Source organism: Sceloporus occidentalis, unplaced genomic scaffold (genome assembly GCF_023333645.1).
Source record: "Sceloporus occidentalis isolate IW3139 unplaced genomic scaffold, rSceOcc1.0.p SCAF_249, whole genome shotgun sequence".
In the NCBI taxonomy this organism is placed as follows: domain Eukaryota; kingdom Metazoa; phylum Chordata; class Lepidosauria; order Squamata; family Phrynosomatidae; genus Sceloporus; species Sceloporus occidentalis.
In genome coordinates, this window is record NW_028317229.1 from 289905 (window position 1) to 434083 (window position 144179).

Consider the following 144179-nt stretch of genomic DNA (forward strand, 5'->3'; position numbering starts at 1 on the left):
CATACATTTATTCATACATACTTCATCGGCTAACAGCTGGCTGAGTATGATGGGAATGGCACTCCAGCTAATGGCTGCCAGACCCTATAGTCGGTAATGTCTATAATGGAACTGCTGCATGAAAATGTAATTTACATTTAAAATCCCCGTTAACAGGAAATATGCAACAAAGATAATCTCATTTTCACCAATAATATTATTAGTAAACGAAAATGACTTCCTTCATACGTGTTTAGGTCACGAGTCCCACATACACACGGCTCCGGCACGATGTTCACTACATGTAAAGAATTTTTGTAAATAATAGAATTTCTAATGATTCTTTAATTAACATTTTTACAATAATCTTTTCCTGACGATATACATCATTTTTTGCTTTTTGTTTATAAAATAATATTTCTTAAAACTTGATTAATTTCAAACTCATTATGCCATAAAATGTAATTAGAATCAGCCAGATAATAATAATTTTTCATGATTAGTGAGATTAATTACACAACAGATTTCTATTCCAATAAGACCTGGAGCCGCCGGTGCTGTCAGTCATGTGATATTTTGGGTGACTCAAACCCCACACTGAGCTGATGCTTTATGGCGATGCTAATGAAGTCCGTTCCTCCATAGACTTTCATTAGTCAGAGAGTCCAACCGGGTAATTAAGACTGAGCCATTCTATTGTTCCCCTCAGGCAGTATGATAAGGAGTCGGGGTGTTTAGTAGATCGGGGCTCAGATAACAGAGCGAGAATCATACAAATGGCTGATATACAGCTGCCTGACACACCAGACACCCCTGACCACCTAACAGAATCAGAACTTGGGGTCATGATTTAAAGTTAGATGGTGGAAGACTGAGCAGTAACGTGAGAAAACTTCACTTTACAGAATGGGTAGTAGATACCCGGAAAATACTTCCAGTGGAAGCGGTAACGCAAACATACTTCATGCGCCATGCTGCTGGGGAGGCAGAGGGGCAAATGCTATATAAAACAATAATAATAATAGAACCAATAATAATAATAAAACCAATAATAATAATAAAACCAATAATAATAAAACTAATAATAATAATAAAACCAATAATAATAATAAAAATAATAATAAAACCAATAATAATAATAATATAAATAAATGCTTATGTGGGGATTCCATAGATCATGAAAATTTAAAGGGACCACGCAGCTATCAAATGCATTGCGGAGCATTTACTGTCTGGAGCGTCCTTTTAAAGAATTAAGGTGGAAAAAGTTATTAAATGCTATAAAAAACGGTCATCTGGGTAGAATTTCCTTCACTTTTAATGTTTTTAGTCTCTGGTTAAGGTTTGGGAACGAGGACCGCAGACTCCCGGATAATCGGCTGTTTTTATAAATTGGGACGATCTGGATGATTAAACTAAAATCTATAAAACTGTAAAGAAAAATCAGAAACACAACAAAAAAAAAAAAGTACTAAACTGCTTGTACCTCGTCCCCGGGTGATTGTAACGTAACCCAGCGTGACTCAATAATCGGCTTAAACGCTTGCTGTAAGGGTGACATCACCCGTCCGGCATTTAAAGGGTTAAAAAACAAGGACAAGATCAACTCAAAAGCTTTTTTTTTATCTAATATGTTTATAATGTAGACTTATTTTTTAGACATTTCAGCAATTTTTTAAATGTAATTTCCCATGTTGTAGGTACCCTAAAACCACAATTTTTAAACATAGGATATCACACTAGTAACTGCTCCAAAAAGCAAATAACATGGATCGTGGTTTTCTTTACTGAGAGGGTGGTAGATAAGTGGAAGAGCATCCCAGCAGAAGTGGTAGAGGGTAATACAGCGAGGGGATTAAACATGCATGGGGTAGACATACGGCTCCTGAATCTAAGACGAGACCAACGACATCTAAACGTATCTGTAACAAAAAACTCACAAAAAGCCTTAAAAAGCAGAGATGACATCATACAAAACCACTTTCATTAAGTCGCTGACCCTGACTCAACGCGATGGAATAAACAGGCGGCCATCAGATATTTCCAGGGCAGAGCACAGCCTTTCAGCTCTTCAAACACACGGGAAGTTTTAATACATTACTGATTATCGAAATCAGTCGTTGGTCTCGTCTTAGATTCAGGAGCCGTGTGTCTATCCCATGCATGTTTAATCCCCTCACTGTATTACCCTCTACCACTTCTGCTGGGAGGCTGTCCCACTTATCTACCACCCTCTCAGTAAAGTAAAACTTCCTTCCATTCCATCTCAGTCTCTGATCCTCTAGTTTTAGATTCTTGTTCTGAGTAGTTTCAATGTGTAATACGTTTGAGAAAATCATCCGGCTTCTCTGTGAGATTTAAATGAATCGAGCAAAAGTAATTTAGTCTCCAAGAGCTTCTTAACTTCACAGCGTAGAGGATTCTGAGAAAAGACCCCATTTTTTCTTAAAGGGGAAATCCTTGAGCATAACCCCCCCATAACCCTGTATACAGTAATATAACCCCCCATAACCCTGTGTACAGTAATATAACCCCCAGCACTGTATACAGTAATATAACCCCAGCGCTGTATACAGTAATATAATCCCCCCAGCGCTGTATACAGTAATATAACCCCCAGTGCTGTATACAGTAATATAACCCCCAGCGCTGTATACAGTAATATAACCCCCCAGCGCTGTATACAGTAATATAACCCCAGCGCTGTATACAGTAATATAATCCCCCCAGCGCTGTATACAGTAATATAATCCCCCCAGCACTGTATACAGTAATAACCCCCAGCGCTGTATACAGTAATATAACCCCCAGCGCTGTATACAGTAATAACCCCCAGCGCTGTATACAGTAATATAACCCCCAGCGCTGTATACAGTAATATAACCCCCAGTGCTGTATACAGTAATATAACCCCCAGCGCTGTATACAGTAATATAACCCCCAGCGCTGTATACAGTAATATAACCCCCAGTGCTGTATACAGTAATATAACCCCCAGCGCTGTATACAGTAATATAACCCCCAGCGCTGTATACAGTAATATAATCCCCCCAGCGCTGTATACAGTAATAACCCCCCCAGCACTGTATACAGTAATATAACCCCCCCAGCACTGTATACAGTAATATAACCCCCCCAGCGCTGTATACAGTAATATAACCCCCAGCGCTGTATACAGTAATATAACCCCCAGCGCTGTATACAGTAATATAACCCCCAGTGCTGTATACAGTAACGTCTGGTTGTATCTCATTTTGTTCCAATAAACTCCCTTTATCTGCAGACCTGGAGCCGCCGGTGCTGTCAGTCATGTGATATTTTGGGTGATTTTCCCGGCTCAGACACCACACTGAGCTGATGCTTTATGGCGATGCTAATGAGGTCCATTCCTCCATAGACTTTCATTAGTCAGAGGGTCTGGCTGGGTGATTTAGACTGAGTCATTCTATTGCTCCCCACAGGCAGTATGATAAGGAGTCGGGGGGTTTAGTAGATCGAGGATCAGATAACAGAGCGAGAATCATACAAACGGCTGATATGCAGCTGCCTGAAAAGATTATATTATGGGGGCAAAAATTACAACCTGGTTTAAAAAAGAAAAAACAGAATATTTTTAATCTAAAAGTAGTAATAAAAATCTTCTTTAGAGACGGGGAGGGATAGAGAGACAGAGATAAAAAGAGACAGAAAAACATAATTAGAGATTCAGATGGAGAGATTACATTAGGCCCCCATTTGCAGCCATATGGCCCATAAACTGTAAGAAAAAGCAATAATGAGAAAAATGAAGATTCTAAAAATAAGATTTGTGAAAAGATGTAAATATGTTTATATCCGGGGAGGGGGTAATAAGGGGAGGGGGGGTTAATAACGGGAGGGGAGTAATAAGGGGAGGGAGGTTAATAAGGGGAGGGGGGGTAATAAGGGGGGGGGGTTATTGTCTTCTGGTGATCGTCCGACACAAAGGAACCTGCTTCCCAGTCACGGAGGGGGGGCGGAGTCTCAGGGCCGGGGGTGTGGCGGGGGCGGCCCCGGGAGCGGTGACAGGGAGGGCAGGCAGCAGCAGCATCCAGGGCCGCCGCCAGATGCCCCATGAGCCTGCTCGGGAGCTACCGGAGAAAGCCCAGTAATGATGGTTATGAATCTTTGCAGCTGGTGGAGTCCAACGGGGAGCCGAGTAACCGGGCGGAGCGGCCGGGAGGCGGGCAGGCAGTGAGCGGGCCGGCGGCAGGAGCAGCTCTCCCGGCATCACCAGCAGCGAGGAGCCCGGCCAGGCCGCCGGAGAGCAGCACCATGGACAGCTCAGGTACCGAACGCGCCGCATGCCGGGGGACTGGTACCTGATACTGGGGGGGACTGGTATCTGATACTGGGGGGACTGGTACCTGATACTGGGGGGACTGGTTCCTAATACTGGGGGGGACTGGTATCTGATACTGGGGGGGACTGGTACCTGATACTGGGGGGGTACTGGTACCTGATACTGGGGGGGGACTGGTTCCTAATACTGGGGGGTACTGGTACATTATACTGGGGGGTACTGGTACATTATACTGGGGGGGACTGGTATCTGATACTGGGGGGGGACTGGTATCTGATACTGGGGGGGACTGGTACCTGATACTGGGGGGGACTGGTATCTGATACTGGGGGGGACTGGTACCTGATACTGGGGGGTACTAGTACATTATACTGGGGGGTACTGGTACCTGATACTGGGGGGGACTGGTACCTGATACTGGGGGGGACTGGTATCTGATACTGGGGGGACTGGTACCTGATACTGGGGGGACTGGTTTCTAATACTGGGGGGGACTGGTATCTGATACTGGGGGGGACTGGTACCTGATACTGGGGGGGTACTGGTACCTGATACTGGGGGGGACTGGTTCCTAATACTGGGGGGTACTGGTACATTATACTGGGGGGGTACTGGTACATTATACTGGGGGGGACTGGTATCTGATACTGGGGGGACTGGTATCTGATACTGGGGGGGGACTGATACCTGATACTGGGGGGGACTGGTATCTGATACTGGGGGGGACTGGTACCTGATACTGGGGGGTACTAGTACATTATACTGGGGGGTACTGGTACATTATACTGGGGGGGACTGGTATCTGATACTGGGGGGGACAGGTATCTGATACTCGGGGGGGACTGGTACCTGATACTGGGGGGTACTGGTACCTGATACTGGGGGGGACTGGTTCCTAATACTGGGGGGTACTTGTACATTATACTGGGGGGTACTGGTACATTATACTGGGGGGGACTGGTATCTGATACTGGGGGGGACTGGTATCTGATACTGGGGGGGACTGGTATCTGATACTGGGGGGGACTGGTACCTGATACTGGGGGGGACTGGTATCTGATACTGGGGGGGACTGGTACCTGATACTGGGGGGTACTAGTACATTATACTGGGGGGTACTGGTACATTATACTGGGGGGGACAGGTATCTGATACTCGGGGGGACTGGTACCTGATACTGGGGGGGTACTGGTACCTGATACTGGGGGGGACTGGTTCCTAATACTGGGGGGTACTGGTACATTATACTGGGGGGTACTGGTACATTATACTGGGGGGTACTGGTACATTAATATATCGAACAAGGGGCGCATGAACATGTGGAGAAAAATAACAACACAATAGTGTAGCAAATTCAAACAGAATATCTGTGTAGTGAATATATATCGCACTCACAAGAGTAACTGGTAATAGAGGCTCATCAGATAACGACAGATCTTGATAAATCCTGAAATGCAGATAAAAGAACCGCCAATGGTGCAGTATAATAGAAAATATATTTAATAAGAAAAAACTGGGTAAACTCACAAGTCAGTTGGCACAACAAAATTGTTATGCTTATAAGCGCAGTGTGGAAACAAGAATCCAGCAAAGTAAGAAATATCCGTATGGAAAAGTCTTTCAAAGTCTCTCAACGCGTTTCACCAAACTCGTTGGCTTCTTCAGGAGCAGAATACAGATATTACAAATAAAATGAAGTAAAAAACTGCAGTACTGGTACATTATACTGGGGGGGACTGGTATCTGATACTGGGGGGACTGGTATCTGATACTGGGGGGGACTGGTACCTGATACTGGGGGGTACTGGTACATTATACTGGGGGGACTGGTACATTATACTGGGGGGGACTGGTATCTGATACTGGGGGGGACTGGTACCTGATACTGGGGGGGACTGGTTCCTAATACTGGGGGTACTGGTACATTTTACTGGGGGGGACTGGTTCCTGATACTGGGGGTACTGGTACTGCACTGATTGGGGGAGGGGCCAGCATGTTACCCTCTCATGCACCCTGCAGCATATTTTTACACCCTTTACACGCCGTGTAGGAGCGAGTGAGGCCTGCAGGGAGGGCTGTGCTGGCGGGGATATCACTCTCATGGCACTCAGCCAGCCACTTGGGTCCTTTAACTGCTGAAAGACAATGGTCATTCGTCACTGGCATCAAATCAATAAATGATCATTAACAATATAGTAGATTCTACGTTGCTTAATGGTTAGTCGTGGACTGCAGAGCTTACAATCTAAATGAGTCATAATACACCTGGGCGATCTGGGCGACCGTTCATGCAGATTGTAAACTCACTGGGCACAGTCTATGTATGGAGAGCTAAACGAGGCCGGGACTGCTGAGCTCTGAGCTGCAAGGCTACTAATTCCACGTTATGCTCAGATACGCTCTTACACTGGTGACGGCTTTCAAATGAGACATTGGAACAAATTAAAAATATCATTCTATCTGCCCATTCTTGCCTAAAAAAACGCAAATCGTATTTGCTTTTGAGATTCTAAACATTGTTGATTTTGTTGGCGCTACCACTTCTGCTGGGCGGCAGCTCTTGGTATCTACTGTTCTTGCTACAAATCTTTTTTTTTTCTGTTAAAAATAAGCAAAAATGTTTACATTTTAAATGCTTAATCTATATATGAGGCCTTCGCGTAGCTTTTCTTGCGTTCCTCGTCCATAATGCGATTCTCATCCAAATTCCGTATGGGGGGCCGCGGGGGGGGATGTCTCCTGAATCCTTGCATCTCCTACACGACCTTGGGAAAAAAAATCACTTCTTTGTGCTGATGAACATTTGCATTTTCAGACAAGAAAAGCAGTTTTGTCCTCGTCGGTCTCCTCCTCGCTTAGTCTTAAGATCCTGGCTGATAACTCATGTCGAGAAGGGACTGTTTTATGATGATTGGGGGGGTGAGGGGGGGGTTATAGTTTTCTTTGCACATAATGGAGTTTTTAGTTGAAATCAGTACCCTTATCGGGCCACATAAAAAAAAGATCTAATGTTACACAAGCTTTTGAGACCTCAGAGGTCTCTTCTTCAACTGAAGATGTGAAGGTCCCAAAAAAAACCATACGTAACGAGGTAGTTTTTCTATGTTGGCACAATTAGTTTCTACAGAAGATTACATTTTCTCTTGGACACCATTTTTCTTTAATCATAAAAAAAAAAAAAAGATCGGCCCCATTCGGCCCCCGTCTAGTCGCCCGTTTCTCCTGCTGTAAAGACTCAAACCTTAATCAGTCGTTGGTCTCGTCTTAGATTCAGGAGCCGTATGTCTATCCCATGCATGTATAATACATCCACTGTATTACCCTCTACCACTTCTGCTGGGAGGCTGCTCCACTTATCTACCACCCTCTCAGTGAAGTAAAATAAAATAAAGTGATAATATAAGTGGTTAACTAAAGCACATACAGACCGCCGTCTTCTCCTGGCGTTAAGCTTTTCCCGGTGATGTGCTGCGGGCTTTGCGGCGGGGGGGGGGGGGGGTGGATGCTCTGCAGAGCCGGCTGGCACTTAGCAAATCAACGCAAATGAATTATAATTTCCGGTTTCTGGTTTAGGAAGCGAAGAGCTGCTGCCATTGGATGAAAACCATCAAGACTCCGCCCCCTCTTCATTCTATATATTCCCTAAGTGCAGCATTAATAGAGAGTTAATGACTTCATACAGCAGGAATTCTCAGTCATTTGGTTGATAGAATTTTTAATATACTTAGAATTCTGATGACTTAAAGGCACAGTCCGGAATTTTTATATTTTAGAGAAATGTGGAATTTTCCGGCCGATCGGCCCCCATTCGGCCCCCGTCTAGTCGCCCGTCTCTCCTGCTGTAAAGACTCAAACCTTAATCAGTCGTTGGTCTCGTCTTAGATTCAGGAGCCGTATGTCTATCCTGCGCATGTTTAAATCCCCTCGCTGTCAGTGGCGGGCTTGGCGGGGGGTCTCCTGGAAGTTCCCTCTCTCTCGCGCTCTCAGTGTTGACCCCGTCTCTTTTCCCGCAGCTCCGTTTTTGTTTCCTCTTCTTTCTCCGCCGGCTTCTCTCCGGTATAGACATTTTTTTCATGATTAAAGAGTAAAATCCGGGAAATCGTACCGGAAATGAAGTTATTCTAAAGCCGTTAAATTCGGCACATTTAACCGTTTCCTCGCTGGGTCACTCGCCTCTTCGGCCGGATAGAGAGACGATTAATAAAAACGCCGGCGCTTTGTAAACTGGGCTTTTATGAAAGTGAATTTATTCTGGGAATTCTCCCAGCTTTACGGGGAATCGGATCGCTTCTGCAGCGGACGCGTTCATTTCAAGGCATCCGTTAGCCCCGCGCGGGGTAGAACTCGCCCGCTTGTGCCCCTCCGCTGTTCTTAGAGGTGGCTTCAGAGGGATGGACCGCTTCCAAGAACATGACGGCTATTTATATAACCGGGTAAACAGAGTCCTGTCCTATGGGGGCAAAGAGAAATCTAAAGTCACCGGCAGGATCCCTGCGCGCGAGGAATGCGTGAGACTCCCGAGCTGGAATAAGGCAAAATATTTTATATTTTTAGTTAAAAAAATGTGTATTTTTGGTGCACATTCCCTGCAGTCTCCATGCACATTACACCGCCGTGCAGCACCGTGACCCGCACCGCACACGATCACCACCTACTTTAATTAACACGTGGTGTGTTTCATGCCGAGCTGCGCTGTGACCCGCAGGGGACGCCGGGGGTTGGTAAATGGCATTAATTACCTGGGGAGATCCATAATGCTCCAGATACTGACTGCGGGGGTCCGACAGCGCGCATGGAGCCACTTGCCACAAAATCAAGGCAGATTCTAGGACTGGGTGGCAAATGGGTTTCTTTTACACTTTCTATTAAAGGGACAGTTTATCATCCGGGACATCTCTACTAAACGAGTTCTGTGTGAGTACGAGACAGCGCTAGACGTGCCTGGAGGTGAGTATCAGCTGAACTCCTCTCATGCGCAGAATAGTTGATGTCTTCTTGTTTCATTACTTTGATTCTGATGACATCATCATCGCTCTAGAAGGTTTATTTTACTGCCTAAAAAATATGATGTCATCAATTTGTGGCAGAATTCTTTCAGAATGCTATATATATATATTAGTATATATTATATATATATATATTAGAATATAAATTATATATATATTAGTATATATATTATATATAGATATTATATATTTATATATGGATCTTCAGCCGATCAGCCCACTTCACAATCTGATTAATCGCACTCATTGTGTGGCGACGGGGGACCTCACCATGAATATTTAATAATTTGATATTCATTACACAGCGCAGCGAGAGAATATCTATCGACCTCCTTTCTTTTAATATCAACAACATTGACGAAGCCGCCGGTTACACAAACAGATACATTGTATCAGCTGGAAGGAAAATACTTCTAAGTATCCCTAATATTTAAAGATGATATGATGATGTCATCAGACCCTGCAAAAAATAAATGAATTTAATGAAAGTAATTGGCAAACTTTTCTGGTGAACTTTTTAGGGGGTGTATACAGTAATAACCCCCCAGCACTGTATACAGTAATAACCCCCCCAGCGCTGTATACAGTAATAACCCCCCCAGCGCTGTATACAGTAATAACCCCCCCAGCGCTGTATACAGTAATATAACCCCCAGCGCTGTATAAAGCAATATAGAATATATATAATATAGCAAAAAAAAAAAAAAAATCTCATTTTTTCCCAATAAACTCCCTTTATCTGCAGACCTGGAGCCGCCGGTGCTGTCAGTCATGTGATATTTTGGGTGACTTTCCCTGCTCAAACACCGCAGTGAGCTGACGCTTTATGGCGATGCTAATAAAGTCCGTTCCTCCATAGACTCCCGTTCTCCTGTTCTCGCAGACAGTGTGTTAAGGGGTCACGGTTTTTGTCTATAGTTTCTGAAAAAAATTTCAGAAAGTTTCCATTATTTGGAAAATGCACAGATTACGTTATATATATATATATTCTGAAATGGCCCGAATCCCCCTCTTTTCCAGAGGCCTCATCTCCGGACATGGAGTCCAATTATGGTGGGGGTCTCCTGGACATTGTGAAAGGAGGAGCAGGACGTCTCTTCAGCAACTTGAAGGACAACCTTAAGGACACCTTAAAAGACACCTCTACTAAAGTAATGCAGTCCGTGGCCAGGTAAATGCACCAATTGTTACAAAATATTGGACCCTTTCATTGATTTCGTTGTAGACGACGGTAGAAACAAGAACGGCTGTGATATTATTATTTTTATTAATTTTCTGGTTTTAAATCATTAAGATTCATATTTTTCGGCTCCGACATTCACCAGATCCATAGCTGGGGCAATTCATGCAAATTCTCCTCCGTCTCCCATGATCCTTCAGTGCAGCCTGCAGTGGAAACCCATTGGTCGGCTCAAGCAGAAAGTTGTATTTTTATGGTTTTTTTAATTAAAATATTCAGTTGAAAGTACTCATTTTAAATAATCAAATTTTAAATGCGAAATTTTAAAGCAACAGTAGACTTTGAGATATTCATCCTCATAAAAGGTTTTCTTACATTTTTTGTAGTTTTTTGTTTTAAAGGAACAGCCCCACAGAATAAGAATGCATATTAAAGAACTTTATGAGTACTTTAATATGGATCCTTTAGGAGTAGAAGCTGCAGCTCCCCTTCTCCTCTGTGGTTTGACAATTCTTGCCCCTGATTGGCTGCTTTACGGCTATGAATGTTTTTCATCATTTCCAGTTATTATGCGTTCCGATCACCAAATGAAACGTGTGTTTGGATGGATACGTTGTAAAAATTCACCTGCATTAAAATAACAATAGGTTTTGTTGAAACTGTTACATTTTATGAGATTTTGATGATTTTCCATGATTTCTTCCCCTTAGTTATACAAAAGGAGAGCTGGATATTTCATATATTACCTCGCGGATTATCGGTAAGCGGTTTTACACTTTAATTCCTTCTCCGCTGCTTCCGATATGAAACAGTTATATACGGTTACACAAAATGCACGAGGTGTGATGTACGTGGAGCTATGAGGTCATAGGGAAGTTAATGGTCCTTGATTAGACTCGTCAATAAAAGACAGCTGAGAAACCCGGTGGGGTTTCTCTGTGAGGACCTGCATAGAGAGAGGGCCGGACTGGGACTGAAAAGCAGCCCTGGAAAAATTTGGAGAGCAGCCCCATATAGTTTATCTCGCGGTCGCGCTCTTATACCCACACGCACCCCTTATACACACCCGCGTCACACTATTCGCCATTCTTTTTATCTCATTATTTGTATTAAAATGCCAGAAAGCAAAAGTGTTAAAAGGCCCTAATAAATTAAATACATTACACATAATAGGATCAAAACATTTGCTACTGCGAACATTGTTAGATGAAAGAGTTCCATTTTATTCAGTGGAACAAAACACTGATCACATTATTCTTCACGATATTCTGGTAAGAAACTTTTATTTCTTTATTAATTCATGTAGACTATTTTTTTCCATATTTAATAAAAGCTATGATTGAGACATGTTTGGTTTTTATTTCCTTTCATTTGACAACCTACCCCCGAGTTATGCACCTCTGCCCCCCTGATATGCCTTCTAACCCCCTATATGCCACTCTGCCTCCAGAAATGCCTTATACCCCCTATATGCCACTCTGCCATATAGGGGGTTAAAAGGCATATCATGGGACAGAGTGGCATATAGGGGGGGTATAAGGCATTTCTGGAGGCAGAGTGGCATGAAGGGGGTTAAAAGGCATATCATGGGGCACTCTGCCTCCAGAGAAGCCTTATGCCCCCCTATATGCCACTCTGCCTCCCCGATATGCTTTATACCCTCCTATATGCTCCTCTGCCCCATGATATGCCTTTTAACCCCCTTTATGCCACTCTGCCTCCAGATATGCCTTTTGACCCCCTATATGTCACTCTGCATCCAGAAATGCCTGGCATATAGGGGGTTAAAAGGCATATCATGGGACAGAGTGGCATATAGGGGGTATAAGGCATTTCTGGAGGCAGAGTGGCATATAGGGGGACACACTTACATACACACACATGCCGATTTTTTTTTTTTTTAACAAATACAAAAAAATATTATACAGTACAAAAAATACATTATTTTACTCACCTTCTACTTCTCTTGACTTCCTGGTAGCTGCACACTGTTCTCCTCTATGCTGACAGGAAGTCACTGACCTGACATCCGGTGCTGCAGCAGTCTGAGTGCGAGGGGGCGGAGCTTCCACCTCACGCTGCTCCCATCACTATGCAGCCATCAGACTGCTGGGAATGTAATCTGAACGGCCCGTGCGTGCTGATGCCGCCGGCCGGAGCTACTTTAACACTTTTTTTTAATTTATATGGTAAGCTGGATCGGCTTGCCATATAAAGTAAAAAAAAAAGTATTAAAGCAGAGCCGGCCGGCGGCATCAGCACGCACCGGCCGTTCAGATTACATTCCCAGCAATCTGATGGCCGCATAGTGATGGGAGCAGCGTGAGGGGTGAAAGGTCAGTGCGAGGGGGCGGAGCTTTCACCCCTCACGTTGCTCCCATCACTAGACGGCCATCGCACACGGCTGCTGGGTGCTGATGCCGGCCGGCCGCATCAGCACCCAGCGGCCGCTTTGATTAGATTTCGGGCAGCCTGGGGGGCAATTGCCCCCCTGCCCAGCCCGCCCCTGGCGCCGAGGGAGGCCTTCAATGCTATTTGCAGCCGCTCAGCGGCTGTCTTCAGGGTTAGTCTGCTGGCCGCCCAGCCCACGGACCTGCTGGCCCACCGGGAAATTTCCCGGTATCCTGGTGGGCCAGTCCGGCCCTGCATAGAGATCTCAGTGTGATCGGTGCAGGGGGATCGCGGGGAGGGGAGTGAGAAACCATGTCTCTCACTCCCCCTCTCGTCCTGAAACAAAGAAGGAGAAAAAAAAACCAAAACGGTTATTCATTTAAAAAATAATAATAAAAAAATCATTAAAATAATAATATAAATAATACTAAAAAAAATATAATAAAGTAATCATTGTGACATCACTGGCATTAATAACATGTTTAGGAGGTCCCTAAGAGGACCTCTTACATTTATAAAAAAAACAAACCAATATATAAAAAATAAAAAAAATAAAAAAAAAATGTAATTAAAAAATTAAGAAATATATAGAAAAAAGATGATAATAATAAAAAAAAAACCTTACATCCCATTGCCCTAGCATAACATCTACCCAGTATAACCCTCCTGCCCCCGTTTACAACCCCCAAACCCGTTAAGCCATAAGCATAAAACTTCCACAAAAAATGTGCACCTTATAGTATGCTCCCTGGTGCTGGGAAAGTCTGGAAAATCTATATAAATCAGGTATTTCTGAAATCAGGACACCTGAATTGATAAACTTGGAGGAGATTTTCCATCACTTCACCTAATTTTGTGAGGATTCAGAGGGAAAATGTAAAAAAAAAATTTCAGCTAATCATCCAACTATGATATCAAAAGAAAGCTCTATCTCCCCTTGAAAAAAACAATATATAGTTTCCATGGAAACACTATTCACAGGAAAAAAGAGTTTGATCATTTTATTTTTGTTAAAAATAATTATATTTTTAAAATTCATTTGTTTCCATCCACTTTTTATAACCCTCTCTCCCCAGTGATGTCGTTCCCGGCAGAAGGGGTTGAGTTGGGATTCCGTAACCATATAGAAGACGTGCGCTCCTTCCTAGATTCTCGCCATCTGGATCATTACACGGTGTTCAACTTGTCTCCGAAGTCCTACCGCAGCGCCAAGTTCCACAACAGGGTATGGGCTTTATTTTAGTCTTTTCAGCAAAAAAAAAACACATCTAAAAAACCTGATTTATTCCAAACGTCATTGAACTGGGATACCTGCTCATTAGATGACACGCAGAACCTGCCGGCAGATCGGCCCCATCCGGCCCCCGTCTAGTCGCCCGTTTCTCCTGCTGTAAAGCCTCAAACCTTAATCAGTCGTTGGTCTCGTCTTAGATTCAGGAGCCGTATGTCTATCCCATGCATGTTTAATCCCCTCACTGTATTAGCCTCTACCGCTTCTGCTGGGAGGCTGTTCCACTTACCAACCACCATCTTAATAAAGTAAAGCACAGAGAGATGTGTTCATAGACGATTATTAAATGCTCCTGCACTGAAAGAATTTTAACTAGGGCCGACAGATGAGGATCTTAAGCCGATTTGCTGAGAAGCTGACTCGATCAGCAACGCTCTCAGCTGATTGGCTGAGACATGCGCCGACAGCATCAGCCAAGGTTGGACATCTACAGGAAAAGCGTATCAGAAGTTATCCTTGTCTAGCTTGCCATCCTAGCAGGGGTTAATTCTGAATATAGACTGCACCCCCCCATAACTGTCCGAGCACGCACATGCGCACAATGTTTGCTGTAGACTTATTACCCGTATGTACCCTTTTTTTTAACCCTTCAGGTCTCAGAGTGCAGTTGGCCGGTCAGACAAGCTCCCAGCCTGCATAATCTATTTGCCGTTTGCAAGAACATGCACAACTGGCTGCAGCAGAACCCCAAAAATGTCTGCGTCATCCACTGCATGGTGAGGCAACGATGACATCATAACGCAAACGCTAAGCGGGAAAATATAACGGGATTGAATACAGGATACAAAGCTTTATACTTAGGATTTATTTTATATAGCGCCATCATATTCCGCAGCGCCCTACAACGGGTGACTTTTCTAGTTATCTGGTTTCTGTATTTAACCCAGCGAGTGTGAAATGCGTTGCCAGGGGTAACATTGTAACAAGAATTAAAGTGCGGTTGTGCCGATTGTGTTTTGTGCTCTCTAGATATTGCGAGAAGTGAAATGTTTCAGGTGAAGAGGTCCTGCGATGATCTGTTTTCTTTTTTATCTCACAGGATGGCCGTGCGGCGTCCGCGGTCCTCGTCAGCTCCATGTTCTGTTTCTGTCATCTCTTTTCCAATCCCTTTCCTGCAATCCAGCTGCTGAACTCCAAGCGTCCCGGAATCGGGCTCTGGCCGTCACACCGGAGGTGCGAAACCCACAACATCTGCCGGACCCCGGCAGCCACATAATTACTGTATAATATAAAGATAGACCCTGCCGGCAGATCGGCCCCATTCGGCCCCCGTCTGGTCGCCCGTTTCTCCTGCTGTAAAGACTCAAACCTTAATCAGTCGTTGGTCTCGTCTTAGATTCAGGAGCCGTATGTCTATCCCATGCATGTTTAATACCCTCGCTGTATTACCCTCTACCACTTCTGCTGGGAGGCCGTTCCGCTCATCTACCACCCTCTCAGTAAAGTAAAGCTGCCTTACGATACAAATGTGGGGGGGATAATTTGGGTCAAGTCATATGTTATTGAGTTATATCTGTGCTTTTCATTCCATTGGATAATGTGTTTTTTTTGCAGGTACATAGGATATATCTGTGACCTGGTATCAGACAAACCCACTCATCCTCACTGCAAACCGATTCTTATCAAATCCGTCACGCTGAGTCCTGTCCCGTGTTTCAACAAGCAAAGGAACGGATGCCGCCCCTTCTGTGACGTCCTCATCGGAGAGACGCGGATCTTCAGCACAATGCAGGATTACGAAAGGATGAAGTGAGACAGATTTCATATATACTGGGGAAATATTTCAATCTTTGGGGAAAAAATATCATCAATATCAATCTTATCATCCGATTAGAAATGAGATGTCAAAAATATTGTTTTATTTTTAACCCAATTGCAGTTTTTGCCCCCATAACATGATGTTTTTAGGCAGCTGCATATCAGCCGTTTGTATGATTCTCGCTCTGTTATCTGATCCCCGATCTACTAAACACCGCAACTCCTTATCATACTGCCTGTGGGGAACAATAGAATGGCTCAGTCTTAATCACCCAGACAGACCCTCTGACTAATGAAAGTGCTGAGGGTTATATTACTGTATACAGCGCTGGGGGTTATATTACTGTATACAGCACTGGGGGTTATATTACTGTATACAGCGCTGGGGGTTATTACTGTATACAGCACTGGGGGTTATATTACTGTATACAGCGCTGGGGGTTATATTACTGTATACAGCACTGGGGGTTATATTACTGTATACAGCGCTGGGGGTTATATTACTGTATACAGCGCTGGGGGTTATATTACTGTATACAGCGCCGGGGGGTATATTACTGTATACAGCACTGGGGGTTATATTACTGTATACAGCGCTGGGGGTATTACTGTTGATGAAATGGGTTAATATTGTGTAATATTTTGAAGGGAGTATCGTGTTCAGGACGGGAAGGTGGTCATTCCGCTGGGGGTCACAGTTCACGGGGATGTGGTGGTCTCCGTCTCCCATATGAGGTCCACCATTGGAGGAAGACTTCAAGCTAAGGTGAGAACTTCAGGAAAGGATATTTTTGTAGTTATTGCTAGTTTTGCCACCCGCAGACCTCAGCTTTTGGTGAACAGTCTCTTTTTAGTAATTATCCTCAAAATAACACAAAATAAAGTCTCACCGCCCGATATAATTCTCGCCCCGTTTTCTTACCGTCCAAATATTCTGTTACTTTATGATGTCATCCGCTGTCTTTTTGTTTGCGACTTCAGATGACAAATACTCAGATATTCCAGATTCAGTTCCATACGGGATTCATAGCGCTGGATACCACTACGCTCAAGTTTACAAAGTGAGTATTTTCAGTATAAAAAAAAACAAAAAACAATAAAAAAAATATATTTTTATTTTTGAATTTTATATAAACGTTTTTTTTTTACCGTCCGGTAAATAAAAAATGGGTATTTTTCAATTTCTTTAGTCCTGAGAAAGATAACCAACTGTGCGGCCAATCAGGGAGCGGAGCGGAGTGCGTAATTTGAGGGGTATTGGGAAAAATCTGTCTGTTACTATGGAAACAACACTTTTTCCCCTTCTTTTATGGTAAATAATATGGACATTGAAACAAAAATCTGTTGCAATGTCTGCCTCTCGTCTGCCTCTTCCGACCGCACTCTAAACAAGCGAGTGGGGCTCGCTGTCTAAGGGGGAAGGCCGCTACGGAGTAATCGCGCATGCGCGTAAATATTTTTCCACCCGTGCTTTTCTTTAAAGTCCCGCTTTGTGACTCCCAGGCCGGAGCTGGATGCGTGCGACTCTCCCGAGAAATACCCGCAGCTGTTCCACGCCACTCTGGAGCTGGAGATCGAAGCCACGGACAGACAGACGGACCTGACGCCCCCGTGGGAACACTTTCCGTCCAAAGACATTAACCCCGCCATACTTTTTTCCTCCCATCAGGAACTCCAGGACGCTCAGGCAGCTGGCGGTAAGGACTGTGAGTCTCTGTATATGATCCTCAGGATCTCAGAGCGTATGTTCCCTCACTGATACGTGTTACACGCGTGTTTCACAGGTAAAGCTCCTACCGAACAGCATCAAGACAACATAAAGACCCCAGGACAGAGCACATTCTTCTCCTCTTTGAGTTGGCAAGGTATAGATCTGAATTATACACACTGTGACAAACCCTATAGCATGAGGGCCATACATGTCACTTTTAGGGGTCCTAAGCACAGTCCTCTAGGGCAATCAGAGTCAGGAACAGCAGCTTTAACCCCTTCGCGACCTTTGCCGGTTCAGGACCGTCATGACATGAAGGTCACTAAATGACCTTTGACGGTCCTGAACCGTCAAAAAGTAAAATAAGCTTAGAAAGTGATCAACGATCACTTTCTTCGCTTAAACGGCGTTACTGTAATGCCTCGATGTCGAGGCATTCAGCAAGGCCGAGATCGGCATCGGGGGCCATGTCTGGCCCCTCCCGGAGGCGTCAACAGCCGCCATACATTGTATGGCGGCGGACGCCCGTTTTAAAAGCGTTTAGGAGGCGATCAACGATCGCCTCCTAAACTTAAATGGTGTCGCTGGAATGCCTCGATCAGGAGGCATCCAGCGACACCAAACACTTACCTCTGGGTGGGCTGTGACCGCTCCGGAGAGCGGTCACAGCCGCCGCTGCCGGTGATCTTCGCCATCAAGCAAGATGGCGGCGGCCCGGGAAATAAAACAATAAAGACGAAAAAGTTCGCTAGAGGGTCTCCAGACCCTCTAGAGAACTGGCTCCACTTGCTGGTTGAATACAGGTACTGCATTCAACCATGCAAGTCAATGGAGCCCAGCTTTCTAATCACTATGTGATTAGTAAAATATTCAAAAAAAATAAATAAAAAATGGAAAAAAAAAATAAAAAAAAATGTGCTAACATTTAAAAATTATTATGCAGTGATGTCACTAGATGAACCATCCAGTACCAGAAAAATGTGTAAAAAAAAATATAAAAAAAGTATTAAAAAAATAAAATAAAATTAAAAAATAAAGTTTATTATTTTGAGCAAGTGCTAAAATTTCTCAAAAATCTCAACAAAGAGTTAAAAAAAGCACTTCAAATACCCAAGGGGTGTCTAATATATAAAAAAAATGGCTGATGGGGTAAATTGGAGTGGCCTAGCTCAAAGACAGGGCATAGGTACAGACTGACCAAAATGGAGAAAAAAAGCGCACTTCCCAAATGTGGCATTTTAAATCTGAAACAACCCGACAAACCCATGCATGTCGGGTATCACTGCAGTCAGGAGATGTTCCTGAACACACATTGGGGTGTTGTTTGACAGTGGCATATACCAGGACCTGTATATCTATAACTAAAGTACAATTTGTGTGAAAAAAAAATAAAAATTACTATTACAAAGTTTGACAAAGTGTAGTTCTATAATTGGTGCATGGAAAGGGTTAAAATAACAGCATTTGGAATACCCTGGGGTGTCTAGTTTTCAAAAATATATGGTTTGAATGGGTTAAATTGAGTTAACCGGCTTCAAAGATATTCCAAAGAGGAGAGGGAGGCACAATGACCAAATGACCACCTGAATTACGCATGCCCCAAAAGTAGCCTTTTACCAGCCAAACAATCTGACAAACCCATGCATGTGGGGTATCGCTGTACTCAGGAGATGTTGCTGAACACACATTGGGGTGTTGTTTGACAGTGACATATACCAGCACCTGTATATCTATAACTAAAGTACAATTTGTGTGGGAAAAAAAAATAAAAAAAATTACTATTACAAAGTTTGACAAAGTGTAGTTGTATAATTGGTGCATGGAAAGGGTTAAAATAACAGCATTTGGAATACCCTGGGGTGTCTAGTTTTCAAAAATATATGGTTTGAATGGGTTAAATTGAGTTAACCGGCTTCAAAGATGTTCCAAAGAGGAGATGGAGGCAGACTGACCAGATTTGTTAAAAAAGATTTGGAAATCATAAAACGCTGCTTGTACTTATTGCCCTATAACTTACAAAAAACAGCAAAAAAACATAAAAACATTGGGTATTTCTAAACTCAGGACAAGTAGTAGAATCTATTTAGCTAGTTTTTTTACTTGCTTTTTTAGGTGAGTAAAAGATTTTTCAAATAAAAGTCATAAAATGTGGTTTTTTTTCAATTTTTCACCATGTTTTTTTAATTTTTTTATAGTAAATAAGATGATACGATCAAAATAATGGTATCTGAAGAAAGCCCATCTTGTCCTGAAAAAAACAATATATAACTTATGTGGGTACACTAAATGGGTGAGGAGAAAATTACAGCTGAACACAAGCACCACAAAAGTGTCAAAACAGCCTCGGTCCCACAGGGTACAAAACGAAAAATGAGCCCGGTCCTTAAGGGGTTAAACAAAACAGCGCTTTATTTTAACCACTTAAACCCCAAAAACCAAATCATAAAAAGAAAACCTAGCTCCCAATTGGAGCCCTCTCTAACTTAACTATGCTGGTCTAAACTGACCGGCCTAATCACCCACTACCTCAACCTCCCAGCCAGACCCAGCTACGCCAGGCTCTGGAAAACCTCCCCCAGACAGCACACAAAATGTCCAGGCAGGTATTGCCTCACTTGGCTCAGGGATTGTCTTGTTCAGGGCCTCTCCTTGCCCTGGGAGCACAGGGAGCTTCCTCTCCCCCCAACAGTCTCGCTGAGTATCAGGCTCCAGGGGTTTTTAATGCCCAGCACCTGTGCCTGACGCCGGCCTCATAGAAATCCCGGACCGGATCCTGCAGATTTCTTGCCTCCTGGAAAACCCGGCATGGAGTTTCCACAGAATGGGGGAATGGAGCATTGGCCCACCCTGCTCTCCAATTGCTCCACCCCAGGGACCCATATGTATAATCTGCATAGCAGCTGTACTCAGATGCCATGCTAATCATCTCCCTGGGGTTCACACGGTCACAACACGTATGAACACATAGAATATCCCAATGCTGTATTAGCCGCTACCACTTCTGCTGGCAGGCTGTTCCACTTATCTACTACCATCTCAGTAAAGTAAAGACATTCTAAGCCTCTGACCCTCTAGTTTTAAAGCAGCTGCTTTAAAATCTTGGTCCCATTCTCACCAGTCCGTCCGCGTCTGTTGTTGAGCAGATTAGTTTTGTTATTTGACAGAGTTTTCTCGCGTCGGAGGATCCTTTTTATATCTCGTCACATAATCTTTTACGCGTATAAAGAAAGTTATATTAGAAATAATTTCCATTAAAACAATTATTTACTCCTCCACCCCCTGGACAGAAAGGCTGGTTTTATGGGAAATAAATGCTACCCTTCAAAAGTTTGGGGTCACGTAGAAAAATTCCTTGTTTTTGAAAGAAGAGCAGGTTTTGCCCATTAAAATAACTTGAAATGGATCAGAAATCTGGCACAGACGGGGTTAATGCTGTAAATCACTATTGTAGCTGGAAACAGCTGATTTTTAATGGAATCTCTTCATAGGCGTACAGAGGCCCTTTATCACTCCCATCACTCCTGTGTTCCAATGGCCGTTTATCACTCCCATCACTCCTGGGTTCCAATGGCCCTTTATCACTCCCATCACTCCTGTGTTCCAATGGCCCTTTATCACTCCCATCACTCCTGTGTTCCAATGGCCCTTTATCACTCCCATCACTCCTGTGTTCCAATGGCTCTTTATCACTCCCATCACTCCTGTGTTCCAATGGCCCTTTATCACTCCCATCACTCCTGTGTTCCAATGGCATGTTGTGTTCGCTGATCCAAGTTTAAGTTTAAAAGGATAATTGATGGTTAGAAATCCTTTTTGTAATGATGTTACAGCCAGAAATGTCCTCGTTTTCCATGAAAACAACTCAAGTGACCCCAAACTTTTGAACGGTGTGTGCACTGAGCAGAATTTTTCTGGGAAAATACTCTTATAAATGTCTTTCTTTTTGGTTTTTATCTCCTCTGAAGTCAATTCATCTAAATTTTTGTTTTCTAAGAACAAAGGTCAGAGAAGTCCGGCTCGCACCCCGTGGCGGAGGATCGCGCGGCGTTAGTCCACGAGGAGAGCGAGCAGTCAGACGACGAACTCCTGTCCCTCTCCAGCCAGCACAGTAACACGAGCGGCGAGAGGCTACACGGGACCCCAAAGCACAAAAAAGCCCACCCGCCGGCTCCTTCCGCACCCACTGAGGATGTAGACCTGCTGTGTCTGGATGGGAGTGCTGTGAGCCGCACTCCTCCTTCCCAGCCAAAACCTCCCCCCTCAAACTCAGACTTACTGAATGATATTTTCGGGGGCGCGCCTCAGGGAACCGGGGAGACCCTCTTCCAAACCGAAGGGATGGGTTCTGCTCAGTCCACCCCGAGACGATCAGCGGCCTCACCGTCTCCATCCCAGTCTCCCAGGATCGGAGAAGGTAATTTCTTGATTATCTCATTCCTCACTGTATTAGCCCTCTACCATTTCTGCTGGGAGGCTGTTCCACATATCTACCACTCTCTTTTAGTAAAGTAAGATATCACAAAGTAACGTCATTTATTTTCTGTTTAATAAAACTCCAGCTGCTACTTTCGATCCGTTTGGCTGCAGTCCTCAGCCGCCGGCCAAGGACCTACTGGGGTCGTTCCTCAGCACTTCAAATACCGGCAGCAGAGACGCTTTCATACATACGACCCGAAGTCCGTCCCCGACAGTCCACATCGACCCGTTCAATATGGGTGAGGAAAAAGTACTATCCGAAAACCAGAAAACAGAATGGCCGCCCAGCGGCGGAAACCCCAGGGAAAGAAACATTTTTCTGTGGCCAAGTTTCTGTGGCTGCCTGATTTTACTCATAATAATAATCATAATAACAATAATAAAAAAAATAATATAAAAGTATAAGAAATAATAATAATAAATGTGTTAATAATAAAGGTTTTAATAATAATAATAATAATATTAACATCACTAATATAATATTATAAGTGTTAATAATAATAATAATAATCAGAATAACAAAAATAAAAATAATAATATAACAGTATAAGAAATAATAATAATAAATGTGTTAATAATAATCATAAAAAGTGTTAATAATAAAGGTTTTAATAATAATAATAATATTAACATCACTAATATAATAGTATAAGTGTTAATAATAATAATAATAAATGTGTTAATAGAAGTGTTAATAATAGTAATCATATTCACAACAACAATAATAATATCACTAATATAATAGTATAAGAAATAATAAATGTGTTAATAATAATAAAAATAACAATAATAATAAGTGTTAATAATAATAATAATAAAGGTGTTAATAACAATAATAATATTAATATCACTAATATAATAGTATGTGTTAATAAAATAAGTGCTATTATTATTATTATTATTATTATAACAATATACGTGTTAATAATAATAATTATATGTGTTAATAATTATTGTTATTATTATGAACACATTTATTATTAATATTAACACTTATATTGGTATTATTATTATAATACTAATTAATAAACACTAATATAATAGTATAAGTGTTAATAAAATAAGTTTTAATAATGATAACAATATACAGGTTAATAATAATAATAACAACAATATAAGTGTTAATAATTATAATTAATTAATTTATAAGTAATATTATTATTAGTGATAGTAGTAATAAAGGTCTTTCCTCCTGGTGCCATTACTAGATTCTTGCAGTTAAATTCCTTATAAAGTAAAACCCTCCAAAATAATACACTAATTACTCCTTATTTTAGAAACAGAGAAACAATCCCCGTTCGGCTCACCTCGTTTGCCAGTTATTCCTGCTGTAAAGACTCAGGAGCCATAGGCCTGCACCCTGCATGTTTACATTTCCTCACTGTATTAGCCTCTACCACTTCTGCTGGGAGGCTGTCCCGCTTATCTACCACCTCTTCAGTCAAGTAAAATGTTTTACTCACAGTTATTAATTGCCTAGCTGATCTTTTGCATCATGAGTTTTATTCTACCAGGAATAATCCGTTTTATCCATTTATAAAGCATAGAATTATGTATTTAATTATTATTTTATCGCTCATCTATATACGTTTATATTTCTTTTTTTTTTGTTAGCACCTCCTTCCGTTTCAATTCAGCCCGACGTTTCAGGTACGTGGAATTGGAGCGGCACCACGCCAGGTAAGCTCAGTAAAGGTCTTTATACGGACCGTTTATTAAACAGCCTCTAGATCGTAAGCCTGCGAGCCGAGCCCTCTATCCCTAATGTATCGAGTCGTCTCTTCTAGCTGTGTCTGACCCTTTGAATGTAGGGTCTGTAACTCCTGACTTAGTGAGTGGGGATATGCATCGCTCTGGTACTGAAAGAGTCAAACTATATTTTATAGTGAGATAAATTATATATAGTCTTATAGTCTATTTTTAAAATTTTTTCCATCCCCCCAAAAATGCATTTTTTTTTTATATTTAAAAATTTTTTTTTACATTTTTTTGTGGTTTATAAAAAGAAACAGGGAAAAAAACTAAATTCTGACTGCTTGAATTTTCAGACAAAACTGACACCAAAAAGCAACAGAAAAGGGACATAATATCACCATAAAAAACCCCACATAAATACCTATTGTACAGCGCTGTGGAATATGATGGCGCTATACAAACAATAAATAATAATAATAATATTTAATATTTATAGAAAGAATACAAAGTGAAATATATCGCGTTAGCGTCGATATAAATGCCGATAATTCCTTTGTTTTAATATTCCGTGTTTCCGAACTCCCAGGCGGTTTAGGCGTGGGAAGCAGATCGGCCGCTACCAGCCCCACCGGGTCACCGCACGGCACTCCTATCCATCACCCCAAGCCGCAGAACCTCGACCCCTTTGCTGACCTCGGGACGTTGGGCGCCAATTTATCCGGTAAATTGAATTAATTAATTTATTTCATCATTTATTGATGTTGTCATTTGAACCTAAAAATGTTATGTTTGCAAAGTAACCCTTTTCTAGGGTTTTTAGCTCATTTTGGTTTATTCTCGGGATATCTCTAGGTTCTGCGTTTGCCAGTAAGCCGACAACGCCAACGGGATGCGGAGGGGGGTTTCCACCGGCTAGCTCGCCGCAGCACGTCGGAGGGTCCGGCCGGCAGCAGAACGCGGGGTATAACTGGCAACAGACTCAGACCAAACCCCCAGCTAACATCTCGCACTCCTCCCCGCAGAACAGACCCAATTACAATATCAGCTTCTCTGCCCCCGGCGGCGGGGGGCACAGCGAGAAAGGCAAGGCGGCCGCCGGAACCGGTGAGTTTTGACAGGTACCTGTTTTGCTGAGGGTTTGATGGGTTGAGCCGCCTGAGGATGATGGGAGTAGTCAGCTGGAGCAATGAGCCGATGAGAAGGGGCAGTATGTCCCGGTCACTTTGTCGTGGCAGGTACCAAGCGAGTATTACCCCCCCTCCCCCGTCCATCGAGGTGAGAAGATACATTAAGCCGCCCCGGATTTATAGGATGAATTTCTTTTTGGTTTAAGATAAACAGAAGTTTTCCGGTGACAATTTCGAGGATTTGCTCTCCGGCCAAGGATTCAACGCACACAAAGAAAGGAAAGGACCCAGGACCATCGCCGAGATGAGGAAAGAGGAGATGTCCAAGGACATGGACCCCGAGAAGTTAAAGGTGAGGCTGAGAGAACCAGCGGAGAGGCGTCGGCAAACCGGGGAACTCTCAGGGCTTGCCCCCGCGTCTCAGGGGTTTTGCCCCAATCTCAGGGTCTTGGGGCAGATTCTCCGGCCTGGAGCTCATTCCTTCCTGTTGTACATCGATCTGATCATAGCGAAGAGTCCTACTGTGTGCTGTTGCTCCCAGTATGCTATGGTTGATATCCCTGCTTGAATGCAGGTGACTCCATAAAATTATGACAAGTCAGGGTTGCCATGACGACCGGTATTAGAGCCGTTGGAGAAACACATTTAGGAGCTCGCTACATAGACTCTTCACAGTGGGCTATTAAGGGGTTAATATTTAAAGAGTGTCAGCTGATTTAGAACATCAGCACAAAGCAAGATTCTGAACGGAACGTTTTTAAAAACATATTTTTTTATTTGATTTTAGAATTAGAAAATATGGCCGGAGATCCGCTTTAAGGATCTTAGTGTCAATCAGTGAAAGATATAACACACCTTTAGTAAACTGCCCCCCCCCCCCCGTATGTTACCTCCGGCCACTGCTAAACAAACCAGAAAAGTGAATTTTCTTACAGAGAAAACGTTATTTTCAGATATTAGACTGGATTGAGGGTAAGGAGCGGAACATCCGGGCTCTTCTCTCCACCATGCATACGGTGCTGTGGTCAGGAGAGACTAAATGGAAAGCGGTCAGCATGGCGGACCTGGTGACCCCGGAACAAGTGAAGAAAGTTTATCGAAAAGCCGTCCTCGTAGTACATCCAGACAAAGTAAGTAAAAAAAACCAAAACACCTGAGATTACGGCTGATCGAGTTTATTGCCATAGCTGCAGAAAAAACTGTTGGTTTCCCGTTGCTAGGGCACCCGCTGTTTATTTGGCGTAAGTGTTCTGCCCGGTAAAATAATAGGTGGGAAATAAGCATTAAACGGCCATTCCGTTCTTTACTAAATATAAAAGCAAAAACCAACACTGAAATCGCAATAAAAGAAATAAATACAAAATTCTGCTGCTATGGCAACAAATCCTTTACATGATGTCAAATGGATCTCGATAAAACTATACTAGCCTCTCATTAATATTATTTAGTAATTTATATAGGGCCATCAATCATATCCTGCAGCGCTGTATATATATATATATATCTCTCTCTCTAGATTGTAAGCTCTTTGAGCAGGGCCCTCCTCACCTGTTGTTTCAGTAAGTCTAATTGTTATGTTATATACTACTTGGCATGTCCTATTTACCCCTTTGTACAGCGCTGTGGACTATGATGGTGCTATATAAAAACGATAAATAAATAAAAAATAAATTATATATATATATATATATATATATACAGCTGGGACTATAAACACAACAGCCACTAGAGGGCGAACTAAACCAATACAGGGACATTGTTTCACTGTATGGGCAAATGTGACCTATACATTCTGCTAGGCATGGGGCAAATATAGCAGAGAATTTAAATGTCATATTACGGGTCTATATAATTAATGTATAATATATATGTAATATATATATATATATATCATACGTATATTTTATTTTGCAGGCCACCGGGCAGCCGTACGAACAATATGCAAAGATGATTTTTATGGAGCTGAACGACGCATGGTCAGAATTTGAGAACCAAGGACAGAAGCCGTTATATTAACCCCGTAGTATCCAGATTCCCCCCCAAACACAGCATTCGTCCCACAAACATTACAACAAAAAAAAAACATAAAAAAAATCAGTCTCCCAATTCCATGATTTTACACCAAAATTCAGTTTGATTTCTGGCAATTAATAGTTACAGATACAAGATCCCATAATAATGATGATTATTTTTTTCCAGTTGTATGGTCATAGTGTTAAATCTCTGCCCACCCCGACCCCGGTATCTGTATATCTATTTATTTATGTATTTATTTCACTTTTTTCAGTTGGATTCATTTTTTTTTTTTTTTTTGTTAAATTTATATTTATTTCTTTTGTAAAAGATGAAAAAAAAAATAGAAGATTACATGTACCGTACAAACAAATACAGACTATACATGAAACAAAAACAAAAACATAACGGAATAAAGTAAAGTAGCTTTTGGGAATGGAGCTGAAGAGAGAGCTGATTCAACAAATGAGTATTATTATAATCAGAATTCATGTTGTTGTTTTTTTTTTATTATTATTTCGTGGAGACTTGATTCCCACACTTCAATTCGTTTGAAGGAGGGGTATAGTATCCGAGAAACCTCCTTTTCCATAGTAATTTGGAATTTTAATTGGGACTCAAACTGCAACAGAGTAGAACAACAGTTTTGTTTCCATTGCTTAGCTGCTAGACAAATATGGATAGTAAATGCAGTAAAAGAGAGGCTGGAGATTCTGGGATAACAATGTTATCTATATTTTTCAAAAAATGCAAAATCTCTTTCCAGAATCTACTAACTATGGGGCATGACCGCCATATAGGTAGATATGTTCCTGTTGATTGATTACATCGCCAACTAAGCGGAGACATATGTGCTACACGGGCTGGTACAAGATACCACTTGTACGTAACTTTCATTTGGGTCTCAAGAAGAGAAAGATCATGTATCCTAGAAGGTAACCTCCTAATAGCGGTTAGCCCAGGGGTTCTCAAACTGCGGCCCTCCAGCTGCTGCAGGACTACATCTCCCATAATGCTCCTTCAGCTAAGGGGCTGGCTGAGGAGTATGGGAGATGTAGTCCTGCAGCAGCTGGAGGGCCGCAGTTTGAGAACCCCTGGGTTAGCCAATCGGTTATTGGAATTTTAATATTTAATTCTTTTTCCCATCGTGCTATTGTAGAAATAATTATTTCATTTCCTTCTATTGTCCTCCCTAGTTCTAAACATTTGGAGAACAGTTTTTCTTGGTGATTAGGGCTGAAAAGTTGGGCTAACTTCTGAAATATAATATTGGGAGTGCCCACAACCCGTTTATTTACGCAGTTCTTTATCCGCAAATAATTAGAGATGGTTAAATTAAGAGACTTAAATTTGCTTAGTAACATTTCAAAAGAGATCATCTTTCCCTTTGACACAATGTCAGCCAGTGAATGAACTCCAACCTGGGTCCAAGATCCAAGGGAAATATCAGCAATAATTTCTTCTATTATAGTAAAATTTAGGGAGTCTATTAATTTGTCCTTAATGCCTAGTCTTTTTTTTTTTTTAAATGAAACCATTCAGATAATAGATTTTCTAATACTTTATTTTTCCCCTTAATATGTATTATTACGTCTCTATCTTTTAGGGGCCGAATGAGTTTATTTAAACCGCTAGCTTCGCGTGGATTTTGTTCTATCGTATACCAGGCCTCTCGTTTAGATACGTCCTGACAGCTTTTGGCAATATGATATATAATACTAGCCTCGTATGATTGTTTTATTTGAGGGAAGCCCGTTCCTCCATCTCTAAATCGAGTTCCCGTCAGCTTGCTGTGAATTCTGGGTTTCTTCCCTTTCCAAACAAAATTAGTAAAGCTGGAGTTTATGATCTCAAGCCGACTCTAAACAGATAATTCCATTTTGGCATCAAATAGGACTTAAGGGCATTTATTCGGCCCCACGACGATAGTTCTGCTCTACGCCATTCTCTGATGGATTCATTTGTTGATCAGTTGGATTCATTTTAATGATAAAATGTTTAACTTCAGAGCCCGGGGCGTACCGATATTAGATGATTTTGTGGCCTGACTGTGAGGTTCGATGCAGAGAAGCGATGCCAGATTTCATTGGTTTTGTCTGCTCTGGGGATTCAGATGTCCCAAGGGGCCCCAGGCTACCGAATGCCCTTTGCCTTCACCCCCCCCCCCCTTGATCCTGCGCGGGGAGGCGGAGGCACCTCTGTATACGGGTGACCACATCAGCCTTTTGCTTTTATACATGTTACCGGGGTCCCTAATAGAAAACTGAAATGCCATTGGTTACATTCTTTTATTGGGCAATCGCCATACCCAGGGACTTCCCAGCACAGGCCACGTGGAGCTCTCCCGGAGGAGCTGCTTTGCATAAAGGAGGGACTAGCTCCATGTGTGTGTGTTTCTGGGCGGGGCTTTTAGTGGGAATGAACTGAGCGGAAAGTAGGCGGGAATTGGGTGTGGCCATTGTGTTCCCCTGCCAGGAGAAAGAAGAATCGGAGACCCTGGGTGAGCAGGGCTTCACCCGGAGACTCCAGGCCATCTATGGAGAGGTTTCCGTGCCCAATAAGTGATGTCCCCGTTTCTATTTGGTTTGCTTGTCCGGACGTTTACTAAACCAGTCCATTAACCCCGTAAGGACAATGGGTTGTCCTTAAACCCATTAAAAACAATGTATTGTGAGCCCGTACATGTACGGGCTTTGTCATGAAGGGGTTAAAGGTCCAAAACTTGGTTTAACCCTTCCAGGGCCTGGAATGGCCCTCCAACGTACAATTACCCTGCTCTTCTCTGGGTTTGAAGCTTTATAATACCAAACCTACAGGACCCTCGGCTTCAGGCTACGTTTCCGGCGATGCTTGGTGGGAAATAATTCCCCAGCCCATTAACTCCTTGTTGTTCTGCGTTTCTTAGAACACAACCCCGGAATCTGTTTTTTTTATTTTTTTTTTCCAGACAATCTATTTATATTAACCATGTTATCATTTGATTTCTTCATTGTTTTTTTAAAATATTATTATTATTTTTTATGCATCAGGTTTAACCCTTCTAGGGCCAGAGTGGGAAAGCAATAAGGTGATCACCCACTCTTATTCTTGAAGAGTTATTAATTTTTTTTGCGTTTTTCCTCCCTTTCACGCACTTTTTGTTAATTTATGCAAACGCGGTTACCTACAGAGAGACGTTACGATCTCTTGTTTTTTTTATGCAGTACTTTAAAAAAAAAAATAAGCAAAAACAGGTGAGATCACGCAAGAGGTGAAACTGCATCATTGATAAAAAAGAGCTTTTTGAACAAAAAAAAAAGTGTCATGTTTACCTGGAATGTAAAACGCGTTCTTGTGATCGGTTAATTGTAATTCTTTTGCATTTCTAGGTATTATTGTGTATGTGATACATATTATCACCGAATCTATGGGTGTAACATACGCTTTCTACCCCCCCATAAACTATTAGCTCCATACCCCCATTCTAGCAATGCGTAAAGCCTTTTATTTCCCAATCCTAAGAAAAAAATAACTTTACCCTTGGCATACCGGAGGCATGTTCTGTGGAGTGATGCATTGCTCCCCCTCTAGCACCAAACGGGTTAATGACAAAAAAAAATGTGCATCGGTTTTATGTTTTTATTTCCATGCTTGTTTGTGGTTTAAAACAATTAAACATGCATTCGTTTTCTATTAAAAACAAGAAAAAAAAGACCCAATATTGACTTTTCTTTCTTTACAATGGGGATAGACTGAAGAGGGTGGTGGGTAATTGGAACAGACTCCCAGTAGAAGTGGTAGAGGGTAATACAGTGAGGGGATTAAACATGCGCGGGATAGACATACGGCTCCTGAATCTAAGACGAGACCAACGACCGATTAAGGTTTGAGTCTTTACAGCAGGAGAAACGGGCGACTAGACGGGGGCCGGATGGGGCCGATCTGCCTCAGTTCTTCAGCTGTCTTGTTAGGGTCATTATTTTTATCTACCGGAAAACATCATATCGAGTTCCTACCAAGTCCCGCCAGACCTGCGGAACCTTAGGTTTATTGATTGCTATATCGCCATCATATTCTGCAGCGCTGTACAATGACACAAGTAATATCTCTGGATACAGTTGCAGAATTACGGAGTCCGGCACCTGGGTTTTCGGAATGGAGCAGTACGGCACCCTTTGGGGTTCTCCAAATACCGGCAGGGATCTCTCCCGCGGGGCGAGGTGTGAAGAAAAGAAACATGGGGGGGGGGGGGGGTTCCTTCCGAGCCGGGATTAAGATTTAGGATTTCTCCAATTTCTGATAATAGCAGAAATACGTTCAGGGAAAGAACGTGGCGTCTTGTGCTGCGAGCCTTGGAAAGATGCAGGATGTTGGGTTACGTAGCTAGAAAATTATCGTTATTATATATATATATATATATATATATATATATATATATAGAGCGCCATCATATGCCGTAGCGCAGTACAATGAGTAGACAGGACATAACAAGCAGTAGATAACATAATAATTTTATTTATAGAAACAACAAGTGAGGCTCAAACGCGCTTACAATACAGGAGATACAAGAAACAAAATGTCAGGAAACATCAGGATCTCAACATGCGCAGCTCAGGGGAAAGACGAGCGGCAATTTAAACATTTCAGTACATAAAGGGGTTAAACAAAGTACAGGAGGGAATTCAGTGGAAGAGAATGTTGAAACATGCAATCGCGCAGGGTTAGGTGGCGTCGATATTATAGTATAGATCATCTCTTCATTAAGAGGCGGACACATTGAACAGCCTTCCAGCAGAAGCGGTAGCAGTTAACACAGTAAGTGAATTTAAACATGCATGGGCCAGTTTTTACAGCAGGAATAAACGGACGGACTGGTTCTTCGCTGCTGGTTGTTTCTGTATTTCGGTGTTTGTGTGAAACCTAACTCTGAGTCACAGTATCCGAGCCGGCAGCCCGACTCTCCGCACCCAGTCCCTCCAGCCTCCTCTATAAGTGACAGCCGGAAGGAGCAATCCAAAGGGGGAGGCAGGAGCTGCTCCGGGACCTCCTTACCTCTCCGGCCTCCTAGAGGAGGAAAAAATAAATAAAAAATAAAACATTTCCTGTTTCCTCCCCTTTTTCTGTGTCAGGAAGCAGACTCGGTAAACACAGCTCCTGCTCCAAACATGGCTGGCATTAAAGGTAATGTGCAACTTCAGCTTCCTCGCTGCCTCCCAGCTCCTCCTGATACAATCTGTAACCTATGCTGTAACTGGAAACGCACCAGCCCTAGGAGCCAAAGTTCTAGATGTTGAGCAATCACCATGGAAACCAGCAGAATGTTGCCGCAGACTCTATCTCATCTCCTTAAACTTTCCTCCCTTTAAACTGCGTGCGCGCCTGCGAGGGTTAATGCATGCTTTAACCTTTTAGTAACTAAAAGGAGGTTTGAACGAACCTGCGGTAAATCTCTTAACACCCGCATTATTATTATTATTATTATTTTTATTGTAATTTTTATTTATTATTATTATATTTTTATTGTTATTATTTATTATTATTATTATTATTATCTTTTATTTATATAGCGCCAACTATTCCCGCAGCGCTTCTTACAGTCCCTACCTTCAAAGGGTCTGACAGAACTAGACCCGACACGTTGGATAAAGAGGGTCCGGCTCGCGACGTATCGGAGATTCTGTTTTATTTACCTTTTTAAATAGAAATATTTGTGTTTCTTCGATACATTGTTGCTTTTCTCTATTCTCTGTTTGAATGCCTTTCTAACCTTTAAAGATTCGCTCCTCAAACAGTTAATAAGACATTTATTGTCATTTTGGAGTCATTGAGGCTGATTGTATAAATTGTAAAAGTGTGTGTGTGTGTGGGGGGGGGGGAGGTGAAATCTCCATGGCAACCAAAGTAATATTCATATTCATGTTCATTCTTCTTTGTTTCTGAATCGCATTGCCCTTCGCACACAAATCCCCCCCCCCCAATTACACGCTGAGGGGGAAGAATAAAGAACTAAAAATATTTAGATATTTCTAACAACTTTATGGAATCCGAATCACCCAGAAAAGAAAGCATTTAAAGAAAATTTATACCCATTCGGCCCCCGTCTAGTCGCCCGTTTCTCCTGCTGTAGAGACTCAAACCTTAATCAGTCATTGGTCTCGTCTTAGATTCAGGAGCCGTATGTCTATCCCATGCATGTTTAATCCCCTCGCTGTATTACCCTCTACCACCTCTGCTGGGAGGCTGTTCCACTTATCTACCACCCTCTCAGTTTATTACATTTACGGAAATCCAGCTAATAGCATGATAAACAAATTAGGTTCTACTGGACTGTAAAATTAGCTGTTCGTGTGATTTGGGCGATACTTTCATCAATGTAAATATTTTATAATAATTTTATAATCATCGTAATATATTGGTTTTTTTCAATCATCAAAACATCTCTGTGATGTCATAAATTCTACAACTTAACTCAGTGATAAAAAGGGTCTTAATGCAATCTAAGGCCAATATTTGTCTCTTTCCTGCTACTACTACAACTCTTATGATGCTCAGCCAGCGAGTCATGGGGGCCACATATGATTGGATTGATTTTGTTTTTGAGCTGTTATATCTTTTTTTTTACTGTTTATTGTTGATGTTTTTTTTCCGGGTTGTAGCGTTGGTCGGATTGTCGTTTAGCGGAGCCATCGGCCTGACGTTCCTTATGTTGGGATGCTCTCTGGAGGAATACAGGTACGCACCCCTCCCCCCATAGTGATAGATTATTTTTATGTCACATGACAATTAGGCCTTCCCTGAAAAATTATAAATGAGGCAGAGTTTCCCCTGATCAAGGACGTACTAGGAATGATGATTTTTATACTGAAAAAAAAACTGTTTAACTCAGCAGATTACCTTTAAATTATTTATGCCCTTTACAGGACGGTGTCTGATCCCTGCACACAAACTGCCTCTGTCCTATAACACCGACAGCGCCCACCAAACAACAATCAGGGGAGATGTAACTTATGGGGTACATGTAAGGTTTCTTTTACATATAACCCCCCAGCGCTGTATACAGTAATATAACCCCCCAGCGCTGTATACAGTAATATAACCCCCAGCGCTGTATACAGTAATATAACCCCCAGCGCTGTATACAGTAATATAACCCCCAGCACTGTATACAGTAATATAACCCCCCAGCGCTGTATACAGTAATATAACCCCCAGCGCTGTATACAGTAATATAACCCCCAACGCTGTATACAGTAATATAACCCCCCAGCGCTATATACAGTAATATCACCCCCCAGCGCTATATACAGTAATATAACCCCCCAGCGCTGTATACAGTAATATCACCCCCAGCGCTGTATACAGTAATATAACCCCCCAGCGCTGTATACAGTAATATAACCCCCAGCGCTGTATACAGTAATATAACCCCCAGCGCTGTATACAGTAATATAACCCCCAGCGCTGTATACAGTAATATAACCCCCAGCGCTGTATACAGTAATATAACCCCCAGCGCTGTATACAGTAATATAACCCCCCAGCGCTGTATACAGTAATATAACCCCCAGCGCTGTATACAGTAATATAACCCCCAGCGCTGTATACAGTAATATAACCCCCAGCGCTGTATACAGTAATATAACCCCCAGCGCTGTATACAGTAATATAACCCCCAACGCTGTATACAGTAATATAACCCCCCAGCGCTATATACAGTAATATCACCCCCCAGCGCTATATACAGTAATATAACCCCCCAGCGCTGTATACAGTAATATCACCCCCCAGCGCTGTATACAGTAATATAACCCCCAGCGCTGTATACAGTAATATAACCCCCAGCGCTGTATACAGTAATATAACCCCCAGCGCTGTATACAGTAATATAACCCCCAACGCTGTATACAGTAATATCACCCCCCAGTGCTATATACAGTAATATAACCCCCAGCGCTGTATACAGTAATATCACCCCCCAGCGCTATATACAGTAATATAACCCCCAGCGCTGTATACAGTAATATAACCCCCCAGCGCTATATACAGTAATGTCAGACAAAAACTCCCTTTATCTGCAGACCTGGAGCCGCCGTTGCTGTCAGTCATGTGATATTTTGGGTGACTTTCCCGGCCCAAACACGGCACTGAGCTGACACTTTATGGCAATGCGTTCATAGACTTTCCTTAGTCAGAGTGTCCAGCTGGGTGATTTAGACTGAGCCATTCTATTGTTCCCCACAGGCAGGGGTTCAGATAACAGAATGGGAATCATACAAATGTCTGGAATCCTCCCGCTTTCTTTTTTCCAGAGTTTATTGGCCGCTGTTCGTTCTGATATTTTACGTTATCAGCCCCATTCCGCACTTCATCGCCAGACGGCTCAGCGACGATACGGACGCCGCCAGCAGCGCCTGCCGGGAACTAGCGGTTTTTTTCACCACCGGGATCGTGGTCTCGGCGTTTGGCCTCCCGATTGTTCTGGCCAGAGTCATGGTGGTGAGTTAATAAAAAAAACGAATCCCACTGAGTATTATATGAAGCCTCGAACGGGGGGGGGGATAAAAAGACCCCCCAAATAAACCTACTTCGCTTTCAGAATCAGGGGGGGTCGGGCCGGTCCCGTCTCTGGTCGGTGGCATCTGTCTTGGATGGAATCTTTTATTCATTCATTGGAACGTTAGTTAACTCCATCGTTTTTGGAGCGGCTCTAGAAAGAAGATTGAGAAGGTGTCTGAAGAGGTCTCAGCACCGCTGGCATTCTTGGGCCTAGGTTGGCGCCATCAGAGGGGCCGCGGGAGAGCAGAGATCCGTGTCCTCGTAAGCATGAAACACAGATCTCCTCTCCACCATAAGTAGGGAGCATAAATATTAATTTATTTGGAGAAAAGAAGAATTTAGATCAAATTAACTCAATGAGCCAAAAAGTGAGAGATCTGTGAAAATAAATCTAATTTAAAAAAAAAATAGAATTCTCGTGGTTGTTCTGTAAAGACTTTTACTAACCTCTAGGGGGCGCTCCGACCTCCACTGATACTGAAAATAGAACAGAAAACGTTTTACTTTATACAGCACTGGGGGTTATTGCTGTATACAGCGCTGGGGGTTATATTACTGTATACAGCGCTGGGGGTTTATATTAGTGTATACAGTGCTGGGGGGGTTATATTACTGTATACAGCGCTGGGGGTTATATTACTGTATACAGCGCTGGGGTTATATTACTGTATACAGCTCTGGGGGGTTATATTACTGTATACAGCGCTGGGGGTATATTACTGTATATAGCACTGGGGGGTTATTTTACTGTATACAGCGCTGGGGGTTATATTACTGTATACAGCGCTGGGGGTTATATTACTGTATACAGCGCTGAGGGGGTTATATTACTGTATACAGTGCTGGGGGTTATATTACTGTATACAGCGCTGGGGGTTATATTACTGTATACAGCGCTGGGGGTTATATTACTGTATACAGCACTGGGGGTTATATTACTGTATACAGAGCTGGGGGGTTATATTACTGTATACAGCGCTGGGGGTTATATTATTGTATACAGCGCTGGGGGTTATATTACTGTATACAGCCCTAGGGGGTTATATTACTGTATACAGTGCTGGGGGGTATATTACTGTATACAGCGCTGTGGGGTTACATTACTGTATACAGCGCTGGGGGGTTATATTACTGTATACAGCGCTGGGGGTTATATTACTGTATACAGCGCTGGGGGGTTATATTACTGTATACAGCGCTGGGGGGTTATATTACTGTATACAGCGCTGGGGTTATATTACTGTATACAGCGCGGGGGGTTATATTACTGTATACAGCGCTGGGGGGTTATATTATTATTATATATACAGCGCTGGGGTTATTACTGGGCTCTGACTCTCTGTTCCGTTGCAGATTAAGTGGGGCGCCTGCGGATTGGTCCTGGCAGGGAACGCCGTTATATTCCTTACAATCCTCGGCTTCTTCGTTGTGTTTGGGAGAGGAGATGACTTCGGATGGGAACAGTGGTAACGAGTATCCGTTCCTCCCGCGCTGACCCCCCCGGCGTCCGACACGTTCTCGCTGTACATGCGCGCCTCGCGTGTATATTATCCGCTCCCTGTTTACAGGCTTCTTCTCGTTTGTAGCGGAGCTTTGTTTCCGTTTTGTAAAATAGATACTTTATATCCGTATATATTCTCTGGTAATAAAAGAATTTACCGTAACGCCGAGCATTTATCGCGCATGCGGTTCCCGGGTCTGTTCCAGGACTCGCGAGGCTGTTATTGGGTTTTCGCGTACTGCGCACGTTCTTTGGCAGTATCTCTTATTACTTCTTTCAATCATTTCAGCTGCCCCCGTACTGTTTCTAGAGGTCAAACCTTGAGACGGGCGGACATTATTGGGTCTTACTCTGTGTATCGGGGTGAGAAATGCACTTTTCACGCTAATGAAATCACATTTCTTTATAGAGCGCCAGCAAATACCGTAGCGCAGGTGTTAAAATGTATGGTCGTTATAACGATATGCTTGTGATGCGTGAAGTAATGCGGTTCTGTAACATGTGCCTTACACGCCATGTATAACGACCCCCGTGCAGCCTGTGTTGGGGCTACAAATATCATCCGATTTGCTTCATTCATATTTTTTCCCCAGGAATGCTTAATTGTCATGTGACACAAACTCTCTGCACTTTTACAGTTAAATGCTGCATTAGAAACATTATTTCTCGTGCTGTTAAATGCCCCATCCTTACCCTGGAGTCATTATTTCATCATGTTTGTTTCAGGGAATGTGTCTCATGTGACAAAAGAAACCATGATGTCATAGGTTGTTGCCATAGAAACCGGTACTCAATTGATATTAATGTGTTGATTTCAAAATCTTGGATAGAGCCAACTCGTTTTTTGTTCCCCTTCAGGTCATTGCTATGGTATACAGGGGCAAATGGGGAAACGTTTAATGCCCCCATGAGTTTTATTTGGGTAAAAAAGGGATAATTTAAGGTTTATTGTAGGGGCAGGAACTAGGTTGATGTGGGTGGGGTAACCATATCACCACACCCACTAGCCTATTAGCCCCACCTCCAATGTTACACATAAGCCTCATTGTGCCTTATAAGCAATCAAGCATTGAACCCAAACTCATCAGATTTTAAATAAATCTCTCCTGCAGTAAAGTTATTAAAAATATAAACAATTGTAAAGGTTATTCATCATTAGAGAGTGCGAGGCGTAGGTGGAATGGAAGGACTTTTTTCTTTACTGAGATGGTAGTAGATAAGTGGAACAGCCTCCCAGCAGAAGTGGTAGAGGGTAATACAGTGAGGGGATTAAACATGCATGGGATAGACATACGGCTCCTCAATCTAAGACGAGACCAACGACTGATTTAGGAAAAACAGGCAGATTAGATGGGGCCGAAGGGGGCCGATCTGCTGCTCAGTTCTACCTCCTGGGGAACTCAGAGTATTGACTTTCTGTCTGCCATAGATTAAAGCTGAGACGCACAGTAGCTTTATTTTCATTTTCAATGATTTTTCTAGCTGAGTAAATCAGCTTTGTGAAGACTTTTTGCATCAGAGATTTCAAACCGGCAGGCAAAAAAAAAACCGGTGTCTTAAAAACATAAATTGTAACCGAATTTCAGAAGAAAAGGCGGCTACACAAAAAAAAATAAAAAATAGAAATGTAAGTGTAAAGGCAATGAATGAGGTTTGTAGCCGCGTTCCGCTGGGTGAAGAATAAATACGCTGACAGCGAGCGAGGTGAAGGAATGTATCGATCGTCTTATTACCTGCCATAAATCCTTAGTCATGTGACCTGATATTATCGACAGAAGGGGTTAAACTGTTAATTAGCGAAGGATGAACCAATGGCTTTGGAGAGGGAGGGGCTTAGGCTTTGTCCGTAATTCATGACCTAACAATGATCCTTTACAATATTATTTGTTTTGTTCATTTATTTACATTGTATCTGTTTATAAATATAATCTACGTGTAGAAGATTCCATACTTTCACAGAACGTTGCTGAGAATCTTTTCCTTCGCAGATCCTCCATTCCTTACGTGTTACTGAGCAGCTCAATTATACGATTTACTAGAATTTTCTACAATTTTAAGAGAAAATCCCATGACATTATTGTTTTCAGGCAGCTTCAATATCAGCCATTTGTATGATTCTCGCTCTGTTATCTGAGCCCCGATCTACTAAACCCCCTGACTCCTCATCATACTGCCTGTGGGGAACAATAGAATGGCTCGGTCTGAATCAACCAGATCGATTCTGTGACTAATGAAAGTCTATGGAGGAACGGACTTCATTAGCATCGCCATAAAGCATCAGCTCAGTGCGGTGTTTGAGCTGGGAAAGTCACCCAAAATATCACATGACTGACAGCACCGGCGGCTCCAGGTCTGCAGATAAAGGAAGTTTATTGGGACAAAATTAAAGAAACCTAATGCGCGCTGTTATGTGATTAAAGCTCAGATGATTGCCCCAGGGCTCAGTATTCAGCCACTTGTCTCCTGGGTTCTGGCAAGAGGAGTCCCTTTAATTCCACATATTGTTTTTACCTGGAGTCTGTAGAAAACGTATGTAAGGAAGTTTTACTTTCTGAGCGGGTGGTAGATAAGTGGAGCAGCCTCCCAACAGAGGTGGTAGAGGGTAATACAGTGAGGGTATTAAACATGCATGGGATAGGCACACGGCTCCTGAATCTAAGACGAGACCAACGACTGATTAAGGTTTGAGTCTTTAGAGCAGGAGAAGCGGGCCGAACGGGGCCGATCTGCTGGTAAATTCTATGTTTCTATATAACTCTGTGATTGCGCAATCCTGCCATGTTAGCTCACCATAGACCTAACACTGAGTTCAGCAGGGCCTGAGTTAAAATCGGGGGGGTTATTGCAGAATTTCTATATTTAATGTTTAGGGATGTAAGTGAATTTTTTTACAATTTGGATTTCATGAAACGATTATTATATAAACTGCACAATAAAGGGTTTTTTCCCCTTTAGCATGGGTTTAAAAATGTTTGTTTCTTCCTGATATTTGACCTGGTTATGGAAAGTTTCTGATCTGTAAAACCTGCATTATATGTTTGATTTGTAACAATTATATGAAGTATCACTTTTTGTGTAAAATACGGCTTGTTTGTCTCTGACAATAAACATTCGCTGAAACCATTTCTTCTATTTTTTTCTTTCTAGCAGAAATAAGCACATTGTTTCAGAATAATTATTTCTCCTGCCAAATGCTTTGTTTGGACTAAGAATCTTTGTTAAAAAACATATATGAAAAAAAATCTATTTTTGCCAAAGCAAAGGATTTTAACCTCAGGAGCTGTTGCTATGTGGTGCACAAAAGCATTTAAACTCATCATAATTATGGCCAATTAGGTACAATGCAAGTTATTAAATGTTGTGCTTTATTATTTATTGATTTACTCACCAAAAATTGGGGGTCACTTAGAAATCTCCTTGTTTTTAAAAAAAAAAATAAAAGCAAATTTCATTTGGAATAAAATAACATGAAATGGATGAGAAATCCAGCACAGACGGGGTTAATGCTGTAAATGAGTATTATAGCTGGAAATGGCTGATTTTTAATGGAATCTCTTCATAGGCGTACAGTGGCCCTTTATCACTCCCATCACTCCTGTGTTCCAATGGCCCTTTATCACTCCCATCACTCCTGGGTTCCAATGGCCCTTTATCACTCCCATCACTCCTGTGTTCCAATGGCCCTTTATCACTCCCATCACTCCTGTGTTCCAATGGCACGTTGTGTTCACTGATCCAAGTTTAAGTTAAAAAGGATAATTGATGGTTAGAAAACCCTTTTGTAATTATGTTACAGCCACAATTTTCCTTCTTTTCCATGAAAACCACTCAGTGACCCCAAACCTTTGAACGGTAGCGTATATATCACCATCATATTCCGTAGTGCTGTACAATGGGATGGCTTTTAGTGATAATAAAATAACACATTTGCTCCTTTTGTTTCGAAACTCTATACATATTGGTAGCGAATGCATAGATCCAAAAACAGATTCAGAGATGACGCCGTTGTTGATGTTCGTCTCGTACGCCGCTGGAATATTCTTTTTGGACAGAATATCCTTTTAATCTCCCTGATTGGCAACAGTTTTATAAATCCAGCCGAAAGTACTAGATGTCACCGCGCTGCAAGAACAGAAGCTAAAGGGCATATTTACTTAAGATTTCAGGAGAAAGAAGAAGATTTGCTTTAACATAGAAGAATAAAACCCGCCAGCTGACCGGCCCCCCATTCGGCCCCCGTCTAGTCGCCCGTTTCTCCTGCTGTAAAGACTCAAACCTTAATCAGTCGTTGGTCTCGTCTTAGATTCAGGAGCCGTATGTCTATCCCATGCATTTTTAATCCCCTCGCTGTATTACCCTCTACCACTTCTGCTGGGACGCTGCTCCACTTATCTACCACTCTCTCAGTCAACTAAAACCCTTACATTCCATCTAAGCCTCTGATCCTCTAGTTTTAGCCTCCTGTTCTTACATTTCTCTCTCTGAATGAACCTGTAGAGACAGACGCTGCGAGTTTACATTAAAATGATTCCATGTCTTGTGGGTCAGTGCAGATTTTATGACATTTAGACAATTGAAGCCTGGAATGAATTTTTTTACTTTTAAATGTTTTAAATCATTCGGAAATCTGTACGTTGTGTATCTTTAGAATACCAATAATTGCCCCATTTTTCCATCCCCTTTCCAAGGCAAATGCTCCTCGTTCTTTAAAAAAATAAATGTATTTTTACATATTTTTTTATTTTCATCTAATTTATAGATTATAATTTACCGGTAGTTTTTTTTTAAAAAAAAAATAGAGGATGGCAGGAAGTATTATGTGACCTCGTGTACTTAGGTGCTTCTTGTCATGCGCAGGGCTATTGGCCTTTTTTGGCGCGATTGGTTAAACAAATATTGACAATAATATAAAATTCGGGAATTCCAAATGGGTTCAATAGAAAAAATTTTTTTTCCTTAGGCGATGAATCAAAAACCTCAATCGAAGAGGTGATGGAAGGGCTAAAAATGCTAAAAATTGCCCAAAGCTCTGGACCGCGGCCGTCATTTCATCAAAACAATCGCAATGTAAAGGGTGTTTGTGACGTTCTACAAAGTAACCCTTTCAAGCTCTCATGTCGGAGATCGATGCTCATTTTGGCCGGGAGATAATAAACTTGATGGGTTTCCGTCTTCCCCGAAGCTCCGCTCCATGCCTTTGTTTCGTCCCATATGCATAATCCGACTTTTCGGAGACGTGCGAGAGGCGCTAAAGAACTTTTTTTCTAGGTTTCTGTAAAATAATGTGAAGAATACGTGTTGTTTGTGTGACGTTTTGTTGCACTCTGTATCGTTATGCAGGATGTTTCAAGATGTTTCTGGGAAAGTGTATTTATAATGGCCAAAGGACGTGTTTTCTCCAGTGGGTGTGGTCAAGGCGGAGCTGGGGTGTGGTCAGGGTTGAGCTGGGGTGTGGTCGGGGCAGGGCTACGGCAGGGCGCCATAAGATTTTTTTTATTATTTAAAAGTCTGAAGTCCAATTGTGGTTAAGAAAAGGTGCCAAGTTTCAGCGGCCCTTTAAATCACCTGCCGGAACCCTCTTCAGCCTCCGAAACGCGTGGGCTCTCAGATGCTCTTATTTTTACCCAATTTAACCTAAAATCTCATTATCCAATTTGCTCAGCGTTTTCGCTCATCCATTAACATTAAACAAAACGTGTATCGAGTCGTCGATTTTATAGACAGAAAAAAAAGGCATTCATTAACTTTTTCCTTTTATTAAATTTTTTCTCGGGCTTTCCTGCAGGAATTTAAGCCGCGTTTGATTAAATGGGTTAAAAATGAACTTATCTACAGCATTGGTAATTAATTAGTTAATAAATTATTTAATCACTCTCCAATTCCAATTAGACAAAAAAAAAGGTTCTAGTACGTAAAGCAGAAATGCAGATCTGTCATTTTCTATATGTTTTATTATTATTATTATTAGTATTATTATTATTTGTCTTTGGCTCCGAATAATCATTTTTGCTGAACAATATGCCGGGGGGGGGGGGATTCTCCATAAGTGCCATTATATATGGTATGTTAATAGTAGCTCCGCCCACCACTGCATAAGCCCTACCCACAACGGCGTATTTATCTTCAGCCTTAACGGTAATAAAGTTTTTCCGTCTGATTTTAGAATAATTTAGAATTATCTTCAAATACACTTTTGGTATGCCAAAATTTTAAGGGATAAATGTCGTTATAGGATAAGTTATTACTTTTATAAAATCAGCAAATTAACAATCGGGGAGAGATAACTTAACGGGGAGGAATAATTATGCAAATTGAGGAAATTGGCTGCTCCCATGGTATAGATGTACATTAAGGGAAACGGGCCAATTCGGGTTAAATACGAGCAAATAGCGGCCCTTTACCTCTCGTAAACCCAGCGACGCGCCAAGTCGCTCCTTAGTAGCCGGTTAAAAACGATTTAAAATGGGAAATAAAGTCGCCCGACGCACCTCAAATCCCGTCGTCAATGAAGTCATTAATTAACCTTTGAAGCGGGGAGGGTAACCTTAACGTAATAACATTACAGGAAGACAGAGAACGAAACAAAACATTTACTGTATCTTAAAATTACATTATCGCCGGTAGTTAAATTACGAGACGCGGTGAAATAAAACGAGGCTGAGATACCCGGCAGGCAGTGTGACCGGGGGGGGGGCAGGCAATGTGACCGAGTGAATATCTCCGGAGCCACGAAACGCCCGGCGCGTCCGGGACACGACACGTCGCAGGGCGCACGGAACATTGGACTTGACTCCTTGTTACAGAGTTAATTAAAGAAGCAAAAGGACAGCGGCCAATCGGCCTTCCCGATATCCACACGCCGGATGGAAGCATTTCCGAATTTGTCTGAAATGGGTTAAAAAATATGTTTATTTTTTCATCTTCAGGGGAAATCGGAATTTCTGTGAATTGACTTTTATCGATACATTTGCAGCATGTAGACCCAACCGACCTTTGATACATTTAGGTTTTAGGTTTAGGGCCGCGAGGCAGTGCCCAAAAACCAGGACTGTTCTGCACAAAAATGGACTGTTGGGAGGTGTGCTTTAGAACAGCTCAAGCGTCTTCAGTTAGCCCACCCATGAGAGAGGGGATGGGAGAGAAACATTTAAATCACATAAAGGTACAGAGCCGTGGAATATTATGACGTTAAATAAAACTATTATTATTATTATTAATAACAATAATAATAATAATAATAATATTAGGCCAGAATCTAACACTAGAGGACCAGAGGCTGAGATGGGATGGAAAGCCGTTTTACTTCACTGAGATGAAAGTGGATAAGTGGAACAGCCTCCCAGCAGAAGTGGTAGAGGGTAATACAGTGAGGGTATTAAACATGCATGGGATAGACATACGGCTCCTGAATCTAAGACCAGACCAACCAACAGGAGAAACTTGTAACCGTATGGGGGCCGATCTGCTGGAAAATTCTGTTTCACGGAGCTAAAAACTATATATAATGCGTGTGATTTTCTCATGTTCTATGGGTGCCAAAAATGATTCCAAATTAACATCTGTAAATGAAATAGTTTGAAAATGCCAGAAATCGCACGCTTTACTTTTCCATGAAATCCGATCCCCCAGGAGATAATGGGCAATATCCATGGGCGTAGGAACCCCTAAAAATCTGGGGGGGACAGCATTTTCCCCCATCAGATCCCCACTTTATCCCCATCTCTCACACTAGGAGTCACACTCTTATCATACCCAGGCAGCCAGTACATGCTGGTACAGGGTGGCTGTAAGTGATGTGAAGACCCCATATTGCTGGCAGCATCAATACACAAGGGGGGCAGCTAGCTAGGTTTCAGCATGTACTGGCTGACTTGGCATGATAGGAGTGTGATTGCTAACAGCAATCATAGTCCCATCATGCCTAGGTTCCAGCACTTACACATCCATGCTATCACACACACACTCATTCATTCATATACTCATTCATTCACAAATTAATTCCCTCAATCACACACACTCATTCAAACACCCTCCCCACCCCCTTACCTGCACTGCAGCTCCTCGATGCCGCTCACAGACTTCAGCAGGGGGCGCGGCCTCCCTCTGCGTTCTCTGGTACTACACAGAGGAAGCAGGATGTGATGGGATGTCACGTGAACTCTGCTGGGTTCCGCTTACTCTGTGCAGTACAGAAGACCCTCCCACAGGTAAGTAGAAGGGCTCGAGGTGCGGAATGCGTAAGATCGGTTGCCCTGGCTGCCGATCTTACGCGGGCCGCACCTCGAGGTCTCGCGGGCCGCATTTGCGGCGTTTTTTTTGGGGGGTTCCTACGGCCCTGGGGGGGATTTCTTCATTATCGGTCCCCCCCGCATGAGTTACTGGGGGGGATCTGTCCCCCCTGTCCCCCCCGCTTCCTACGCCCATGGCAATATCCAAAATATCCGATTGTCACTGCGCCTCCCGCAAAGAATCCCCCCCCCCGATTCTGAGAACTATTGGAGAAACCCAAAGAATGTCTTAAATTCCAGAAGATTCTCTCGCTCGCCAGTCAACGTTATAAAGAAACCAAAAACGTATATTATGCAACGAGATTCCGATTCTCTCCGATTTAACTTCTGCCAGAAATGTTTCCCGGAGTCACGGAGAGGATCAGCTTTTTCCTGATTCCATATCATATCTTGCAACGACCCAGACGGGATTTTAAAGGTAACTGTTCCACTTATAAAATAATATTTTAATATTTACCGGTAATATCTATTTATATTTATTTATAATATTTATTTATATTTATTTATATTTATGTATAATATTTATTTATATTTATTTATAATATTTATTTATATATATTTATAATATTTATTTATATTTATATATATTTATTTTTATTTATGTATAATATTTATTTATATTTATTTATAATATTTATTTATATTTATTTATATTTATGTATAATATTTATTTATATTTATTTATAATATTTATTAATATATATTTATAATATTTATTTATATTTATATATATTTATTTTTATTTATTTATAATATTTATTGTGTCCCCCTGTTTTTTGTTTTTTTTTTACAAATGCATTATTTAAAGAGTTAAATCCTATAATTCATATTTACTTTCTCTCATTGTTGGTATGAATTTCAGGAGGTTATTATTTATTTTGTTATATTTAATTTACCCCAGATATTTCTTAATTTTCCCCCTTTTTATGATTTTTTTATTTTATTTAATCAGATTTGATTTTGTTATTAATTTACCTTCTAATTTATTTTGAACATTTTTTAAAATATATTTTAGCGCTGTACTGTTAATTGGTAATTATGTTCTACTTTTAAAACCAGGTTAAATAAACATATTCCTATTTTAAAAATAACTTAATGTTTTTCTGTAGTTTTTTGTTGAATACCTTTCCGCGCGGCCTCTTAATTTATCCCCTCGGCACTGCTCTGCTGTGTTTGCTTAAAGGTCTGTTAGTTTAAAGTGGTCTATGAGTGGTTGTAGGAGGTCAGACTGTTGTGATGTAATACATAGAGGAGGGGCTCTATTGCTAAGCAGCTCTAGCATCTTTAATGCTGTTTTTTGCAGTTTTAAGTGACAGGGAACATTGGGGAGAAATGTAAAATGGTATATAGGTTTATTTTACCTCCCTGGTGATATATTTATTTTGTAAACACATCCTCATACCCAATTTGTGACATTTTTAATAAAAGCTTTAAAAATACAATTATTTTTAAGGAAATCTGTCACTTTTACCATGTCCTATATTTATTTCCATATACTAAATAAACTCATGTAATTGTGTTTACAGCTTAAAATAACCAAAATATACATTAGAATCACTTTATGTATATCCACCAGGAGCAGACATCTTGGAGGCTGCGTGATTATTCCTCCCCATTATGTCTCGCCTATTTTCTGATTGCTGATTAGTTTAGGCAGGTGGGATGAGAAGGGAGAGAGAATTAAGTTTTATGTAGCGTATATTTTAATTTGATTCTGCTTTATTATTTGCCTGGATTAAATGTATTTCAAAATGTTAAAAAAAAGGTGCCAGCATTGCAAGAGTTACATTTTTTTTGTAATCGATCGCCATTGGTCCAGCCTGTTTTTTTTGCAAATGGCAGCAGCGGCCACCGCGGGAGCCCCTCTGCCGTCGCGGTGCAAAGATGGTCCTGACGGGAGATTAATAAGTGATGGCGCACCCACCGCGTGTTTCTTCGCCAAGCAAAGCAAATACGATTATCAAAAAAAAAATCACAGAAAAGTCTCAATGGAAAGAAAAATGTCTTCTGGGTTAAAAAGCCTCATCGTGCAGGGGAGAGGCGGCCGGTGGGCAGCTCTGCGTGGACTACGGCGGAAGAAGCAATGGAGACTATAAGGGTGGCAAAATGGGGACTGTCTTGTGCAAATTGGGACAGTTGGGAGGCATGTAAACGCTGAGCAGCTCATTGGAGCAGGGCCGCCGTGGCAGATTATCCATTAGGTACATTCTATGGGGGTCCCTGAGCTTCAGCACCGAGCAAATCTCCCCGCGTCTGATATACAGCGCTACGGAATCTGCTGGCGCTATATAAATAAATGTAATGTAATGAGATATATTTCCCAGCATTCAGCCGCAGTTCGGGCTCGGTGGACGCCGAGGGGGTCTCTTCAGACCCCGATATGCATGTCGTGAGTCTTTCATGTCGCTTGATTGGTTACTTCAAGCGGAACTGTCCCTTTAAAAATGGCGCATTGTTCCTATTACTGATCAAAGTCGAGACCCTTCCCAGAAACAACTCCTCAATCTTGTAAAGAATTATCGCTTTGCTGGGAACAGGTCACATGACACAGAACAATGCGCTAATAGGTTGTTGCCATAGAAACTATAAAATGATTCTGTGTTGTAGAATGTGATGAAACTGAAATTGGATAAAGGAATAAAAATGATAGATCTGCGAAGATTTATTTGTTAAGTGGGACAGCACCTTTAACGAAGAATAATATTTAACATTTAATGATTTTTGTAATTTGAACTTAATATGAATCATATTAAGCATTTTTTATAACGTGCCAACATTTTTCACATCGCTGTAGAGAGTGGTGGATAAGTGGAACAGCCCTCCAGCAGAAGGGGCAGGGGGGTAATACAGTGAGGGGATTAAACATGCATGGGATAGACATACGGCTCCTGAATCTAAGACGAGACCAACGACTGATTAAGGTTTGAGTCTTTACAGCAGGAGAAACGGGTGACTATACAGGGGCCGGATGGGGGCCGATCTGCCGCCAGGTTCTGTGTTTCTGCGTTTAATGAGAATTTACCACCAATCTTACAGTCCGTATTACAGTTGGGGAGGAAGTAAAAAAAGCGCCCTTTCTGTATGTGAATGGATTTGGTGATAAAGCCCCCGTATTGCAGGAGGGATTTATCGCCGTTATTACAAACCCCGAAACCTCATTGATTCTTAATCATCTTTTTTTATTTGCCCCGGCAAGGAATCCAGTGAGATTATAATTATTACCCCATGTTTGTGCAATAAAAAGGATCATTCAACCTATTCCACGATATGACACCAAAATAACCCCATACTATGAAACTAGTAGAGGGGGGGGGGGGGTAGTCAGGGGCAATACAGGGGGCAAGAGGCATGAAATTCAATAATTTACTATTCTTGAGGGGTCATCAAAGTCACCGAGCATCTAATAATAACCTATAGACCACCAGCTGTCCCCATGACCTTTAAAGGGGACCCTACAGGAGAACACCAGGAGCGGCCCCATTCGGCCCCCGTCTAGTTGCCCGTTGCTCCTGCTGTAAAGACTCAAACCTTAATCAGTCGTTGGTCTCGTCTTAGATTCAGGAGCCGTATGTCTATCCCATGCATGTTTAATACCCTCACTGTATTACCCTCTACCACCTCTGCTGGGACGCTGTTCCATTTATCTCCCATCTTCTAATAAAGTCAAACTTTCTTACACTACGTCTAAGAAAGGTGGGGGTTTTCAGCTGAATTACCGAAGCAGGAAACAGGGTGTACTTTTTAAAATAAAATGTTGCATTTTGCATTGGATTTGTTACCTTAGTAAAGATGATTGTATCTGTTTTTTAAACTACCAGTATTCATTAATAAATGTCAGAGTGCAGAGAAAGGTGGTCTTTGCTGGTTGGTGTATATATATAGTTTATATTGCATTATATATGTATTTATTTACTTATCTATTATATATATATATATATATATATATATATTTTTTTTTTTTATTACATTATTTATTTATTTATCTATTATATATATAGTTTATATTGCATTATATATTTATTTATTTATCTATTATATATATATATATAGTTTATATCGCATTATATATTTATTTTTTTATTTATTATATACATAGCGCCTTCATATTCCGCAGTGTTTGTTTGTGTTTTTAGGTTGGTTTAGAGTGATGGGAGTTTTTGGTTTCCCTCCCATACTGGGACGAAGCCACATTCATGTCATGGTAATTTCCGCACCCTATGACTGGAATAGTCAGTGTATTATGGATAAATGTATATACATCCCATTGACTGCCTTTGATCTATACATTTGTTATATACATTTGATCTATACATTTGTTATATACATTTGATCTATACATTTGTTATATACATTTGCTGGCAAATTCAGACAGCTCGCTGTATAGATGATATCTGTCATTCTTTGGGAACCGGGTCTGACATTGACTTATTTATGGCTGTTTATTTTTGAGCGACTTAACACCTTCGGACCTCCGCGCCGAGGCGCGTTACCAAAGAATTAGAAACGAGCTTCATGCGTATTGCAGGCTGAGGGTAGATTTGCTCCGATCCCTCGGGTTATTAAGTCGGCTCGGGGTAAGTTGCGTAGGAGCCCCGTGTTCTCGCGTAGTCCGAAGGTGATGTATGAATCTCCGAAGGTAACAGAAGCGCCGCGTAATGCGATACTCTGCGGCCAGACTCTGTGCGTAAATAATGTTTAATGAATCAGGTGAAGAGATGAAGCCGGGACGAGGTTCTCAGAAACCCTTAAAAGCCCCGCCGTACTTTGTGATACATCTGATGGCCACGAACCTCAATGACTTCATGGCCTTTGGCTTTATACATCGCGCATGGTTTATAAAATTGTGTAGGGTGCGTTTAGGTGACGCTCTATAACTACAAGTAAATACCCCAACCTGGAAAAAATGCACTTTACCCAATAGCGGAGATAACTTATTAGTAGCAACCTCTACCACATCTGCTGGGAGGCTGTTGCACTTATCTACCACTTCAACTATTCTACCAAAGATTGGCCAAACCAATCAGGTTCCAGGTTTCAAGTAGATATATATATATATATGTATAGAAAAAATAAATAAATATTATAAATATATATATATATATAATTTAAATAAATATTATTTAAGGATTATTATTTATTGTTTTATATAGCGCCATCATATTCTGTAGCGCTGTGCAATGGATGCATAAAGATATACCAGTATACTTATATATATAAAAATATTTATTATATATATATTTATTATATAAATATTTATAAATACATATACTGTACATATATATATTCATCAGTATACAACATTTTATAGGTTTAGTTTGGGTTCTAAACGGTAAAATGCAGGATTTTTAGGAAAGATTAACTTTTTTTTTCTATGACATTTTTTTAAATAACAAATAGCTTATTTATGGTTTCATCATCAATTTCTGATAAAAAGGAGTAAATAAATATAAAAGTGCAAAGAAAACTCTTTTGCTTTTTAATCTTATATACATTTAAACAAAATTAATGACAATTCTTTGAATTGTTTAAAGGTCGCTGTCAATCATCAATGTAATCGTTCTAATTAAGTAAATTATTTAGAGAGGGAAATGTTCTCTGCATACAACGAACCATTAATAAAGATAATTGCCAAAAGCGCGGTTATTTTCACTCATTTACAAGCCGTCACATGACCTTCACAGGATTTACATATGGCCCCAATTATCTATATGTTATGTAAATACGCCGACGCGTCTTGTAAAGAGTTTAATGAGCTCTGATCTCTCGGCAAAGAGGGGAATTATGAATCCGGAATGTGGCAAGATGGGGCGTAATTGGCCCAAAAAAAAATGAGTGTTTAATGTCAGTAGGTAACAGACCTTATATTTTTGCCATAAACACCGTATAAGAAGCTGCGCTGCGTCAGTTGCGTCGTTGAAGTGGATTTTAACCATTCCCGGGAACTTTCTTAATGAGCTGCCGCTAAGACTCATTAACCCTTTATTAGCCCATCATAATGATTCTATGGAGTGACTCTCCAAATGTCACCCAAATGGCTCTAATACCGGTCGTCATGGAAACCTTGACTTGTCATTATTTATAGAGTCACTTAATTGAGTCACCTGCATTCAAGCAGGGATATCAACCATAACATACTGGGAGCAAAAGCTCCCAACTGGGAGTTTTATATATAATCACAGGGGGGGGGGGGGTAGAATAGGAAGGAGTCAGACTTAGTGACCCTGAGAATCTGCCCCTTCACCCTGAGATTGGGGCAAAAACCATGAAGGTTCCCAGGTATTTGGGGGGGGGCTCAAAATGTGATCATTTTTTCATATTTTTTATGACATTGGGCATTTTATATATATATATATATATATATATATATATATATATATATATATATATTCCAGGGTTTAACTGGTCTTATCACCATAGCAACCAATGGAATGTTCCCTCTGATTGGATCATTGCATTGGTTGCTATGGTGATAAGGCCACATTTGAAACTTTGCACCAGAGTGATTTTTAGAAATAAACCGCATTTCCTTTACGTAAACTGAATTTGCATTTGAGGCAGAATTTTTAAAAGTATTTTAAACTTTTTTTTGTCTCCAGCACCCGTTGCAATGGCGGCAGAGACTCCCAGCGGTGCGCGGAGAGTGGATACAAATTAAAGAATATTTTTTTTGTTTTACATTTTGAGTAGGAATTCCAGACTTTATTCGATTTAGTAGTCAAATGATGGTATTTTTTTTTTAAAGATGAGATTCCTATAGCCTCTCCCTATTCACTTACTCCTTATTTATCATTTTCTGTAATTCTTAATTGTTATTTTTTAAGTCCCGTTTACCCATCGTAAATGTCCAGAATAAGATGGCGCTATATATACATTAATAATCATCATTTTTCGCATTTTTACGAGAACTTATTTGAAAATGGTAATTATTTAAATTTTTTTGTATTAATAATAATAATAATAGTAGCGAGATACTTATGGCCTATTCTGCCCCTTTAAGGCATCTCAAAAAAACCCCCAAACCCACATAAGAGTTGGAAAAATTAACCCTATGTTAGCCGGAGGGCATTAAGCATGGTATGGATGTGGCAGACAAAGGGTTAAATCCTGAACTCAGTCCTTGGGAGTTTATTTTTAAGTAGATTTCCTGTATTTTGAGAACATTCAGATAACAGCAATTATGGCCACTTGAATGGTAAATCATTTGTCTTCAAGAGGAAAATGCAGAGGGTCCGGCTTTCACGGGAAGGAGCCGGCCGACGGCGGCTTTTAAGCTTTTGGGTTCAACGCATTAAACGATTCATCGCTAAACAAAGCCGGGGACATCTGCTATTAAAATTTTGTGCTTCTTTATGCTTTTTGCTCAATTAGATTTTCAAGAAGATAATGGCAATATTTAAAAAAAATATCTTTTATTGCAATCCTTTTTCCAGTTAAACAATGTTTAATTCCTTATAACTATTATTAATATTAATATTATTTATCATGACTTTATAAATTACGCTAAAATCTTCTATGTTCGCCTTTCTTTTTCCATAAAGAAAAAGTAAAAATAGGCAATACTTTTGATAACTAGAGAGTCGATAACAGAGTAAGAGCACCCAAAAGACCACCAAGGAGGCTCAATACACGGGCAACGATGGCGTCTGGGCCGGAAAGGGGTGAAATGTCGTGTTCAGCGCTACTTTATATGATGGCGCTATATAAATAAATGAATAATAATAATAATAATAAATTGGATAACAGAGGTAAAAGGTGCCAGATGTGGCGTCCCGCTCGCAAAGGAGGAGACGCGCGGACCCTGGAGACGCTGAACACGAGTCAAAGCGTGAGCGAGCGCTCCAATATGTTGTCTTGGGGAAGGAGATTAAGCCGTCAGAGGTGAGGTTACGTGATGGTAGAGGTCACACGATAACGAAGACCACAGAAAATGACCTTTATAAAGAGACGCCTTATGATCTGTTGATTTTGCGCCTCTGATGAGGTCAGAAGACATCTAACGAAATGATTGGGGCTTCTGCGGGTATTAAAGGTGCGGAATGCAACACTTTTCTATCCAAATACAACATTCCAAATGTCTTTCCTACGACCTCTGAATCCCCAAATCCTTCCCAGAAATTATTTGTAATGTAAATGTTACTTACAGTGGTAGATAAGTGGAACAGCCTCCCAGCAGAGATGGTAGAGGGCAATACAGTGAGGGTATTAAACATGCATGGGATAGACATACGGCTCCTGAATCTAAGATGAGACCAACGACTTATTAAGGTTTGAGTCTTTACAGCAGGAGACTAGACGGGCCGAATGGGGGCAGATCTGCCAGTAAATTCTAAATTTCTAAATAAAACAGCACTCAACAGACTCACTTTTTGCTTTATTTTAAATTTTTACTTTTCAAACTTAGTTATTGAGTAATTATAGCTTAACCACTTCAATGAGCTTCAACAAAACTAAGATTGTATCCAGTTTCTGAACATTCCTGCTCTGAAAAGGATTTTTCTGAGTTGGACCGGCCTCATTTTTTTCTTAAATGTTTATTTTTCACACTATTTTATTTCCAATTACACTTTGTTTGTCAAGGATGTAAAAAACAACAACATATTAACTAAAAAGATATCATTAAATGTTATTATTATAAATATTATTAAATAAAATAGATATTGCGAACCCGGAGACTCTTCTTCAGATGGAAAAGTGAAGAAGAGACCGCTAAGGACCTGAAGGCTTTAAGCAACCTTCTTTGTTGTAAATAGATTTCTTTTTCATGATACGAAGACAGTCTGGGCTGCTAAGAGCCAATATAGAAGTTAATAGAAGACTGATTCACGCACTCCAACCCCCACGCAGACGCGCAGGTTCAAGGATTCCTTCTGATTATATTGTATTTGCTCTTATAATGTATGTTCTGGATTGTAAGCTCATCTGAGCAGATCTCCCCTGCCTCCAATTGTTATGTTATTTACTACTTGTTATGTCGTGTTTACCCATTGTACAGCGCTGCGGTATGTGACGGCGCTATAAAAAACAATAGATAATAATAATGTTTTTTTATGAGATGTTCTGACCCGATGTTAGTTATCTGCAGACGCCACCCCCCCAGGGCTCAGTGCTGGATTGAAGTTAAATACAATCCTAGGAATTTCTCATTGTTTCCGATACCTGTCGCAAATTGAAAGAGGATTGAGGAAAGGAGAAGAATATCAATTAAATCAGGGGTTATAAATACAGCTAAAATACTTAAATACAGTGATATTCTCACAAATTCCTTACTTTTTATTCACAGTTTTTTAAAAATGATTGATCTATTTATAACGCACACATCTATCTATCTATCTATCTATCTATCTATCTATCTATCTATATCTGTCTATCTATCTGTCTATCTATCTATCTATCTATCTATCTATCTATCTATCTATCTATCTATATCTGTCTATCTATCTGTCTATCTATCTATCTATCTATCTATCTATCTATCTATCTATCTATCCATCTATCTCTATATCTGTCTATCTATCTGTCTATCTATCTGTCTGTCTATCTCTATATCTATCTATCTATCTATCTATCTATCTGTCTATCTGTCTATCTGTCTATCTATCATCTATCTATCTATCTATCTATCTATCTATCTATCTATCTATCTATCCTTTATTACTCTATAAAATATATAATAAAACGGTATGATTAAAATTTGATTGCAAGTACATTTTAAAATGTTAAATTACTTAAATGTATATATATCCGTATTGAAAGTGCCGGGATACTGTTAGTGGATAGTGGGTACTGATACTCATCGTTCGCTGCATAAGATCCCCACCACCTACAGGAATCAAGGCAATGGTCTACAGAAGCAAAGTCAGTCCTCAGCCAAAAAGTGCCCCAGACAAGAATCCCTTTGTTGCCCCGGACGCATCGTGTTGCACAGTTCCACATATTGGGGGCATTTTCTTTGGTGACTGCCGGGCGCCCTTCTATTTCTGGCAGGCGCTGGACTCTCCTGGCACGGAGACTTGCCCCGTATAGGGGCTCGAAATGGTTAGACTTTGGATTTACCCCTACAGTGGCATAACGCAGTGCAGGGGTCCACAGGTCTCAGGGGACCCATGGGGTTCCTCGGTGCACACAGGGGCCCCTTAAACCTGCACTAATGCCACCTGCTGATCATTATATTTAAGAATTATTCATTACCAGCCACGTGCAATGTGTCTGACATCATATAGCTGTTTCATTTTTGCACCCTGGGTATTTGGTCCATAAATACCCCAGTCGGGAAGCTTCCATGTACCGGTAAGATCCACCTTTAGATAAGGTTCCTCTGAAACATTTACCTGCTGCACAGAGTCCATTTTCCAAAGTGATATTTAGTTGAACATTTAACACTTTACCTTGCAGTCCATTGCTCATCAGGTCATCGCTCAATGGGTTAAATGAACCGTGACACACTGGTCACCGCGCATGCATGGTTTAGCGTGTTATTTCAGGCATTATTCCACGCTAATGGCTTTAGGAACACCTGTTGCCACTTTATTTTACAAACCCCGTCATTTGTAAATGGCTTTTAATAAGTAATGCTTTGCGTGATGCGATACGGAGATACGATATGAGTCAAAGATTTTGATTTTGCGTCCTCTTTTCATAAACGATTATCCAAAACTGGAGCTCCGACGAGACGCGCGGCATTAATAATAAATTCACAATGCCGTTCTCTGCTGAATTAAATCACCGGATTGAATTACCTCATTTTCATGCGCATCTACTTTTTGCCAAAGAAAATAAACATAGCTTCTCTGATTTCATTCTTCTGGTAATAAATTACAATGTTATATTAACCCTTTGGCTGACAGAGGGACTCAAACCACATCCACCCAGAACCACATAGTGTAGTTCTAGCTTCCATATATAGCTCACGTCTGCACCTTCCTTCCTTTTTCTCTTTCCTTCCTTCCTTCCTTTCTTCCTTTCTCGCCTTCTTCCTTTCTCTCCTTCCTTCCTTCCTTCCTTCCTTTCTCTCTTTTAATTCCTTTCTGTCTTTTAACTCCTTCCTACCTCGCTTCCTTTCTCTTCTTCCTTCCTTTCTCTTCTTCTTTTCTGTCTTTCCTTATTCTCCTTGCTTCCTTTCTCTCGTTCCTTCCACCCTTTCTTCCTTCTTTTCTTCTCTTCTCTTTATTTATCTAATTCTCTAACTTTCTCTACATATATTTCCCTATCGATATATACGGTATATATATCTCTTTTTTCTCTCTGTCTGTCTCTCTCCCTCACTCACTCTGAGAGTGAAAGAAAGAGTGAAAGGTGCATTTTTAACACTTTAATTCTGTGGTCTATAAATTAAGAAAATCAAGAAAAACAATGAAATATTTACAGCAGCCAATAGCCGTCGGCTGTCCCTTCTAGTTTGTATGTTTAAGGGTAGCCGACGGAACTATGAATAATTCCAAGGAGTTAACCCCACATCACATTCTTCGAGATGATAACGACTGGTAGGCTTTATGGTTAATCATCAAATCTGGTGAAAATGGGGGAAAAAATGGTGTGGGTTTTACTGAAAAGGTGATTGTGGGAAGTGGACTAGTGGGCAACTTGCCACATTGTTGCATCTTAAGTCATCAAAGAGCTTCTGAGCGATTGAATCTCACAGACCAAATGTGTGTAGTGTGTTGGTGCAGACACAATAAGCGTTGAATCAGACTATATTGAAAATGACAAAGTAATTGAATAATGCCGGTAGGATTTCTGAGCCTCTGCACCCTGCATAGATTGTCAAGCTGTTAGAGTATTGTACATAAAACAATACACGGTGGAGAATGACTCAGGAACTCAAAGGAGAACTTGGTCTCATCCAACCACATCTCCTGCTGGCTGAGTAACTCATTGTTAGAAGACCCAAGGTGACTCATTGGCATGCAGGCTCATAGAAACCCACAAACTCATTCAGGATCAAACATTCTGGCCAGTTCTTCATCCACTTCTATGCTACGACTATCCTGTGACTCTTGTAAGAAATTAAGGGTGCCTTTAAAATGGGACATTACATTTATTGCATAATGTTTTGGGGACGATTTGGGTTTCTATAAGGTGAGATATCTGGTTTTACAATGTAAGGTAATTTGCATAGTAATGCATTACAAAGGGTTTGGAACAAAGGCTCCAACAGAGGTGGGATACCCCACAGGGGGTCAGACAACTGAAGCCGATGTATATTAACATAACTGTGTGCATGTTTGCATAGACTACCTGTCTCCTCCATAATTGGGTCATACAGGAAATGTCTGAAAAGAGGGGTTGGGTGAACCACTTTCTGGGAGGTACAAGGAATTCTGGGATGACTAGTTAGGGGCTGCAGGAGAAAGAGCAGTCTGAGAAAAGGAGAGTCTGAGAGAAAGAAGAGTCGGAGAAAGAAGAGTAAGAGAGAAAGAAGAGGGAGAAAAGAGAGTCTGAGAAAGGAGAGCGCAGCAAACAGAAGTGTCCTGGGTCAGGAGACTCAGAACGAAGCTGCGCAAGATGGCGTTCGGGAGAAGCCTGTGAGCTGAGAGAGGTTTCCCAAGAATGTGCTTAAGTATCCCTTTTGTTTTGTATTATTATCAAATGTTTTCTGTATGTTATATGTTTTATAACCTGTAACAGTGGCCTAGTTCAATATCAATATACATTTTTCTATACGCTTGTATTTGTGCTTTATTCGTCACACATTCCCTAAAAGAATAACCCTGTAAGAGGGTCAAAATTTCTTACACTCTTACCTTGCATACTTTCCCATAGTCGGAGATTAGAAGTAAAATAGCCCTCTGTGCCGGAGGTCCTCAGCAAAGCAGCAGGTTAAACTGATATCAAAGGTTATTGGGATACATTGTGACAAGGATATTATTTAAAAGCTTGAACAGAAGCTGAATCCCAATATGCTCTTCCCATACCGCACATGCAATGTGTTCAACCCACCAACTGACTCCAAGAGTAGTGCTATGGTACCAACCAACATACATTTCATATGTTTTCATGGCACATTTAACGACCTGGCCAAGAGAGGCCAAGAGAATTATGTACCTGACTTTCTTCATCCACGTTGGTTATTCAACAGCTGTGGCTGAACCTCATCTTCTATGGTTCCTTGGGCAGATGGGATCTAAGAATCAGAGTGGTGGGGATGCCCCAAGGTGCCCACCAGCTGGAGTCATATCTTCCAGAAGCTGAGCGAGGCCGTGTCCATCATCGGATGTCTTAAATGGAGACTATGGAGCCCAATACCTACTGAAAAGGGCAAATAAACTCATTGTGTGTCTCTCCCTGACTGGTCTTCTATGTGTAGCTCGCATCTGGAAGCAATTCAACCATATAATCCAAAAAATCAGAGATTGGCGCATGATTTAAATGGATAATCGTACGGCGAACCTGCATGAGAACATTCTGTGCTATCTCAATGATTCCTCTACAGGTGAATGAATGAGGCTTCATGGAAACCATCTACAAAAATAGCACATGTTCACCCAGCCACTTCTCATCGGGCAACCATGAACAATATGGCACAAAATACCCCCCTGGGTATTCTTACCTCCCCCACCTACTGCAGGGCTTTATCGGCCAGGCACACATCTCTGCACACTTTTGGTAATATAACGGAACTTGGTTCAGTTTTGTGACGAGCTCACTTTATAAATAACTCACGTTTAAAGAACTCATGTTTTCCGCTACTCATTCCATTTACAGAACCAAATCATAGAATCAATAATCCCGAATAAACTCTAATCGTCCAATAAATGATTTCCTCCGAACTCTAATGAAAAGGTATCATGCAGACTATCAGTAATAAATAAAATGCAATGTCTGAACCAAAACGGAGGGCAACCTGAATGGAATGCCCAATAAAAAATATTTAAAAAATTTAATTAAAAAGGATACTATAATTAAAATTAGATTATTCTATATAACACATTCTGAATCATCATGTTCATAAAGTTTTTAATGTCACACAGATTGACAGTTTTAAGAAATATTGAACTTTCATCTTGTTTACTCTACTTAAAGCCACTGAGCTTTGTGTAAAACATCTGAACAGCAGACCCATAAAACGATACCTGGCCATAGTTTTAAACTAGAATCGGTAATATATCAATAATACTCTATTTCTCTTTAATTCTTTATAGCGCCCAGAATTTTTTAACAACTTTTTTTTTTTTTTTTTTACAGCTTTTCCCTTAATTTTCTTCTCCCCCATTCTGGTTGGATGCAGAGATTTCCATCTTTTTTACATGGTGTTCTAGTAATAGGGCCTTTTTAAAAAAATGTTTGCACAGGTCAGGGCGACCTTTAGTTTTGTGCAGCGTTCCAAGGGGATGATCTTTGTAAATGTCAGGACGCGTGTGTACATCTTTGAAATATCTGTTAACATTGTACGCTATATCTGGATCTTATACAGAGCACTTTGTTGGGAATTTGCAGTTACCATAATTTTTTTAGACCATAACTAGTATCATAGGACTTTGTCTTTACTTTGCTGGAAGGGTGGTAGATAAGCAGAAAAGCCCCCCAGCAGAGGTGGTAGAGGGTAATACAGTGAGGGTATTAAACATGCATGGGGTAGACATACGGCTCCTGAATCTAAGACGAGACCAAAACGACGGATTAAGGTTTGAATCTTTACAGCAGGAGAAACGGGCGACTAGACGGGGGCCGAATGGGGGCCGATTGGCCGGCACGTTCTATGTTTGGGGACAGGGCTGATAGCTGTTTGATTTATGACTTTACAACACCTGACTGCAAGCTGTAGGATTACCACTCTTATGCGACTGCCGCGATGGATATAGCGCCATCATATTCCACAGCGCTGTACAAAAACGGGACATAACAAGTAATGCATCACAGAACAATGTGGATTTATAGAAACAGAAGGTAAGGAGGCTACTGGCCACGGTCGTGGGAATCTAGGAGGCTAGTGCCTCTGGCTTGTGGCTCTATCCGGGGCATTCATTAGACGTAACCCAATTACTCGTCTCACCTTCTTTCTTTAACGAAGTTACATCGTGTTCCATAAACGTCATCCTCACAGTTCTAAAACCCAACAACTTACAAGGAGTTTAACCTCCAGCCTTTTCTTCAGGTCGTGTAAATCCTTAAAGCTTCCATTCCACAGTGAACGTGGCGCATGGACAGAGGCCTCAGAGGTCTGCGGTCATCAAAAGAATAAGAGAGAACACAAACAATAGAGCGGAATCATCTTAGAATGTTTTGGTTAAACAAAAAAACAAACAAAAAAACTACACATAAATATTTTTATTTTCTTCTAATAAAACCTATAACAGATGAAAATTGTAAAAAAAAAAAAACTCTATAAAAAGTGAAAATATAAATTTATATATTTTTACACTTTTATTTATTTTTTTTATTTTACAGATTTTTTCTTTTTTAAATATTCTGCTGAAATCTTTGTAAGACATCAAATAAAGCAGGACCAAAAATAATATTTATTCCTAGTTTTCAGCATTTGTCATATAACATTTTCCCCCCAAACCTTGTTTGTCGAAGAGTTTATAGGAAGGGCGACGGGGGTAGATTGCGCACGGAGTTCTGTAACCCGGATAAATGGTTGTTTTTTTTACTTTTTAAAACCAAAATGAATTTCTTATCGTTTTTCAGCAGAGACTCCATCACTGCGCGGAACATCACAGCAAACGGTTAACTACTTCGGAAAGTTAAAGGGAAAAAATACTGAATTAATCCCGGCTCGGGCCAGTCGGTGATTATAAAACCGAATACATTTTGGGGCAAATTCAGCAGAAAGATACATTATTATCATGTCAGTGTATCCGTTATTAATATTGTAACCAGTGGGCTGTATTTCATAGGAATACCTGGTCTGCTAGAGATGCCTCTAAAACAGATTGCTAGCTCTTCAGCGCAAACAGAAATAAAATGGATTGCTAGCTCTTTAGCTTGAGAATAATTGCAAGCTCCTTAGAACACAGTCCACATGCACCCGATTTAAGTATCTTTATTGTTTAGTTCAATACATTTTTTTTCGCAGCCCCCCACGGACAGCGTCGGAGCCATCAGACAGAAATGCTAATTATAGCGAATAATGTAGACTTTTTTTCAGATTATGTGATTAATTTGCCATGTTCTGTTGTTAAAATACAGACAAGGATTTGTGTGTCTGGGGCCCCTTATAGAGGCACGACCTGCGGCCCCTATAGAGACAGTACCTGTGGACCCTTATAGAGACAGTACCTGCGGACCCTTCATAAGGCCAACCATCCATACCATATGCTCATTGTAGTGAGTGGTTGGAAGCCGCCATTTTCTGGTCTACCTCGCCCATAAAGAGGTTCCATCCAGATCAGAAAGCGAAGTAAATGAGAAGAATCTCTATTGGCGTCACAAATGTCACAGATTAGGTAAAAAATTCTAATAACCGGGACCTGATTTCATTTTCAGAGCCTTCGTCCACACAGCCTCTCCTTCTAAACCACTACTGAGTCCGTGCTTCCGACCCATGACCGGTGACCCGGAGCATAGACCGCGGCCACGGCGGACGGACCACCTCCTAACCATCGAGAAATTCCATATATTAACAAAAATCAACAAAACCCGCATTTACACAGCTGCCTCGGCCCCTGTTGGGATCATGTTGGGGGAAGACGGTTCCCCAAGGAGCCAGAAGGCATCAGCAAGATGTCTTCAACCTCCTCGCCCATATACATTGTCCAGGGCCAGCTCAGCCCTTCACACCGGAGGAACCTGCGCTTCATAACGTATAGTGAAATCTAGGAATGGAAACTGCAGCTCTCCTGCCAACTCTTCCTTTTAGTGAATAAACTCCAACCGGTAACGTGGAAAGTCGCGTTGGACTGCGTTAGAAAGACGTTGGCTGCAAGCGCCTCATCTGCCTGAAAGCTTTAATGACATCTAGAGAATTAGAAACAGTTGGACTAAACCTCAGAATGAAATGCACAAACACATGCGCGCCATTCAACCAAAACACATCGTCTGCAGAGCCGTCCGCTGGGGATAGAAGAATTCGCTTTGTGATTCTTCCAAATATTCCAAAGCGGAAAAAAAGGGTGGAAAAAAACCCTCCGACTTATGGAATGGCAGAAGTGGGGAGAAACGTTCCGGTCCAAATACAAATAAATAATGATCCCGTCGCATGGACGAGGAGAGAGCGCACATTTATCCCGAGCGCCACGGGATCTCCGCAGGCTGATCAATGGCCCTCTGGTCATCTCCCATGTGGGGTTATTGATGAGCGGGATGGTGCGGTCTCCTCAGAGACCCCTGATTGTCCCGTCTGCCCACTCGCATTACCCTTCAATGAGCATCAGATAGTGATTCACATCATGCAGATGGATGTCAGCCCCTGTGCCCTCCCCTGTGTGTATGTGTGTGTGTGTGTGTGTGTGTGTGCGTGCGCGTGTGCTGGGCTGTCTCTCTAGGAGGGGGGGGTGATCTCTCGCAAATAAACGCACACAGCAGAATGAACAGCAGCCGCTCTGACTATGAGAGAGGAACTTCGCGCGCGCACACGGTCTGCAGGTCCCAGCCGAGCGAAGAAACAGCCATGGTAAAGCCAGGCTTTCTTTCATTTCAGAAGCACTCCGATGCCCTCCACCTGGCACTCGAAGGGTTAACAAAAGGCTGCCTTTGATATTTGTTTTATTTAACCCGGGGCTGATCAAAAGGCAGATCTCCAGCTGTTTGCTGAGCTACACCTCCCACAACCCTCAGCCAGCCAGCCAGCCAGTTATCTACCCTGATAACCCTTTGTGTGCCAGGTGCAATGCATTGGTTGTTTTATTTACTGATTGTCTTCCTTCTGCTGCATTAATCATTGTGCTTTCTTTATTGTGCTTTTTATTTTTGATTGATATTCTATTTAGAATGCCGCAGGACACGTTTAGGATTCGATTCACCTGACTGCCCATACTGCACATAGCCCTTTAAATATACGTGGTTTAACCCCTTGCATGCCAGGGACTCGTGCAATGCCTGATTTGGTTCAACCGGTTAAAGCGGGGCGACCTGTGTGACATCTTACCTCTTGTACAGCTTTAGGTGACAACGGTCTGGGGATAAATGAACCCTTAGCCTCAGTTAACCCTTTGCATGCCACAACACCTGATCTGGTTATACCTGGAAAGTTGGGGTACGGTTACAGATTGGGGGGGGGGCTGTGTGATATCTTGCCGTCTGTGCCACGGGAGGTTACAGGGTCTGGGCGATTAATTCTTAGTCTCTATTAAATGTTCTAATGAAGATTATGTCGCCATATGGTTTAACCCATTGTTGGACGGAATTCTTACTATGCCAGCTACAAATTAACTATTTATCTACTAGACAGAACACTTTTTTCTCATGTAACCACATCACACTTGTAAGTGATTTCAGACAGCCTTATGGACTTATTATTTTATTTTTTTCTGCTATAATTGACCCGTTTAACGGTTAGGTTATAACCCTGATGGTTGTTCCATTTAATCCGTTAGATATTATGTTTCATTGTAGAATTTCTCCTTAAAACTGACTGCGACTTCAAGGCAAGACGCTTCCCAACGCGCCAATTACTCGCGGATAAGTTAATGATCTTGGCCGATGACACAGTTTTCGTTGTCTTAGCCAGGCACCTGCTCCAGTTACTCGGTATTACAACACAGATAACGGCTTCCAGCTTGGCTTTTACAGCTTCTCTGGGAAAAGCGGTCAAACCGGGGCGTAAAAAACACATCGAGAAAGTATAAATGCCATAAATATTCTATAGGAAACCCGGCGATCGGAAACAGAACAGATCTTTACGGAACGGTCGCCGTTCTGGAATATTTGGCCAAAAAATTTCGGGGAAAAAAATAAGCGGTTTGAAGCGGTTTGCTGCTGGATTTAAATCTGCTTTTACCTAATTAATGACAATTTACCATTAATAGCCATTTTTATTAATACCGAAGTTTTACTTTACAAACGTAATAATTTGGGTCAATTTATTGTTAAATTCATTAATATCTGCTTTTAGGTAGGTTATGAATTTATCATGTTGGGAAGTTATATAATACCACTAAAGTTTTACTCTATGAAGTTAATACCTTTTAATGGGACGACATAGAAAGCGATGTAAAGTTTCATAAACTTTGAGATCTCGGAGGTCTCTTTTTCAGATGGAATGAAATTAAACTAAAGCTCCCATTTTCTCTTGGGATAATACGGCTAAATGCATTTCTCTTATCGGTCTGTTTAAAGACGACGGAGGGTCTTTGGATTGGCTCACTTTAGAGCCACATGTCTCACGTGAGTTAGTAGTGGCTGCATGCACTCAAAAACCAAGAAAGTCCCATTTTAGGTTTTATCCAAAATTATCAATGAGAGGGACGCGCATGTATATATATCCACAGGACGAAAAAAAGTTTATTAAGAAGCAGAAAATCCATCTCAGCTGCGCATTCAACGAGAAACCAAATGCGTAAACTTGTTTTCATTGTCTTTAAACTAAATTTTACATGGTTACAACTTTTATATTAAATCCAACTAAAAAAACCCTGCAAGTAAATCTTTGTTATTAGGAAGATAATATAATTACAGAATTATTATTTCAAGCAATACTAAAATAAAGCACATCAATGATTTTTTTCAAGGTTCTTTTTTGTCCCTTTTATTAATAATTCATTGAATTTATTGTAAGGTTTTAATGATTCCGAGAGTTGTTAGAGCGACAGCCGCTAATCTCGAGGGACACATCGTTTGTGGCTACCAAGGGTCAAACCCTGAAATCTGGACCCTGAAATATAAATAAGGGTTAAAAAATGTCATTCTCTTTCAAAAATACCATTGAAAAAAACCCCAATCTCAGCCAACAAGAAGGGGAAAAAAGGGTTAAGCTGTTCTCATGATGATGTCAGCCTTGCCCTGTCCCGGATTGCATCATACAGAACACGCATCATCCTCAGATCCTAAAAAAAGGCCTTTTCTCTGGGGTAGAGATACCGACCTAATTCACTATTAATTGCCCCCTTATCTCTGTGCCGTGACTTTAATTCTCCGGGGAGCTGACAAACATCGTATTTATGTTTGAAATCATCTAAAAAAGGGAACAAACGTTTCCTTACCTTAACCCAAATGTGTCTGCTCTGGAAAAGCAGGTGTTGGAAGTCAGTACACAGACCTCTGGCACACAACGGGTTAATTGCCCTTACGTGTCATCTACGTGTTGAACGTGACCGCGCCGACAGTACGACTCTGTGTCTGCGCACGCTGCGTGCAGTCGCCAGGCGCTGAGTAATTAACTCAGAATGAACCAAAATTATGAATTTACCTTCCTTTCTAACAAATTTTTTTTTGCCAGATTTCTGGATGAGGCATAATATATTTTATTTACACAGCCCCAGTAAATAATAATGCGAATTATGTGTCTTTAATGTTTTGTTTTTTTTAAGTATTTTTTAAAAACACTTTTTAAAAAATATAGCACTCACTTTAGGTAGAAGCTGCAGCTATAGAGCTACAGCTTCCCTGCTCCTCCACGCTCTGAGGATTTGAGAGCAGCGAATCAGTGGCAGGAATACGATCCTATTGAAGTCAAAGGGAGCGCTTTCCGCACATGTGCACAGGGGTCTGAATAGATCTGTGCCCACAGTGTTCACGGGGCCAGCGCTGCAGCTGACTGGGGGGGGGGGGTAAGTATGTATTACAGCGCTTATCATAGCTGGAGCGTCCCTTTAATTTATAAAGCCGTTCCCTGCTGTTTCTATACACATTATCGGGGCTTTTAGGGCTGTAGAATCCTGCGATACCCTCATACCCAGCAAACATTCTGACCTCCTAGAAAAGAGGGGCATCAGGGGAGGAATCAGGGGTTCTAGCTACACCCCTAAACCAAAAATGCCCCAATATGTTAATTATTGGGAGGAATGGGCATAAGTCTTGGGTACTTTGACCAATTTTTTAATTCTTTGACCCAAGCTAACAGAAATCTACATAATACACTGTTTTCATTCATTAAAATAATTTAAAAAATCATGTTATGAGGAAAAGTGACCATAATTTGGTGCCAAAAATAATGAATTAGGATGCGATGCCTGAAACGCTTCAAATGTTTTTTTTTGTTTTTTTTTTATAAAAAAATGTGCAACTTTTAGACAAAATCCTAAACCATGAGATAAAATACACCTGTTACAATAAGTGTTTTTTCTTCAAGTAAAAAATGTTATTTCGCATCCTGTTTTCCAGGTGTTAAATTCCAAAGAAGATATGTTCTGGAACAAGTTTTTCTCGGCTTTTTTGCACTGGGGTGAGTAACGCCATTACGTTCCCTGGCGGACGGCTTTATTAAAACCATTGCCAATCCTACCATCCTGTATAACTCCAGAAATTGTTTTTATTACTGAATTATTTTAATATTTGTATTATTTTTTTATATTATTTTAATTTATTTTTTAAATATTGTTTATTACCGTTTTTTTTTTAAACTTATTTAATTTTTTTTATTTTTGTAGAAATTCTCAGCAAATTTTCTGCAAAAAAAATAAATAAAAATATTGTTTTATTTACCAGATTTTAGGGTTAAATTGATTATTTAAAATTTCTTGAACAAAACCCACGTCAGTGCTGTTCCACGCTAATTGCTAAGTGCTGTTCAACATTTAATTGCGCTCTCTGGCATGATAAGCAAATAAACCATCGCAGATCAGCGATTTTGTTCTTTCCTCTGAAAGGTTTAATCACATAAAACAACACAGAAAGTTTGAAGAAGTTTTTTTTTTCTGGTTTCCATGCCAACGACCTATCAGTGCCTGCGTTTGTGTCAGATGATAATTAGGTCTTCCCTGCAAAATTATGAATGAAGCAAAATCTGACGCAAGCTGCTGGATGCCCATCGGCGATGGATCCCGAGTTAGTAATGCGGACCCCGGTCCAGGCCCGGACTGGGACAAAAAATAGGCCCGGGCATTTAAGCCTGAGCAGCCCATTTTTATTTATTTATTTATTTATTGTTAAAGCCCACCCTTCATGTACCATCTTTGCATTTACTCATTCACACAAATCATTAACACATTCATTAATGCAGTCTCACAAATCATTCTCACAATTCATCACACATTTATTCATTCATTCTCATACGCATTCACACTACCCCCTCTCCCCATCTTATCTGCCCCTTCTCACTATGTACCACCCTTTTCACTATCTAACCCCCTCTGCCCCTTCTCACTGCACCCCCCCTCCCTCACCCTACTTACCTTGTTGCCGGAGCAAGCAGCAACTGCGACCGGGCCGCGGTAGGGCCGGATTGATTTAGGGGCTGATGAAGCTGCAGCTCCAGGCCCCTACCTTAAAATAGGCCCAGTCAGGACCGGACTGACCGGGCCTATGCGGCCTCTACGGCCGCATAAAACGCAGGAACCCTTAAGCCCGCCGCAACTGCGACCCGGTCCGCTACTCTTATAAACAGATAAAGAGATTCTATACCTTTCATATTTCAGCGTTATTAGAATCTACCCGTCTGATACGTTGTATCCAACAAATGCAACAAATAATTTACAATTCCAGATTTCCGTCTCATAAAAGTCGATGTCCGGTGGAAACCGTTACGCGGCCGTCGCCCCGATACATCTGTTTCCAAGGTTTCAGATAAGACCCTCGCGTCAATTAAACATTTCCCAAAGTGCCGTCCCGGCTAATTAGATTTATTAGTCGCTCAAAGTGCATTTATTTGGGTTTTGAAGAGGGTGCTTTATCAGCCCTATTAGCGGTTAATCACGACGGATAAAAAGGGCCGTCTCGGGACGGGTGTCTCTTTAAGCGTCTCTTTGCTTTCTTTATTGATTTCTTTATTATTTCTGTGGGGTTTTTTTTTTCCTCCCCAACATGATCTGTCGGCACAGCGACCTGGGACCCAGAATATGAGGAAATATATATTTCCCCCAGAAATAGGCAATTTTCAGGGGTCCTGTTATTTGTGTAAATCTATTCGATGGCGTCTTGGTTACATTTCTCAAAATCCTTATTAGCAGAGACAGGTCGCCCGGAGGTGATCATTAAGAAATAACATCAGCGCGGAGAGATCCGACAGCCAGCAAAGGTTTTTATCGGAAGGCAGAGATTACCTCGATGATCATTAAAAGGGGAAATGTATAAGAAGCCCACCTTCTGTGTATACTGCAGGATCTGCATAATTTTTCCTCCCATTAGGATCTCTCTCTGCTTTTGTTAAGTTGCTGGTTGTTGCTGATTGGTTCAGGCAGGCTTTGTAAGGGAGCGGAGAGGAGAAGGAAAGTTTTAAGAAATGTATTTAGTTTTGGTAAAGTTCATGGCTTCCCTTTACCAGCATGTTTTGAAAATATGGTTAGAATCGGCCCCATTCGGCCCCATCTAGTCTGCCCGTTCCTCCTGCTGTAAAGACTCAAACCTTAATCAGTCGTCGGTCTCGTCTTAGATTCAGGAGCCGTATGTCTATCCCATGCATGTTTAATCCCCTCACTGGATTACCTTCTACCACTTCTGCTGGGAAGCTGCTCCACTTATCTACCACTCTCACTGTATTAAAAAAAGAATCAACTGTTTGGGTACAAAGTGGGAAACCCGTCGTTCTTCTTAATAATGACCCAGAATGCTCTGTTTTCTCTTTTGCAGAATTCATTCGAATAACAGCAGCGTACCCTGAGGTTTTCCAAGCCCCCCCATCAGGCTTCTACCTGTCCTGTGCGTTTAGAAACTCTTCCTTTGACTACTCTGCACGGAGCGGAACTTTACACGACGTCTCACGTTTCCCTTTGGATTACGACATCTTAAATCCCGGGTGGAATTCCCGGTGTCACCGTTTACCGGACTCGAGAACCCAGGAGCCGTCCTCCTGCTGCCTTTGGGATGGAAATAATACAAACGCCTCCAGTTATGAGGAACGCGCCAAGCGGAAAAACAACGTTTTATCATTTCGTCCTCCAGATCTGCATCTATTAGGTGCGTAGTCATCCCCACACTGACGATTCCACCGTATACATTACCCACGTTGGATATCTGTAACCGGCGGATAAAGAACAAGCAACAATGTATCAAAAACTAAAATTAGATTAATGGTATGGTCCAATGAAGCCCTTTGGGTGGCAGGTGGGTAAAGTCAATGAGTTCTCCATTGCCAAGGCTTCTAAACTGGTAATTATCAGAAAACTCCACGGGTATTAGTAACGGTATTAATAATGAACTTGGTAACATCTGTTCGGGGTTTGTTTCTCCGTGGAGCTCATGGGCGTGAGATTGGATAGAAGTCCACGATTAAAGGACTCCACACTTGAGTTTAATGTTTAATTAGAATCATCCGAGGTCTTCTTTACAGAATTTGACATCTTAAAAGATTGTAACTTGGCTCGGTTTGGCCGAGAGTCACATACGTGTTCTAGACTTTGGAGGACTCGTCTTCAGAAGTGATGAGGAGAAGGTACCTCTGAAGAGCGAGACTCTCGGTATATCGGCCATTGAAAGTCCTCTTTGGGACCAGAAATGCTTTCTTGGATAAAATAACTAATGGCCAATAAGTCACTTTCTCTAATGAGGGACCGAGGGGACAGAGTTGCCCACGAAGGACATCACCTTCCTTGCCAACTCTTACTGCCCAATGGGCACGCTTGATTTCATGTTAATAATTGAGAGTTTGGACCTTTTCTTAGACTTGATCTACAGTATACTAATAAAATAACGTTTCCCCATCATCTGTTGCTTGAACATCATAGGAGTTGTATTTTATATCAGCTGATGCCACAGATTTACATAGCAGCAGATCGGCCCCATTCGGCCCCCATCTAGTCTGACAGTTTCTCCTCCTGTAAAGACTCAACAAATCAGTTGTTGGTCTCGTCTTAGATTCAGGAGCCGTATGTCTATCCCATGCATGTTTAAATCCCCTCACTACCACCTCTGCTGGGAGGCTGTTCCATTTATCTACCACTTTATCTCAGTAAAGTTAAACTTCCTTCCAATAGCCATCTGACCCTCTAGTTTAAGATTACGGCCTCTTGTTGTATCACTTCTCCTCCTTGATTAACCCCAAATTGATTTCACCTTTTTTTCAGATCTTACATGGGGGATACAATGCTGGATTCAAGGAGGAACAGACCAGCTAACCTGCGAGATAAAGTTATTATCCAATAACACCGACGGGGTACAGGAATTCGTACTGAACCTCGCCCAGTAAGTATACGCAGCAGCTGTGGCACGGATCGTCAACGAACAGGAAATGAATGTATTAGTTCAATTGTGTAAATAAAATCCCAAATAATTATCAATCGGACATAACAGACCCACCCCTTGCCACACCTCTGACCACGCCCCCAAAACAAAATTGTCCCTCTTATCATTTGGAATGTTGCGACACGCGTCTCGAGGGTTCCGAGGAACTTAATCACTAATCTGGGTTGTTTTCAGTTCCTTAAATAATACAAATCCATACATTTAAGTAAACAAGTTAACAATTTTGGGGTTTTTTCTTGACTTGTATTCACTGTATTTAAATAAAAACAACATTTCATCCTTGCATGTGCCAAAAAATAATTATTGCTCCTTAAAATCGACATTTTACCGTTCTATACACTCAGTAAACCCATTTAATATTTACACAACAATTTTGTGTTAACCCTTCTTACCCCTTGTTCTCAGGATGTGTATGATTATTCCTCCCCATTAAGTTATCCCCTCTTTATTGTTAAGTTGCTGATTGTTGCTGATTGGTTCTGGCAGCCTTTGTAAGGGTTGGGAGGAGTAGAGAGAGAACATCAGCTCGGGAAATTGATTAGGTATTCTAGTTTTGCCACTTTTTGCCATTAGGCTTCCTTGGGTGAGTTATTCCATTTTAACTAAGAACATTTACAGAGAGACATGGAAAAAAAAGCCAAACTATAAGAAATAAGAAAAATAAATTTTGTAAAAGCCGCAGGAGGTGTTTCCCCTTTAAACCTCCTCTTGCAGTCCATGACATAGTGGCCATAAAATCCATTTATTAAATGAATTTTTCACCATTGATTAAAAATATAGGTTTTTTTTTTGTTTGTTTTTTAAATAGTGAATAATTGCTGTTCTGATTTCAGGCAGCTGACATCCTCAGATGGACCCGTTTTCCTTCCAAACCAAAAATCAACAAATTGAACGCATCCAACTTTTTGTTTTGTTTGTTTACAAACTTGAGTGTAATTGTTTCAATATGTCCAAAATTCCAAAAGGAACGTTATGTTTCCACGCTGGAACAGAGAACGATTAGAAACAGAACGTGAAATTTGACATTTTGGATTTTATGCACAAGGCTGTAAAATATTCAGAAAAAAAAAATTCACATAAAAGGCAATTTTTCCAAGAAAAAAAAAAAAAATCCCCCTGAGCTGCAAGACGTAACGTACGGGACATGTGTGTAACAGACGCAGAGGTGTTCCTTTGGGGGGCTGGAAAAATTAAACCCTTCCATAGCTTGTGACTTCTGCACTTTATAAAGTATCTGCTGATGGATCCAGCAATCATAATTCCGCAAAAAGCATAAAAAAGGTTTTTTTTCCCCATTATAGTGCAATATTCAAGAGCGCATTGAAATGGAAATGGTTTCCTGTCTATAGAAAGTATAGTGGGTTAATTAGCTAACTGGGGGGGGGGGTTTAAAAGGACGTCTTAAGACCCTAAGTAGTTGTGAAAATGTAAGTTCATCTGGGGCCAACGAGGCAATGAGGTTGTCTGGTTCACTTTTCTTCCTCTGTTGTATAAAATATATATATAATGTATGATATACAGTATGTACATATGATATATAAATTTACTATATATGTATATATATATATTATATATATATAATGTGTGTATAAACTGTTATTAATTGTGTATAACTTTTTCTTTTTCTTGAAAATAATGTATATAATAATCATGATTTCATCAAAACAAAGAACAATCTTATGGCCAAGGAAATAAAACTAAAAATTATATTTCATCCGCTTTCTGTGACACACACGACGTATACCCGCACTAGATAATACAAATATGTCAAAATATTTTAAGGAAAAAAACCCTCATTTTAACTTAATATTAAAATAAATGAATAATAAAAATGTACATACAGATATATATATAATTAAAGCTAATAATCTTTCAGTTATTTCAGTTAGCTGCTTTTGGAGTATATAGATGCATTATTATATAGTATACAGTATATAGAGTCATTATTATGTTAATATATTGAAGGTAAGGGGGTTGTTGCTTTATTGCCCCGGGGCTTGTAAGAGTTTTATGACCCCAGGTTGCATGGTCAGTAAAGTTAGGGATCAGATCGATTTTTTTATTTACTAAGAAATTGAGATTATTCTCAGATGGGGTTTCCATGACGACTGGCAGACATAACAATAAATGATTGATTTATATCATATTCCATTGATTAATTATTACTAAATTCTCTTTTTTTTTATCGCTTTACAGGTTGTCGGGGGAAGGCGGATCTGCTAATTGCCAGTGTCGAGGATTTGCAGTGTGTGAGTGTCTCCTGCCCGGCAGGAACCTCACGGATTCCTATATCCTATATATAGAAATTCACGACGACAGCACCCAGCTCGTGTCCGCTCCGGTATACATCACGCCTTCCCGAATAGGTGAGTTAGACATTCTCAGTGCTGTCAAATTGTTGCAAATAATAATAATAATAATAATAATAATAATAATAATAATAATGTTATTCTTCATATTATTATTCATATTATTATCAATATTATTCATATTATTATTCATATTATTATTTGTATTATTATCATTATTATTCATATTATTATTTATATTATTATCATTATTATTCATATTATTATTCATATTATTATCAATATTATTCATATTATTATTTATATTATTATCATTATTATTATTATTATTATTATTTATATTATTATCATTATTATTATTATTATTATTATTATTATTTGTATTAATAAAATCTCTCTGGAACCCTATATGATGCCAATACTTGTTTTCTGTTAAAGGAATAAGCAGACTTGCGTTGAGTCCGGGGTCTTGGCCATCATGTTGCTGAGAACATAAGGGGACTACGAAGTTTATTTTAATAGAAACCTAGTTTCTGACGGCAGATAATAAACATTTGGCCAGCAAAATGATTCCTTAGTATTGATATAACTTGGAGGGATAGATCCACAAACTCACCGTATATGAATCTGCAGTAAATATCCTTCCAGCCAATCAGAGCCCCTGCGGACTTCGATGGGGGAGGTCTCTGAGGGATTTTGGAAATAAATATATGTATATTTAAAAAAAAACAAAAAAAACACAAAACATATATGATTTAGTAACATTGTATTTGCACGCCTGCTACTTTGAATTTTAATTTATAATTCACAATTTTTAGATACATTGCGGATGAAGCTTTTATCTCCATTTCTGGATGTAATTTTATGTAAAAATATAAAATAAAAAATACTAGTAAAAGGTGAACAAGACCTCATTGCCCTTTGTGTAGATACAAAATTAAATTGTATTTACTAAAAGCGCTAAAAGGACCAAAGTGCGGTAATTTTTATCCAACCCATAGATTTTTCCAGGTTTACTGCGTTTCAATGAGCTACCGATCAGATTACCGGCTGGATACATTTTATAAACACTGTGAAATACGGATATTTGACCCAAAAGGGTTTGTCTGTACATTTGGTGTCCTTAATTCACCCGATACTGTGTAATTCACAGATTATTCTTCTCGTTTCAATTAGTCGTACCTAATCACATCAATTACAGACGCTTTTCTACTAAAAATAAAGCTCCAAGAAGTCTCAATAACCCACACTTTTTGAAAACTTGGTTACCTGTGTGGATTTTTACAATTAATCCCATTTTTGACTGGTTTGTGCGCAGATGACCAATCCCGGACTGGTCATTTCTTTAACATAAACAAATAAGTTTTAAATCACGCTAAATTCCACATCGGAACCGCTGCTTGCCTAATAATACCAAAGCAAACCTTCTAAGTGTTAGTGCAGGTCATTGCCACAACAGAAGCTCATTACAGTCAATGACTCCTTATCATACTGCCTGTGGGAAAAAATAGAATGGCTCAGTCTTTATCATCCAGCTGGACTCTCTGACTAATGAAAGGAACGGACTTCATTAGCATCGCCATAAAGCATCAGCTCAGTGCGGTGTTTGAGCCGGGAAAATCACCCAAAATATCACATGACTGACAGCAACGGCTGTGACAGGGCCAGGCTAGCTGGCTCATGTGTCATATGAAGTTTAGCCGTGTCACGGAGCACTTTTGTGTCCGGTTCTGTATACCGTGACCCGGTAATATATTATATTGTGTGTTATTGTGTAACCGGCCCAGAGACTGATGTGGATTCAGCCCCAGCCTTCAAAGAGACGATCCTATAATCTGGCTGGGGCTCTTAATCAGCCAGCACAGCCCTGTCTGCCCAGACGGCACCCGCACTACAGGGGGGATAACACAGGTGGGGGAACCCATTGTATTCTGTAATCCCCTCACCTGATACATCCCCTGTATACTGATGAGATTTGTGATGGGATGGGAGTGATGGGATTTGTGATGGGATGTGGCTGATGGGATTGGGGGTTGGGTTCGGTACACATTGCATTGAGATTGTATATAAATTCTGTGTGTTTGTAATAAAGAGAGTTCTTCTTGGTTTGCTACGAATGGTGGTCTGGATGATCCGGGAATAGCTGAGTGCTATCCGTATGAGGGACTGACTGGTGATTCCTCAGCCCTCAAACAGGGGTACCCAGCCTTGGGTACGGTGACCCTGTAACATTGGTGGCAGCGGTGGGAAGAATCCCACGACTTGGGTGAAATCCAAACCACCAACTGGGATTGCAGACGAGAGACACCAAGAGAGCTCCTGGAGGTTTGTAGCAAAGGAAAGGCTACTCTGATTGCGGACTGCAGAGAGATGGACCGGCACCAGGATGCCCCAGAGGAGAGCCTCGGACTGAGTGCTCTACAAAAGAACATTCTATGGCACCTATCCCTGTTCCCAGGAGGGGCTACATCGGAGCAAGTGACGGCGGTGATTAAAATGTGTCACCAGGAACTGAGCCAGAGTGGGTCTGTATCTCCCAGACTAGGGGAACAGACCCCCAAAATATCATACCAGGATATCCAACCCTTCCGAGAACCAGAGGATGAGACAGACCGGGTTACAGCCGAGGTGTGTGAGCTGGAACACCAGCAATGGCAGTTAGAGTCTGCGCCTGCAGACTGGAGGGATGATTTCTCCCATCCCCACTTTGAAACGTACTGGGCACAGTACTGGACAATGTGGGATATACGAGTTCCACTCCTGGGGGAGAACCCGTTGCCGGAGTGGGAAGATGAATTGAGGGGTCTCATATATGCAGAGCTCGACCTCCAGAGCCGCTACCAGGGATTCTCCCAGCAGTTAGCAGGTGAAGACCACAGCGACCCTCTGATGCTGTATAGCCCCGTCGACCCAGGACTGATATATGATGCCTTCCAATTTGACTCGTCCTTCGGAAGCCCCTGCCAGTACCGCAGGGATACAATCTGGGACAACCGTGCAGAAGTCCTGGTTTATGCTATTCCCCCCGAGCTGGAGGCTGTTATGGATGGCCTGGTCCAAGAGGAATGGCAGCTCGAGAGGGACTATAAAGAATTGCTGCGGAGAGTGGAGCTTCAGGAGTTACAAGGAGACTGGGAGCATGATACTACAACTTGTGGGAGTGGGACCGAGGTCCTCTTCAACTACTCCTCGGCCCCTGCCCTGGCGAGAAGAACCGAGGTCCTCGCCAGCAAAAAGAAGCGGAGGAGGAAGCCAAAAGCTCCGACCCAAGTCCTCACCAACAACCCTGGCTGCTATACCACGGCAGAAGAGATGACTGTCCCCACCGCCCGAGTAAGTGGCACAATCCCCCTCACCAAACCCTTATCTATTCCCGTAGAAGCCAGGGCCCCAGACTGTCCCCCTGATTTCCTGAGTGTCCTGGAAGAAGCCCGGGTCACTGCCCCAGAGGTTCCCTATGAAGTCCCCGGTGACCCGGTAGAGGCACCGTTCCCTAACCTAGCGAGGGCGCCAGAGGGGCTGCCGAGTTCCCTGGGTCCTCTCAGTAGCCTGGCGCAGGCCCTGGTTCCTATCCCTGTGTTCTCCGAAGTGATCCCTGGTTCCCCAAGTGTCCTCCTAGAAGCCCAGGTCACTGTCCCAGAGTGTTCCTCTGACTCTCCCCGTGCCCAGGCAGAGGCACCTGTCCCAGAGAGGAAGATCGAGGGTCTGCTTAACCCTCCCGGTGGTCCAGTATTGGCACCTGTCCCTGCCCCGGAGTATTCCCCTGGGTCCCCTGAGTACCCCGCAGAGCTGCTTAGCTCGCCCAATAACCCTGTAAGGGCACCTGTTCCTGTCCCAGAGTGTCCCCTAGGTCACTCCAGTGTCCCGGTAGAGGCCTCGCTTACTACCTCTACGTGTTTCCCTGGTTCCCCGAGTGCCTCCGGCCCGATCAGCAGGGTTTTCCTTCCATGCAACCACCCTGGCCTGGCAGCTGCCCCAGACTCAGTTCCCAAGACTAGGGAGCAAGAGTCTCCACGTGCCCCTGTTACCCCGGTGAGGGGGATAGCCATGTGCCCCCGGCTGAGCTGGAACCGTCCTCCAATTCAAAGAGGACTACTGACTATCCTTTTGGGCAACCAGGGCCCAGGCCCACCTTCAATGGATGATTCTGACAAAGGGGGCCATGAACTAAGGCCTGCACCTTTGAACTTTGTTCACTCGGACAGCCTGCAGCAGACCCGTGTGGATCTGCCTGGTCTGCCGGACCGTTGGTCAAGGGGGAGATCTGTGACAGGGCCAGGCTAGCTGGCTCATGTGTCATATGAAGTTTAGCCGGGTCACGGAGCGCTTTTGTGTCCGGTTCCGTATACCGTGACCCGGTAATATATTATATTGTGTTTATTGTGTAACCGGCCCAGAGACTGATGTGGATTCAGCCCCAGCCTTCAAAGAGACGATCCTATAATCTGGCTGGGGCTCTTAATCAGCCAGCACAGCCCTGTCTGCCCAGACGGCACCCGCACTACAGGGGGGATAACACAGGTGGGGGAACCCATTGTATTCTGTAATCCCCTCACCTGATACATCCCCTGTATACTGATGGGATTTGTGATGGGATGGGAGTGATGGGATTTGTGATGGGATGTGGCTGATGGGATTGGGGGTTGGGTTCGGTACACATTGCATTGAGATTGTATAAAGTTCTGTGTGTTTGTAATAAAGAGAGGTCTTCTTGGTTTACTGCGAATGGTGGTCTGGATGATCCGTGGATAGCTGAGTGCGATCCGTATGAGGGACTGACTGGTGATTCCTCAGCCCTCAAACAGGGGTACCCAGCCTTGGGTCCGGTGACCCTGTAACAACGGCGGCTCCAGGTCTGCAGATAAAAGAAGTTTATTGGGAAAAAATGAGATAAATCCAGGTTTTTGTCAACACAGACCGTTATTACTGTATACAGCGCTGGGGGCTTATTCTGTATACAGAGCTGGGGGGGTTATTTTACTGTATACAGCGCTGGGGGGTTATATTACTGTATACAGCGCTGGGGGTTATATTACTGTATACAGCGCTGGGGGCTTATTCTGTATACAGAGCTGGGTGCGTTATTCTGTATACAGAGCTGGGGGGGTTATTTTACTGTATACAGCGCTGGGGGGTTATATTACTATATACAGTGCTAGGGGGGTTATATTACTGTATACAGCGCTGGGGGTTATATTACTATATACAGTGCTAGGGGGGTTATATTACTGTATACAGCGCTGGGGGTTATATTACTGTATACAGCGCTGGGGGGTTATATTACTGTATACAGCGCTGGGGGTTATATTACTGTATACAGCGCTGGGGGTTATATAACTGTATACAGCGCTGGGGGTTATATTACTGTATACAGTGCTGGGGGTTATATTACTGTATACAGTGCTGGGGGGTTATATTACTGTATACAGTGCTGGGGGGTTATATTACTGTATACAGTGATGGGGGTTATATTACTGTATACAGTGCTGGGGGTTATATTACTGTATACAGTGCTGGGGGTTATATTACTGTATACAGGGCTGGGGGTTATATTACTGTATACAGCGCTGGGGGTTATATTACTGTATACAGCGCTGGGGTTATATTATTGTATACAGTGCTGGGGGTTATATTACTGTATACAGTGCTGGGGGGTTATATTACTGTATAGAGTGCTGGGGGGTTATATTACTGTATACAGTGCTGGGGGGTTATATTACTGTATACAGTGCTGGGAGTTATATTACTGTATACAGTGCTGGGGGTTATATTACTGTATACAGTGCTGGGGGGTTATATTACTGTATACAGTGCTGGGGGTTATATTACTGTATACAGTGCTGGGGGGTTATATTACTGTATACAGTGCTGGGAGTTATATTACTGTATACAGTGCTGGGGGTTATATTACTGTATACAGTGCTGGGGGGTTATATTACTGTATACAGTGCTGGGGGGTTATATTACTGTATACAGTGCTGGGAGTTATATTACTGTATACAGTGCTGGGGGTTATATTACTGTATACAGTGCTGGGGGGTTATATTACTGTATACAGTGCTGGGGGGTTATATTACTGTATACAGTGATGGGGGTTATATTACTGTATACAGTGCTGGGGGTTATATTACTGTATACAGGGCTGGGGGTTATATTACTGTATACAGCGCTGGGGGTTATATTACTGTATACAGTGCTGGGGGGTTATTACTGTATACAGTGCTGGGGGGGGTTATTCTGTATACAGAGCTGGGCGTTAGCATTGGATGGAATATTCAGTTTGACAATCACAGTCCATCAGAATTTAGAGCTCTAAATGAAAGACATTCATTGGGAATTGACTTTGGCCGGCAAGCAGTTAAGCAGAGTTTTCATTTATATGTTAAAGATCTTTCTCTCAGCGGTGTTGGTACTGATTTTAATTGGACTGTTTATTTTCGGCACGTATGGGTCTCATGACTAACGCAGCCGAGCGGCATTGATAAATATCACCATTTGGATTAATTGCCTCTTTAGTTGCGTTAACCTCCGGGTCAGATATTTAATGCCGTCTTTAACGGATGTCACATAATGAGTCGCAAATGGGTACCAAGCAGGAGAAATACACCCAGAACACGTATCAACCCCCCCCCCCAGGAAGATCAATCACCCCCTCTGGTTATCATTCACGTCTAATTATATGCTGATCGGGGTCTGCCTGTCTCTAAAGCTGCTGTTCCACTTGGGGGCCTCATCAGATAAATGCTTTATCATGTACAGAAACATTCATGAAACCGGCCATTATATTCTTCTCAACGCTCCCTGCCACTTAAAAAAACAAATACATTAAAAGCTTTCTTGAGAACCTGGAGCTGCTTAGCAATAGAGAAACTACAGAAAAACTATTTAACATAGTTACAAGAGTAGGACATAATAATTAAAGTATTTTGGAAAGATGGGGGCAAATGTCTGGGTGGAACAGCACCTTTAAAGAGAACAATTTATGTACAGAACTTTTTGCCTGGTGAATAAGTGGATCAGCCCCCCAGCAGAGGTGGTAGAGGGTAATACAGCGAGGAGATTAAACATGTATGGGATAGACATTCGGCTCCTGAATCTAAGACGAGACCAACGACTGATTAAGGTTTGAGTCTTTACAGCACACTAGATGGGCTGGATGGGGGCCGGTTCATTTCAATTTATACTAATTTAAGGGGAAATGTTTGTTTTTTTCATCCACAGTCAAACCTGATCCACCAGAAACGATAAAAATGGAAATAACAGAACGAGGGGCTTTGAAGGTGGTCTGGTCCAAACCAAGCTCAGCATCTTCTGAGCTTCAGTATCAAGTGAGACATTTTGTGAATTCATCAGGAAAAAGCACAGAGGTAACAAATAAATGAAAAATAACGAATGTTCTGCTGTAACGGAGATCCGATGTTATTGGGAGGACATCCCGTCTTGTGATTTAAACCGACGCGCTAATCGCTGGGCTCTGCGGGCTTTCGATAAGGGGGGGGGAAACGTGCGTTCGGTGCAACGAGTAGCCTTCCAATTATACCACCGTTCGGTTAAAACATGTATCTTTGTACGGCTTTCAGCCACGTTAATTAATTTTAGCAATTAAAATACAAAGCTCAGCCTCTGAGTCATAAAATAATTAACAATGATTTAGAAACCTTTTTTTTTTTTTTTTAAAGATGTGCAACAAACAATAAATTCGAGAAAAATAGAATTTTGATGGAAACATTTAAATACATAAAGGGATTACAGGAGCGGAGTTTATTTCAATGGTCTTTAGACCAGAATCTAACACTAGAGGGTCAGAGGCTTAGGTGGAATGGAAGGAAGTTTTACTTTACTGAGAGGGTGGTAGATAAGTGGAACAGCCTCCCAACAGAGGTGGTAGAGGATAATGCATGGGATAGTCCTTACAGCGGGAAAAACAGGCGACTATATGGGGCCGGCGAGTACTGTGTTTCTTGTTTTATAAATTATATATTTTATATATTTAAAAATATTTTCATATATTTTATTTTCTTATATATATATATATATATATATATTTTATTTTTTTTTATTTTTTTTTCCTTATGTAATCTGCCAATCGAAAAGTGCATTGACCGACATTCTTTCCTACAAAAAAACTATTTTAGATCATCAGTCTAGGGAAAATATTTAACAATCAGCTTTAGTTCTAGCCTAACCCGTAGAGCTTGCCATGAAAAGGTTCCGCGTAATGATGCCATGAAACGCAAAGATCTGGCGCTGGACAGCAGAAACTTTCCATGAATTCAGAGCAAATTTGCCCCCAAAAATAATTCTGTTTTGCGCAGGAATTAAACAGCGGTTATACCCGCCGGTGATTAGAAAGTATGATGTCACTTTAAGGCCAGTGGCCAACGGCTCGCAGATCCAGCTGCCGGGCAAATCCAGCCGCTGGCCGCACATTGCTGCACCAGTTAGCGAGTCCGCGCCTGAATAAGAGTTTCTACGTACGAAATAGCCTGAAGTAATTGAATATATTAATCCTTAAAATATTGATGAAAAAAAAAGTATAGCTTAAAAATGAGTCTTAATTTCTAATACTAAATTAATAATTATACTAAATCCACAAAAATGATTCAATTCATTCTATTTAATATAGAAATGTGTATAATCTATATAAAGGCTAATAAAGACATATTGTTGCAAATCATTTATTTTTAGGTATTTTCCATGGTTACCGCATCGACAAAATCTGTGTTTTTATTCGACACGATTATTTTTGAAATCCAGTATTTTTACGAGATGTTTGTTTCTGTGCCTAGGTTTACCTTCTCAGCAGAGAAACATCGGTCACCATTTCGGAAATCCTTCCGTGCGCTGTAGTTTTAGCTGAGGTGCGTTGCAAAATTCTTCAAGGATCCGGGGTCTGGAGCGAATGGAGCCGACCGGGGGTGTTCGATACACGAGGTCAGTGCTTTAAAATGAATAAGAGGGCGGTGGATAGGCGGAACAGCCTTCCAGCAGAAGTGGTAGAGGGTAATACAGTGAGCGTATTAAACATGCATGGGATAGACATACAGCTCCTGAGTCTAAGATGAAACCAACGACTGATTAAAGTTTGAGTCTTTACAGCAGGAGAAAACTAGACGGGGGCCGAATGGGGCCGACCTGCTATCTCTGCTAGAACGCAGCCATTCCCCATCCTCTCCCTTCTCTTTATTGATTGCACGTTGTCGAGAGATACGGTATCTTATCTAGACGGATCGCCAAAGACTGGAGGTATCATCGAAACCAAAGAAATTCGCCTACATTTGTCTAAATTATGATCAGGACCCTCTGTAAACATAATGGGGTCTGGAGAAACCTTTACATTGTCCTCTTGTGGGTCTCCCAGCCCAATCATTCCAGCTTCAGAGTTTGGTGGTGAGTGCGTGGAGGTCGTCGGTCAGTTGCCGGCACAGACCTCCCCACCTCCTTCTTAGCGCTACCTGATGCCAGGCTGGCGATATGACATCATACATTGACGCTCTACAAGAGCCGACGGTGGACAGACCTCGAGGAAGAAGCATTTACCTCCAGACTATGGTGGACATTGAGGGAGCCCAAGAGGCGGCTGCCCATTCCACCACAGGATGGCCCTGATTGGCGTCAAATCTATTTTTTCTATTTTTATTTTTTTATTTATTTATTTTTTAACAAAACATACAACACATAAAATACATTCTTAATTCATCTTAATAGAATTATAATTGTCGCAGTACAGACATAACCCACAAACATAAAACACAAAGGGAGGAAAGAGAAAGAAAACTAAATATAAAAATATAAATAAAATTAAACAAAAAAAACCCCAAAATAAACAAATAAATCAAAAATTAAAATTAAACAAAAAAAAAACAACAATAAATAAATAAATAAATAAAAATAAATAAAATAAAAAAAAATAAAAAAATAAGACTATGGGGGTCTGTGGGGTATTCGGTCGGATGCTTCTTTCTTTTATAGTTATTTTCATATGGATCACTATAATATTCTTTTAATATCCTTTTACATTATGTACTGTTTTGGTTTATTTTCTTATTTCTTTTATTATTCTCTTATATAGGTTATCTTGTTCCAATCATTTTTATATATTTTATTTTCCATAAAACCTTTTGTCCATCGGTCCTCCAGGTTCTTCTTTTCACCGACATGAAACCCTTCGATATATAATTATATCTTTTTTTTTTCTCTTCCACCATGCAGATATTTTGTATTCTCCCCAGAAAGTCCTGGCCAGCGCCGGATCCAACGTTTCAGTCTATTGTATCTACTGCAACCAAAACAGGAACGTTCCGTCCAAAGACATGAAGTGGTGGTTTAATTTGGCCAAGAAAGTCCCCGCTGAGCAGTACTCCGCCGTCGGCGATTACGTCGGCAAAGTCACGTTACTCAACCTCAACACCTCCAAACCAAAGGGCAAGTTTAACTACGATGTGTTACATTGTTGCATCCAGAACAACCAGTGCCATCACCGCTACGCGGAAATCCACGTTCTAGGTAACTTTGGTTTTATTCGCTCTTCTCTCCTAAAAGCATAAAGGCTTCAGATTTTGGGTGGAAAATATATATATTTTCTAATTCTTCTTCTTACGTTGATGGTCTGCCGGAGGTGGTAAATATTAATTTTATTTTAATGTATATACGGTATTTTTTAAATGTATACATTTTGTTGTCTTCTCGACAGACGTTGACATGTTAACAAAAAACCCCAAAAATTTGATTATTATTAAAAACTGATTCCAATGCAAAGTTTTAAAAGTGATCTTGTCTCCATAGTAACCGAATGCAATGGTCCAATCAGCAGGGATATTTCATCGGTTGCTATGGTGATACATTTGACAATCACCAGAATAATTTTGTTATTCAAAACTTACTCCGGGAATGGCTGTTGGGAAAAAAAAAACCTGATCCTCAAGCTTGACTATTTTTTTTATTTACTTTTTTAAAACTTTTAAAAAAAAATTAAGAATTTTTTTTTTGTACAAGGGTAAGAAAATGGGCTTTTTCTTACAGAAAGGTTTTATGAAATATTTTCTTAATGGCTAATAAAGACGAAGTGTCTCTATAAATCACGCAAAATTATAACAAAAGAAAAATATAATAAATAAAAACTATATTAAAAATAAAAATAAATAAAAATAATAAATAAATGATAATTGTATAAATAAAAATTGAATTGAAGGATTTGTATTATTTTATTATCGTCTTATTACTTTTTATAACACAGTTTTATCTTATTGTTAAGACACCAACATCAGCATCGCGTGTGAAACCGACGGGAGACAAACCACCATGACCTGTCGGTGGAGCACAAAGCAGATTCCTTCACTTCAGGGAAGTTCCTTTGAGTTCAAATTCTACAGGTGAGAAAATTCTACAGGACGGGAGAAATTCACCTATTTCTGATATGTTGCCTCGACATTCAAACCATACATTATACAGCGTGGCCCTTCCTGCCAGCTCACTGGTGTCGGCCCTTCATAAGGGCCAGGCAGTCAAGATCTAGTGGCTGGATGTGCTTAGCGTGTTACTGTATACAGCGCTGGGGGTTATATTACTGTATACAGCGCTGGGGGTTATATTACTGTATACAGTGCTGGGGGTTATATTACTGTATACAGCGCTGGGGGGTTATATTACTGTATACAGCGCTGGGGGTTATATTACTGTATACAGCGCTGGGGGTTATATTACTGTATACAGCACTGGGGGGTTATATAACTGTATACAGCGCTGGGGGTTATATTACTGTATACAGCGCTGGGGGTTATATTACTGTATACAGCGCTGGGGGTTATATTACTGTATACAGCACTGGGGGGTTATATTACTGTATACAGCGCTGGGGGTTATATTACTGTATACAGCGCTGGGGGTTATATTACTGTATACAGCGCTGGGGGTTATATTACTGTATACAGCGCTGGGGGTTATATTACTGTATACAGCGCTGGGGGTTATATTACTGTATACAGCGCTGGGGGTTATATTACTGTATACAGTGCTGGGGGTTATATTACTGTATACAGTGCTGGGGGGTATATTACTGTATACAGCGCTGGGGGTTATATTACTGTATACAGCGCTGGGGGGTATATAACTGTATACAGCGCTGGGGGGTTATATTACTGTATACAGCGCTGGGGGTTATATTACTGTATACAGTGCTGGGGGTTATATTACTGTATACAGTGCTGGGGGTTATATTACTGTATACAGCGCTGGGGGGTATATTACTGTATACAGCGCTGGGGGGTATATTACTGTATACAGCGCTGGGGGTTATTATTTCCCCTTTAAATTATATAATGAATTAAATAAACCAGATTCATATTAAAGTGTTGTTGTTAGGCATTAGAATGATTGCACAATTAATGATGTCATGAAAAAGTCACACGAAGAATTCCACAAGGTATCCATTACTGAATAGAAAATGAATTACCGTATTTGCTTGATGATAAGACGAGGTTTTTTTCAGAGCAAATGCCAGCTGCAACAGATTTACAGAGAAACAGATCGTCCCCTTTCGGCCCCCGTCTAGTCGCCCGTTTTTCGTGCTGTAAAGACTCAAACCTTAATCAGTCATTGGTCTCGTCTTAGATTCAGGAGCCGTATGTCTATCCCATGCATGTTTAATCCCCTCACTGGATTACCCTCTACCACTTCTGCTGGGAGGCTGTTCCACTTATCTACCACCGTCTCAGTAATGTATTTATTACCTTTACCAAATATTTGACTCGTTATTTTCTTTGTTGTAGGAACAAAGTTTATTGCTCAAAGACAGACAGAGTGCGGAACGCGTCCACCTTAGCGGATTGTCAAAAACAGAGGGACGGCTCCTTCCAATGTGTATTTCAATCCATTTATATCCTGTCCGGTTACACGATGTGGATTGAGATTAAGCACCCGCTGGGAACCCTCTTTACCCCTCCGCAGTGCGTTCTGCCTATAGATGTCGGTAAGTAACCTATTTTGGCCCCCGTCTAGTCGCCCGTTTCTCCGACTGTAAAGACTCAAACCTTAATCAGTCGTTGGTCTCGTCTTAGATTCAGGAGCCGTATGTCTATCCCATGCACGTTTAACTCCCCTCACTGTATTACCCTCTACCACTTCTGCTGGGAGGCTGTTCCACTTATCTACCACCCTCTCAGTAAAGTAAAACTTCCTTACATTCCATCTAACGCACTTCTTTTTTGTTTTCTTTCGTTATTTATATATTTTAAAACTAACATGGAATGGAAAATTACATTTGCCCTGCTAGGTTTTTTTTTTGTATCAGAATAATTTGTAAATATTTGAAATCACGAAATCTATATAAACTTTTGCATTATTGAAAATATCTCAGCCAGTTCCGCTTCCATATTCATTACCTGTATTTTAAGGCAAAACGGGATCATTTCAGAGCAGCGTGGTTACGACGCTCTCCGAGGCAGCTATTATCTGTAATATCATTTGAACAAAATGTTCTTTGAGCTGCGAGTAATAATCAGAGAGGTTTTTATAATGCACTGAAAAGCATTTCTATACAGATGAGGTAGAAGAACATTAATGGATCATTGTTTAGTTCCATGGTACAAACAGCACCTTGTATTTGTGCACAGAGATAATGGAGAAGTGGATCAGGCTCCCAGCAGAAGTGGTAGAGGGTAATACAGTGAGGGTATTAAACATGCATGGGATAGACATACGGCTCCTGAATCTAAGACGAGACCAACGACTGATTAAGGTTTGAGTCTTTACAGCAGGAGAAACGGGCGACTAGACGGGGGCCGGATGGGGCCGATCTGCTGGTAAATTCTACCTTATTTCATAATGTTTCTGCCCAGTTTATTAATACGCATTCCACGCTCGCGCACTCATATACTTGACCACTAGGTGGCAGCACACCAGGGGTACTGAGCATATACAGGGAGAAGGCTCTAATACACCCAGGTCCTAGATTGTCAGCTTGCGAGCTGAGCCATCTTTCCCTAATGTATTGGCTCGTCTTAGTCTGCCAGTTCTAGTTTTGTCAGACCCTTTGAACGTAGGGACTGCAAGAGGAGCTGTAGGAATTGTTGGCGGCTATAGACCTGATATCTACTGATACTAAACTGCATTAAAATCCATATTAATGAAATGTAAACTTTATGGGGTTTTTTTTGTTATCTGTTTGGATTTAGTAAAACCTTTGGCTCCGTCGGGCGTGGAGGCTCAGATTACCGAGGGCACCGGGGATTTACGAGTCAGCTGGAAAAGGCCTCCCCTCCCAGCCTATGAGCTCCGGTACCAGCTCCGGTACCGCCAAGAAACCCAAGACACCACCTGGAAGGTATTATTATTATTGTTATTTGTTATTGTTATTATTATTATTTATGTATTATTATTTATTATTATTATTATTTATGTATTATTATTAATTATATTTTTTGTTATTTGTTAATTATTATGATTTATTGTTATTATTATGATTTGTTATTATTATTAATATTATTATTATTATTATTATTTGTATTGTTCATTGTTATTATTAATATTGTAATGTATATATTGTTATTATTATTATTGTTTTTATTATCGCTATACTATACATTTTCCTTAATTAATCTCCAACAATTATTATTATTTATTGATTTATATAGCTCCATCATATTCCGTGGTGCTGTACAATGGCCTCGATTGATATTTGGATTATGATGGATTTTCACTCATTTGTGGGGCCCAAAACACAATAAAATGGGCATTACTGTATTTGATCTTTTTTGTACTGGGCATTAATTCACAATATTCAAAAATAGATTTTAAAGCAAAATTCAGATCAGGAACGCTCAGGTTGGGGGTCTAACAAGACCACTGTGGGCATGTGTGGAAAGCGATCCCATAGATTTCAATGGGGGGCACTTTCCTGCCACTGATTGGCTGCTTTAATGGTGTGAAACTTCAGATCACGGAGGGGGTGGGAAGCTGCAGCCCCGCAGCTGCAGCTTCTATCTAACATACATACATTTTTTTTAACCTTGAACAATGTATCTGAAAGTTCCGCTCCGGAACTTCTAAAGTTACGGATCCTTTCTCCTTCCAGGTGATGGATATTTCTAGAAATGAATTTGCCGACATACAGGTAGCGGAGCCCTGCCTGACATACAGCGTCCAGGTGCGCTGCAGGCGGAGAGACCACAGCGGATTTTGGGGAGATTGGAGTAACCGCGTTCATACATCTTTAAAAGACATCCGAGGTGTGACATTCTCCCCAAACCTACCAACATACCGGCATGTAGAGAAATATATATATTTTTAAAAACATGTTCTCATGGGTAATTAAAATAATAATAATACTTTTTCAGCTCCTTTAAAGGGACCGGATTTTTGGAGAATCGTACCAAATAATCCAATACAAAAAGGAGACAATATCACTCTGATCTGGCAGGTAAAACTTTTCAGACTTTGCTTTGACGTCGTAGTTTAATCCAAATATTATTATTCTGTATATATGATTTGTGCCTCATGCTTGGAATACAATAATAACTAAGGCTGAGGATAATAGGAGTTGTACCATGACAGGGCAGGGATAGCCAACAGCAGTCATTTTTAACCAGTCCTTGTTGCTCAGGCTGCCTGTGGATTATGGGAATTGCTGTTAACTACATCGGCTTTAGACAGCCAAAGATGATTCACCCCTACGTTGCTTTCGTAATGACTCCTATTTCAGGTCTTTTAAAAACAATAAAAAAAAAAAAAAGTTTAAAATAGTGACATATATGTAATTATTATTATTATTTTATATTATAATTATTATTAGTATTTTATTTTTATTATTATTAGTATTTTATTTTTTATTGTTATGATTTTATATAATTATTTTATGTTTTTATTATTATTATTATTATTTTATATTATAATTATTATTAGTATTTTATTTTTATTATTATTTTATTTTTTATTGTTATTATTTTATATTATTATTTTATGTTTTTATTATTATTATTTTATATTATAATTATTATTAGTATTGTATTTTAATTTTATTATTATTTTATATTATTATTTTATTATTTTTAATTCTTTACACGTTTTTGCACTTATTTATGTTTTCTGTTACCTTTTTGCTTTTATTTAAATCATTTTCTTTGTTCACCCTTTTTTTTCTTTTTTTTAGCCTGTAGGGAAGGAACTCTCGTTATGTAGCATCAGAGGATACAAGATTTTTCATCAGGTCGCGAAAAACGTGAGCTGGACCGAATATTTAGGAAACGTCACAAGATACACCTTTCATTTACTGGACGACGTCCATACGGTGACCGTCCTCGCAATCAACTCCCTCGGCTGCTCCGTGATCAACAGCAATTTAACGTTTTCGCAGGAAATGAGCGCAGGTAACGAGCCTATTTACCCAGACGTCATCTTTCTTCTACGTCGCGAGGGGCGGCCGTAATGGCCGATTATAAGCCTCTTAGCCAATATTTTCTCTTTATTTTCTTTTGTTACTCAACTCGGCAAAGAGGAGTAATTTGGGAAAATAATACTCCCGACATACTCTCATTTTCCGTATACGTATCATTAATGTAATGTTCTCTCTCTCTTGTATAATTCGGGGGCGTCTGTGGTTTTAAACATATTTATAGTGCATAAAGGGTTAAATATTTATCGCTGGCACTTAAAGGGTTAATTCATTTTGACTCCTTACAATAAAAAAAATGGATTCTAATCAATAGGAAAATGTAACTTTTTAACTTTTGGTTACATTTATTTTGACGAGTTATAAAATGTACACCATATTTCTGTTTGTGCATAAACCCCTGTATACAATAATAACCCCCCCCAGCGCTGTATACAATAATAACCCCCCCAGCGCTGTATACAATAATAACCCCCCAGCGCTGTATACAGTAATATAACCCCCAGCGCTGTATACAGTAATATAACCCCCAGCGCTGTATACAGTAATATAACCCCCAGCACTGTATACAGTAATATAACCCCCCAGCGCTGTATACAGTAATATAACCCCCAGCGCTGTATACAGTAATATAACTCCCAGCACTGTATACAGTAATATAACCCCCCAGCGCTGTATACAGTAATATAACCCCCAGCGCTGTATACAGTAATATAACCCCCAGCACTGTATACAGTAATATAACCCCCCAGCGCTGTATACAGTAATAAAACCCCCAGCACTGTATACAGTAATATAACCCCCACAGCTGTATACAGTAATATAAACCCCCAGCGCTGTATACAGTATTATAACCCCCCAGCGCTGTATACAGTAATATAACCCCCCAGCACTGTATACAGTAATATAACCCCCAGCGCTGTATACAGTAATATAACCCCCAGCGCCGTATACGGTAATATAACCCCCAGCGCTGTATACAATAATAACCCCCCCAGCGCTGTATACAATAATAACCGCCCCAGCGCTGTATACAATAATAACCCCCCAGCGCTGTATACAGTAATATAACCCCCCAGCGCTGTATACAGTAATATAACCCCAGCGCTGTATACAGTAATATAACCCCCCAGCACTGTATACAGTAATATAACCCCCAGCGCTGTATACAGTAATATAACCCCCCAGCGCTGTATACAGTAATATAACCCCCAGCGCTGTATACAGTAATATAACCCCCCAGCGCTGTATACAGTAATATAACCCCCCAGCGCTGTATACAGTAATATAACCCCCAGCGCTGTATACAGTAATATAACCCCAGCGCTGTATACAGTAATATAACCCCCCAGCACTGTATACAGTAATATAACCCCCAGCGCTGTATACAGTAATATAACCCCCCAGCGCTGTATACAGTAATATAACCCCCAGCGCTGTATACAGTAATATAACCCCCCAGCGCTGTATACAGTAATATAACCCCCAGCGCTGTATACAGTAATATAACCCCCAGCGCTGTATATAATATATATAGTATAATTTCGGTCGGTCGGTATTGTTCCCCACAGGCAGTATGATAAGGAGTCGGGGGGTTTAGTAGATCGGGGGTCAGATAACAGAGCGAGAATCATACAAACGGCTGATATGCGGCTGCCTGAAAATATTATATTATGGGGCAAAAACTATGGGGTAAAGCAGACACTTATTTCCATTCTTCCTCCCCAGTGCGTTCTGTGCACTCGTTCCGCGTGTATTTTATAAACAGCAGTTGTGTGGCTGCCGTGTGGAAGTTGCTGCCGGTGGCGTACGGTCTTTCGGGATTCGTCATTGAATGGAGGAACCTGCGAGATGAAGGCCGTGTGCGGTGGATTCCGGTTCCATCGAATGTCAGCAGATATTATATTGAAGGTGAGAACATTTCTGCCATTACCGTTTAGAGCTTTATTCACTAAACACTGTAGTAGGAAGTGAGTTCCGTTGAAACCAAAACATTTTTTTCTCCCAGTTTCTGCCATTAAGTGAAACGTTTGAATCTTTGACTTGCAGGCAGTTTTTACGCCATTGAGAAATATCAGTTCCGTCTGTACCCGGTGTCCCCAGAAGGGATCGGCAGCCCCGGGGTCACGGAGGAATTCACCAAAGGTGAGTAAATCCATTGGATGTGTCCGGTTATTTTTCTACAGGTCCTACACACTTCTAGGCCATGCCTCCTAACTGTCCCGCTTTGCGCAGGACAGTCCTGATTTTGCCACTCTACCCTGCTATTCCGCCAAGCTCTACCTCGGTCCTGCATACTGAGCATGTGCAGAATTGTGAGCATGCTCAGTAGCGCTACCTCCCAAGCCCCGCCCCCGGCACCAATAATGCCTGCGGTGCTTATTACAGTCCCTACATTCAAAGATCCTGACAAAACCAGAACTGAACGACTAAGACAACCCGATACATTAAGAAAAGAGGGCCCGGCTCGCAGGAGCTTACAATCTAGAGGTGCTGTGTTGCCCCCCCAAAAAATGCATTAGTTTCTCTTTTAAAATATTACTGGTATTCGCTGTCGTATTAGGGAATAAGGAAATAAAACATATTAAATTGTCATTCTTTTAGCCACATAAACACCCGTTTTTTTATTTTTAGTTTCTATGGAAACAACCTATCAGTACCTGCTTTTGTGTCACATGACAATTAAGAGTTCCCTAGCAAAATTCTGAACCCGAGAAAATTTTCCATGAATGAAGAATTATTTATTAAAGGGGTTTGGGTATTAAACGGTACCAAGAATTATGTTGTTTTTTTTTTGTTTTTACTTAAAAGTGTTAAATTCTGAAGCCTAGATGGAACAGCCAGATTTTAACCAGATTCTAAAGCAAAATATTTGGCTTTGCCACTCGGTGACAAAAATCTGCTATTTATTTTTTTTTATAGAAAATAGAGAAATATATTTGGTAAACTTGCCGTCCTGATTTTTCCCTTTTCCCCCCCGTTTTTTTCTCATGCATTATGCATTCAGTGGTAATAAATACAGCCTGCGGGGATCATGAATGTGCGATCCCTTCTCTCTCTCTAATCCACGAGGATCCTCATGGCATTCATTTGTCAAATGAGTTTTGTATTTTGATAAAAACACGACGTGCTTCGAATTAAATTCAGATTCACTCAGAAAAATACATTTCCTCTTTTCTTTAATTATTTGGATTATATTGTGATATTTATTTCCTTGTCCGCAGCGGATCTCGACGAAGCCCAGAACGATAAAGGAGTTTATGTCATCTTACCAATAATCATTTTATCGTCTCTCCTGCTGCTGGGGGCGCTTATGGTTTCGCACCAAAGGTACCCCTTCCACGCGTTATTTAATAAAGAACATTAGAATTTTCATTTCAGATAATATATTGTGGTATAGAGGGTTTTTTATGCTCTACTTGCCGTATTCTATTAAAGGGAAAGCAAATATTTTTGGAATAGCCTTTATTACTTTGTAAAACAAGGGAGCTTATTACCTAAACGGTGCTCAATGCTTGCTGTGTGAATAACGCACAAGCGTATAGATCAAGAGCAAAATATATATATATATATATAGTACCGTTCAAAAGTTTGGGGTCACTCATCTGTTTTAATGGAAAACAAGGACATTTCTGGCTGTAACATAATTACAAAAGGGTTTTCTAACCATCAATTATCCTTTTATACTTAAACTTGGATCAGCGAACACAACGTGCCAATGGAACACAGGAGTGATGGGAGTGATAAAGGGCCAATGGAACACAGAAGTGATGGGAGTGATAAAGGGCCATTGGAACACAGGAGTGATGGGAGTGATAAAGGGCCACTGGAACACAGGAGTGATGGGAGTGATAAAGGGTCATTGGAACACAGGAGTGATGGGAGTGATAAAGGGTCATTGGAACACAGGAGTGATGGGAGTGATAAAGGGCCATTGGAACACAGGAGTGATGGGAGTGATAAAGGGCCACTGGAACACAGGAGTGATGGGAGTGATAAAGGGTCATTGGAACACAGGAGTGATGGGAGTGATGAAGGGCCACTGGAACACAGGAGTGATGGGAGTGATAAAGGGCCATTGGAACACAGGAGTGATGGGAGTGATAAAGGGCCTCTGTACGCCTATGAAGAGATTCCATTCAAAATCAGCCGTTTCCAGCTACAATAGTCATTTATAACATTAACCCCGTCTGCGCTGGATTTCTGATCCATTTCATGTTATTGTAATGGACAAAATGTGACCCCAAACTTTTGAACTATATATACGGTATATATATATATATATATATATATATATATATATATATATATATATGTTTTTTTGTAACTGTGGGCATCGTTAGATAGGTGAGACAGAATGGAGAATTCTATTTACATCATTAAATGGGTTAAATTGCAAAGTATTTGAATTGTTCAAATTTGTCTTTAAATTCTTATTTCAGAATGAAAAAAATGTTCTGGAAAGATGTTCCGAATCCTAAATATTGTTCTTGGGCGCAAGGCGTCAACTTCCAAAAGGTTAGTTTCTATACGTAACCAATTTCTCTATGTTTTCATGTAACATGGTGCTACCTGGGGCACCAGAGCCAACTTTTTCTTTCTAATTACCGTATTATTATTATTATTATTATTATTATTATTATTATTATACTCTATTTTGATATTTTTAAAAAAACTGAACCCAGAACCCCCAAAATCCTCTGTTTTATACTCATTCTCGTTGTACTTCTCCCGGTATTTCTGTTACGAAAGAGCTTGCTAAGAGTAACGCCTGTTGTTTTGTCCAGCCAGATACTCTAGAAAACCTTTTTATCAAACACCACGAACGCCTGCCGCCCACTTCTTCTCTCCTCATGGAACCCGAAGCCGCTTTTGAAAACCTGTTCATAGACAAGGCTCTCCGAAAGGAGGTCACCGACGGCGGGTCCATCCTCAACGGCTTCCTCTCTTCGTCCGAAGACCCCGACTGCGACTCGGCGTGCGCCACGAGCCATTTTGGCAGCAGCTGCGTTTACCAAGATGGCGTCAACGAAACGGACTACCGGGTCAGCTCGTGCCAATCCAGCGTCCAGTACGCAACGGTGATCACCAACCCTCCACCCAACAGCAGACACATGGATGACAGGAAAGCGAGCGTCAGCTCTTTGGACGGATGCTTTCTGGGAAATAAGACCATAGTTATTGGGAATCTAAGGGAAGACAAACAATGTATCATTCTGACGGGATTGGAACCAAAACCACCCAACAAACGGTCCTCCAACTCAACCGTTTCTTCTGAAGGCTTCTCGGAACCTTCGGATCACGACGGAAACTTCACGGATTTCGCGGCCACGGAGCAAGAACTTTATTACCTCGGTCTTGGTTCTCAAAGCGATCCAGATAACTATTTCTCGGAAGATTCTTTAGCGACGTTTCCCTTCCAGGAAAATTTCCCCTATAAAGAGATTGGCTTTGTGAAGGACAAATCTTATGACTTCCTCGATGACAAGTACGACGCCGTCGGATCCACTAAGAAGGATCTGTTATCTTACATGCCGCAGTTTCAGCCTCATCGTCCTCTGCTTCAAGGGACAAATAAAACAGACGTTTATGATCTGTGCACATGAAGCATTTGCCGCGGGGAAGGAGAAGAAGAAGAAGTGTTAGCTCTGTTGTCACAAAATTCTAATGCATTAAAGGCATGCAGTGGGGATATACTGAGCAGATGACTGGAGAACCAGGAGTTACATACAGTAAGGAGGTCATCTGATGGAAATTGGGGGGGGGGGGGGAGTGCATTTTGTGATAAAAGGGACATTCCTTTGACTTATAGTCATAACATTTTGTTTTAAGTTATAAATGAGGAGGGGTCAGGGGCATAACTAGAAATCACACGGGGTGCAAAAATTGCCCCTGGTCCCCTCTGACTTCATGTCCCACAGTGCCAGTTTGCCAACAAACAGTTTGTCAGTGCCAACTTTGTCTCCAAACAGCTTCTCGGTGCCATTTAACAGCCAAACAGCTTGTCTGTGCCATCTTAGCCCCCAGTGTGCCATATTTGTCGCCAGCTTGGGATTTACGTAACCTAACCTAACCAAGTGTCCAAGTGTCCTTCTGTTGGTCCCAGTCCCTGTGTCCCTCTTTGTCATCTTTCTTTGTCCTGTAAATGGAATACGTTGCAGTTCTGAATGTCTCACTCAGTTACTTAAATAGTTATCAATTGGTCACAAAGTCACATAAAAATTCCTAGTAAATCCCCTCCCCCAGCCACGCCTCTAACAGCACCCACTAAACGAAAAGTGCCCCTGTTAGGCCAGTTTTTCTTGTTAGGACATATAGGAGCATCGTGATAGCATATGATAGGATTTTGCTGTAATTAAGGTGAAGTTTTAAGCTGGAACATTACAAAATTATGGAATTTGCCTGGTTTGGACAATTTTGCCGTGGACCCACTTTTTAAAACGGAAAAATCAAAGTATTTTATTCGTCTAAAGTAAACGTGTGATTAGATACTTACTATCAGAATTGCAAGAAAAGGTATAGTTCAAGTCTTAAAATTTTTATTTCTAGAGCGTTGGCTGGTCTCAGGTAGCAGAGAGCGTTGTGGACCCTAATGGTCAATTGTGTCACCTACCAGGTGATTTGAAGGGTAGCATAGAATTTGTTAGTTCCGCCCCCAAGGAGCCAGAAATGGGCACGTCCAGGATTTATAACATGGAGTTTAAGGAGAGAGGATGGTGCCACCCACAAAAGGGGTGGGGCTAGCATAATCGGAGATATAAAAGCAGAGGATTGGGCAAATCAATATCACCCCCTGTCAGGACCAGGGCGAGCAGGTCGGGTAGGAGTCCATGTGCAGGGGATACGGGGAACTCTGTCTGTACTCCTTTATGCATGGTGACACTGAGATAGGTACAGACAGAGTAGCAGGACTGGATAGGACGAGAGACAGGAGCTGAGGCAGGTACAGGCTCGGGAGCTGAGGCAGAGAGACGGGAGCTGAGGCAGGTACCGGCTCGGGAGTTGAGGCAGAGAGACGGGAGCTGAGGCAGGTGCAGGCTCGGGAGTTGAGGCAGAGAGACGGGAGCCGAGGCAGGTACCGGCTCGGGTGCAGGTGCAGGCACCGGCTCGGGTGCAGGTGCAGGCACAGGTTCGGGTGCAGGTGCAGGTTCGGGCCCACTGGCAGGTAAGCCCACAGGCAGGTTCAGGCACAAGTACAGGCTCAGGTGCGGGCCCACTGGCAGGTAAGCCCTGTTACAGGGTCACCGTACCCAAGGCTGGGTACCCCTGTTTGAGGGCTGAGGAATCACCAGTCAGTCCCTCATACGGATAGCACTCAGCTATCCACGGATCATCCAGACCACCATTCGTAGTAAACCAAGAAGAACTCTCTTTATTACAAACACACAGAACTTATATACAATCTCAATGCAATGTGTACCGAACCCAACCCCCAATCCCATCAGCCACATCCCATCACAAATCCCATCAGTATACAGGGGATGTATCAGGTGAGGGGATTACAGAATACAATGGGTTCCCCCACCTGTGTTATCCCCCCTGTAGTGCGGGGGCCGTCTGGGCAGACAGGGCTGTGTTGGCTGATTAAGAGCCCCAGCCAAATTATAGGATCGTCTCTTTGAAGGCTGGGGCTGAATCCACATCAGTCTCTGGGCCGGTTACACAATAAACACAATATAATATATTACCGGGTCACAGTATACAGAACCGGACACAAAAGTGCTCCGTGACCCGGCTAAACTTCATATGACATATGAGCCAGCTAGCCTGGCCCTGTCACAAGCCCACAGGCAGGTTCAGGCACAGGTACAGGTGAGGCCCACTGGCAAGGCGGACGGGAACGGAGTACTACCGGGCCAGGCACGTGTACGGACTTACGCTCGGGTACTGGATCATGCACGAGTACCGGCTCAGGCACGGGTTCAGGCACAGGCACAGGCACAGGCACAGGCACAGGCACAGGCACAGGCACAGGCACAGGCACAGGCACAGGCACAGGCACAGGCACAGGTACAGGCACAGGTACAGGTACAGGTACAGGTACAGGTACAGGTACAGGTACAGGTAGCGGCTCAGAGCAAAGGCAGTCCTTTAACATCAATGCCAAGGCCCTAACTGAAGGGCAGGGCAGGTCTTTTAAAGGCAGGGCTTTACTCAATTCATAAGGCGCAGCTGTACCTGATAATCAGGTTCAGATCACTCCAGAGGGTGGAGGGTGGCCACTAGTGGTAGCAGATGTATTAACCTGAAGTACAATTCAGCCATGGTTCAGGCAGCAGAGAATGGATCCTGACACCCCCCCCATCCTAATATCAAAGGTTCCTAGACGTATCCAGAGCCGCCAAGACTAATCCAGAGGGTACCAACGTATGTAAGTGGGTTTTGTATAGGCAGGTGTGGGTGGAGCTACCATGAGCCCTTCCCCCCTTCTTTACTTATTATGCCAAGCCAATATTTAGAGGTATATAAGCTGTATACGGTCTCTGATGAATCCCATCATCTTACGTATCATTAATAAAACATTAAATATTGCTTTTTATACCTGAAAATACATTCACAAAAAAATGTGATGGTTCAAAAAACAGTCACAGAGAATGAAGCTGGAATGTGCGTCATATCAGGAAAGAAATGTGAAGATATTTTTGTAAATGTGAAGTTCATGCACAGATAGAACAATATTTGCATATTCTATTTTTGAAGATAATATAAAGTCATTTATGGAATAAAATGAATTTGTTTTTATGTCATTTGTTAATATCGGTGTAATTGTTCCGATAATGTGTAATAATCTTTAATAAAACTTTTTGACTCTTTATGTAGATAATCACTGCGGGTATACCCGGGGATGTTTATATCACCCGCCTGCTTTCTGCTCATTCAACAAATACTTGGATCAGGGTCTATTATTGCAGAAGACACCCCCCCCCCCCATAAAATGGCCCTTAAACCAGAACATGGTTTACATTTTGACATCATAGTCAGTGGGGTCACTAGGTCGAGGGTGGGTCTTGGGGAGCAGCACCCCCTTTGCCAACAAACTGAGGAAGATTGCCCTGGTGGGGAATCGGGGGCCAACCGGCCAGCTACAAAGGAGACCCCTGACCTCCCCACCCAGCCCATTTATAGTGAACTCAGCAAGGATGGCAGCTGTGAAGGTGGGAGCCCAGGGCAATGTATAAGATAAATAAATTGCTGATCACACCCACTAACATTAACACTCGAACATTAAAAAACTATAGGTGGAAGCTTCACACTCCAGCAGACACACACATACATAAACACACACACACATACATATACACACATACATAAACACACACACACATACATACACATATACACACATACACACACACACACACACATACACACACACACAGATACATACACACACACACACACATAAACACACACACACAGATACATACACACACATAAACATACATAAACACACACACACATACATACACATATACACACATACACACACACACACATACACACACATACACACACACATACACACACACACAGATACATATACACACACACATAAACACACACACACATACACATACACACACACACAGATACATATATACACACACACATACATACACATATACACACATACACACATACACACACACAGATACATACACACACACATACATACACACATACACACATACACACACACACACAGATACATATACACACACACATACATACACATATACACACATACACACATACACACACACAGATACATACACACACACATACATACACACATACACACATACACACACACACACACATACACACACACAGATACATATACACACACACATACATACACATATACACACATACACACACACACACACATACACACACAGATACATACACACACACAAACACACACACACATACATATACACACACACACAGATACATATACACACATACATAAACACACACACACACATACATACACATATACACACACATACACACACACATACACACACACATACACACACACACAGATACATATACACACACACACACATACATACACATATACACACATACACATACACACACACATACACACACACACAGATACATATACACACACACATACACACACACACATACACACACACATACATATACACACACACATAAACACGCACACACATACACACACACATACACACATTCACACACACATACACATATGCATGAATGGTTTGTGGTAGATCAGTAGAACAGCCTCCCAGCAGAAGTGGTAGAGGGTAATACAGTGAGGGTATTAAACATGCATGGGATAGACATACGGCTCCTGAATCTAAGACGAGACCAACGACTGATTAAGGTTTGAGTCTTTACAGCAGGAGAAACTATATGGGCCGGATGGGGGCCGATCTGCCGGTTTCTATGTATCATTTACATATTGCCAACTATTTATTCTTCTGCATGAAGCAAGCACAGCTTTTATGTCACCGCGATCATCACCGGTATCAGCTGTATTTCTGCATAACATAAAAAAATGAGTCATTCTGATTTTACGCCCAACGACCCGACGGCTGACAGCGCAATCTCATTAATCTCAGGCACTCATCACTGGCTTCTTAGCTACAAATCTTACAAAAAGTAATAATAATAATAATAATACTGTATATTACCAAGTATATTGGGGTCATTTTAGACCTCAAGGGGTAGTAATGTTTTTTAAGTGTTAATGCTTATTTTGAAGAAAGAAAAAAAACCTAAATAAAGTCACTTATGGTCTTTTCCATGGTCCATGAATTCTCACCACTGATTGGCCCAAAAAAAAATCAGCCTTCCGCTGTGCGCGTGTGTGTGGCAATGAAAGGGTTAAACAAACCTCAAACTGCAGATCTCAGTTTCTGCAACACAAAGTCCGATATCTCATTAAGTGGGATCAGCGATGTCTGAGAACCCGAGAGCTGCAGCATGCAATAAAGAAACTAGCGTGAGATATATCTATAATTCTGCATGCGAATTCAAGAACAGCCACTTCCCTATCAACGCAGAATAGATAGAGGTGGAGTTCCATTATCTGAAAACCTTATTAGCCTTAAATTAAAGCAGATTTTCTCACCATGTTTTATTCCTAATATCAGATTAAAAAATTGTCTAAAATATTGCACTGTTTTCTCAGTTAATTCCATTAATATAATGTTTGCTGGGTTAGAGTTAGAATGGCTCAGTCTTATTCACCTAGCTGGAGTCTCTGACTAATAGAAGTCTATGGAGGGGCGGACTTCATTAGCGTTGCCATAAAGCATCAGCTCAGTGCGGTGTTTGAGCCGGGAAAGTAACCCAAAATATCACATGACTGACAGCACCGGCGGCTCCAGGTCTGCAGATAAAGAGAGTTTATTGGAACAAAATTAGATAAAACCAGACGTTACTGTATACAGCACTGGGGGGGGTTATATTACTGTATACAGCGCTGGGGGTTATATTACTGTATACAGCGCTGGGGGTTATATTACTGTATACAGTGCTGGGGGTTATATTACTGTATACAGCGTGGGGGGTTATATTACTGTATACAGCGTGGGGGGTTATATTACTGTATACAGCGCTGGGGGTTATATTACTGTATACAGCGCTGGGGTTATATTACTGTATACAGTGCTGGGGTGTTATATCACTGTATACAGCGCTGGGGGGTTATATTACTGTATACAGCGCTGGGGGTTATATTACTGTATACAGCGCTGGGGGTTATATTACTGTATACAGCGCTGGGGTTATATTACTGTATACAGTGCTGGGGTGTTATATTACTGTATACAGCGCTGGGGTTATATTACTGTATACAGTGCTGGGGGTTATATTACTGTATACAGCGCTGGGGGTTATATTACTGTATACAGCGCTGGGGTTATATTACTGTATACAGTGCTGGGGTGTTATATTACTGTATACAGCGCTGGGGTTATATTACTGTATACAGCGCTCGGGGAGGTTATGCTGAAGGAAAAAATCTCATGTGACTTTAAAAAAGTGAAATGAAAGGTTTTGCAGTCCCTCTTGTGATCAGCAGGTGGCGATCTACAGAGCCCCCCCATGGCTTATTTATCAGTCAGGTTTAAGGCTGCAGCCAAAATCCTTGTATTTATTGATATATTTGGAAGGCGGGGGGTTTACAGTTTATAGTTTTTGTTTATAATATATTAATGCTCCGTCTTCAGGGCTTCCACTCCCCCCCCATGTGGATCCGGGATCCTCGGGCTTCGCTTTGAGGCTTTATCTTTTAACGCGGCTCTCGGATACAGACTCTCTCTTTAGTAACAGGCGTTGCCGGGTCCTGGAAATGACTCTTCATGCTGCCGGTAATACCTGCCGGGGTCTCTGCCGGTCTTCATTCCCGATTCTCCGCATCTTTTTGTGCTCCTGCGATTGCAGAATTCATTTGTCTTCCGGCGTTGAGAGCTGCAGGGAGGCCATCGAGCGAAGCAGCGTGATCTGATTACTCCCGGAGCCGCAAATTAAGCCGAGATTAAACATTTTAACTCAAAGGCCTCATTTTCCATTAAGAAAGGTCAGCAACAGTAAGGGCTGAGCCGGGCCAGCAACATGTATAGGTAAATCAGCGAGCATCTCACTGAATGAACTATACATTATACAGGGCCGGCTCACTGAATGAACTATACATTATACAGGGCCGGCTCACTGATTTAACTATACATTATACAGGGCCGGCTCACTGATTTAACTATACATTATACAGGGCCGGCTCACTGATCAAACTATACATTATACAGGGCTAAATCTAAGACAAGACACACGGCTCCTGAATCTAAGACGAGACCAACGACTGATTAAGGTTTGAGTCTTTACAGCAGGAGAAACGGGCGACTAGACGGGGGCCGAATGGGGCCGATCGGCCCGCAGATACTATGTTTCTATAGACTGATACAAAGAATCAGCTCCATCAGGTCTGCGATTCTTTTGAACGTCTTACATAAGTTTGATGTAATCGTCTTGGCAGAATGATTTGGACGAAGTCCCTGGCGGAGGAGCTGAATTTAATTTAGATTTTTTTTTAAACTCTAATCCACCAACAGGAATCGACGCCCACAAAACGAACGCAACATACTGTGAACACCGCGATCGCTTATAAATAAATTAAATCAATATTCTTCATTTCTAATATTAATAAAATATAACTTTTTCAGAAATTCAAAATCTAATTTGAAGGCATTTTGGGTTCACTTCCCGAAAACCAAGCTTCCCGGTGATTGGTGGATGTGGCCAGTTGGCCGCTCCCATACCCCGCCTCTCACAATACGGTATTAAGTAATGAAACCTCTGTAACCTTCATAATTTACGGTTTTGCAATAAAATACACATTATTTTTATCAAATATTTACCCTGTTATACACCTGACTAATCTAATGATTGGAAAAAGAGGTTAAATTCCACAACATGCGCCATCTCCTCTGTAAATGATTAGATGGGGGGGGTCGCGTTAAGATACTTATTGTATAAGTATAATAATTTTATTTCCAAACTGAGTTAATAAAGCAATTCCTGCTGTTTCTATACACATTATCGGGGCTTTTAGGGCTGAAGAACCCTGCGAGACCCTCATACCCAGCAAACATTCTGACCTCCTAGAAAAGTGGGCATCGGGGGAGGAGAGAGGGGCATCAGGGGAGGAGAGAGGGGCATCGGGGGAGGAGAGAGGGGCATCAGGGGGGGAGAGAGTCACTGGAAAAACTAAACAGGGACACTTGGTAGGATGGCTGGGAGGTTTGTTGGACAGTAATTACTTCAAGTGAAAAATAATGGCTGTGAAGAAAAAATAAATTAAAATGACGTGATTTTTCATTAATGTCAGCAAATTAATGTTTTTCCTATAAAGGCAGTTTTTACTTGAATGTCTATTTTTCACGTTCTTCTCGTCTTTGATATCTGATTATAGTGAGATATTGCAGGGCCTTGGGCAAAATCAGCATCCCCCCCCTCACCTTCCAGCCTCAGCGTTCTCAAACTATACATCACAGGACCCGATTAACATAAAACATCAACTGATTAACAGACACAAATTATGATAATGACTGCAGGGAGCCGGGGAAACGCGCATACGATAAGACATGTACACGCTGGCATGCGCAGAAATGAGATTAGGGATATATTTAATAGTCGGCTATAAGAAGGAACCACGCCATGTATTCATAGATATGTAGAGCTGTATGAGAATTTCCAAACAGTATTACTCCCAAATGTCCCTGTTTAGTTTGGGCAGTCCCTCTTTGAGCCAAATTCCTGCTGCCCCTCTTTCTTCTGCTGATGCCCCTCTTTCCTCCCTGCGATGCCCTCTCTCTCCTCCCCTGATGCCCCTCTCTCCCCCCCTGATTCCCCTCTTTTCTAGGAGGTCAGAATGTTTGCTGGGTATGAGGGGATCGCAGGGTTCTACAGCCTTAAAAGCCCCGATAATGTGTATAGAACCAACAGAAGTTTGGAAATAAAAAAAATAATTCTCATTAAATACATATCTGCCTGTGGTTGAAATTGACCCATTATTATTATTATTATTATTATTATTAAAAATAATAAGCAACAATTTATAGCTTCATGAGGTTACCAAACATGTAGTGAAAGAAACCATCTGTCCTCCACACTTTGGAGATCTCGCACTCACTGACCTCTGCACATCACACTCGCTCCAATCAAGGTACCCCCCACCCAAGCAACCCCTCTCCTTCTCTCTCATTATCCCTCAACCCCCTAATAGATTGGAACCCCCCTAGAGCAGAACCCTCTCCTCCTTCCGCCCCGGTCTGTCTTAATGTGTTAATGTTATTGACATATTGTATCTTGTCAGTTTTTATGTTACTGTAAATATTCACTCTCTCCTTATCGTAGCAGCGCTACGGAACCTGCTGGCGCTATATAAGCAGAATGCAATATGATAAAGTGAAAGGGTATGAGGATTCTGCTATGAGAATGTTTGCTGTAAAGAATGATCCCCTTGGCCAGTTCTATTAGATTGTGGACATGTTGCTCATTGATCTTTTAATTAACTTTCCCTAATTAGCTGCCATTAATTAACATCCAGACGCCAACATTAAACTGCCTATAAACTGCTATTTAATAAGGTGATGTAATGCTTCACCATGGTGTACGATGGAATATTGAGGGCGTATAACTTTTCCCTTCCATTAGTTTTATTGCTTATGCTATTTTGCCTCATTTGTTATTTTCTAGGGATTTCTTGATTGTCATGTGACACACACAAAAAACAAGCACTGATAGGTTGTTGCCATCGCAGCAGAAAAAGCATCTTAAAAGTTCCCGCGTTGTTTTAATGTAAATAATGTAAAGTTTTAATGTAAACTAAACACAGAATAAATAATGAAATAATTGATTTGCTAAGGCGTAATAGCCAATAAACCGAAAAATAAACATATAAAAGAAAAAAAAAATCAGATATTCTCATTTCCACCATAAGTCTTGGAGGGCTATATATATATATATATATATATATATACATATATATATATATATATATATATATATATATATATATATATATATATATATATATCTATATACCCATTTTTTTAAAATTGTTTTTGATTAACAAATAATAAAAAAAATAATAATAAATATAATGAAAATAATGATAATAAAAGTACCTTTTAAGTGATTTCTGCAAAATTCTATTATCTTCCTTCCTTTGCTTGTAATAATGCAATGTATTTTCATATTTTGCCATATATTTCTAGAAGTTGCTAATTGCCCTGACAACTCCCAGAATCCCTTTCACCAGATCCACAGCCACAAAAGATCAAAGTGGAACCCCCACCCATCCACCAGATGGTCCAAGGGTCCCCTGTGACTCGCATTCATATGATCCTTCATTGTATCCCGTTAAAGGGTGCAGAACATTTGCATTTAAATAAAAGCCAGGCAAAAATATACCCTTTATTATAAATGCGCTTTTTCTCTAAAGGCATTTAATATCTTTTTAAAATATAGAAAATAAGATAAATTTAGAGAGAAAAAAAATCAACCGCAAACCCAATCAATTTAATATAATTTTCATACACTGATAGGTGACTTTCAGGTCTCCAGCATCTGTGAATTGGAACTCTCATTATCCTCAGCCATCCACTGCTGAGGCTGAAATCACAGATTAGTACACATTTCCAATTTTTTTTTTGCTTGTCCTGGTCATTATCAGAAGGTCTTTCTTACACAAGGCCGCTCATATTGTGGTCATACCCAACTTTTTACCCATTTTAAAGGGCCCATGACATGTGACTGGTCTTATTATGATCATTTGTATCAATTTGTCCCCAGAAGTATTATTATTATTATCCTTTACTGATAAAGCCTCCAAAAATATCCCACCTAGGCTGGCACAGATCCTAAAGTCCTGTAAATATTAGAAATTAATGTATATTTAAAACAGGAATACAATACTAACCAAATGACCATATTTTTTCTGTGGTTTACCTATTGTGCACCGGACTGGGGTTAAAGGGTCAACCTGATCCTCCAGTTAACCATTTTTACACTGTTTTCCCCAATAAGGGTTAAACATTTCTAAAGCTGATGATGTTTATTAAAGCTTGTGATGGTTTTGCTACAATGTATTTACCCACTTGATACAATGTATCACCTGATATTCATGAATCATACAGCAAGCTAATTACACCCACAAATGGAAAAGAAAAGGAAATCCTTGTGCCTGGATAAGACAGTCATTATAGAATTTAAAGGAGGGCTCTTTTGTTCCTTGCTAGAAAAAGCTTCTTTTTTTTTTTCTTTCTCCTATTCCCAGAGCTCAGCTGAAAAGCCTGACAGCAAGCAGCATCTCTCAGCAGATGGGGAGGGAGTAGCATGCTGGGGTGGGTTTGGAATCTGTATCATTGGAAGAAGCCTGTGTGTCTTATGAATGAGAGCAGAAAACAGAGGCATTTATGTCTCTCTCTCTCTCTCTGCTCTAAGATTCCAAGATTTCAACTTTCTCCTTCTCCATTAATCTACCAAGGGAGATGAGGATGAGGACCAGACAGAAGTGCAGGTCTTTCTAATGAAGGTGGGTGAGTGATGAGATTTGTTAAGCCCCAATATCACCTCTCTGTCTCTAATGCCATTAAGACATCGTGTGTTTTAAGGATCTCTATATGGAGCATAACCCCGGCTCTGCGCTCCTTCCAAGACTCCTTGGACAAACTCTGCTGTAGTCACTAATGTTTTAGGAAGTTATACATGAGATTTGGGAGGGGATTACAGAACACCCCTCCCCACCGTGAGCGGCGAAGGTTTCCTTCTCTTAATTAAGAAGAGTCCTTTAAGGAGAGTTGGGCTGATCCATTTCCTCGTTATTCTATTCTTAGCGAGTTAACGTTATCCTTTTCTACGCCCTTTCATTAAAAATTAGAGGCAATGCCATCATTACATGCGTTGGTTTTGACTATGTAACCAAATAGAAATACAATAATATTGTGAAGTACTTTGCTACAATGTAACAGATCACTTTTGCATTTATAAACAAAATGTTTCCAATTGGATACTTATTGAGACATTTGGAGTGTTAATTAATAACATTTGGTCTCAAGGTTCTTAATGTATAATTTTATGGGAAAAAGCACCTTTTTTTTTGGTCTGTGTTTGTAGGTTAAGCTGTAGCGATCGCGGCCCGATGACGTTAATCTGTGAGATTTCACCTTCAGTGAAGGTTTCATGGATTAACAAATTATTTTATGCTTCCTGTTCATTTGAAGATTAAGCTCTTCAGGCTTTCGGGGGCACGTCGATGATCTATTTCATACTTAAATCAATGACCAGAAATGAAGAACTTGGGACTTTTCGGTCAGTTAGTCATCACCTCTTTTGTTTTCGTACGTTCAGTCAGTTAGAATCTCATAGTTTGATTGCGCGGATGATCCATTTCAGGATACATTGGTAACCCGAGAGCGCTTCTCTCGGTGGCAGAGAGGAGGAGGAGGTTGTGTTGCGTGACCTTTGTACCCAATTAAACCGGACTCTTTATCCACCTGCTGTCATGTCATAAAAAACCCTTTTCCGTGGGAACGACAAAGATCTTGAATGTGAGCGAGGCCAGCAAGGTACCCAACGCTAACTTGGGACCCTGGAATACCACTCGTCTGATGACCACTTTATAGATGTTGAATCCCAAGGACTTGATCCGCCGTATATATACCTGGGAACTTTCTAAGTCAGCTGACCCCGAGACTCTTTAAATACTATCCCTTTAATAGCCCATTGTGAAGATTCTATGTAGTGAGTCGCCCAATGTCTCTAATATGAGTCCTCATGGAAACCTTGACTTGTCATTTATTTAAAGATGCGCTTAATTGATTCACCTGTATTCAAGCAGGGATATCCCCCATAACATACTGGTAGCAAAAGCACCAACTGAGAGTCTTATATATGATCACAGCAGCGGGGGGGGGGGGGATAGGAACGAGTCAGACTGTGTGACCCGGAGAATCTGCCTCTTCACCTTGAGACACTGAGAATGGGGCAAAAAACAGCAGAATCGGGGTGAAACCCTGAGCATTCCCAGGGATAGTAACATCATTTCCCTTCAAAGATCTTGGTGATCACTACTTCTGGATCGCTGCATCGGATATCATAAGTTAGAGCGTGATCTGTATCATTAAACACTATCAGAGAATGATATCTTAATGCATAATTGATTAGCTATACGGCTACGGCTTTGGAATGCAGAAGAAAGGAGAGCTGCCTCTCTTAACTGGAATTCATTGCTCACCTGTCAAAGAAAGGGTTAATACCATCCATCCACAAAGCAACTGAAAGTCAATGCTGTTTGGAAGCTTTAAATGAATATAAATTAATGATTTGTTATGCGGAACTGGATTTGATTTCTTCACCCCCGAGGAACGCGTTCAATGCCCCAGTCTGTAGGCATGATGGGAGACGCAGTCCTTAGAATTTAAGAGGCAGCTTCTCTGTGGTTAAAGACCCCTAAGAAATGTTTCCAGATATGAAGACAGATACAAATGAAAAAATTGAAACATTTCTACGTTTATTACTTTCTTGACGACTGAATACAATCTTTCATAGAAATATAGAATTTGATGGCAGAAAAGAACCATTTGGGCCGTCTTGTGTCCCTGTCGGCCCTCAGGCTCGTCTTTCCTGTATGTTTTCTTATAAAAATGTAATTCAACCGATACTGGGATCCAAAGCATTGCCCAGGTTTGCAATGTCTTCAACATCGAAGCCCACTAGGGATTTTTTTCTATGCATATATTTTAACCCTTTAAATTCCTGTAGGGGGTTAAAATACTTGTGTTGATAAATAACAGGTAGTGAGGTTTCTGAGACAGAGATTTTGGAACAAAGTTTTTTTAAAAGTGGCCTTAGCATCATATGAACCAATGAAATGTTCAGGACAATTGGGGCATTGATTCCATTGGTTGCCCACTTTTCAAATGCCAGAATTATATATGTATATATGTGTGTATGTGTGTATGTATATATATATATATATATATATATATATATATATATATATATATAGTAGAGGTTGTAGCCATATTAGTCCAGTGGTGTCAATCTCAAATAACAGATGGAATAAGTATCTAGTGATTATCACTTGAGATTATATATATATATATATATATATATATATATATATATATATATATATATAATTATATATACAGTGCTATGGAGTTTGATGGCTCTATATAAAACAATAAATAATATATATATATTTTTTTTAATACAAAATTACTGATGAATCTCGTTAATGAAGAAGCTGGCCAGGCGACCCTTGTACATTATATATCTTTTAATATATTCTTTGTATTATTCTTATTATCCATAAATGGGCCAACACGTTCCGGTGCCGGGTAATGCGCTGCTCGTCTCTCCAGCACCCAAACGATTAAATGGAAATCACAGCCAAAGAAAAGAAAGAAAAAAAAGCCTTTGCAGGGGCGTTTAAGGTCCTCTGTCTATCACTGAGTCAGTTAGTGCTTTAAGTTATAATGTATGAATAATGCATTTTTTTTTCTCTTTTCCCTTGAAATGACATGAACCGCATTCAAAGCGCATTGTGATGGGATCTGATGATCTGTGCACTAAATACGCAGCTCTGTGAATTACTGGCAGCTCGTTGTACGCGGGTCAAAGTGTAAATAGGATTGAGCGAGCCCTGATGTGACGCCCGGCACTCTTTTCATATTCCGGCATGGAAAGAATACGATGTAGCAATCATTAGATCCATGGAAGTGGGTGATACATAAATCACCATGTGCACTTTAATGCATATCATAGCTAGGTGGTCCCTTTAAATATTCTTGGGGGGGGGCCACCATATGCATGGAGGGATTCTTAAGAATATGTACATGGCTGTGAATGCTGCCTGTGCCCAGGTGGTTTGCTCGGCGAGGGATCTGGGTTGGTGGGGGTCCGTGTGCACGAGCAGAAAGTGCTCCCTTTGATTTCAGTGGGAGCGCTTTCCGGCAGAGATTGGGGGCAGTAGGGGGGAAATAGCGCTGAATGCGTATAAAAAGGCAGTATTTATTGATACATTGGATGTTACTGTCCCTTTAAGAGTTAAGAACATAGTAGGATGTGAATTTCAGCGAAAAAAAATAGATAAAATCTACGTAGTTTGGATTTTGTGGGCCGTAAGTAGCATTTTTTTTTTTAGATTCTGACATTTTTTGTTATTTTGAACACATATGCTCAGGCTGCAGGAACAGGACGCGAGCGATAAGCTTCCCGCACCAGCTTGGGGTCTTGGCAGGATTAGTGAATCGCTCTCTAGAATCCTCTATTCCTGGGTTCGGTGCCAGAGAGGGCAGGGAGACCTCGCCTGTTCATTTAACTCTAAAAAGTATGGGTTTGGGTTTTTTGCAGACTATTAATCCTTTAATAGCCCATCGTGGAGATTCTACTTAGTAACTGTCTAAAAGTCTCTAATACCGGCCCTTATGGAAATCTTGACTTGCTATTATTTAAAGATACATTTAATTGATCCACCTGCATTCAAGCAGGGATATCAACCATAACATACTGGGACTAAAAGCACCAACTGGGAGTCTTATATATGATCCCAGGGGGGGGTAGGAGAATAGGAAGGAGACATCATTTTAGTTATTATTACTGTTTGTAACACTTTACTCAGTACAATCTTATCGCAGCGACATTCAGATTGACCGCGGTTGACGGTCGCACTTCCCAGACATGACTACCTGCGTTGTAAATTCCAGGAGAGGTTGGAAGGGAATATATTATTGTGACGGATCGTCCTGTGCCCCAGACTGGACACATCCGCCCGTCAGCTCCTTCCCTCTCCCAGTAAGCGGACGCGCTGCGGCTGTCCGAAGAAAGCAGTCACAGACCAGCACTTCCCTCAATCATGAGACAGAACTTCATGCTTTGAGGTTAAAAACAGAACTCTCTTTATTACAAACACACAGGACTTATATACAATCTCCATTCACTGTGCACCGAACCCAACCCCCAATCCTATCAGCCACATCCCATCACAAATCCCATCAGTATACAGGGGATGTATCAGGTGAGGGGATTACAGAATACAATGGGTTCCCCCACCTGTGTTATCCCCCCTGTAGTGCGGGTGCCGTCTGGGCAGACAGGGCTGTGCTGGCTGATTAAGAGCCCCAGCCAGATTATAGGATCGTCTCTTTGAAGGCTGGAGCTGAATCCACATTCAAACAGGGTACAAATAAATATAATAATAATAATAACAGTGAAGATCAGACATAGGTTCTTCACAATTATATTATCATGAATGCATGCATTACACAGCTTTCATTTAAATGTGCTTTATATATTCTCAGCCTGAATTTATCTATGTCCTTCGAAACAGGTGTAGCAGAGAGATCTACCAACTCCGAGATAGTATTTTATGTTTTGTTTTTTTTTATTGAATTTATTAAGTTCTTCCATTGGTTAGAAAATGTGTTTTAGGATCTAATGAAAAAATATCATTTTTTTGCAGGTAATAAAAAAAATGTGTTATTTAACCCCTTCGTGACAAAGGCTGATTTTACTTTTTGTACCCTTCGTGACAATGGCCGTTTTAACATTTCTGCGCTGCTTGTGTTTAGCTGTAATTTTCTTCTTTCCCGTTTACTGAACCCACACACATTAGATATTGTTTTTTTCAGGACAAGAAGGGCTTTCTTTAGATGACATTGTTTTGATTGTATCATATGATTTACTATTAAAAAAAGTATAAAATATGGTGAAAAATTTAGAAAAAAATGACTGTTTCTAACTTTTAGTTGAAAAATCTTTTTCTCATCTATAAAAGGTAATAAAAAAACCTGCTAAATAGATTCTAATATTTGTCCTGAGTTTAGAAATACCCAATGTTTTTATGTTTTTTGGGGTTTTTTCTGCACGTTATGGAGCAATAAGTACAGGTAGCGTTTTGCTATTTCAAAGCCATTTTTTCCAAATCTGGTAATTCTTCCCCCCATGTGCCATTTCGGGTATCTTTGAAGCCGGCCAATGCAATTTACCCCATCAAATCATATATTTTGAAAACTAGACAGCCCAGGGTATTACAAATGCTGGTATTTTAACCCTTTCCAAGCACTTATTCTACCATCAGCCTTTGTCAAACTTTATGGTAGTAATTTTTTTGCATTTGTTTTTTCACACACATTTTACTTTAGGTATGAATAAACAGGTTCTGGTATATGTCACTATCAAAAAACACCCCAATATGTGTTTAGCAACATCTCCTGAGTACAGCGATACCTCACATGAATGATTTTGCCTGGCTGTTTGGGGGCAAAAGGGCCACATTTGGGGCATGCACATTTTTCAATGTTGAACTTTGGCATTTGGGGATCAACTGCCCATGCCCTATTTGGTACATCTTTGAGCCGGGCCATTTCAGTGTACCCAATAAAGCTATATATTTTTGAAAACTAGACACCCCAGGGTATTTTAAATGCTAGTATTTTAACTCTTTGCATGCACACATTTTACCACGAGCATTTTTTCAAAGTTTGCAGTAGTATTTTTGTGTGTGTATTTTTCCCACACACACCTACTTTATGTATGAATTTACAGCTCCTGGTATATGCCACTGTCACACGAGACCCCAATATGTGTTCAGCAACATCTCCTGAATACAGCGATACCCCACATGCATGGGTTTATCATTTTTGGGGGGAACTAAAAGGCCACATTTGGTACGTGTGCATTTTTCTAATTGGAAATTAGATGTGTGGCCATCCTTCCCCCCGTGTTAATTGGGACCTTGTTGAACCCAGTCAATTCAATTTACCCCATCAAATCATACATTTTTAAAAGTAGACACCCCATGGGCATTTAATATGCCAGTATTTAAAATATTGTTTTAAGCTAATATGCTAATTTTAGGACTTGCTCACAAAAATATATTTTTTATATATATATATTTTTTTTTGCCTTTTTTTTTTATTTTTTTAACATTTTTTTTCAACTTGAAGGTTCCCCTGATAGTGACATCAGTGGGAAATTATTTTTACATTTTACTGGTTTTTTACTATTTTTTTTCTAATTATTATTAATTTTATTTTATTTTTAATTTATTTTTTCTAATCACACTGTGATTAGAAAGCTGAGCTCCATTGACTTGCATGGTTGAATGCAGTACCTGTAATCAACCTGCAAGTGGAGCCAGAGTTCTCTAGAGGGTCAGGAGACGACCGTCTAGCAAACTTTTTAGACTTTATTGTTTTTCTTAATTGAATTTTCCCGGACCGCCGCCATCTTGCTGATGGCGAAGATCACCGGCAGCTGCGGCTGTGACCGCTCTCCGGAGCGGTCACAGTCCATCCCCAGGTAAGTGTTTGGTGTCGCTGGATGCCTCCTGATCGAGGCATTCAAGCGACACCATTTAAGTTGATCGCCTCCTAAACGCTTTTAAAACGGGCGTCCTCCGCCATACAAAGTATGGCGGATGTTGACGCCCCGGGGAGGGGCCAGAGATGGCCCCTTTGTGCCGATAATGGCGTTGCTGAATGCCTCGAGGTCGAGGCATTACAGCAACGCCGTTTCGGTGCAGAAAGCGAAAATAGATCGCTTTCTGCACCCGTTTAATGACGTGCCGGTCCTGGCACGTCATTTGTCGTTATCGACTTGAATTTCCGTGACGTGCCCGGACTGGCAATTGTCATCAAGGGGTTAAAGATTACCTGGAATAAGATGCTCCATAGGATGATATTGAGACACATTATTTATAATTCATGTACAAATATTTAAATTGCCCCCTATTTTAAGCAGAGCAGAGCAATGAATCGGGGGGGGGGGGGTTGTGTTTTTCTTTGAAGCTGTTTGTCTGTTTTACGAAAACAATATTATAATGAAGGGATTTTGGATCCAGGGCCGGCCTTTGGGGTGTGCGACCGCACACCGCCACCGTGGCGTTCCGCTCCCGCCAGCAGCGTACCTAGCGGGGGGGGGGCGGTCCGCACCGGGTGCCGCTCATCAGGGGGGCACCCGGCACCCCTCCAGAGACGGACAGTAATGTCCGCCGCTGGAGGAGCAGGCTCGCAAGGGAGCAGTATCGGAGGTCTTTAACAGACCTCCGGCTCCCTTGAGTGATTTTAATCCGGTTCAAGGATCTCCCTCCGATACCGCTCCCTTGTGAGCTGCTGTGCGCCGGGGTTTGTTGTCAGATCCCGGCGCACAACACTGAAGCCGCGCCCACCGCTGTCCGTGCCCTCTGACCCGGAAGAAGACAGAAGAACTGAAGAAGAAGAACGAAGAGGAGGAAAAGGAGCTGTAAGGAGAAAAGAGGAAAGGTAGGAAAGCATTCAGTGAGAGTGGATTGGTATATACGTGTGGATTGGTATATACGTGTGGATTGGTATATACGTGTGGATTGGTATATATGTGTGGATTGGTATATATGTGTGTGGATTGGTATATATGTGTGGATTGGTATATACGTGTGGATTGGTATATATGTGTGGATTGGTGTATATGTGTGGATTGGTAAGTGTGGATTGGTGTATAGGTGTGGATTGGTATATATGTGTGGATTGGTGTATATGTGTGGATTGGTAAGTGTGGATTGGTATATATGTGTGTGGATTGGTATATATGTGTGGATTGGTATATATGTGTGGATTGGTATGTGTGTGGATTGGTATATAGGTGTGGATTGGTATATATGTGTGTGGATTGGTATGCGTGTGGATTGGTATATGTGTGGATTGGTAAGTGTGTGAGAGTGATGGGTGTTATGCTGTACCATTTCCAATGTCTTTTTCATGATCTAATTATGCTCTAAAAGTACATCATAACTCCCATCACTCTATACTGTTCCATACAGAGCTGGGAGGCAGAGGCCTTGCACCCCCACCGCAGGACTCCTGAAAGGTAAGTGAACTTCAAAGAGGGAAAGGGTAGATAGTTAGGAGGGGGTAGATAGGGAGAAGGGAGTGAGACAGGGGAAAGGGGGTAGATAGGGAGAAGGGAGTGAGAAGGGGTAGATAGGGCAGAAGAGAGTGAGAAGGGGTAGATAGGGCAATTATACTCCTATCATGCCAAGTCTGCGAGTAAATCCTGGAATCTGGGTATGCCTGGGCATGATAGGAATGTGATTGCTGTTAATCATATATATATATATAATATTATTTAATTGTTTTGTCCTATTTTGGTGTGTTACTTACTTTAAATAAAAGTGTTAGATTTTTTTATGGGGTGGGGGGGTCATATTCGGTTTTGGCCAGGTAAATGCTGCACTTTCGGTTTCAGTCCAGAATTCGTTTCGGTGCATCCCTACTACTAAGCCAGACAATGAAGTGGTAGGCCTACACCACATCAATGTTTGGCGTAGTATATAGTGAATGGGGTTTTGTTACAAGTTTTTATTCCTTTCTTTTTTTGGGATGGGGGGGTGCCAGAGGAGTAGTCCGCACAGGGCGCCAGAACACCTAAGGCCGGCTCTGTTTGGATCCATACAATCAACACTTGTTTTCTGTTCAATGCTTGGGAGTTTGTGATAAATGCCACTCGAGAAATCGTCTTCCCACGTAAGGAAAAACAGAAACAGCCAGAACACTGATTGTGATTAAAAAAAAGAAATTCAACCATTGTATAGATTAATGTCGGTCGGTGAAAAAACCTTCTTTTTTCTCATTTTGTCACAACAAACTCCCTTTATCTGCAGACCTGGAGCCGCCGTTGCTGTCAGTCATGTGATATTTTGGGTGACTTTCCACGCTCAAACACCACACTGAGCTGATGCTTTATGGCGATGTTATGAAGTCCATTCCTCCATAGACTTCCATTTGTCACTAAATCCGACTGGGTGATTAAGACCGAGCCATTCTATTGTTCCCCACAGGCAGTAGATAAGGAGTCAGGGGGTTTAGTAGATCGGGGGTCAGATAACAGATCGAGAATCATACAAATGGCTGATACGCAGCTGCCTGGAAACTTTATATTATGGGGCAAAAACTACAACTGTTTAAAAAAAAAAAAAAAATAGCGCAAAATTTTGAAAGCGTACAATACTAGTTTCCCTTTAAGATCTATATAAAAGGCAGGTCCACCTATGCCATCTGGAATAACAAAAATATTAATAAATATTAGAAACATGCACAACATGCCTTCCGATTGGCTGATCTCTTACAAGAACACTGAGAACCTTTTTGCTAAATTGATATTATTATTCTTTTGAAAAGTAAATTCTCAGTATATACACGAGATTATTATTATTATCTAGAACCTTGATGAAAAAGATGATACTGATTAATAAAAAAAAAAATATCTTGGAACATCACATTTTCTTTATAATCATCTGTGAATTATGTGTCTAAAAAAAATCCATTCTCCATCATAAATTGCACTTTTTTTTTTTAATGCATTCTGTACTGATTACGGTTTTTCTTTTCAATGAAAACTGGAGCAAATGAACCAAAGGAACATGGAGTGATAATGGGCGGAAATTTCCTGTTATTCTTTTCGGGATGTGTCATCTTTAGTACAACGCGCAACTTCAACAAGTGACCTGGATATAACAAAAAACAAGGCTTTATGTAACCGGGAGCACTTCTGGTACATTTAAAATTGCCCTACCATTGATGGGCATCTGGGGTAATATTCCAATTTCCAGTCTGCACCTCAGCTGCTCTACAATACCTCCCAACAGTCCCGGTTTTCATGGGACAGTCCTGATTTCGAAGTCCTTGCGTCACGGCAATCTGTTGTACAGACACGCCCCTGTCTAGTCTTGATATACTTACTCCATTGCTCATTATTAATGAAAAACTTGATATCCATAAATAATAATTTCTTGTATCATTTGATGTATATCATAATGCATTAAATATATAGGAGATTGCATAAAACAAATATATATATATATATATTCAATAAATGGTTTATTGTATAATTTAATATATTTATTGAATATAGTACATAAAATATATGGGAAATTGTATTAAAATGATATATATAATAAATATATAATTAAATCAATATAGGGTTTATTGTATAATACATTGTGTATAGTTTATTGTATATAATTTATTTATTGTATATAAATAGTAAAAAAAAAAAAAAAGTATAAAATTCAGTAAATACAGTGCCTATTAAATAGGTTCCTAGACCACGCAACCATTTTTCAACAGTTGCAAAAATATTCATTGAATCGGTGAAACTGACCTTAGTTTAAATCCTAGTTTTCTGATGCATAATCGGTGTCCCTGTTTATTATCACCGCACGTAAATCCCCGCACGTTACAAGGAGATCTGTATACATCGCTGATGATAAATCCCTCAACTCTCCTGTAACGATGGTTGGCGGAATGAGAATAAAGAATGTTCTATGGAAGGATACATTAAAGAGATCTTCTTAAAGGGACAGTATCATGATGGTGTAGTTATTGTTTATGCATTGGGAGTCTCTTGTTGAGTTGAGTTGCCATCAAGCAACTTGGTCATCTTGCTTCCTTCCGTCTTCCGAGGAGTCCTTTCTCAAAACGGCGGCCAACTTTTTGTCCAAAGATGTGCTCCTATGCTTTACACCGTGAGGGAGTCAGTAAGATGACCTTGACTTAAGTTCAGTTTAGTGTATTTAGTATGGAAGTCGATCCATCTAATTTTGTTCCAAGATACTCCCAGCAGACCTGGAGCCGCCGTTGCTGTCAGTCATGTGATATTTCGGGTGACTTTCCCGGCTCAATCACCACACTGAGCTGATGCTTTATGGCGATGCTAATGAAGTCCGTTCCTCCATAGACTTTTATTGGTCACTAAATCTGGGTTATTAAGACTGAGCCATTCTGTTGCTCCCCACAGGCAGTATGATAAGGAGTCAGGGTATTTAGTAGATCGGGGATCAGATAACAGAGCGAGAATCATACAAACGGCTGATATGCAGCTGCCTGAAAACTTTATATTATGGGGCAAAAACTATAACTGGTTTAAAAAAGAAAATAAGATTTTAAAAGCGTATTTTAATCTGGTACAATACTAGTTTCCCTTTAAGATCTATTGTCGGAAGCACAAAAGCGACTTTTAATTAATAGTCTCTCATTATCGGCCAAGTGCGTTGAGTAGATCTGAGCAACGAGACCGACAACTTAATACAAGCTGAACCTTCATGAACGAATGACAATGAACTACAATTCCCATGATCCTCCACCACAGACACAAACTGATACATTGAGTTGTTGCTTGTACATTGGTTACATTCTAAACATTGTTTGTAGGAGTTTCTCTAGTACTGAGTGAAAGGGGTTTTTTTTTGTTCTCTTATCTCTGGAAAGAGAGATTTTGGAGGATTTGGCAAAATGTAGAAATATCTTTTCTCGCCGGTTCTTGCAGGACCTTTTAGATTTTTCAGAGTTATCATTCCTTTGAAACTGAGATCAATAGAAGGTATTTCAGGAGGGAAGGAATGCGTGCAGCGAAAATAGAAATCCTTTTTCTGCAAGCAAGAGACTAAAAATTTGTTTTTACCCAAAAGAAACTTTCAGAAAGTCTGTAAATCGGCAAAACGCGACAACCAAGATGCCTCACTGTGATAAAAAGACCCGGGGTATTACCCTGCTACACTGAATTACTGTATACACCGGGGGTTATTACCATATTACCAGCGCTGGGGGTTATATTACTGTATACAGCACTGGGGGTTATATTACTGTATACAGCGCTGGGGGTTATATTACTGTATACAGTGCTGGGGGGTATTACTGTATACAGCGCTGGGGGTTATATTACTGTATACAGCGCTGGGGGTTATATTACTGTATACAGCGCTGGGGGGTTATATTACTGTATACAGCACTGGGGGTTATATTACTGTATACAGCGCTGGGGGGTTATATTACTGTATACAGCGCTGGGGGTTATATTACTGTATACAGCGCTGGGGGGTTATATTACTGTATACAGCACTGGGGGTTATATTACTGTATACAGCGCTGGGGGTTATATTACTGTATACAGCGCTAGGGGTTATATTACTGTATACAGCGCTGGGGGTTATATTATTGTATACAGCGCTGGGGGGGTTATATTACTGTATACAGCACTGGGGGTTATATTACTGTATACAGCGCTGGGGGTTATATTACTGTATACAGCGCTGGGGGTTATATTACTGTATACAGTGCTGGGGGATATTACTGTATACAGTGCTGGGGTTATATTACTGTATACAGCGCTGGGGGTTATATTACTGTTGTGAATGTCGGCAAGAAATCTGACGACACCAGTTCAATGAGTTGAGTAAGCAAGAGCTTCTTTATTCAAGTGCGCACAGGGGAGAGTCCAGTTCGCAGACTTCTCTACCCCTCCTTAATTTTCTAACAATATATAGGCAAAGAAGCGCAAACAGTTATTAGCATATTGTCTAGCCATCTGTTGGTATACTTACTTTGATTTGCTGACACACACGGTTTAAAGAGGTGAAGAAAAAATAGTCCCCCCCCCCCAGACATGTGCAATCTTTACTTACAGAAGGTCAAGAAAGGGACAACTTGTCCTTTGTCGTGGCGGACTCTGATTCTTTTGTAACAAGGCACTTAGAGCAAAGAAAACATACGAAAACATACCATATGTACACATTCTTCCGAGACACAAACAAGACATAAGTAAACTAAGAAATGAGGTAGACAGGTGATTGTAGTGTTATCTGCTATCAGCGGAATAAGCAATGAGGTAAAGATCATTGTACTGACATCCAGAATCAGCAAAATTCTTCAACTTCCACACTGTATACAGCGCTGGGGGTTATATTACTGTATACAGCGCTAGGGGTTATATTACTGTATACAGCGCTGGGGGTTATATTATTGTATACAGCGCTGGGGGGGTTATATTACTGTATACAGCGCTGGGGGTTATATTACTGTATACAGCGCTGGGGGTTATATTACTATATACAGCGCTGGGGGTTATATAACTGTATACAGCGCTGGGGGGTTATATTACTGTATACAGCGCTGGGGGTTATATTACTGTATACAGCGCTGGGGGGTTATATTACTGTATACAGCGCTGGGGGGTTATATTACTGTATACAGCGCTGGGGGGTTATTACTGTATACAGCGCTGGGGGTTATATTACTGTATACAGCGCTGGGGGGTTATATTACTGTATACAGTGCTGGGGGTTATTATTCTATACAGCGCTGGGGTTTACTGGATTGATTAAACAAACGGTGCGTTAAACGTCAGAGTTGTGTGAATAATGTAATTATTGGCTCTGAGGATATCCAGGCAAACGAATCGATACAAAACCCCGCAGAGTAAATCTTTATGACTACAAAATCAATAACGTGAACAGAGATTTAAAAGCGCCTTCTGGATGAATTCATTCAATTACCCCCAAGATGTATGAAATAAATCCCAAATCCTCTAGAAAAGGCAAATTAATAAAGCAATATTAATATTTTGAATTAAACTTTTCAGTTTCCCCACCACTGAAAAAAATCACAATAAAGATACAAAAATTGAAAAAAATATAAAAATCTGAACTCCGGTAAAAACAACGCGAGAAACGTATTTTTCCTGGAATAACAAATATAGAAAAAACAGCTTTCCCAAATCCCTTTTAATTAGATGTCGCTTGAGGCTGACATACCATAATAAATTGCCTGCTTCACAAAAAAACATGGTAACATAGAATTGGCCCCATCCGGCCCCCGTCTAGTCGCCCGTTTCTCCTGCTGTAAAGACTCAAACCGTAATCAGTCGTTGGTCTCGTCTTAGATTCAGGAGCCGTATGCCTATCCCATGCATGTTTAATCCCCTCACTGTATTACCCTCTACCACCTCTGCTGGATGGCTGTTCCACTTAACTACCATCTGCTCAGGAAGTAAATCCTTACATTACATCCTTATACACACGTGTGCTGAAATCTTGTGCATATAAATACACCCACACGCAAACATGCCTTTTATATTCCATATGTTCTCCGGTGATTTACTCGTCTCGCAGGCAACGAGGGGATGAGTGTCAGGAGTCGGTGTTTTTCACTGCAGTCGTTTGGTGACGCCAAGCAAGATGTGGCGCACTGTATCCATACCCAACAACTTTCTAAATATTAACCCTTTAATAGCCCATTGTGAAGATTCCATGTGGTGACTTTGCAAATGGCTCATTGACTTGTTATTATCTAAAGATCCTTGTATCAGTCACCTGTATTCAAGCAGGGATATCAACCATTACATACTGGAAGCAAAACACTGGATGGGATGCTCAGGTAGCATCAGGTTTTACGTTACTGAAAAGGTGGTAGATAAGTGGAACACCCTTCCAGCAGAAGTGGTAGAGGGTAATACAGTAAGGAGATTTAAACATGCATGGGATAGACATACGGCTCCTAAATGCTCGTAATGTGAAGAATGACATCATACGCTTCCCGCTTCTCACTTTTCCCATTGAAGTTCTTGTTTACGGAATGGGCCGCTCTGTGAAGTCGGCGGCACCTGACCCACGCAGCAGGTATGATTCACCGCGCGGCGTAGGACGGGATTACTAATCTCCGGAGCCGGCTTTCATCAGAACGCCGCTCTAAACTCATCCAGATCGTTTCTGCTTGGAGCGAGACGTTTATTGCTACAGAACTTGTTGTTTTTTTATCACATAGAAAATCTTTGACAATCTGATCATAATTCTGGACTTTTAGTAGAATCCAAATTCTAAGCGATTCTCGTTTTTCGTTACAAATCGCTTGCTTTGTCCACGGGGGGGGGGGATTGGGCGCCGGTGTCACAAAACAAAAGCAAAGCCGTAAACTTTGATGCCGAGCGTTTTACCTCCGGCTGACATCGAAAAGAAGAAACATATAAAAGAACGTAAATCACAGAAATTATAGAAAAGACCTTAATCAGTCGTTGGTCTCGTCTTAGATTCAGGAGCCGTATGTCTATCCCACGCATGTTTAATCCCCTCACTGTTTTACCCTCTACCACCTCCGCTGGGAGGCTGCTCCATGTATCTACCACCCCCTTCAGTATAGTTAAACTTCAATATGTTACACCTATGCCTTATTCACTAAGCAGAATAACAAATATACAATGAGATCCGAGTTCTCCGATATTCATTAAGATCCACTTGATCTGGTCCAGCAGCTCCATCCGACGGGGCTCCTTTAAAATCCTACGAAGTATACCGGTCGGCTGTCTTGGTTTCTTCGGTTTTTACCAGAATTTCATGGGGAATGGGCAACTTCTCAGATTATTAACCCCCGCCTCGGATTGAATCGTCAGATTCTCCAGGTTTTTACCCCAACCTCAGGGTCTCGGGGTGAGTGAAGGCAATGGGGGTCACAACAAATATTGATTTGATTTAGATTTTCTTCTCTTAACTCGCTTTGCATTTTGAGGGTTTTTAAAAAAATGAATATGTGTATTTTTGGTAACATTCTTACTTTACAGTACCGTATATATATATATATACTTTCTGCTTTTCTCACCATCATACCTTCCCCGGGGAGCAGCAGGCGGGAAAATTCTCACGTCGATGTCTATAAATAATATCTTAATTCCCGTCTTTGGAGGGGGTGTAATAATTGCCTTCAGATCCAGATGTACCCAACGTCTCACCCAACGTGGTAATTCATACGGAGGAACACAATTTATTTCATGTCCTCGCCCACAAACCATCCCAGATTGACTTTACAGACTGAGTGATGTCATCATCTAATAAATATGTTTTTTTTCATCATATATTCCTTATATGACAGAGCCATAAATCAGCGATGCTTCGCAACCATCGCCAGCAACCTGCAAATGCATGGAGGCCTCGTCTTAGATTCAGGAGCCGTATGTCTATCCCATGCATGTTTAATCCCCTCACTGTATTACCCTCTACCACTTCTGCTGGGAGGCTGTTCCACTTATCTTAAGACATCCAGTTGAATGGCTTTAAAATAAGGAAAACGCTATGTTTCTGTGCTACGACAGTAGTTAGAAGAAGTACATTTGGAATTTAGAACTGACAAAATCAAAAAATGCAGAATGAGATTTTTTTTCTTTTGAAATGTTTTTGACTTTGGAGCAAATAACGATTTATTAGCAGATCTGGGGGCAGATAATTAAATGTTGTGGCTTCATACCATGAGAATTTCTTTCCGCTCCCTCCTTCTCTTCAATTATTGTCACACTGCGGGTATTCAGCGCATGGCTTCCTAAATGTTCAGGAATACCGAACGATCCCTGTGGTTTTAGCAATGATGATTTCTGTGACACTTGCCTTAAATCTAACACTTTTGCCCCAGAATTTTCCTTCATTAAAGGGCTCTTCTTAACGGAAAGACTCCTGATTAAAACATTCATTGGGGGTTTTGGTCTCTTATTTTTGCATTAAATGTTATCCGCTGACCAGAAGATCACCATAGTGGAAAGTCATGTGACCTGTAAGCCCCGCCCACTGCTCAGAGATTTCACTCTGATGATCGCCTTATGGCAGAGCTTTTTAAGTCCTCACCAAGTCCTTTCTCCATTCGGCTACCTGGCTGAGTCCTGACAGATACGGAACTGGAAACACTTAAAGGAAAGGAATATTTTTTGGTTCAAGAGCTTGGTCTCTAAGGAATAAAACAAGATGAAAGGAGGAGAGCGTCTCCTTAGGCTCTCTGAACTCGTCAATCTCATGTTCAACTGAAATAATAAAATTCCCTACGTGATGGAAGAAAGACAACTGTGAAACCCAGAACCTGCCGGCAGATCGGCCCCCATTCGGCCCCCGTCTAGTCCGCCCGTTTCTCCCGCTGTAAAGACTCAAACCTTAATCTCGTCTTAGATTCAGGAGCCGTATGTCTATCCCATGCATGTTTAATACCCTCACTGTATTACCCTCTACCACTTCTGCTGGGAGGCTGCTCCACGGATCTACCACCAAGCTATCTTAAATGTAACTTTTGTAACTGTTATGAAGGGGTTAATTTCATCATGGATTTCCAGGGTCACGCAAATTTAAAAACAATAGATCTCGTATAATGATGTAAAATGACATTTAAAAGCTGTGCACCTTAAACTATTATTTTTATTATTATTTCCGGGTTACTTTATTTTAGTTCAATGTCTGGCTTGGGGGGAGTGAAGAGGGGGGATGGGAACATTTAAATACATAAAGGGAAGTTTATTTCAAAGAAGGAGAAATGTTACAACAAGAGACCAAAATCTAAAACAAGAGGATCAGAAGCTTAGATGGAATGGAAAAAAAGTTTTAGTTTACTGAGAGGGTGGATAATAAGTGGAACAGCCTCCCAGCAGAAGTGGTAGAGGGTAATACAGTGAGGGGATTAAACATGCGCGGGATAGACATACGGCTCCTGAATCTAAGACGAGACCAACGACTGATTAAGGTTTGAGTCTTTACAGCAGGAGAAACGGGCAACTAGACGGGGGCCGGATGGGGGCAAATTCTAGGTTTCTATTAAGATTACCCTAGTCAGATTAATGTTTGTTTACATATGGTGTGGACATTTCTCTTATTAATGTAAAAAAAAGGCAAATGTCTGTAATTTTTTTACATTTCTCTCCTAGGTTTAAAATCTGTTGGAAAGCGGGACTTTATGAAGAATTAAAGGTCTGCCGGAGTTTACCATGAAGAAAAGCCGGAGCGTGATGACTGTCACAGCAGAAGATGTAGGCTGATTCGTTTCTTTCAAATATTGTGGAATATATTTTTTTTTCTTTGATGATTTAGTATACACTAAATGGGGAGATGAGCAGAACGACCCTTAGGTGATGTGTTCCTAACGGTCGAACCTCCCAAATTATCCTGGGTTAATATGGAAGCATTTCCCCTTTCTACTCAATAATTTGAAGAATATATTGCACTTTTTTTTTTTTTTGGAGGAGAATAAAAAATCCTATAGGGCTGTCATTACTGACCATTGCTGTAAAAAAACTCCCCAAACTTTATTATAATCCATATTACAGCCCTAACTGACTAATAAATATGATTAAATAACAAGGGAATGTGCATTAACCAACCTTTTTTTTCCTCTGCAGAATTTAACGGGTTACTCTGATTGTTGTCTAAGCAAATCATACAGTTCCTACGGCTATAATGCTGGAATAGACCTCTGGAAAGGAAAGAAACTGTACTCTGGGACTCTACAGTTGCCACCCTTACACCAGCGGCAGTCAAGAAGAGCAAAAACACCCGATTATATTCATAGGCCAACAACATTACCTTTGGTCCCGCCCCCGAGGATCGCAGTTACTCCTGTAGAGAGAGTTGGGTGAGTCCAATGCATCATGGTGTCATCCTGTTTTAAAAATACTTGCCATCTACCCATATTTAATTCATAGTAACAGTAATTTAGGTTAACGACACAAATCCATTAAGGGCAACCTTTGTTGTTGGAGAAAAAAACACTAATTAAAGCTATTTCCAATGGTGCCTTGGAATAGGGGAGGGGGGTTCTTCTTGACTTTGAATGACAATCTGATATCTCAGTGGTTAAACAATCTAACTAATCCTGTCCTTACAGCCAATTATATCCCTGTATATTATTTATTGCTAAAAAAAAGTCATATTTAAAGGCATTTATTGGATCTGATAGAGCAGTCTATGTGAGGAGTGGATTCCACATCTTTACTGCTCTTACTGAAAGTGAAAATTCCTTTCAAACCTTCCCTGCATTATTGTCTATAATTATTCCCAAATCGTTTTAACAATTTCACTAAGAAAATTCCATTTAAGGCATAAGATATAATTTACACATTTATTTATTTCCCCATAATGCATAACCTTGTATTTGTCGATGTAAAACTCACCCCCCACCTGGTCGCCCAGTGCTTTATTTTGAACAGATCTCCTTGCAGAGAGATAGATGGAGTGATTTCCAGAATTCTTGTGTTTCTTGTGAGAGTTCTGGTATGTGAACAGATTTTCTATTTTTTTGTTTTTGCTGGGAACACTTGAATGTCATGTGACACAAATACAGGGACTGATAGGCTGTTGCCATAGAAGCTGAAAGGATTTTTTTAAAACATTGTGTTTTTTTTATGTGATTTAACCTTCAGAGGAGAGGATGAGTTGACATATCTGCTAAGTTTTGTTTGCTTAACATAATATTTTCCATATATTCCCTATGGATGAGATGTTGGTGGAAATTTTACAAGACAAGCGTAAGGAATCTAAACTGTAAGGACTGATTGTATGTTTTTATTGCATGTTTCTAAAGTTAAGCTTTAAATGTGTTCTGAAATTTAGCATGATTAAAATTATTTGCAATTTTTATTATATATATATATATATATGTGTGTGTATGTGTATGTATATGTATATATATATATATATATATATATATATATATATATATATATATATATATATGAACAAATAATAATATTTTTGCCTTTTCCTTTCAAAACTGCAAGAATAATGTAGGATGGTGGCGTCACCTAGTGGTCAATAGCAATCGCTACACATTTACTACCTTTTAACCATAACTTTGTTTCAAACTTGCTGATATTGTTTGTGAGATGATAAATTGTAGAAAAGTATGTATTTTTAAAAATATTTTTATGGTATGGAAGCTATGAAATACCTGAGTGGAGCATTCTGAATCACAATTCCCTTTTTTATATTTAGTATCTAAACACAATTTATCTAGAACAAAGCTAAGTATTTGCTGGTTGTGAGCTGATTCATTACGTGTTGTATGTTCATATTGGTCATTTCAGCAGAGCCTCAAAATCTTAATTTATATGCTGGATATGCTTCCCCTTTTTGTATTCATTCTTTGGTTTGTTTATTGGGAGGTTTTGGTAATTTCAGTAGCATTTTATTTCATTTCATTATTCTTATTTTTTATTTTTTTGCTTTTTTTAATTTGTTTTCATTGGAGATCTGGCTTCTGGCTTCTTTAAATTAGACCAGGGGTTCTCAAACTGCGGCCCTCCAGCTGCTGCAGGACTACATCTCCCATACTCCTCAGCCAGCCCCTTAGCTGAAGGAGCATTATGGGAGATGTAGTCCTGCAGCAGCTGGAGGGCCGCAGTTTGAGAACCCCTGAATTAGACGAAAGAAGTTAAGCGGCCGAGCTCACTATAATGTATTTCTTTTTCACTCTGGGGTCGAGCTTTCTTTGTAACACAAGGTGGTGCTGCTTTCCCTCTCTGTAAATTCCATATTGGGTTCTGTACTCGTGATTTTACATTTACTACTGAAAAAAAGTTCTGTTCAGACTATGAGTGCAGCCTGGAGCTGCTGACTCTCTGCTTGGAGTCCTAAATTCTCCATAGAGACATAAACTATCTGTTACTTTCTGGTTTGTAGCAAACTTTGCCATCGGTTAAATTTTTTTTTTTTTGCAGTTTTCCACTGGGAATGAATTTGTTATTCCCGAGTACGTTGCTCCTAAAGCTCCTGTCCCACTTTCTTTGCCATATTGCGTAACTGAATACAGTATGAGAGCCATCATTCAATGTTCTGTTCATTCCCAAACTTTTCCCAGAAATTATTATTTAATTGTGTTTAATTTTGCTTTATTTGTAATTTTTGCAGGGAACGCATAACTGTCACATGATGCAAAAGCAGGTACTGATAGGTTGTTGCCATAGAAACTGAAACCAGTCCTTTTTTTTTTTTTTTACCTGATCCTCATGTTTTTTTGTGTGTGGGGGGGGCAGTTTTTTTTACAATACTCAGAACGTGATTTACATGAATCTCATTGAGGAGAAAAAAAGAATATTTTTTTCTTATAGTTTTGCGCTTGTGATGATTTTCGCTGAATTAATAATTCTTCTTTTTTTTATACATAAAGTCAGGTGATAATCGTGGAGCGGTAACATTAGGTCTCGTTATTCACATAATTTGGCTTCCATTGTATATCTTTGCTTCTGCTGTAGTTCCGTTCCAGATTTGATTTGTGAAACATTAGCCAAATTAAAGTGACCACTTGCATTCCTGAAAATTAAGACAGATGTTGCCTTGGTAACCGCTGTTGCCATAGAAATAATATACAGGTGAAATCACTGTGTAGCATCGGCATACTCTGTGGTCGCTCGATGCATTAACGGCGTTATTTCCCAGACCAGGCTTGGGCGACACGAATCAAAAATAACCTCTTTCATAGAAAAAATCCAGCATTTTCCTTTTTTCGAATGTATTTAAACCTTAACATTTGTTAATTTGGGCAAATTTTTCTGCACTATTTATTTTATTCTAAAAATTGGCATAACGAATGCACCCAAATAATTAAATAAATAATCTTTAAGTACTAGAAATACTTTGTATCAGTATTTTAAAAAGATGTCAAATCTGCGAACTGTGCAGCCAATCAGAAACCAGCAGGGCAGGAATTCCACCTCCCATTGGCCACATTTGGTTTGTTAATGGAAAGGTTCTGAAAAATAGTTGAAAACCCAACGCACCTTTTAGGTGAAAAGCCAAGGGATGGTTTGTCCCACCAACCAGCGTTTGGTTTGGAAGGTAGTCCTTTTGAAATCAATGGGAGCGCTCTCTGCGCATGTGCACGGTGTTAGACTACCCCCAACGTGACTGGGTTATAATCTTCTTATGTATTGAGATTAGTACAAATTTTAATAAATGTTGTTAAATTCATTATTTCATGCGGATGTCCGAAAACGAGGAGGGAACCAAAAAGTGTGAAAATGACAACATTTTGTTTGAAGTGATTGGAGGAATGGGGGGAGAAGCTGTCCTCGTGCAAGGAAGAGTGCTTGGCCCATGTACACACGCCTAGTGCATACGTGTCCCATTAACGTGTCTCCTCCGCAATAGGCTTCAGATTTGTACGAATTGAAAGTGTACCGAATTTTGGCAAATTCGGCTATTTACAAAGTCATGAAAACGAGGCCAGATCCCCCACGAAGCAGATGAAAACGAAGCAAAAAGCTCAACATTTTTGTCCGTAATTGTCCAGCCCATTCACTCACTCACACTCTCATTCTCGTTCATTCTCTCTCTCTTTTTTTCTCTTGTTTCCCTACCCTCTCTGCCGACCGCTTCTACCGATGACTTCCCCTAAAATCTCGCTGTTTCCGTTGACGTCCTCTCCCCCAATCCTCCATTGTATCGTTTGCATTAATCGAAGGGTCTCCGTTCCTAAGGACGTCTCTCACAACGTAATTCCCGGGACGCCGTGGAAGCTCACACTTATTGGGTGGTTTATTTTCTGATTGTACATTTTCATGATTTTAACACTTATTTTATGCTTTCCTGACTCTTTATCTCGAGATTAAACAAATCCTTTTTTTGTGTGTGAAAAAATCACTTTCTACCTCGAAGGTAATTAATTACCATTTGTAAAATAAATAGAAACCGCATTTCTATAATTAAATAGATTGTTGAAGAATTTATCAACGGAATCGTTAAAAAGTGGGAAACACATTATTTTCGTGTGAAGCTACTCTCCAAAGATTCCGTTGACTTTTTTTTTCTAGAAAAAAATTGTATTTCTTTTTTAAGTCACTTTTGTTTTAAGGGGCGTGGCTGGGGGTGGGGCTTTTTTGAGGCTCTTTATTAGACAAAGTAGAATAAAATAGATTTTAAAGGTATTTTATTTAACCCGTTAAATGTATAAAGCCGTTCCCTGCGGTTTCTATACACATTATCGGGGCTTTTAGGGCAGTAGAACCCTGCGATCCCCTCATACCCAGCAAACATTCTGACCTCTTAGAAAAGAGGGGCATCAGGGATAAAGGAGAGGGACTGGCCATATAAACAGAGAAACTTGGCAAGTATGCAAATCCTACATTCTACATTTTATTTAATGTATTAAGTATGCCGACCGCTGAGGTGGGTGTCTGGGGCCCGACCTTCTATGATGACGACGATGATGATAACGTGCTTCTTATTTCTAAATAAATAAACCATTTAACTTTTTTTTTTTTTTTAAAATGTTTACAAAAATTTTTCACCGTCATGCACAGTTTGCATTTATTGTAATGGTTATTTTGTATATTTTATCATCAAAATGTATTGCCATATTTTACATTTATTATATTTGGTTGAATTTTAGTGAGTCACAGGCAGACGCATTGAGGAATAAAAAAAAAAAATTTGGGCAGTTGCCTACAAATCAGTGGGTTACGAATCGCATTTTATAGAATATGTGACGCACGGTTAGGGGAATTTTAATTATAACGCTCTGTTTCTGGGCTGTTAGAAAGGGGTAGTTTGGGCTGGAAGGGACTGATCATCATTCGGAGTCTCCTTGACAACTGGAGAGCGCCGGATTTTTTTTTTTTAGCACTGCGGAGACTTAATCCAGATGTTATAACAGTGACATCATAGCTTGGTCACTTGTATTTTATCACACGTTTGAAGCCAAGCCCAACCAAAGGGTTAATAGGGCTAGTATTTAGCAGGCTCCAGAGAGAAAGCTCAAAAAGAATCCAGGAAAGGTATAAATACCGGGCAGAATGGCTGAATGGGGGGAGTCATTTCCCCAAATGCTCCTTCTTGTCAAACGTGGGATTAAGTGGCAAATAAAACAACGCCCTATCCTCTGATTACTAGGAGGGTCACTTGTACAAAAGCACAATTTTACTTTACTGTGAAGGTGGTAGATAAGTGGAACAGTCTCCCAGCAGAAGTGGTAGAGGGTAATACAGTGAGGGGATTAAACATGCATGGGATAGACATACGGCTCCTGAATCTAAGACGAGACCAACGACTGATTAAGGTTTGAGTCTTTACAGCAGGAGAAACTCACAGACTAGACGGGGGCCGGATGGGGCCGATCTGCCAGCAGGTTCTGTTTATATGACATTTACTATCGTTTTAATGATAAATCGACCAGTTTCATATAAAACCTTCTTTAAGGGAAATCAGATGCTTTTGAGATGAGGCTCGGATCGCGTTTTTTTTCAGAAACCAGAAAAGAGATTTTTTTTGCCAATTTTCGTTATATATGCCGTATTTTTCTAAAACGAAGCAGACTTTTTAATAAAGTAATTTTCTGCGGTGCGGCTGTCGGTGTCTTCGCAGAATCTCATGACCTCCACATGAACTGCAAAGATCAAAAACAGTTCAGAGGAACCCAAGAACGTCTTCCAAAGATACAAATCCCTTTCATCTTGGTTTTTATTTCTTTACTGAAATATATATATTTTTTTAATTAAAAACTACCATTAATATGTTTGTTTTTCACCAAATTCTGTCGACGCCGGGCTGTTTTACTGATATTCCGTGACTCACGATTACGCTCCCTTGTTTAGTGATTAAGATATCATCTGTCTGTTAATTAATTAGCTGAAGGCATCTGGTTTTATCTACAGAATTATTAAATAAAAGCAATTCTATTATTTCCGTATTTACGGTAACTTTACTATTTACCGGCAGAGAACCTTCAGAGTATAAAATTCATCGTATTCTCCGTGCATCATATTGAGATGTATTATATTTATATATATCTTAGCTTCCTGATTGCAAAATATGTTTTTTTTTACAGTGACTATAATGTGAAAAAATAAAACTATTGCCCGACGTATGACATTTTGTTTTCCAAATTTCACCGAATGTCATCCCAAAATGGGGCATCTCATATGGGGTACAGATAGACCTCAAGTGGCCCTTATTTGACCAACTTAACCATATCTTTAAAAGGACTCTACAGAGGACACCAACATTAGCAGTAGCCATGTGCATTGTGATTTGCATTCATTTTAACAAGTTTTGTTAAATTAATTAACTCGTACAAAAACGAGGAAGGAGCCCCAACGAAACAAATGAAGGAGAAAGCTCTGAATATTTCTCTCTCTCTCACTGGAGTAGTTTCCATGTATCAACTTCCCTGTCTCAGAGAAAAAGAAATATGCAAAAATAGTGGAGCGCAGAACCTAAATAGCAAAAAAAAAATCAGATTCTGGGCTTCTGCTAGAATAATAACGACCAATAAATACACAAAGCAAGAATTCAGCGAATTCCGTTCAGAAAACACCTAAATATTGGGGATTCCATCACATTATACGGCCGTATATCGCTTCACCCTCCAAAACATCAAAGTGCCCCAAGTTTGGTGATTCCTATCTCATTTTTGATGGCTATTTTGCTTCCCAAGGAGCTGAATTGGTGGAAATGCTTTGTATTTAAACCCAAAAGAGACTCTCAAGCAATTTAAAGGCTTCCCTGAGACAGAGAAGTGGAGACAGAGGAGCGATCGTCAGAGAAAGCAAGGAGAGAGTGAGAAAAAAAAGCCCTGTGACATAAAGGGAAACATTTAACGGTTTCACAGGGCAAGCAGCAGAATCCGGCATAGCTGGCTCCTCGCTCACTGATACAATGTAGCCGGAGGCCCCCAGCACTGTTACATTTAAAGGGAATGCAGGGAGCCGGCAGCCTCCCCTCCCAATGTAACACAATCATTGTAACTTACACTCCCAGCAGAGGGGATACAATGTAACACAATGATGGAACTTACACTCCCAGCAGAGAGGATACAATGTAACACAATCATTGTAACTTACACTCCCAGCAGAGGGGATACAATGTAACACAATCATGGAACTTACACTCCCAGCACAGTTAACCTCTTCAGTGCTGGAGTGCAACCCTATCCACAACAGTAGTACAGCGCTGTGAAAATATTTCCCAATTCCTGATTTCTTCTATTTTTGTTTATTTGTCACATTTAAATGATTCAGATCATTACATTTATTTTAATTTTAGACAAAGATAACCCGAGCTAAACACAAAATGCAGCGTTTAAATTATCGCTTAATTTATTGAAGATAAAGTAATTTGTCCCCTAAACCTAATAATTGGAATGTTTGCAATAACTGCCAATGAGTCTTTTCCATTGCTTTGGAGGAATTGTCGCTGACTACTTCTTGGTAGAATTATTTTAATTCAGCCACATCGGAGGGTTTTTGAGCATGAGCTCTAGTTTATATATGTCTAGTTTAGGCCTGGCTTTCTCATCTCTGGCTGGGATCTCTGGCCAGAAATAAAGTTAAGTTTAAATATACCCTACACTTGACCCTTTTTTCTCCCCGGTAGCTGTTGAAACGTTTGACGTATGGAAGGATACCGAGGCGGTCTCCAGAATCCCCGGCTCTGTTAAACGGTTTGGATTTGGGAACGGCTGATAAGCATAAAACAAACACTTCAATCAAAGGCAGCGCTGAGGGGAGGCTCGCTGCGATCTCCCACTCCACTCGGGGGATTTCTCTCCAGCGCATCCAGCTCTGTTTTTAGAACAGAGAAAATGCGATTTAAAAGGTGGGAAAGATTTTGAGAAGACAGGCGAGAGCGCGAAGCAAATCCCTCACTAACCCCGTTTCCATACTGCTGGCTTTTTATCTTTTTTTTTCACAAATTAAATGAAGTTAAAATACTTCTGTATGCCGTGATAGTCAGCTGCTAGCTTATAAGTGATCCACGAGTAAACCCTGACAATATAGTGATGAGAAAAGACATATTTACTAATCGGTCGAGTGGTCGGTCCAGTCAATACTCCGAAAGTTGTTTGGGATTTACAGGCGAGGGCATGCAAGTGTGACGTGAATTTGCCTATCGTCACTTGAAACTCAACAAATTACCCCCCCCTCGGTAACATTAAATAATAAAAAGGAAATTGGACCCCCCTATTAGCCAAGGGAGGCTGAGGATTGCCCCACTTTTCACCCTCCCTGTGTGCGGTGGGGGTGGTAATTACACCATTGGAGGAAAGTTCCTTTGGAGAGACATGGACCCCATCTCGTGTCCCTCCATTCCTGCCGTGTGGGGTGAAATAACAAAAACATTTCAAGTGAGCAACATTTGGGTACCAGAAGGAAGCTGCGGCCTCTATTCAGGAGAGTGGAACATTTACATTATGAAGGGTTGGCACTGGGGAGTTTCTCTTACAGAAAGGGCTGAGTTGGCCTGGTATAATTTATAGTAAAATCAGTAAGTCGGGTCCTGTATAATGTATAGATAAATCAGGGAGATGCCCTGTATAATGTATAGTTAAATCGGTAAGATGCCCTGTATAATGTATAGTTAAATCAGTGAGATGTCCTGTATAATGTACAGGTAAATCAAGGAGATGCCCTGTATAATGTATAGTTAAACCAGTAAGATGCCCTGTATAATGTATTGGTAAATCAGTGAGATGTCCTGTATAATGTATAGTTAAATCAGTGAGATGCCCTGTATAATGTATAGTTAAATTAGTGAGCTGGCCCCCTGTATAATGTATAGTTAAATCAGTGAGATGTCCTGTGTAATGTATAGATAAATCAGGGAGGTACCATGTGTAATGTATAGGTAAATCAGGGAGGTACCATGTGTAATGTATAGGTAAATCAGGGAGGTACCCTGTATAATTAAAATGAATGGGATGATATTCAAGAAACCACAAACTCCCTGGAGTTCTATGTTTGTTTTGTTCACCCCATCGTTGTGTAGAATTGTTTTTTATTGTGGGGGGAAAACATTTCAAACTTTAAGTATTTTAAATACCAGTCCTGACAAGCACAGGATCTACGCGTGAAATTATACTTTTTTTAAAATGCTAAAATGACAGATTTTTTTGGGTTCCTTTCACGGATTTTACCCTCCGTCTCTTACCTTTCATCATATTCCGCGTGACTCGAGTGGCCTTTATCATATCACTCAGACGTTCTCCTTCACCTTTCCTGCTGCTATTTGCGTTACCGGTGATATTTTCGATTGGAACGTCGCTGAAATCATTGTAACCAATTCTACACTAAATCCATGCGTGATTTATTTGCAATATTTACAGAGAAAAACCCCTAAATTCATTAGAATATTGCAGTCATACCAAAATGAGAAGCAACATTTTAAATAGTTATTTTTTAATTCTATTTTACTTTTTTGAGATCCCTAGACCCTGTGGTCATGATGAGGCCATGGTGACATCACTGGAGGATTCTCTTTAACTCTATATTTAAAAAATATATATATATATTATTATTATTATTATTATTTTATATTTCAGAATGATATTTCTCATTAAATATAATATTTTTATTATTTATTTATTTTTTTTCTTTTTTTTTTTAAACTTGAGAATTGTTTCCTCGTCCTCCGTGCTCTGATCTCCCTCTCTGCACAGTAATCAGAAGCAGAGCTCCACAGCCCTATTTTCCTGACTGCGTTGCAGGTTGATCATCAAAAGTCCGCGGCCCTCGGGGGTCTCTGTTAAACATCCTTTTTTGCTCGAAAACCATTAAACCTAGAACTGCCCCCGGCTGCCTCCCTTTGAACACAATAAGGTGGGATAAAAGTACTTTACAATCAAACTGTTTTATTGTTAACCTTCTGCTTCCTTCTTCCGATGGATACGGTGACTTTCTACATTACTCTATCCCGTACTCCTGTTCGTCTTCCTGATAGGAATTGTAGTCCATGGAATAGAGAGGATGGATACGTATGATGGGACTTGTAGTCCAAAATAGGAAGGGCGACAGTGGTCATCTTTGAGCATGACAGTCGTTCTTATCCACATAGTCTACAGATGCTTGAGCTTACCTACATAGCCCAATATCTCAAGACAAGCTAAGCGTCCGCACAAAGCTTAGATGGCTTTGGATGATCTTTTGAGGAAGTTTCCACAGTTTTGGGCAATATTTAATCTCGTGTCTGCCCTCCTCTAATCTATTTTAGGTTCCTTGGGCTTCCCTTTAGTTTACATTCGGATGGGAACTTGCTGACACTGTGAATACTTAGAAATTAAGTTTCCACATTAGTATTTTTTGTCTAATGAAAGTATGTTCTAAAGATGCATGGAGTTGCTTTAAGAAAGTCTAGATACATGGAGCCACCTTTCAGAAGAAGGGTAAGCAAAAGAAAGCCTAGAACATGAGTTTCAAAATTAGGTCAAGTAGTCTTAGGAACTAATGTTCTCATTTGATTCATAAGATCAAATATTAAAAAGGAAAATCACACTATTTTTTGTTATCGCTAATATCAGATTAATAATACGTTTTCAAAAATATTACTCTGTTTTCTTTTTTAAACTAATAATATTTTTGCCCCATAACATATTGTTTTCAGGCATTATGAGTTCTTGCTCTGTTATCTGACTCCCGATCTACTAAACACCCCGACTCCTTATCATACTGCCTGTGGGGAACAATAGAATTACTCAGTCTAAATCACACAGACAGACTCTGACAAATGAAAGTCTACGGAGAAATGGAGTTCATTAAGCATTCCCATAAAGTGAGTTTATTGGAGTAAAATGAGATAAAACCAAGTTTTAGTCACCGACCGACATTACTTTATACAGTGCTGGGGGGTTATATTACTGTATACAGCGCTGGGGGTTATATTACTGTATACAGTGCTGCGGGGTTATATTACTGTATACAGCGCTGGGGGTTATATTACTGTATACAGCGCTGGGGGTTAGATTACTGTATACAGCACTGGGGGTTAGATTACTGTATACAGCGCTGGGGGGTTATATTACTGTATACAGCGCTGGGGGTTATATTACTGTATACAGGGCTGGGGGGGTTATATTACTGTATACAGTACTGGGGGGTTATATTATTGTATACAGCGCTGGGGGTTATATTATTGTATCCAGCGCTGGGGGGGTTATTACCCCTTTAAGGTAGCAGTTTGCAGGCATGTACTGTGGATTTTAAAAGCTATTAAGCCCCACTTATTAGAAGTCCATACATTTTCATTAGCTTTAAACGCAGGCGATGATGTGGCCGCTCTATTGACCGAGCGCTGCGTTTCGTTGTTCCATCACCCTGTTCGACAGTTGGAATAATTTGCCCTTATCCGAGAAAATCTCCATAGGATGTGAGGACAAATTACTTGTTGAGGAGTTCGTCTCGGGGATGTGACCGCCACGCCATGGAAAATGTCAGCGGAAAGATAAGCAAATCTTTCAGGGAAGTCTCGGAGAATGTCAAACAGATTCTCGAAGTCACTGGAAAGGTCATTCAGTAAAAGCTTTCCGCTGAGAAGCGCTCGGAGACACGGCGGCGCAGGCCAGCAATCTGACATGCAATTAATTCACGAGACTAATTTGTTCTACGGATCTATAAGACAGGTGGACTTTCACGCCGTGGTTCTTTCTGTCCGCTTTACGTGAGGAATGACAAAGAAAAGACCGGGGTCCGTGTATAACGACCCCACTGGTAGAAAAAAGAGCAATCTTTCGGGGCATTCTATTGGTTAACTTTAAGTACAACCAGTTTTACAAACAAAGAACTTGTCGGCACATTGGCCCCATTCAGCCCCCGTCTAGTCGCCCGTTTCTCCTGCTGTAAAGACTCAAACCTTAATCAGTCGTTGGTCTCGTCTTAGATTCAGGAGCCGTATGTCTATCCCATGCATGTTTAATACCCTCGCTCTATTACCCTCTACCACTTCTGCTGGGAGGCTGCTCCACTTATCTACGACTTCTGCTGGGAGGCTTTAATGTCCCAGTGAAGTAATATATTGTGAAATGTAACATTGTATCTCCCTTTATTTCTGTCTACGTTATTGCATTTGCTGGATACATTGTATCACGTCAGGTTCTGACTCATTCTTCTTCATTCCACTGAAATGACATTCATTCACTTGGCCTTCTCTCCGATTCTTCATCTTCTCATCACTTTGCTTTTTTTCTTTTTTTTTCAGAGGAGGAAGATCTTTTTGTGACTCGATAATTGAGATAATGCATTTTAGGCTCTGCGCCACAATTCTCAGGGTATCTGTGCAGGGAAACCTCTCACCTGGATCCACTACACTTTAATGATCTGTACAATACTGAGAAGGCCGGTCATTTATTGCCAGACATTAAACATTTTATGTTTCCCCTCGGAGGATCTTTTCAGTTCATTTCCTATTTATGTTGATAATTTTCTTTAATTCCCTTGTGCATTTTTATATATTTTTTTTCGTTTAAACCTTACGTTTTTACAATTTGTGAATCAATTCTTATGCCAACTGGAAAATCTAATGATCACTAATAACACACCTTTTTTTATAACGTATATTTCTTATCTTGCTTTACTTTTAATAAAATGAAGTTATTGCTTTTGCTTTTCCGGCATTTTCAAATGCCTGTTTTTTATATATATTCTTGGCAGATTTGATATAAATTTGAGTGCATTCTGCATATAAATGGCAACAGAGCGGTAAAGATGGCGTCTAGCTGGCTTAAATCTTACTTTATTACTTTGCCAAGTAATTTTTATTGTAACCGACCGTTCTATAACGTCTTCGTTTTAAATTTATACACACGAAACCATAAGGTTTGCATAAAGTGTTGCTCTCGGCACCAGCTTTAAACTTTTCTAACCTATATTCACTGAATGGAAGAAATTATTATGAGCGAAATAATACCGTCTTATTTTCCGAAACAAACACCCTTTTTTAATATTTTTAAGTCTGGTTAGTATATTAGTTAGTGTGAATTGCCAAAGAAAAGAAGAATTTGTGATTTTTTTTTTAAATATTGCTATGAAATGCCATAGTTTTTATATGGAAAATAACAATTATTATTTCTAAATAGGTGTAGATAACAGCTGCATGTTTACAGATAAACCTAATATGTTACATGAATGTAAGCTCAAAAGCCGAGCCGTTTTCCCCTAATGTATCGGTTAGTCTTAAGTTCTAGTTTTGTCAGACCCTTTAAATGGAGGGACTGTAAGAACAGCTTTGGGAATCGTTGACACTTTATAAATACAAGATAATAATAATAATATTAATATTAATAATAAAAAGAAATAATAATAAATAAACCCCAAAAATGCACTGCATAAAATTATACAGTCCAGAACGTTGGTTCCTGTCTGAGCCAATAGCCTGCAAGCCTACTGAACGGGAACAAAAGGGGGCGGAGCCAAATGGCTTTGCAGAGTGTTTCACATTCTGCGGAGTAGGGAGAGGCTGCGAGACTTTAAATTTAAACAAATGAGAAAAAAACATATGACCGCACAAAATTTGCAGAGTGGTCTTCTAGAGCTTCCAATTTAATTGTCCAACATGCAGGACCATTCAATTGGTTGCTATGGCGATAAGATCACTTTTGTGCGTTGTAACTGAATCATTTATAACATAATTATTTTTCTTACTCTCTGTGTCCCTTTATTTCTCTTCCTCTCTCTATCTATCTCTTTTTCTCTCGATATAATTTGGATCCCAGTCTTTTTATGGCATTTTTATGGAAATTTTAGGTTTTTAGGAAATTATTTTTTAACATTACTAATTCTTTTAATAAAAATATCGGTTGCATTGACCGGGGAGGTTATATTGGAATATTATATTATTATAATTTTTTTGATATTATTTATAGTAACGTTGCAAAAACAATTGTGCAGTAAAAAGTTCTAGCTTTAAGCCAAACAAAGGCAAAAAAAAAAAATAGAAACGAAAAAATACAAATATAATGTGAAAGTCCTCCGGGATTTCACACAGCGCTAGTTCTGATTGCACGTCAGTGATAAATACAAAGCGTGCGTTTTTATTATTAGTATTTGAGAAATGGATTTAATTTAACTACTGCCCTACGTTTACAGCCCAAAAAGTAAAAATATAATTGCATTTATTTAAAACATTTTTTATGAAGGTCCCAGGAACACTTTTTATTTCGGTTTGTAATGAGGATGTATATATTTTTTTATTATTCCAACTTAAAGAGACACACATTGATGCTCTCAAATAATGATAATTATTAATGGTCATTTTCACCAAGCTGCCTGAAAAATTTAGGGGCGGGGCGGATCGCCAGTCACTAAAAAAGTTGTATTTAAGCCCCGCCCCAGTCATACCTTGTAAATTGTAATTTACCTTATATGGAAAAAATTATCAATTGGAGGCCATGCCACTTCGCAGGCTCCTCTGCCGCTGCCCTGGCTTCCTTGGGCACTGTGGTCAGCAGTAGAGATATCCATGGGTGTGATGTCACAACACTTCGGCCTAAAGTCTGATGTCATCACTTTTGAAATTGGCGCCAGAGAGCGTTTTCCTGTAGCCATGCAGCCAGCTCATTTTGCCCCAGATTGTTGTACCTGTGCCAATCATAGCGTGCTCCTGTTCAGCACATTCCTGTATCGTATTATTCTCGTGTAACCTCGGCCACCCTGGTCTCGGGCTTCCCGACTCTGGCGACGACTATTCTGACCTCCGGTTTCCCGGCTTGTTTCTGGGTAATCCTGCCTGCGCTCCCTAGGACTCTGCCCTCGGTCCTTGGAGGATCCTAATAAGTCCCAAGTCCGCTTCAACCCAAAGGCTCTACCCGACGGGGAACCGTTTGGAGGGTGAAGAACGACAGGCTCTGTCTTTTGGGACACAGTGTCCTACCCTGCTGCCCTGAGCACGACAGAGCCACTGTTTTTGCCACTCACTCATACGCACACTTACACTCTGACACTCACACTGAGGCCAAAATAAAAGACGATCTTGATTATAAGACAAGGTTGGTTTTTTAGATGAGTAGTGTATAAGTGGAACAGCCACCCAGCAGAAGCAGTAGGTGTTGATACAGTAATGGAATTTAAACATGCATGGGATAGACATACGGCTCCTGAATCTAAGACGAGACCAACGACTGATTAAGGTTTCAGTCTTTACAGCAGGAGAAACGGGCAGACTAGACGGGGGCCGGATGGGGCCGATCTGCCGGCAGGTTCTATGTCTCATTAATTGGGGTGACTGCTATTTTTTACATTACCGAGACGGCAAGTGGTCCGATTCAGAACACTCCTTAAATCGTTTCATTCTTTCTAAATGTAAGGGCTCACCTTATACATTTCTTTAACCCATTAACATACGCGACTAAGCTAGCCAAGATATCATTTAGCAAATAAAAGCACCGGGTAGGCTGGAGGTGACGGGGTTAACCCTTTAGGTGCCAACGAGCGAAGCAATGCAGGGGGGAGGCTGCGGATCCAATTATCGCTCAGCGATGGAAACCTGACGACTTCTTTTTTAATTTTCTGTTTTTCTGTAATTCCCGAGTGTTCTGCTAAGAAATAGACGATGAAAGAGATCGTGACATTGCCAGTGGGGATGTGATCCAATAAACGTGCAGTAGGTGGAGGCAGAGCTATTTGGATGAAGAATTCTGAATGAAGAATTTTTTTTTTATTTTTTTTTTCCCTCCTCATTCTTGCGCTGCTAACCAGTCAGACGGATTGCACTGAAGGGCATCGTTTCCGAAGCATTCACTATTTTGTTTCCCTCGACTCCAGATACATGTGATTCTGGCTCTTTTTTTTTTTTTTTTTATTGGCATTTTTGCGAGCGGAAAGAGCTTGGAACCGGGATGGATGGAGAATGATCTATGAATATTGCATGAGTGATACATTTAGCTGAGTTAATCCAATGACTATCATTGAGTAGCTGGCAGAGAATGCAGACTCAGAACAAGCTAGACTGATATCCAGAACCCTGGCAGAACCCAGGATACCTAGAACCAAGATCTCCTTCTTCCAGCTTTGGCTTAGTCATCCCACCGCAGTCCTCCTCTTGATGCACCAAGGAAGCTCCATCTTCTAATCCAAGCTTCTTCTTCCATTCCGTCCCCGCATCTTTCCACCCGCAACATTGTTTAGCTGTTATGATTTTTACCAGGAGACACTGACGGAATATTTAAGAGCATGACCTCAAAAGAATCTTCCAACGAACTCTCCAGCCCGGATTCCGAAGTCTACATAAAGACTTTTAAAGAACATATGCATCTAGAACTTGAACTGCCCCGGCTTTCGGGGAGAAGGACAACCACGTCTCCGAAAATCTCCCCTCGCAGCTCTCCTAGAAACTCTCCGTGCTTTTTTAGAAAGTTATTAGTGAATAAGAGCATCCGCCAGCGCCGGCGCTTCACCGTTGCCCATACGTGGTAAGCCTTTTGCGGGGTCCTTTTATTCTACTTTTACAATCGGATTCAGTAATTCACTTTGATAGCAGGGTTATCTCCAGAGAGATGAGTCCTTTCTGTAATGATTTGATTGGAGTTAAGTGCTCAAAATTGGCTGCTCCATGATTTTTTTATTTTATTTTTTATTTTTTTCCAGTAAATATTTGAATTTTGTATTGAATATTTTTATTCCATTTATTATATTTATTAATCAGTGCTCAGCTTTATATAGCCATAAGCAAACCACTGACTCACAGAACATGATGGGAGTTGTAGTCCGCAGAAGCTGGAAGGCGATTTATTATACACAGTTTATTTTTTGACGCCTGGCTAATGACATTTTTCAGATTCACGGCCCGTGATGAGTGACATATAGATCAATTTATCTCGGTTAATATTCCCCATCAGATGTTCAATTATTTAACGTAGACCTGGAGAAGCCAGTTAGCACTTGTCGGTGATTAATATTGACAGATTTGATTAGGAATCTCCGACGCCTGCAATTATCCAACAGCTGCTTTTAAAAAAAAAATATGTAAAAAAGCCAATTGAGTAAAATAAAAAAAATAAAAATTGCATGTCGAGATGTGGAAATCAAAAAATGTATACAAGTCGCGGGATAAAATGTGATTTGGGAGTTGTCTGCAGATTGCCGATATATTCTGTCTTTACGTTATCTGCTCGCAGCAGGAATCGGGCAGCGGAGAGGCAGAGAGCTGCGTGGCGCTGATAACACATGCGCCGATTAGTGCATTTATACGAGCAAAAGTACAGGAGAGGTTCGTAAATGGAATCATCGGTAATCCGCGTATCTCAGAATCTAGGTTGAAATAACATTTTCTGCCGTTCTGACTGCCGGAGGATCCCGTGTCCTTAAGTCAAGGTTAAAGTAGCACCTAAAATGGGAGCTGGAAAGAGTTTGGAGAATGCACTCATCCTCACGCTCTGATGATCAACGAGAGGGTGGGATGAAGCTAATAATCTGGACTAGACATCAGTGTTTGTTTGCCAGATGTCTGTGTACTTTGGCTGTTATTAACCTGACAATTATCACATATTATCCAGACACGGATACTTTTGTATCGACGTATAATGAGGAATTATCGCTAGGTACGAACCTCAGCCTGGTCGTTTCATGGAAGAAAGCTCTGAGTGTCTGAGATCATTAACCCCGTAATAGAATCTGTAAACTCTGAGATATCTGATTTTCAATAAATAAAGGAAGCGTTGGTTATTGGGAGTTGGGTCGATGGATTGGGTGTTGAGATCTAACGGCGGTCATCGCATAGGAAGGATGAAAATAATCTAGAAAAATAGAATATTAAACCGTGAGGCTGGTTATAGGGACTCTGAATACAGGTGGGCAATAAGGCAGCTAGGTGGTGCAAACCGAGCTCGACCGCAGGCTTTGGATTGGGTCAGCCATGTACAAGCCAGACGAGCCCCCAACACGAGGAAAGGACCAGAAACTTGTTGAGAGAAGGACCTTGAGCTGCCTCGGGTCAAATCTGTTCCGAGCCAGCCCAAAAGTATTATGGAAATCAATATTTGGGAAAGACACTGAAGCAATAACTGGGAATTACGAACCTGCAAGTCTGACATCATCAATGGGGAAAGTACGGTATCCTGGAAGGGAAATGTTTAGATGAAAGTATTCAAACCACCTGTTTGGTCAGCAAGACAATAAAAGCGACTACACCCAGGAGCCTTATGTCGCCGGTGATATACCTGCACACATTGAACCGGCCGAGGGGTTAACACGGAACACATTTTATAAATGTAGATTTATCCGTCTTGTCTTTTTTAAACCTAATTTGGCTTTTGACTTCGCCGCATTCACATGAAACGAGGAATCGCCAGCGCGAACGGCAGATGGGCTCAGACGCTGGCCGATGATACGGCTCTGCAGATCTGACGAGGTAGACGCCTTCCCGATGACATTAAAGGGTTCATTCATATCTCAATCACTGGATTATGAATGAAATACTTTACACTCCTGTTTAACCCGCCCGGAGGCACGCCTTTAGCCCTGAAAGGGTTAAACCAACATTTTTTTCCCCCATTTATTTCACCTCACTACTACTATGTACTTTAAATGAACAAACAGTAGGAGCTATATCCTTTATGTTTACCCAAAGAGGACTATGGTCATATACACATTCATAAGTATGCAAATAGTAGGTTTTCCCACAATCCCACCCTGCTTACGACAGTAATTAAGCCCGTATTTCTCCTTTCTACAGCTTTTTCTGTTAATAATGTGTTTTTTATTACTTGGCAAACATGTTGAATGTACTTACTATCCTAAGTGAATCCTGATCACGCACACGGCTCGTTCTATACTAACATCGTACAAATAATGATATTATTTATATTATTATCATTATTATTATTTATATTATTATTATTATCATTTTTATTATTAATGATGATGACAGCATAAATGTTATGTTTCTGGGGAGCCCCTTCTATGACGTAAAAAGAGCCAAATTTATTTATTTATTTATTTAAAACAGATAAAAGAAGCCGTGCAAGTAGCCTTTTAAATAAGGTGACCTTTAAATATTAACCCTTTAATAACCCATCGTGAAGAGACTATATAGTGACTCGCCAAATGTGTTAACCAAACGGCCCTCTTGGAAACCTTGACTTCTCATTATTTAAAGATTACACTTAATCGAGTCACCTGCGTTCAAGCAGGGA

General features: G+C 40.8%; 3 protein-coding genes and 1 pseudogene across 4 annotated transcripts; all 4 read left to right on the forward strand.

Moving 5' to 3' along the window:
• Positions 1-4071: 4071 nt before the first annotated feature.
• On the forward strand, positions 4072-26952 carry LOC149276043 (auxilin-like). Of its 2 annotated transcripts, none has more exons than XM_089503955.1 (19): positions 4072-4285; positions 10328-10478; positions 11198-11247; positions 13955-14103; positions 14763-14885; positions 15209-15342; positions 15724-15918; positions 16576-16693; positions 16909-16988; positions 17431-17624; positions 17712-17792; positions 21633-22052; positions 22198-22353; positions 23729-23803; positions 24405-24530; positions 24662-24913; positions 25143-25288; positions 25890-26066; positions 26851-26952. In XM_089503955.1, the coding sequence occupies exons 1-19, from the start codon at positions 4072-4074 to the stop codon at positions 26950-26952; spliced, it is 2943 nt and encodes a 980-aa protein (XP_089360081.1). The 2 variants fall into 2 exon arrangements, with proteins under 2 accessions (XP_089360081.1, XP_089360080.1); XM_089503954.1 differs by having other exon boundaries at positions 23729-23794; positions 24396-24530.
• Positions 26953-32093: 5141 nt separating this feature from the next.
• LOC149276044 (leptin receptor gene-related protein-like) lies at positions 32094-36954 on the forward strand. Its single transcript, XM_089503966.1, has 4 exons — positions 32094-32109; positions 33585-33660; positions 35238-35424; positions 36838-36954. The coding sequence occupies exons 1-4, from the start codon at positions 32094-32096 to the stop codon at positions 36952-36954; spliced, it is 396 nt and encodes a 131-aa protein (XP_089360092.1).
• A 24981-nt stretch (positions 36955-61935) lies between these two features.
• LOC149276045 (leptin receptor-like) lies at positions 61936-94784 on the forward strand. Its single transcript, XM_089503974.1, has 16 exons — positions 61936-62015; positions 72682-72851; positions 80016-80161; positions 81584-81728; positions 83007-83300; positions 84049-84166; positions 85562-85761; positions 86966-87114; positions 87865-88018; positions 88127-88209; positions 88939-89155; positions 90907-91089; positions 91228-91323; positions 92403-92508; positions 93621-93696; positions 93966-94784. The coding sequence occupies exons 1-16, from the start codon at positions 61936-61938 to the stop codon at positions 94782-94784; spliced, it is 3036 nt and encodes a 1011-aa protein (XP_089360100.1).
• A 29497-nt stretch (positions 94785-124281) lies between these two features.
• The window catches only part of LOC149276046 (3',5'-cyclic-AMP phosphodiesterase 4B-like), a 132748-nt pseudogene continuing 112850 nt past the window's right edge, over positions 124282-144179 (forward strand).

What these genes read in the sequence shown, in the direction of transcription:
- LOC149276043 (XM_089503955.1), top strand. Translation starts at nt 4,072, where the DNA reads ATGAGCCTGCTCGGGAGCTACCGGAGAAAGCCCAGTAATGATGGTTAT. An exon ending in GAGGAAGACTTCAAGCTAAG is followed by an intron (nt 16,694 to 16,908) that starts GTGAGAACTTCA and finishes TTGCGACTTCAG; the next exon opens with ATGACAAATACTCAGATATT. An exon ending in GTCTCCCAGGATCGGAGAAG is followed by an intron (nt 22,053 to 22,197) that starts GTAATTTCTTGA and finishes ATAAAACTCCAG; the next exon opens with CTGCTACTTTCGATCCGTTT.
- LOC149276044 (XM_089503966.1), top strand. An exon ending in TGCTCTCTGGAGGAATACAG is followed by an intron (nt 33,661 to 35,237) that starts GTACGCACCCCT and finishes TCTTTTTTCCAG; the next exon opens with AGTTTATTGGCCGCTGTTCG. An exon ending in TTCTGGCCAGAGTCATGGTG is followed by an intron (nt 35,425 to 36,837) that starts GTGAGTTAATAA and finishes GTTCCGTTGCAG; the next exon opens with ATTAAGTGGGGCGCCTGCGG.
- LOC149276045 (XM_089503974.1), top strand. Translation starts at nt 61,936, where the DNA reads ATGTCTTCAACCTCCTCGCCCATATACATTGTCCAGGGCCAGCTCAGC. An exon ending in GGGGGTGTTCGATACACGAG is followed by an intron (nt 81,729 to 83,006) that starts GTCAGTGCTTTA and finishes TCCACCATGCAG; the next exon opens with ATATTTTGTATTCTCCCCAG. An exon ending in CCCAAGACACCACCTGGAAG is followed by an intron (nt 87,115 to 87,864) that starts GTATTATTATTA and finishes TTCTCCTTCCAG; the next exon opens with GTGATGGATATTTCTAGAAA.